This window comes from Strigops habroptila, chromosome 2 (assembly GCF_004027225.2).
Source record: "Strigops habroptila isolate Jane chromosome 2, bStrHab1.2.pri, whole genome shotgun sequence".
Classification (NCBI taxonomy): domain Eukaryota; kingdom Metazoa; phylum Chordata; class Aves; order Psittaciformes; family Psittacidae; genus Strigops; species Strigops habroptila.
The window spans coordinates 10,839,728-10,943,073 of record NC_044278.2 but is presented as its reverse complement, the minus strand read 5'-3'; the positions used below and the strand labels follow the sequence as shown (position 1 = coordinate 10,943,073).

At 44.1% G+C, this 103,346-nt stretch overlaps 1 protein-coding gene across 2 annotated transcripts; it reads right to left on the bottom strand.

Moving 5' to 3' along the window:
- Nucleotides 1-15,857: 15,857 nt before the first annotated feature.
- Nucleotides 15,858-62,104, bottom strand: WARS2 (tryptophanyl tRNA synthetase 2, mitochondrial). 2 transcript variants are annotated; one of them, XM_030471987.1, is made up of 6 exons: nucleotides 61,969-62,104; nucleotides 40,223-40,480; nucleotides 28,602-28,682; nucleotides 27,224-27,309; nucleotides 24,485-24,603; nucleotides 15,858-22,249 (listed from the first exon to the last, which is right to left on the bottom strand). In XM_030471987.1, the coding sequence occupies exons 1-6, from the start codon at nucleotides 62,020-62,022 to the stop codon at nucleotides 21,801-21,803; spliced, it is 1,047 nt and encodes a 348-aa protein (XP_030327847.1). In that variant the 5' UTR covers nucleotides 62,023-62,104; the 3' UTR covers nucleotides 15,858-21,800. The 2 variants fall into 2 exon arrangements, with proteins under 2 accessions (XP_030327847.1, XP_030327848.1); XM_030471988.1 differs by lacking the exon at nucleotides 61,969-62,104 and adding an exon at nucleotides 42,373-42,691.
- Nucleotides 62,105-103,346: the final 41,242 nt, after the last annotated feature.

Below are 103,346 nucleotides of genomic sequence, written 5' to 3'. Positions count from 1 at the left end.
TTCCAGTTGTTGTAGAGGGAGCCTGAAAATATTTGTTTAGATATGGAAATATTTTGGGGAAAAAAAGAGAAATAAGGGGAGCCGGCTGCGGGGCGGGAGTGCTGTCCAGATGTGCTGCTCGCAGGGACTGAGCCCAGCCAGTTCCAAACCCTGCTCCACCGCAAGGAAAACCTTGCCGAGGGTCCTTTAGCCAGACCTAGCCAGGGGATTTACTCTTTTTTTTTTTTTCCCCTTTATTCTGTAAGTTTGTAATTGAAAACAATGTTAAAACTAGTCAGGGGGTGGGGGCTGAAGGCTGCCCGATAACGTGAGCGAGTGATTTACTGGACTTTAATGCAACGTCGATTTGCTTTTAAAATGGACCAGAGGATTTCGAGGCTGGTGAGTTTAATGGGCAAGTTATAAGCGAAGCCCGGTCGCCGCTTGGCAACTCGAGCGAGGTGACGTTCCCGAGCTGCGCGGGGTCAGTTATTGTGATTTCGGGAAAAAAATACGCCTGCAATTTATTTTTACGTTCTGCACAAACGGCATTGTTGCGTATTATTAGCTAATTCATAATTATACCCCTATTATGCCGTCGATCCTTGTGTTCCCTCCCCCCTTCCCCCGGTTTTCTCAGGCTTTGAGAATTGAACCACCGCAAAATATTTACAATCTCAAGTGTTTTTAAATGGGCTTTGTTTGTGTTTTATAGAATAAAAATCTCTATTAGTGTTTAAACAAACACCATGCCAGTCTCTTAAGCCTTCCAGATGTTTGCAATAAAATGTCAGGTTTTGCCTTTGGGACTCGAAATAAAATTTAACTACCTTCACCCTGTAATTATTCTCTTAGCTCTCCCTTCCTAAATTTATCTGCTTTCTATCAGGAGAGGGGGGAAAAAATCCGATTATACACTTGGACTATAAAAAACAGCCACTACTTTCCCTCCATTTTACCAGGACTTCTCTCCCTCTTGTTTTCGCACCGCGGACCAAGGCGCGCACATTATTTCTGTCTTTTCTGTTTTCGGGGTGGCAGAAGGAGACCAAGCAGAGCAGAAACCCATCGGCAGGTTTCCTGGGCTTAAGGCCACAAAATGCCCCGTGTCCCCAGGCGCGTATCCCTCGCCTCAGCCCTATCCCGGCCCCAGTGCTCCCGGGGGGGGAGAAGGGGGAGTCGAATCGGGAACTTAAATTGTCCCTGAACTTCCTCCAGCTCCGGGCGTCGCTTCTTCGCAGGCACTAATCAGACCTGACTGCATTTCGGAACCTCCCCGTGGAGCTGTTTGGAAATAGGCAATTATGATGAATAATTCACGCAAAGCAGGTTCCCCCTACTAACAAAGACCAAAGTCCCAGCTAGGGACCCTTCTGCCTTCCCAGCTACTCACTTGGAACAACACAGGCAGGGTTAAAAGCCATGCATTTTGTATTTACCGCGCCAAACTCCAGAACAACCCGGAACGATAAGCGGGGCTCTAGAAGGTCTCTTTCTTCGTTTGCCGCCTACGAACATACCTCGCCCGGCTGCCATCAGGCTCGCGGAGTTTCTGCAGCTTTCAGCTTTCTCGGGTTGCATAAACCTCACAGATACACACGGGCGCGCTTGCTCTGCTCCCGGGTCCCTGTGCGCTGCAGTCCCCGGGCACAGCCTGGGGGCGCGCCCGCCTGGACACCCCCCTTCATATCCTCGGGCACCTCGGGACACCCCGCTTCGTACTCACGGGTGTCCCGGGACACCCTGCTTCATACCCATGGGCATCCCGGGCCCCACTCCTGGCTGCTCCTGCCGCATTTCTATACTGTATTTATTTTTCCCCTTCCTCCTCCGGGAGAACCCTTCCTCCGCAGATGTTCTCCTCGCCCTGTGCTGAGGTGTCCCCAGGCAGGTGAATCCGCACGCCTGCAGCTCTCGGGTGGCGAGGGCCAGGAGGCCTCTCCGCGGAGGGCAGAGGCTGGCAAGCCACTGGGAGAGCTCAAAAAGGCTGCGCTCCGCTCGGCTCCTCTAGGAGACCTATAGGTGTCTAAATCAGCCATGGCAGTCTGTCCACAGCTTGCCACTGGTCACGTTACCTTCCTGACAGCCATATCTCCCCTCCTGTCCCCCGAGAAGAGGTGGCAAAGCCGGACGAGGTCGCTCACCACACGGGAAGGCTGGTGCCAAAGGGAAGGGGGGCTCCCCAGCGCGCCCCTCTGGCCTCATCTGCAGTGGGTTTCCTCGGGCCCTCCTTCTCCCTGCCCCTGGCCCCGTTTGCAGGTGGACTCGGGGGGTGGTGTCGGCCAGAGAGAAGGGATTGAGAGAGATCTCAAAGCAGTTCTTGCGTCTGGTGTGTTTTGGGGTTGTTTTGATTTAGTTTGGTTTGTTGGGTTTATACGTTTTTTCCCAAGAAATAAACCATCCTTAAGGGATTTCGGAGGACATCCAGAGGGTTAGGGGACCTTGGAAAGAGCGGGGGAAAGCCAGAAGCGGGACTGTATTTAGGCAAGCTCTAGGACAAGAGCTTTAACCAGATTCCCTGTGTCAGAGACAGGGCGCATGGGCCAGTCCCGGAGTGTCGCCCGCCAGGCGACAAGCACCTTCTGGAGGCCGAGGGGCTTAGCCCTGTCGTGCTTCGGCTCAGCACCGCTGTTGCTCTGAGCCCAGGCCGGGCCGCGGCTGCCTCCTCCAGGGCCCCAGGCGCGGCCGGAGGGATGCGAAGAGCACCGGGAAAGCCGGGCCGAGGCCAGGCAGCGAGTGGGGCAGAGAGTCCTGGCGAGGAGATTTTAGTCTGAAAGGTGGCTGTTCTCAGCCGGGCTCTGCTTTTCAGCCAGGAAAGAAAAATTAATCAGCTCCACGCCGATAATGAGTTGCATTTACACGGCGGCGCGTTGAAGAGGCACTTCACGTTGTTGCCGCTGTTATAATTTGAGGTAGATTGAGGATGTTTGCGGTTTTGTAGTTTAGGGGGAGTTTTTGGTTGATCAAAAGCCCCGATGCAACTCTTGACTACCAAACCCGCAGGATTGAGAGTGATGAGCGTGACGAGGGGGGAGATGTGGGGCTTCATCCGCACACGGGGCTCACGGTACGTTGCAGCCGAAGCTGCCGGGCTGGGAGGAGGATCGGGAGCTGTCACCTCCCCCGGCGCAGGCCGGACCCACCTGGCAGCCATGCTCCCCCCTCATTCCCCCTCCTTGTCCCCACACCTCGCACAGGCGAAAAAGCGGCGTCCCCCAGAAAACGCTGCGCGTCTCGCACACAATGGTTCTCGTATGGGGCGCTGTAGGCGGACAACCGGCCCTTTGTTACCGAGACGGGATCCCAAGTCCGCTTTTTCAGGGAAGAAAGCCGAGCTACGCAGAGCATTTCAATGTGTGTTCAGTCAAATAAATAAATATAAGGGGATTTTTTTTTCCCCTCTTCAAGGCACAGCTCTTTGAACCAAGAGAAGTCTGTGCGCTCTCCTACCTCATACATGATGTGTTATATTGTAAACAATCCCGGTTAGGGCCGATCCTAAAACGCAGCAGACTTTAATGGGGCTATTCAAAAGAGCGGTGACTCCGCTATCGCCAACAGGGATTTATCCCTCCAGGCACCACCGCAGAAGCAGGACAGCGATCCCCGGCAATGTACAGCACCGGGAACTTCCAATTCGGCTTATTTCTCCCCAAGTGAAACTCGGCTACCGTGTAAAGCAGGAGTGGCAGGACCCGGCTCTGGTCCCCACAAACCGGCCACGATCCGCAGGGCTCCGGCCCGGGCTCCCTTTCTGCCCTGCAAACCTCACTGGCTCTTGCTCAGCGCCCGGAATTTACCCAGATTTAGTATTAAGCGGGCTTTTATTAGTTTCTAATACTGTTTTTATTAGTTTCTAGTAACCAAAAAGCTGCCGGGGACTGGGCAATCCCATGTCCAAATTCTGGGCTGCCTTGGAGGGATTTGCTCCTGGTTTCTAGTTTGCCGTGCGTCCTGCCCACCTCTCAGGGCTTTTTCACGACTGGAAGATAGAAACCTTGGAAGCGAACGGAGGGCGACGGGCGATGCCGCCGTGTGACACCCCCTGATCCAGCCGAACCTTTATCCCTCCCTCCGCGCAGCCTTTGTCGTCTCCCTACGGCCCATCCCGGCCATTCTCAGTAAAGGCGCGGAAACCTGCAAAGATCCCCCCGCTCCCTCCTCGGTGCTGGCTGGTTTCCTGTCGGGGTCACTTTCTGTCACGATATTGATACTAGGAGTGAATTTATCTCCTCTCTTCATGCCCCGGAGGAGACGTGGGCACGCGATCCCGCGACCTCGCAGCGTGTGCGGTGCTTCTCCCGCCGCAAGGCCTCTCCGTGCCCCCGTGCTCTCCCCCGGCGCGTCCCTGCAGGAGGGGGCACGGAGTCGCCCAGGGTCAAGCGAGCGGCGTGTGGCATTCAGGGAGGAGGAGTCGGAGGGCCGAGCCCACAGCCCACCCCCGGGCAGCAGAGAGCCCATTCCTCAGCCTTTAGGGGCTAGGGCCGTGAGGCCGGGTTCCGGATCGGCAGCCGCAGAGAAGCCAGACAGGGATCGGGGGCCGGCGGGAGACCAGGGCTGCAGGGTCGGCCCCTCCAGAGAGAGCCTCCCCTCTTCGCATCTCCCTCAATGCCGCTGTTCAGGCTCTCCCAGAACAATGTTTTGCGGGCCGTGGTGATGCAGCAGCCAGCTCCTGCCCCCAGGGGTCGAATGGAAGGGACATCCCCGCAGCTGGAGGGAGCGGAGCCCCCCTGCCGGGGTGAGGGCAGGCAGGCCGGCAGCGCTTCCGGGGGATGCCCGGGATGGGAGCAGCAACCGGGAGGTTTCGCGTGAAACCGGCGCAACGGGCTCTAGCTTTGGGAAGAACAGTGGCGGCTTCATCTCCTTGGGGTGCGCAGCCAGCGAGGGAGGAAGGGAAGGAGAGGGAGAGAGGGAGGGAGGGAGACCTGCTGCAGGGCTCGGGCCCGCCGCCCGTGCACGGGGTGTTCAGCCGCCGTCATCCAGCGGTTCCACCGTGCCTGAGGGGCTCAGTAGGTTCTCTTCCTGACCTGGGGTTTCGGTCAGGCAGGACCAGTGTGACGAGAGCGGCCGCAACAGCAACCAGACAGAGCCAGCCTGTGCCACACTGTAGCCGCGCTAGGGGGGAATAGGGGCTCTGCCACTGGAAAACAAAAACACAATGGCAATTAAGCGCTCATCTGAGCGTGACTGCTTATTTGGCAGACGCTGACCGGAACCTGGAGGCTTTCCCCTCGCCAGCAAACACATATTTGCCCCCGTTTTCCTCCTTCCCCGTCGGTGGGGAGACCGGGACGAGCCTCAGGCTGTGGGTGCCCTCAAATCTCACCTCCCCGGTCAGGGGGAGAGGGCAATCCACAAAAGGGACAAGTGTGGTCTCTTTAAAATAGCAAGGCCGAACAATAGCCTGAGTCAAAAATGCCGCCATAGCAATCCCGACTGGAAGTTTTCTTCTTCACAGATATCTCGTTGCAGAGCCGTCCGTTTGTTAAGATCCCACTGCGCCTCGATAATCCTGCCCTGCCGCATTTGCTGGCTCTGCGCTGATGCGGTTTCTCCTCTTGCCCTTCAGGATTATAAAAACCTCTCCCTCTCCCTTCCTCTCTTTTCCCCCTAAAGCCGGGTTTCAGAGGAATGTTGGCTAAACCTCCTCATCTGCTGCTTTCTTTCCCCTGTGATGGCAAATTCGGCATCATTTGTGGACTTGCCCAATGCAAATATTGCGTTAAGAAGTATTTCAAGGCATTTTATTGTTGCTCTGCAGTCCTTTGATGTGGTCTATAGGCACCAATTGTTGATGTCTCCCTACAACTCCTCAGTGTCAGCATCTCATTTTTGTCGCTTCTTCTCAACCCCCCCCCCCCGCCCCCCTCCCACTTCTCCCCTTTTAAAAATACGGGTTTGGAACGGTCGCGGCAGATCCCACCACCTCACCCGCAGGTCACTGCGGCCCCATTTCTCAGGAGAGGGCCGCTTCCAGCGGCACCGGGCTGGCCCCACCCCTGGAGACCACAGATTCCCCCGCCCGCAGCTCTGAGGCTGCGGTGAGAGGCGGCCGTGTGCCAGCCCATGCGGGGATCCAGCCTGCGGGGAGGTGTCTGCCCTGCGCTGCCTGGGCGCTTTCGCCAGTGATAGGAGCCAGGTCTTCGTGGTGCCAATGGCTCGCCTGGGTCCAGGCGGCCCCACACCGAAATCCTGTCAACAGACGGCTGCTGTGAGTCCGTCTCCGCCAGCGCCAAGGCAGAATTGCGCATCCTCCGCATCCAGGCACGGCAGAAGCAGGGCCAGGGCCGAGCATCCCTCCAGATCGGACAGCCGGGGGGGGACAGGCTCTGGAAACATCCCCACGGGGGCACGACGGGCTCCCCTTCACGCTGGGATGTGGGGACAGCGGGCTGACCCGAGGGTTTATCTTGGAGATGGAAGAGCCAGGCAGCCGTAGCGATTGCTTAGCAAGAAAATCACCCGCGTTCAACGCCGGGTTCAACAAAACCCACGCCGGACACACGAAGATGTTTGTTTTTCAGTGGGAGAGTGGTGGGATCCGTGTCTCTCGAATCCGCCCCTCTCTTCCCTTGCTTTTGACTCCGACCTCCGCACGGGAGGATCTCTTCCAGAATCAAGCTCTTGGGCAGGTGGCTGTGCCGCGGTCAAGGAGGGGGCAGCCCGAGGAACCCCCCCCAGGCCTTCCCGGCAGGGGCAGGGCAGCTGGCAGCCTGCTGCTCGCGTCCGCGCACTCTGCGGTCACCGCGGGCCCGACGGCGGCCGTGACCATAAGGACCGGGATGCCACTCCAGGCGCCTCCGGGCAGGAGGGATGAGAGAGGAGAGAGCTTCTCCCACCCCAGCGGCGCAGGCACCTGGACGGGTTGGCTTTGGTAACGCCACCCCACGCATCCCTGAGACGGCAGCGTTGTAAGAGGGGCGAAGCTCGTGGTTTTGTCTGGGGCTCTCATTTTTGGGGAGCGCTCAAAGAGGGTTGATCACACATCAGCGAAAGCAGAGGACTCCCCCACATCTCCCGGCTGCTCTGATGAAGGTCGGGACCCTCTGCCACGTCGGGTCCCGGCCCTCGCTATGTCCCCAGCCGCGCTTTTAACAGCTCCTGGGCCCCTCGCAACCCGACCGTGTGTGCGCGTCTCTTCCTGGCATCGCGCCCCTCCGCCAGGAAAGGAAACGTCCCCGCACGCTGTGCACTGGCAGAGGCTTTTCACTTGCGAAGGAGCAGGGATGTAAAACTAGCCCCACGCAGATGTTCCGGCAAGCCGGCCCGTTTGGCGAGCAAGCCCCGTCCCTCCTCGTAGCCTCATGCCTGCGCTGTCGGCGCTGGCTCCCTGCCCCGGGCTGCCCGGTGACCCCATTCCCGGCGTGTTTGCCATTACGCTCCGAGTTACCCAACCAGTATTTAAAAAAATAAAATAAAAAAATTTAAAAATATAAATTGCTGCTTTGTGAGATCAAAGTAACGATTTCGGGTGCATCTGGAAACTGGAGAAAAAATTGGAGCAGCAACAGTTGCACAACTTCAAAGTGGTTTTTAACAATGATTTTTCTCCTTCCTCTCCTCCCCAATCTTTCAAGCATCAGATAAAGACAATGGGCTCCGTGGCTGTTTTCCAAAGAAATAACCTGCCTAAAGGGCCGCACAAACTCTCGAGTAGACAGGAAACACCTTACACGGCTTTCTTCTTTTGATCAAATAGAAATAATAGGAGACTCATCTTTCTACTAGCCCTAATGCCGTCGCTACTAAAGGGCGTCTGCGGACTGCGTTATAAAGTGTAGGGAAACGAGTTTCAGGCTCGGGCTGCCACTAAGTCTTTATTCTTTTATAGAGGCTTCTAACAACCCAGCACATGCCCTGTATAACACAGCAGCCGAGTGTAACCCAATAACTTGTAGGGATGAAGCGTAGGGCTGCGGCGAGCGAAGATTTCACCAGCAGACGCCTTCGGGCTGATAGGGGATGCAGGGCACAGAGAGGCAGGTCCCAGGAGCGGCATAGAAATGTTTGTTCTGTTTATGAGGAGGGATACGCCTGCCCCGCGACCCTTGGGATCGATTCCAGGAAGGGAGAAGAGAGCGGGTGGGGAAACCGCGCTCTCCTCAAGCCCCATTCCCTGCCGGGGTCACCGCTTCGGGAGCTCGGTGGCCATCAGTGTCACCTCCTCAGAGAAATCCCATGCCATTTCCCTCCCTCCGTGTCCCTTAAGCTACTGCATCATAACGACGGGGCGATGCCCGCAGGGACACGAAGAGGCCGAAAAGGGCGATCCCGCAGAGGCGGCGGCTCTGATGGCTTCGCCCTGTACTCCTGACCCCGTGCCCCCCCGCACTTGTCCCTTTTGCCCCTTTAACGACTTCAGGACCGTGTCTTTGAACTTGGAGCAGAGGAGAGCTGGGCGGTTTCCTGCGGGAGGGAAAAAGCCGATCGCGACTCTTCAGTGTCAGGAGAACAGAAAACTTTCGCGAAGTTTATAAAGTCAATGGTCAAGCGTATAAAAGCAGAAAGGGAGAAGGAATCACCCAGAGAGCAGCGGAGGAGAAATCGCAGCGCTTCGCGAACAAGAGCAGCCCCTAGCCTCCGCTCCAGCACAGAAAAAGGCCGAGCTGGGTCACCAAGAGCGAACAAGCAGTTCACACTCGGGCAAGAGCTTTGGGCCCTTAGCTGCAGGCCTGCCTCCGAGGCCACCCTTCCCCTCCCAACGCTTCTCGCACGGGCGATGGAGCTGCGCGACCCTCAGCCCCGCTTCGTGGCCGTGGCCTCGCCCGTCGCCTCCTCCACCGGCCCGGGGGCCCCGGCGAGGGCCCCACTCCGGGGTCACACCTTTCTCCCTCCGCCCCGACACCGGGGGGACGGGCTGGCCGGCCTGCGCCGTGCGGGTTTGACGTGACCCGCTGCAATTGTAGCCCCATTTTCTCTGCTTTTGGCATTGGGGTTTTCCCCCGTTTTGATTTCTGAACGCACGGCTCGGGCTGTCGCCGTCTAGCCATTGTTATGCGATTAATCCTCTTCGCTGCCTCAATCATTTCCAGGCTCCCCATCCCCTCTTTAGGTTTCACGACCGATCCCCGGAGACTTGGTTTCCAGGTTTGCGCAGCACGCCTCATAAGGGACGTTTCAAAGGCCGCCTTTTCGTTCAAATCTCGGTGTTGGGAACCAACTCAGCTAACACCCACCCCGTCCCTGGGGCCCATCACGGCGCACAAGCCCCGGAACCTGGCTGGGGAGAAGACACCTCAGCGGCACTTCACGAAGCGTGGAGAGCCGGTGTCCCACCGGCTCCCGGGGTTGCTCACGGCTTTACAGCACAGTCCCCCACGGGTCGCGGCCGTAAACACGAGCAAAGCTGCGATAAGAGCTCGTCCCTCACTCGGTACAAATCGCCATCGTAAAGAGCTACAGAGCAAATGTTTCAGGGTCGGGATCTCTGCAGCTGCAGAGCTTCTCTCCTCCGCGGCTTCACGGCTAAACCCCGTTCGGGCTCGTCGTTTCGGAGAGCACCTTTCCATCAGCCTCTTGCCTTTTCCCGAACTCCGTCTGTCTAGAAACAGAGCTGGGGTGGAAGCATTAAGTTCCCGTCCTCTAGCCGTGACCCGAGATCTCGAAATCGTTCATCTCCCTTTTGCTGCATCACAGGAAAGGGGAAATGCCGGGGGAAGGGGGGGGGGGGGGGGCCGGGGGGCGGACACAACACGGACACACGGCTATTTCAGAAATTATCTCATGCTTATTTCTGGAGAAAAAAAAAAAACAAAACAAAAAACAACAACAAAACAACGATAAACCGGCAACCTATTTCAAATGCTCCTGCCAGAAGACGAATGTTATTTCTTTCTCACACAATAGAGGGTTGACACCTCGTTTATACGCTGGCGCGGCTGGGCAGCTTTTTACGGGTCTGTGTTCTTGTGTATAAATATAAATACATTTCTTTCAAAGACGCCTTCTGAATGTTGACTGCTGTGACTGGGTTTTGGGTTGAGGGCTTTAGCTGTTCAGGAAGGAGATGGGTCTTTCTTTGTCTCATTACTCAAATAAGAACGAATTCGGGACGGCTTGGGGGGAAAAACAAACTGGTACAGGACTGGACATATACTTGAGTACTCACTGATTTGACCTAGGTTGCCTTTCCCAGAAAGCCCACCCCAAAGGTAGATAAACAGAGAGATGGACAGACCGGCGGGCAGGACACGGACAGATTTTGCACATTAGAAAAGGAGCTTGAGTTCAGCCTGGAAGGGGGTGGCCGAGTTCAGAGAGTGGAGTTCACTCGGATTTATTGATTTGGATGGAAGCACATACCGCTTTTGCAGGCACGAAGTAAAACTGCACTGACACTTCTGTATCAAACTCAGGGGCAGAAGGAGAATGCAGAGTAAACTCTTCCTTGAGCAGCTGAACACAAAAATCACACTCCAGACAAGATGGCCTGGCAGCTCAGGCACAGCACAAAGAGGGGTCACAACTAGGGGCTACATCACTCATACTCACCCCTCTGCCTTGCCAGCGGGTCGTGTGGAGACCACAGACAACACTTGTAGATGCCTTCAAACAGAAACCAGGCACGGACACAGCAGCATACACGCACACACACAGAGGAAGTTCCTCCACACACATTCACACAGCGACACACGCGGGTGAGAGGCAGGCTAGCCCCTGGGTGCAGGCTCCCAGTTGGGATGAGTTTCAGGAGCCCTCGCAGCCCTCCCTGCTCGGCATGATTTTGTGTCGGTTGCGGGGTTGCCCCGGCGAGAAGCCCCCCGTTCTATCAGGGAAGGCAGCGGGGACCAGACTGACGGCTCCGGGGTGGCCGTACCTGAGCGCGGCCGGGGGCCGGCGGCCCGAAACCTTCCCCCCGCTTGCCCCTGCCTTCACCCCGCCACGTTACCGGCCCTGCCTGCACTCACCGCCCTCAGCGCCCCCGGCTTGGCACAAACCCTCTTCTATACGCGGCTTCACAAGGACCTTCTTTCGGTCTCTCTTACTTTTTTCTCATTCTCGATCTATTTGCCATGGCAATCGACCGCTCTATTGCTCCTCGGCATATTTTCAGCAACAGCAATAACCATTTTCCACAGCATTTTTATCTCTGTTTTAAGGATAGACTCGCTTCCTCCGAATTCGCTTTTAACTGTGTCTGCCCCAGCCTTAGTTTAATCTCTCTACCTAAACCATCCTATACCACTGCAGCGCCTTAGAATGTGGAAGAAGTCAAATATGTATAAATATGCCTTTCCCGGCTCAAAGCTGCCCAGCTCACAAGAATTAGGGGGGAAAAAACCTAAACCATATGTGTACAACGCCACATTCCTTATTGCACTATAAGATAAAGAGCTTTGCAGCATCGATTCAATGGAAGTCATTAAAAACAAAGCCCAGGAAGATTATATCCGTATTTGGGAGTCAAATGCTGTTTAAAACATTTATTTCGGAAACAGCAAGGCTCGGTGAAGGTTTGCGAGGCACAACGGGAATCGCTAGTGTAGGCGCCTCAGCCGCCTGAAATAAAAGAGGCAGGAGAGACACTCGGCGGGGCTGACCCCCTCGATCCCGGGAGAAGCCGGGAGCGGGAACCTCCCATTCGGGGTGAGCACCGGCTTGGGAGGGAGAGAGGGGAGAGAACGGCTGCTCCGAGTTATGTGATGCGCTGCCCGCCCTCGGCGCCGCGGGCTTCAGCACCCGGAGCCTCCGCTGAAAGCACGGGGAGATCGCCGGTACCCGCCTGGCTTTGCCGAGAGAAGAGTAGAAACCAAGGCTGCACCCCGCACGGAACGGTGCCGGCCGCTCGAGACTTAATTTCTCGAAACGGATCAGTTCACTAATTGTTTTCTGTTTTGTTTTTTTTTTTCTCCCCTAAATTGGTTTTCGTCGTAGGGAAGTTGTTGCAATTTTCCCCACTGAGATGCTTGAGAAGAAAGAGCACTGCAGTCCTTTCCTGCCCGCCGCACGGCGTCTCCGGGCTATTTTCACGTGAACCTAGAGTTTAACCTTTCGCTCATCCCAAAGAGCGCAAAACTGCGGGGAATGTGACATGACGGAGTGCTAGACAGCTCCCAGATTTATTCCCTGCATCACCACAACAAGCTCGCTTTGGCCGAAATCGGGCGAGGGCAATCACTGACTTGCTCTAAGCCTCCCCCGAAAACCCCTGGATGGGGACACAGGCGCGCGTAGCTCTGCGCAGTCGAGTGCGGGGCCCAAGGAGGCGGCCGAGGCGAAGGGCCCCGCACCAGCCCCTCTTCCCGGTCGCTTCTGCCGGACTCGGAGATTTGCAACGCTCCGACCCGGTGGAGGCAAGGAGGTAGGTGCAGGGCCGCGCATGGCACTGCACGTCTGAAAGAGGCTCAGGGTTGGGACACACGGCCGGGGTCGGACGTGCCTTTCCAAACCCCGCATCTCTGCTTTTGTTTCGAAGGGATATTTAGCTAAGCCCCAGCTAGAGGCAGGGGGGAAAGAATAAAGCCGAGTGGAGAAAAACAAAAAGGTCGTGTCTCGGAGCTCGTACTGCAACTACAGAAGGCGGGCGTCCTTATCTGCTGATGGATTCATCTTATCCTCGCTGCATTTAGCAGGATCAGGTGTATTTTGTCCTGCCCTGCTTCGAAAACAAAGTGTAGCACACTTCTCCCTCTTTCCCCACGTTACAGAGGTGACGGCTCAGGGCAACCTCTGGCTCGCCCCGTATTTTTCGTGTTTAGGGAAGCGGGGAGGGCTTAGCAAGTAACTCGCGATAAGCAGATCTGGTCGCTGCCCTCCCGTGTGCTTTCAAACCACTGAAATCACCCCCAGACTCGGGCTCACTTTAGGGAAAGAGCTGGTGGATAATCGCTGGCAGAGGGATAGGCCGAGAATCACCCTCGTTTCCCCTGCAGAGCTTCAGTACCCCGAAGGTGGGGCAGGGTCTGCCCCGTTTTCTGCTCTGAAATTTACGTGAGGGTGAGGAAAGAGCCCTTCAGGATGCCGAGCTCCCGGGATGGCTTTGAATGCTGGGGCTCTGCTCCGTGCAGTAATCAAGCATCGCCACAGAGAAAGAAGGGAGGGACGGAGAAGACACTGGGCTCGGAGAGGCGAAGCGTCAAGACGCCTCCTGTTTGTTTTTGGCGTTTGGGAGGGCTCGGTGGGTGCCTGGTGGCCACGGGAACACAGCCCAGCGCAGAGCTGACAGGAGACCTCCTGTACGGACCCCGAAAGCGGGGCCGAGCCGGGCTCCCTACCCGTGGGGGCTCGTTGGGGTTCTCCGTGTGCCCGGGGCGCTCGGAGCCCGCCCGAACAGCGGCACAAACGGAGCCGAGACCCCCGCGGGGCCCGCGGCTGCCCCCTGGCGCCCACCGCCGCTCACTGCGCTCCGCGCCAGCAGAGCGGCGGCTCCCTCCGCGGCGGACAAGCCCATTCCCCCCTGGGGAGCATGAGCCGCGCTCGCCGCCGCTGCTCAGCTCCATTGAGCTCCTCGTCAAACCTATGTGCTCCGCTGGCTGCTGTGTGCGGCGTGGTGAGCGGGGAGAGAGGCATCCCACCCTAGAGACACTCGGCAGCAGAGCGAGGGCCAGAAAAAAAGGGGGACCAGCTCCTTATAAAACCCCACCAAACCAAACCAAACCAAACCAAACCGCTTGCTATCCAGGAAACTGCGTAATTATTTCCCTCCCTCGCTGTAGTGGCATTACCCTTCTTTTGACATTAGACCCTCGCCTTTAAGGTTGCAGGGAGGAGGCAAAGATTCAGAAGCTGCAATACGACCGCAGCAGAAGTTTCTTTTGGGACACTTTCAGGCATTTTTTCTTTTTTTTTTTTTTTCAGCAGAACAAAAAGTAGAGTTATTAAGCAATAGCCTACAGGTTTCTGCGGAGCAGACAGCTTTGATGCTTTCACTGGATCTGTTATTTATTACTCTGGATTGAACCATCTGCCCTCAAGCACATTTCACTCTGTTTGTTTATGCCACAAGCACCACTAATAGAGCATCTCAGGAAGAAATACTGTAACTCAGCACCAAGTGAGGGTATCTTCAACTTGAAGGCTCAAAATGCACAGCAAATATTAGTTTAGCCTCCCACCACCTGTGTAATGTAGTCTCCTATGTCTCGTTTCATAGCAAAGGAAACTGAGGCAAAGCACAGCTCTGCAACTTGCTAAAAGTCATCAAAGAAATAGAAGGTAAAAAATGTTTTTAGATTTCCTTTGATTAACCAATGAGCAAAACTCTTCCTGCAGAAACAATACCAAAGGAACAGACAATAAAGACTCAAACCAGATTAAAAATGGACCAAAGTGGCCTTGCTGATGCATATTTTGTTGTTTTCTATGAAGCTGTAGCAAAACATTCTAGGAAATAGGAAATCCTCTCTATTTATTTTAATTCTCAGGTGCAGATATGTTACCCTTGGTTTAGGTTTTTTTTTTTTAACTAAAGAGAACTAAACCACCTTCCCCCCTCTCTCCAACCTTCCAGCATCCATTAAATCTTCCCAGGCCACCCAGAGATCTCCCTTGACAACCCACTAATCATCTACTGCAACGTCCTCAAAAACCACAAAGATGACATTCACACCTCAGCTAATCCATCTCCCCAAAGGCAAGCAGAGAGTAGAGTGAAGCCCTTTGAGTCAGGACTTTGCTGGTTTAAAGAAGGAAAAAAGCAGAGTTTCTCTTCCTGCCAGCATGTGATGCTGGTAAGGAAAATGGATTAAAGCAGCAGTGATGCTCACCACCTCAATTGTGCTGTTACTCTGTACACACATATTTGAACCCTGAAGTCCAGTTTAACAACCCTGTTTCTCTGTAGGAAGTAAGCCCCATAGAAATAAGCCCCTGCAAAAGCACATATCATCTTTAGTGGAGCCAGAACAACTGGCTCCCATACAGAAGTCAGCAACACACCTGCATCCAAGATCTTCAGAATCCCAGCACATCCCTGAGCCACTTCTGCAACCATTATTAAACACCAAAATGATACTTTCGCAACACCAGTACTATGCAACCTGCAGCCTTCACGCAGCTCATACAGTAAATTCATCCACTTCACAGTTTCCTTCTAGCAGGGTTCATGTTGCTGAACACAAGCCAGGAGTGCCGCAGCTTGGATCAGTTGTCTCAACAGCAGCAGTAATCCTTTCCCAAACGTTTTCCCAAAGCCCTTCTGCCTTGTGTGCCAACATGCAGGAATGCACTAACTCCGAGACAGAAATGGGTTTAGTTGTTCACATCCAGTGCATACATAGACAGTAACTCCAGTGCTTTTTGAGAAGTGTTCTTGGTACGATGGGGAGGAGCTTTTTGTGTATCAAACCTAGAGTTAAACCATGGCCCTTTGAGATGCCTTGTCCACGTGGATTCCACATATGCCCCAGGAATGTATGGACTGGATTCTTTTAAGAGACAAAGCCATTGAAGCTCAGCATTAACTTTTGCTTACCTTCCTTCCTGTTGCAAGAAAAAAGTATAACCTATATTTAAGAGCAAGAATCTCAGGAGTAACTTCCTGATCAGAACAGATGGAAGGCAGGACACACAGCACATGTGGATAACAAGTCTTGAAGAACCACAGCTACTATAAGGTAAATACCCACCTTCCCTTTCCTCCCCCCCCCCCCCCCCCCAAATGTCCACACAACTTCAATTTGGGGGTTTGCAAGCACTTAATAACAGAAAGTTGATGAGGGTTGCCTTAAAAGAATGGATTCCATACTGCCACTCATCATTTACATTTGGCCCACAAGCCTAAGAGAAAATTGCTCCTTCCCCCCCCCCCCCCATTCTTGCTGTAGGCAGGCAATGAAGGAGGAACATCTGCCAGGCAGGCAGTGAAGGAATAAATGTGGGCAGAGCAAGAGCCAACCCACTCAGAAAGATCTTTCTTGGCTTGAGCACTCAAGAGGCACTTAGTGAGATATTTGTTATTCATTCAGCAAACACCATGAAGAGTCTTGAAATACATTTGAACAACTGTTTCCTGTCACAATAAAAAGTCAGTCTCACAGCATTCAACATACAAGATACGGAGTATTGGAGTAGTGTGTCCAGCTCTGGGGCCCCCAACAGAAGAAGGATGTGGACCTGCTGAGCAAGTCCAGAGGAGGCCATGAAGATGCTTCATAGGAGAGGTCTGGAGCAGCTCTGCTCTGGAGACAGGCTGAGAGAGCTGGGCTTCTTCAGCCTGCAGAAGAGAAGGCTCTGGGGAGACCTTATTGAGGCCTTTCAATACCTTAAGGGTGTCTACAAGAGAGCTGCCAAGGGACATTTTACAAGGGCCTGTAGGGATAGGACAAGGGGGAATGGCTCTAACCTGAAAGAAGAGAGATTGAGATTGGATATAAGGAAGAAGTTCTTCCCTTGGAGGGTGGTGAGGCGCTGGCACAAGGTGCCCAGAGAAGCTGTGGCTGCCCCATCCCTGGTAGTGTTCAAGGTCAGGTTGGACAGGGCTTGGAGCAACCTGGTCTAGTGGAAGGTGTCCCTGCTCATGGCAGGGGATTGGAGCTGGATGAGCTTTAAGGTCCCTTCCAACCCAAACCATTCTATGAGTCTAAGATTTTACTTTATTTACTCAGAGAGGGATGTGTTTTAGGGAAGGAAACATGAAGGTGATTGAAGCCAGAAAGCACCTACACCAGAAATGCTGGGTAATGCCACAGAGTAGCCTTGTTTTGATAAGTTTCATCTCCATTAAGCTTAACAATATGTTTCTATAAATCCTGGGGCATCAGGAAAGAAGTTTTCACCAAAGATAGCAGAGAACATACATTCAATGTTTCTAACAGAAGTTTCATTATTTCACATCAATGGATGACAATGAAGTCACACAATAATGAAGACATGCCTCAGAAATCAGACCCATCAGAGAGTCATAGATCCAACAGCACATGGGACAAGTTACACCGTCCATGCAGGATCCTGCCTGTGCTTTGTATGACCTCAAGTCTCCACCTGAACTACAAGCATCTGCCTTCAGAATGGTTTAGGACATCAAGAGAGATCCGGCACCACCTTGCTCTGCCCATAAGGTGTTGCTTTCCACCTGTAAGGGTTGATCCATTAACTCTTCAGATTAGACTCATACTATCTTTCCATTGATTGTATTGAGAAAGCAGATGGCTTACCTCCACCATCACATACATTATTATTGCAGCTATTATTGCCACGTTTATGGAAATTAAACAGTCCAATATAGTTTTCCTGGCAAGAACAGACAACATCTTTCCTGAACAGAAAACCTTTTCAACTAGACTCTCTGTGCTAGCTTGATAGACTGTTTCTCCCTGTGAAGCAATCAATCAGTCATAAGCAAACAGGTAGGCAGCATCTCATTGGAGTGAACTCAAATGCAGAGATATTAGTAAAGGTGAAAGATCCATCTGTTTTTTGAACATAAATCTAACCAAGCTGGACGACTGGAAGAGCATGCTCATTAGATTCAAGACTCAAACCCACTTGGGTCCATATTGTTGCTATTACCAGAACCACACACAGACCCTCTCTGAGCTTTGTCATGATCCTTGGGCCATATGAAGTAGAATGTGCATCAGAGCAGTAACGAAAAATACAAATGAGTCATTCAGAATGGACCTCTGTCTCTTACTAATCCTACAGCAACTACTGAAAGTGGTGGTGTAGCGAATCAAAATAAGATGGTTTGGGAAATGCCCATTTTGGGAAAACACCCAAAGGCTTTGGATCTGAGGATTAGATCTGGCTTTGGCTAATGGTTTACAAACAGATTTCTGCTGACACAAACACCTAGCAAACTGTGGAGACCAGAAAAGTTAGACTCCTATTATAGTACAGTCATAGAATCACAGAACGGTTTGGGTTGGAAAGGACCTTAAGATCATCCAGTTCCAACCCCCTGCCATGGGCAGGGATGCCTCACACTAGACCATGCCACCCAAAGCTCTATCCAGCGTGGTCTTGAACACTGCCAGGGATGGAGCATTTACCACTTCTCTGGGCAACCTGTGCCAGGGACTCACCACCCTCACAGTAAAGAATTTCATCCTTATATCTAACCTGAACTTCCCCTGTTTAAGTTTAAACCCATCACCCCTTATCACTACAGTCCTTGATGAAGAGCCCCCTCCAGCATCCTTGTAGGCCCCTCTCAGATACTGGAAGCTGCTCTGAGGTCTCCACGCGGCTTCTCTTCTCCGGTCTGAACAGCCCCAACTTTCTCAGCCTGCCTCCATACAGGAGGTGCTCCAGCCCCTGATCATCCTTGCAGCCTCCTCTGGACTTGCTCCAACAGCTCCATGTCCTTCTTAGTTGAGGACACCAGAACTGCACACAGTGCTACAAGCGAGGTCTCAGGAGAGCAGAGTAGAGGGGCAGGATCACCTCCTTCCACTTGCTGCTCACGCTACTTTTGATGCAGCCCAAGATACAGTTGTCATCAACAAATCAGATACAGAGTTCCTACAGAAGCTGACATAAAGGCTTTCACCAGCAGTATTTACTGCTGTACTGTTGTCAGGATCATGACGACCCTCACCAAGGATAAGAAAACATTTGCTCTGATAACCTATAGTCCCATTTAGGACAGTCCCCAAGGGTCCCATTTCACTGTCCTTCCTTAAACTTTCAGCTCACTCATATGAACTCCCTAACCTTGAATGGAGGCAACTATAACCCTGCCAAGGAGTTCTGCTTAAATTGTTTGTAGATAAACACACACTGAATGAGAACTATGCACAAGGCCTTCTGGAGACTCTAAGAGGCCAGATCATGGTGTTTGAAAACTAAGGATACTTAAACCACACCTGTAAAAGTTACAAATTCCATTATAATGTACAATATACACTCCAGTTACTTGAGGAAGGAATGTATGCTGGAGCAGTGCCAGAGTTAATTTATGATGCCAATTATCATCTCTGCTGAAGAAAACATTATTCGTGAATCTAAAATTCCCAGTAAATTCTGTGCTCTAAAGTGGGAGCACAGAACTGAGACTATCACCATCTTCTAAGTGATGACTTCCTACAAGCCATTAGCCACTAAGATAAATGTCTCAAGTGTATAAATGTTCTAGTGAGATCTTAGAAAGTTATTCATTGTGGAGTTGATGTTTATCTCTAGAGGTAAGCGAATCTCTTCAGTTACCTGGAGATGCTAGATCTGATACTGCAGATCCCAATGACTACATATGTACTTCAGATGCATGAAACAAACAGGAATAGGAAAAGGAGGAGATTTCAAGACTAAGACACAAATTACTGAACGTATTCAAGGAAAAGTATCACTGAAGAAAAGGAAGCTGAGACAGAGCAACACATCAAGGGGTAAGGATACCTTTCCAGCTTCCAACGCTTCTTTCTTCAACTCAGAAAGATGTGACTGGATCTCTTTCCCACCCAGTCCTTCAAGAACACTTTACAATGACTTCCACAGTGCCACAGGGCATGTCTGCACTAGCACTGCAGCTGGGATCAGGAGTGTGCTTCTGCAGAAATTCCCCACTGTCCCCACTAACTGCATTTCAGCAGGCCCCACACGTTGGCATCATTCAGCAACCCAACATGAACATGCATTTCAGGAGCTGCACTCCAGATGTAAACAAACAGTAAATCACTGGACACTGGACTAGAATCAGCATGAAACAAATCCTTCTGAGATACACAGCATCAAGCCTTCTCAACAACTGTTCTCTAATGATCATGGTTGTTAGCAGAATTGGAGTATTTCACTGGGCAGATGCAGCTTTCATTTTGAGAAATCCTCTGCAAGAGCTACTAAAATAAAAAGCTACGTCAACAGTCAGTAGGTGAACATATTAATTTTACACAAGTTTAACTGTCCTGAGGAAGAAAAACCAGGCATGTTTCCTTACTTGAAGGAAATAGATCAGGCAACTAAGAGTTGTTTGACTGACAGGGGAAAGGGAAACCCTTAATCTATTATTGAATTTAAAAGTGATAAATTAGTAAATTTGACTGAAACACTGCTCAATATGCAATGTATTAAACCCCTACCTTAAAGAAAGGGCTCTTTTGAAGCTTTTCTTCCTGCTTCACCTACATGATTCCCTGGAAAAATCTAAGAGTTTTGGAAAGACTGCTCAGAACAGTTCGGGTAATGAGCCAGAATTGCCTGTTGATGTCATCCTCCCCCCCTCCCCTTTATAAAATAAATATATTGAAGATACACAAATACTCCTATTTCCTTTTACTGCAAAGGAGGTGTTGAACATCAACCCTATGTGTTAGGTGGGAGTATCAGAAGTGTAAAGGCACCTTGAAACTATGATTCTTTTGATTATATGCTCCTATCTTTTTCACCAACAGAGAGGAACAGGTAGAAATTGAGCCCTAACAAATAAATACAGGGTCTCAGTACAGATCTGCAGACGCTCAGTCCACAACTTCTTGTTTCGCAACACGAAGTAATTCTTTCTGAATCACCTCACTATGATAAGTGACTAAATTTTAAAACTACATAGCTTTTTTTTGTGTTTTTTAAACAAATGAACAACTGCATTACACAGACACCTCCTCCCACTCCCAGTTTTACTAACTCAGTCGTATAAGACTGCAATCCTTCATGACAAATGCCATAAGGCATATTATGGTTATGAGCTGCCAGAGTACAGGATTAACCCAATTTACATTACAGCACAGCAATTTCAAACACAGCACCATTAAGCGCAATGATACACTTAAATATGCTGGCACAGGACCAGTAGGACTTTAGTTACCTTTTAACATGTACTACTACCCCCTTTTTGGAAGAGGCTGTCTCCTTTTGACGATTTCCCTTTGCCCCATGTTGCCACACATGGCCAACAAATGCCATGGTCCATGGGTCCTGGTCTGTCCTCTTGTGAGGCTTAAGATCAGTGTAGTCTAACACCATTCTCCCACCGAGTTTTCTTGAGGCTCACTACTGAGAACTCATAAAGACATATTTAGGCCCATTCTAGCTCTGACAGCTCAATTTTCTAAACAAGTAATTTTGTACATTTTACAGAAAGTTCTCTGATTTCTCAACCTAAGATTTCTTTCACACAGAATTACATCCTTTCCCCCTATACCTTTTCTAAAGGATGTTGAACTGCAAATCCTGGAGCTCCCTGCTAAACTGAACACCAGGTGAAATAGGAGCAGCTGAAGCACAAGTCCTTTCTCACTGAAGTACCTTAGACCCGATCAGCAGGACAGCACAGGTGGCAGAAGAGGAATTCAAGCCCACTCTCTGGGTTCTTTGGAGTGACAATCAAAGAGGCCATCTAGCACAGTAGTTACAGTGAGGTTTAGAGTATGAATATCCATATAACACACTTCACACCAACTACATGTAGATATAAAATCACACTCAGTTTGAAGACACGATAGGGAGAAGCAGCAAATTCTCTCTTCATCATCTGAGCTTTTGTTCTGGTTATCAAGAACACATTCAACCACCGTATCGAAGCTGAATAACTACCAATGGGATGAGTTGTGTGTCTCTAATGAGCTCACATGCACAGGTAAGGATGTTTTTCAGAAGATGACAGATCTTTGTGCTACATTCTGATCACCTCACCTATACTTCAGCTTCTTGCAGTGGTCAACGGAAAAACCCAGAACCCTATTTGGGCAACCTTATATTCTGGTTCTGCATGATTTCTCCATGAATTGTGATTCCTTCTGCCCTCCGTCTTGGACTGCCCAGACAAGCTTAATGCTGGTCCCACTGGAAATACGGTTTTGTGCTCATTTTTTAATGCAAACACCTTCAATGTTCTACTTGGATTTTCCAGGGAAAAAAAGCTTTTGATTCAAACCGAAATTATTAAGAAGATACAAATATCAAAATATACGTCCCAGGAAACAAAAGTCCTTGCGATTACTCAGCAGAGTCTACTGAAATCCCACCAGTCTTCTTATTTCTTGATAGATGGGGGCAGCCAGTTCTTTGGCTTTCACTGCTCCATCCTCTAAAACCTTCATCAGATGGGATTTGTCTTCCTGGAGTTTCTTGATTTCATTCCTGATAGGTGCAAATTTTTGAATCACTGACTCCGCTACCACCATTTTGTAGTGAGCAGTGTCCAGACCAACAGATTGGCGCAGTACCTCTTCAATGCTAAGCCCCGTCACTGCAGCATGGATGGACACCAGGTTGGAAACACCAGGGCGACCGGCTGGATCGTAGGTCACCTCCGAGGTGAAGTCAGTCACGGCTTTGCGGAATTTCAGCACTATGTCGTCAGGGCTGTCTGCTATGTTCACAGTGGCCAACTTCTGTGGGTCTGACTTGGACATCTTTACTGCTGGGTCCCTGAGGGATTTTATTTTCTTTGTTGTACCTTAAAAAAATTAAAAAAAAAGAAAAGGGAATAATTATGAACAATTCTGAACACACCGAGACAATGTTTTCCTATGACAATTGTTAGAAGAACACTTTGCAGCAGCATGATCACAGAACCAACTGGGTTTGAAAAGACCTCTAAGATCATCAAGTCCACCCGTTCCCTAGCATTGCCAAGGCCACCACTAACCCACGTCACTGAGGGCCTCATCTACACAGTTTGTGAACACTTCCAGGGATGGTGACTCCACCACTGCCCTGGGCAGCCTGTTCCAATGCCTGACCAGCACCCCATGGGCAAGCCCTCCTTGTTTAAAAATGAGTTTCACATATACTCCTATTTAGTCCATATGCCCTCTCTGTCCTCCTAAGCTCCCCTTCTCCTCCCATAAACTAAATGCAAACCTAAATGCATTTCTCTCCTCCTCGCAAGCAGAAACTTCTGCTGGGACACTTCCTAATATTTTCTGTGGCTACATACTGATTTTCCTCCAAAACTCTCTCCTCCCTTGTATTTCTGGCACTGGGGACAAGCTACCTAGAGGGCATGGACTGCACATTATTGAAAGGTTCTCTAACAGTGGAGAAACAGGTTAAATCCAGTGGTAAAAAAGAATCCCAGAACAGTTAATCTCCTTACTTGAGGAAGCTCTTTCACCCCAAATCTCTTGGTAATTCTCCTAAATATCAAAAAAGACATTTATTAAAAGTTCCCTAACTGAACACTAATCAGCTCTGTTAGAAGGAAAACTCTGTTCAGCTTAGAAAGGTGTGGGTATTGTACAATCTATTGAGATCTATGTGTGTACATGAAATAGCAGTATTAAGGGAATATTACAAAGTACTTTCTTTATGAGCATCAATCCAAACTGTTTCAGTCTTTCACCAAGAAACATCATTCATGGAGTACACAAAGTGTCACTCATCTAGAAAGTACTCTCACCAATTGTTTTTCAGACACCTAATACAGCCAACTAAATTATGCACACACTCCCCATAGACAGCCTATGTACTCAGTGAAAGAGTGAGTGTTCTTCCAGGGTCCAATTCAGACTGCCTTAGGAAGTGCTCTGTTCTGAATCACCTTTTGAAAGAGGCTGTCTCTTTTCTGTAAATTTGAAGGCGTCCATGTAATCTAACTGCCTGCAGGTAGCGAGTCTGAATAGGTCCTTAACTCTTCCACTCATCGAGGAGATTTCATTGCTTTGCATATACTTGTTAACCTATGCAGGTATGCTCTTCACAAGGAAAAAGTTCTTTTTTTTTAATAATGTTTTTTATTTCAAATTGAGCTTTTTATTTCCTGGGAAACAGCCTCACTTGCATCATAAGCTACACTCAGCTCCTCACTACAGTGCTTAGCATTGAATTGCTTATTAGAAACTGCAAAGCTTGCAACACCGAGTATTCTCTGAGCTCCATTCTGAGTCTAACACCATTTTTGTCACTGAGGCTTGAAAAGTGAGAAAGGTTTATGATTGCCTGTCTTTTCTAAGGTGAGAGCTCCTTGCCCTTTTGGGGCGAAGGTCTCTGCTGTGCATTCCTCTACATTACTTACAACAAAGATGCAATGCTTCTTCCTTGCCCAATTCTTCACGTTTCTTAACAAACATGCCATTTGCGCCATCTGACTCCTCCTCACCCCCGGCCTATGACCTTATAGCTCAAAAATGGCTGAGAAGATTTTCCTTGTAAGTCTCCCTGAGTCTAAGATCAAAACTCAAACGTCTAAGCTCTGCAAGAGACCCTTACTGAAACACGCAAGTATATATTAAATACTTCAAAGTTTTTGAGTACCTCCAAGCTGTTTAGCATGCTTAATGTAAACATCTACCACTCAAACCTTGAAGAAATCTGCTTGCTAGAGGTCTCTTCTTGTTGCTTACATGTCTGCTGAACTAGCAACATGGAGCACAGACCCTACTCTTAAAAGGTCCAATACTTGAAGAGCAAGGCTGACAGTCAGCAGCAGAGTGCATCTGGGCCCCTGAACTAGAATACCAGACGTCACATACATTCCTCTACTGGGGATTTGTAAAGCCTTATGTCTATCTTGGGAGTTCAATTTCACAGCCTCTAGTGTCTTCTTGTCAGTTTTTAATTTTCCACTCCCTTAGCATCAGTTTGCTCCCTCTTCTTGGTCCCTGAAACTATTTCTACAATATTTAAGTCCATCTTCAACCCTGAAGTGCAGTTAAGGGGGAAGAAAAAAAAAAAACCAAGACCAGCTCACTTAAAATGGCTTTGGGCACAGGAAAGAATTCTCCATATTTCTTGTTGAAATGTTGTGCTATATCTTGAGCTAGTTCCAGGTGCAGGACTTGATCTTCTCCAACGGGAACATGTGTCGACCTTTTAATAAAAGACAGATACAGGAAACTCAGCAAAGCTTTCTGGTTCTGCTGAAATGTTGCTCAAGACTGTCACAGCTTCTGCCACGACTGAGGGCCAGACTGAGCCACCCAGCGAGCCAGATATAGGTGATGTGGGAACAAGATCCCAAACTGACCGTATCCTAGGATAAGCCTGCTTTTTGTGCTGAACAGAAGCACATCTCCAAGGGCAAAAATAGCCTTTTGTGAAAACATATACCGTACACATAGTAATAAGAGCAAATGATTAAATTCAGCTCAAAGAAAGGTTTTTGTATCATCTCCTGCTGTCTCTTCAGAGATCAAAGAGCATGTGTTACAGTCTGCAAACAAAGTAAGATCTGCAAAGCATAAAGCACAAGCACCTTGCCTTGTTTTCTCAGGTTGAGAAGTTAGTACTGTGGATTTATCAAGGGAAGAAAAGAAGAGAGCAGTTCCTCCTCACGGGTCACCACTATATAAGTATCATGTGGGCCAGTGCCTCTATTGCCACAAGTGTTATCATTCATAGATGAGAACTGTTAGGATCAAAGGATCATTTGATCTTCTGCATTGAACTCAATAGCTTGAATGCAGGTCTGGAGGAAAACACAATCTGCATCAGAGGACATCAGGAGGTGAAGAATCCATTACTTCCCCTGGTGATTCTTTCCCACAGTTAATCATGCTCACCAAAAATGTCTGATTCTTTGAGATGAGGCAGACTTGAAGTCTTGCCAGCTTCTGATTACTCTCCCTTCCCCCAGCTGATTTTTTCCTAAGGCTTGTGGGATATTCAGCTCTGAATCCTGGATCTGTTCCAGTGTAAGAAAGTTCACTATGCATCTTTTAAGTTCCCAGAAAATTTCAGTTCAACACGGTACTCCTTCCTTCCGATCCTGAATTACTGGGCTGACATCCAGGAATCAATTTGTCCGTCCTTATCCCTCACCAAACAGTCAGCAAGGCAACCTAAAAACAGTTACAGTAGCCAATAGGAAATCCCAGTGGCCTACAACTAACAGAAAGAAAATCAGTTACCATTATCAATATGCTTTACGCAGATCAAAAGAAATGTTTCCATATGCCAAAATGGTTCCATATTCACAAAGTTGGCCACTAAACAGAAAACATATTATCTTTATAAATGCTTCTGCATGATTCTTTGCCTTTTTCCTTGCTGGGTTTTTTTTGTTTCTGTTTGGGTTTTGGTTTTTTTTTTTTAATTTTTTTAATATATATTCCTGTCCTAGGGCTCTTTTTATTCCTTTCTGTCATGTATTTACCTTCTGTCCATTTTCCTATCTCTTTGATTCTTGGTTCATCTGAATCAGTACTGTTTTGCCCACCCTCCAGCTCTTAATTCTTCTTCATGTCTGTCATTCTCTTCCTGTGTTTCCATTTCTTCCTGATTCTTGTTCCCTATATTATGTTTTCACATTAAAACATTTCTTATTAAAGATATTATGCAAATTTATTCAAAGAGATATTATTTCTCTTTCACTTCCTTGTTTTGTGCTCTGTCTGGACAGCCTGCTGTTAATGCACATGGTAGCAAACAAATCACAGGCTTCACTAAGGACTCACACAACCTTACTAGAGATAACGTAGGTGGTTGAGCTCAACTGAAACAAGGTGATTTCTGATAAATTTGTCTAAATTTCATCCTTAAATACTGCTTGACAATCAAATGGGATTCACCACTTCAAAGAGAATTTTAATGTTCAAATTCATTCTGACTTTTGTTTGCTTCCTACTAGTTTCAATTAAAAATTAAGTGAATTAGAAATACCATCTACTGGCCTTCTGACATTACTGTTTTCCCCTACTAATGATCACTTCAGATTAAATTTCTCTAGCTACATTTTTCTGGGTTAACAACTGGCTAATCTTGGTTACTCTGTCCTCCTAAAGTCTTTGTAGTTCTGTATGACTTCTCTGTCCCAACAAATATTCACAACTTCAGAACAATTCCACAAAGTACATATGCTTGGAACATAAAAATCATTAATACATAGTGCATTGTCTCTAACAGTTACTTACTCAGGCAGTTTAAAATAATGCACTACAAATTCTATCAGCTAGGCCACAAACTCTGGCATGCTGAGTCACCAGTCCCTAATCAGGGTGTACTTCCACCCACATGGGACACCACAGAGAAAAGTAAACTAGCCCAGGTACCACAAGGTGCAGTAAATTATTCACCTTTTCATCAGTATCAACAGGCCTACACAGAATGCCACACTAGTATGGGTATGCTATATACAGCCAGTTTAAATATCTCTGCAGTATACTGCATAAAGCATAACTACTTAAAAAAAAAAAGTATATGTATGTGTGTGAACATGTAGTATATATAATTAAGCATCAATGGGTTATAATTCCCTAATAATTATTCTGAAGTGACCAGCTTTTTCTCTTTACAGCCCTGTCCTTTGCTTTCAAACCAGGCTAGATTTCAACCACCCACTTGAGAGGTAAAAAGCTGTCATCCATTTCCAATCTTCCGATCTAATCACACCCAGCTCCCCCACTTCAGAAGTTAGCATGTTGACCTGACAGACATTCATTCCAATGCAGCTGAACAGACATTGCCCATGGGCTCACATTCTGCCTCTTACTTGTACAGCAAAATATCTGCTGCTTGAAGCACAGGGTAGGTCAACAACCCAACAGTTCCTTCATTATTCTGGCTGGCACGCTTCATCTGTTTGTAAAAGAAAAAGAGAGCAGAATCATGCTTTTGGCTAATGGTAGCACAGGCTGTGATTTTAATTAATTCATATCCATATCATTTTAGGATACAGACATTAATTCAAATCCACATGGCTTTAGGATATGGATCATTTAATTCAAGGTAGTCAGGCTACAGTTTCTAATTCTGTTCTAGTAATGGCATATCTACTTTTTGCTTTTAACAATAGTTAAATACACTAAACCCCTTTAAATCTTCATTATTTCATCATTACTATTCAAATATCTTTAGGTTTTTCTCACCTTCTGTCTTCTGTCTACATAGCTAAGTGCCTAAGGTTCAGGGGACCTAATTTGCAAAGCCTAGCACCTGTAACACCTATCTATAGGCTTGGAAAGTCAATCCAGTCAAAGTTGGATTTAAAAGCTTAACTTTAGAACCTCAGGTCTGAAAAGGTTGGCTTTAATCTATGCCCTGCATTAACACTGGTTACTGTATTTAAGTTTTACTGTTTTTATTTAATTAAGAAGAAAAACAGTAAGAAAGCAAACATCTGGAGGTATTTAAGACTGCTCTGAACTCTGCAAGCCAAACTGCTCTTAATATAGTTTTTTTTCTTCCTTTTTTGATACTTCTCTCTCCTGCCTTTTGGTTTTTCTACTTACTAAATGCCAAAATAAAATACAAGGAAATTAAATGCAAGAACTCCATTGATGCAGTCCTGCTGATGCTGTCGTAAGATTAAAAAGATGAACATTTGAAACTTGTAAAGGCAAACATTTAAGGTGCACTAACTTTATCACTCAGCACATTTTTAATGTTTATAATTTCTATACTCCTCTTCCAACATATACTTCTTTTGCACCCTCTCCCATAAGAAGTACAGAACCACCACTCTTCATGGTGGGAAAAACTGTTTATGGAACTCCATCAGCAATGCTCAATGTTTCCACTGCAAAATCTTGTTGTTGTTTTGCATTATTAAAAAAGCACTGAAATAACTCCAAGGATCTAGCAAAATCACTTTAACAAGACTGAACAAACCTCCTATTTATCACAGTTTGTGCAAGTCTCTGCCAAAAATACTATGCTGTAGCTTCCAGCAGGAAAACATTTACTGATAGCGACAGACCTGGAAAGACACATTTTCCTCTTTCTGCCACAGGACTTAAACCTAAAGCAAGGGTAACCAGGATACAGTTGGTACTTCACAGATAACAAGTCTTTCAAGGACAGCAGTTGAGTTCCCACTACTACTACTGAATTCCCACATAATTCCTCTGAACTTAGGAAACTGTCCATACCTTCCACTGGGGCAAGCGTAGCAGACGTGGCATGTTAGTTAAGCACCCAAGAATCCAGGCAAGTTCTGCATGCTCAGGAACCTGGAAGTACAAAGTCAGGATCGATTTTAGTCTTCTGCATTTATATGCCTATTTTCTCAAAATCAATAGAGATAAATAGTATCAGAGATCAGAAAACCATTTATTTTTGTCTTATTTTTTCAGTAAGGTCAAGTGACAGGCTAATGGAAAGTTCTGGACACTGCATGGATTGAATTCACTACAGTCAAGCAGCATACAAAGGTTCTTGGTCCTATCCACTCTAAAAAGAAAGAAAATGCTTTGGTAACAACAGAGTTGAACACACATGTAAACTAGCCAACTGCCGGCCACTGTGCCACAGCTTTGAGATATCCCCACACTTTGAGATAATACATTTATAGTTACAAAACCTCTTTGCCTTTCTCATTTCCAGTGCCAGTAACTTACCCAAGCTTCACCTCTTCTGCATCAGAGTCCTGAATGCACTCATTTCCCTTAATTGTCCTTATCAGCCTCACCTGAGCCCTCCACCCATATTCTCTGCCCAAGACCCCAGGAGCCCCACTTAAGCTCAGGCCAGACTGCCCCTAACCCTTGCCCGATCTCCACTGCACCACAACACGTCTGGTGGTATAATAATTGCAGGTCCTTCACAGAAGCCTGAGCTAATGGCCAGGGGACACGAAGAGGTGGGCTGCTCCACAAGGCTGTGGCTGCAGACAGCCCCAAGCCAGGCAAGAACAGTGACCTCCCTGAGCAGGACAATGTCCTGCAGTATTTAATCAGGACAGGGGTGGTGACAGTGAGAGTCTGGTGATCATTAGACATACCAAGGTCAACCCAGGAAGCCCAGTGAGCAAATTGGGGCAGCAGGGACAGGGTGGAGCACAGGCACATGCTGAGGTAGCTCAGCTGAAGGCAGGGGACCTGAGCCTAAGCTTAAGAGGAGCACTGAGGGCACTGGGCAGAAGGTGCCTGGGTGGAGGGTCCAGGTGAGGCATGTCAGGGCTCTGGGTGCATCAACAGGTCTGAATGACCCTGACCTGTCTGCAAAAGAGGAATAGCTGAAGTCAAACAACACTACAGCCTGAACTGGGGCTTAATTTGTCCATTCATCCTTCAGTTCTGCAATCCTATCAAAACTAATACTGATCTGCAGGTGAAAGAGAAGGATCAGGCCTCCACATATCCTTTAGCTTCTTTATATACACTCTTCAGCTTTGGCATTTCAAATACTCATTTTAGGATTAGTAAAACAGGCAAGGATTGCTGATGCATTTGCTGTTCTTTCATTTCCTTCCTGTCATTTTGTCTGTTGTTAGTTAGCTATATATATGATGATCTACGTTCTGCTCTTTTGCTTACATGTTTGATTCACTCTTCTCAGTATTGGCAGGTTTGGGTATTTAAGAGCATCTTAAAAAAACATCTCCAAGGTGTTCAAAACTTCATGCTTGCAACAATATATAGCAACCCAGATGGAAGGCAGTAGGAAGTGTTTATGAACAAGTAAGAATTACTAGCATTGTTAATGGCAATTCCTTTGTTGTCACATTTGAAGTGTAGTAATTTCCTAGCTAACAGTCATCAGACTAGTTCAGTTGTCAATGTTCTATAGGGGTATCTGACCTCAAAGCAACAGCTCAGTGGCTAAAGATAAGAAATATTCCAGGTTGATTCTCTTTCCCTTCTTTCTGCCTTTCCTGCAGTCTTTTTTTTTTTCTTCCTTTTAATTTCCTCATGCTGATTTTCTCTGTCACAAGACGAAGTACAAGAAGATTCTCCAAATGTACCTTCTGCAAGATACAAAGAGTAAACTGAACTTTATAGAAAATACTAAGCTCAAGACCCCTATTTCATTTAGAAGACATCACCATCTGGTTCAAAGTGGTTTCTCATTTCTTTCTTCCAGTCACGGACAGAGAGGAGACGGTGCTCTGTTGCACTTGTGTTGACAAGGACTCCCTTTAAAAGCTATGCACTCACTGATACAGCTACGTCAGATGTTGCTTCCACACCCAAGACTGCATGTGTATTTCATTGCATCAGGGGCTTTGGCATTACATCAGTTACCAAAACACCAAATGATCTGAACAGCATTTGTTGAGTTGAATCTGCAGTTCTGGGTTCTAGCAAGTTATATTCACTTTTAATTCTCAAATACACACAGTCCTTTGCTAGACTGCTGAATATTGTGAATTAAAAAGGGGGAGAAAATACATAGAAGTGCATAGAAGGGTAGATGTTTCAGTTGGGGAAAAAAATCAGTACTGGAGCCTAATGAGTTAACATTCATCACCCAAATTGCAGTAACTGACTGTATGTTGGCCTGTGAATCAGGAGGTACTAGGCTTAAACCACAAATCATTTATCAGACTTAATCATGGTTCAAGCTACTGTGTTTTACTTGGCAAGAGGGGCAGGTAATTGCTGCATTTGGTTGGTCACCATGCATCAGCTCAAATGTGGTTACTCATTAAGCTACAGTACTCCATCACTTTGACTGCATAACTTCAGATACAAAGAAAGTGGAAGAAGTGAAGATGTATACGATACTAGTAAAATAAAGGCCTATTCTACTCTTCCTTTCCGGCATGTATGTGTGCTACATGTTACTACACACTGGTGTAACGAATCAATGTGTTCTGTCCTCAGAGCAGACTTCCAGTATCTGAAGGGGGCCTACAAGGATGCCAGAAAAGGAGTCTTCATCAGGGGCCATAGTGGTAGGACAAGGCATAATGGATTCAAAGTGAAACAGGGGAAGTTCAGGTTGGATATAAGGAAGAAGTTCTTTAATGTGAGGGTGCTGAGGCACTGGCACAGGCTGTCCAGAGAAGTGGTAAATGCTCCATCCCTGGCAGTGTTCAGGGCCATTGAACATTGCCTTGTTAGTGTTGGACAGAGCCTTGGGCAACATGGTCTAGTGTGAGGTGTCCCTGCCCACGGCGGGGGGTTGGAACTAGATGATCTTTAGGTCCTTTCCAACCCTAACTATTCTATGATTCTATGATTTTCCTATTCAAAACCTGATTTTGAAGACTTTCAAAGGAAGACTCCATTCAAGAATCCTAGAGAATTCTTTTAGGACTGAAATTATTTAAAATCAGTGTGACCACTTTTATTTAGATTTTGTTGTGTCGTCCCCCCCCTCAAGAATATCCTCAAAAAGGACACAAACTACTGTGCTTAATTCATCTACATCTTAACCTGCCTTTCCTCATGCATTTTATTGAACTAAATATTTATCTTTGAATCTTTTGGATTCCCATAGCAAATGTATTTAATTGTAAAAAGCCTTCTTCCCAAAAGCTGCCTTTTTTAACCATGAGAATCAAATGCTTAATGTAGTTTTATTCAGCATAAGGCATCATCTCACTTAACAGCTCCTGACCACTATGATCATCTTGATGTGTGGGTCAGTAACAATCCCAGTAACACATTTTTTGTTGGATTCAATCCCACAAGGACTTTTATCTTCCCACAGTACTATGGAGAGAGGCAGTCCCTTGACAAAATGGAAATGAAACAGAGAAAAGACATCTCATTTTTGTATCAATCTGTCCACTGACTTTCAGTTGCTTCCTATTGTGTTAGGTTGCATTTATTGTGCCACCACAAGGAAGACCTTTGCCAAAGCATCATCACTTTTCACACAGTTTTCATTTAAAAAAGGAGTTCTTCTGCCTTTTCATTTTTAAAGGAGTTCACTCAGAATCTAACCACGACTCTAGGAAATAAAAGTATACAGAGTTCCAAACCATTCAGTTTAGTCCGTGTATACTTGAACCAGTAAAGAATTTAGTTTGTATCTGACAAGAGAAGTACCCTCTGGAGCTATGACGTACTTCAGCACCACATTTCCTCCTTAATTTCTATTGCATTAAGCATCCCCCACAACCTGGCTTACTAATCACTAATCAAAGAGTTACTTCCAGAGCAAACTACTTGCATCCATTCCTTGTGGCCCAACAAGTCCAAGTCAGATTCCTTTTGCTTTTAAAGCACACTTATTTAGCAGAGGTGGCCACTTCCAAGTGACAATGAGCAGTTGTCTAGAAGGCACAACCATTTCTGCTTCTTCACCTGGCTGAGTGCCCTGCTCCCTCTTTACAGACAAAGAACTTCTCAGCTCTTCACTCATGCAGCCATTTGATGTTATTAAACTCAGATCACAAGTTACACTTGGATCACCTCTGAGATGTTATATGCTGAAGTACAACCTCAGGGCTTCTCCTTGCAGATTTATTACTTTGTCCTTGATCCTAGCTATTCCCTACCAAGTTATTGCTGCTATTCCCTGGCCACAGCCACAGTTGATGATATACATGGAAAACCAACAGCTACTTTTAGTGCAAGTAATTCTAGCTGACTTTTCATGCTGAGACATACAGCTCAGGAGGACAGCAAGCAATGAGGTTCAAGAACATGGATACTTTGAGCAGGTCTGAAAGCTGGCAAACCAGCAACACTGGAACTCAGCTTTCTGAGGCTTATATACATAGTTGTGTGTCAGCAGCTGAAGTGGCAACCAACCTCCAAGAAGAGATGAAGTGTTCTATTTTCAAGATGGATTTCCTTAAATTGCAACCTACAGCCCTTCTCTGAAGCAATTCCAAATTTGCTGCATATTTGTTATGCGGAGCCAGCTTCGCCTCAGCAGTGTAACCTCATGAAGGGTTACATTTTAAATGGGCAATAAATGTCAAAGACTTGATTTTGACAGTGTAGAGGACAAACAGATCTGGAGAGATAATTCGGATAGTTGTGTACGAAAAGAAATCTGAACAGAGGAGGGATTTTTGTCTCTACCAGAAGTACCAGTTAGTGCTTCCAAAAGGCCTTTTAGAAGAAGGTGTTGCTCACATTTATTTTTCCTGAATAAAAGGTAAGATTTTATTAATGCCTACAGCTGCAAGCAGTATGTTCAGGACACTTAGCAATGCACCTCTCTATTATACAGGTAGAGAGAATAAGAGGGCCATAAACAAAACAAAATAGACTGCTCTTGAATTGAATGCACACAGCAACTGAACAGCCAGTGAGGTACTTTCATGACAGAAAATTTGACGTGGTATCCCAAATTCCTGTTCAAAGAAATAATTCAGGTGTAGGTGGAGTAAATTCACAGTTATAAAGGTAACATCTGATTTACAGAACACACCAAGCAATGTGCTGAATTGGGGGGTGGTTATCTAGCTGTCATTGCTGAATATATCAATATTTACACCTTTCACTGTTACTTTTGAACATGTTCATAACTTCTCTTTATGTATATTTGGTTAACACTTACAGAATAAGACCCTGACTGAGAACACCCCTACCGGAATCAGGTGACTTGGTTATAAACCCAGACAGAGCACAGTATTTTGGCCAAGGAATCCTTTTCCCTCCCTTTATTCATTATGAAATGAACTTAATTTGCAGAATCAAGCTCCTAGTCTAACTTGCAATACTGTTTGAGGAAGTAGTTTGGTGTGGCTAGAAGACTGGTGGGGAGAGGAACACCCAACAGCTACACAATAGTATGAGATAAACCAGGTAAATTATTGAAGAAGGAAGGGAAAAAAAGGAAGAAATCCTGCTGAACCATGACATTTCTTCCCACTGAGCTCCAGTTACGTCTAGCCCAGTCCTATGGGGGAGAAAACAGAGGGATGAGAGAAGCAGAATCATTTTCTAAAGTAAACAGTCACATACGTCCTCTTCTCACAGGAAGTTTTCAATGGACCATGTTAAATTAATGGACTTTAATGAATTTATAAGCTATGATGCAATGGAAGCTTTTCAGCCCCTCTGAAAATTGGACAAGAAGTAGTGTGAATCCATTCCAACTCTGCCCACAAAACAAAGCAGCTGGATATTTCTGGAAAATAATAGCAGGGAAACAGCGTGCACATTGAAATTGTTGTCGTTTGGCTTTTTAAGGCTAAGAAAAATTGGCAAATTCGCACCTCCCAGAGTTACTTCTTCAATTTGCTTGCACACTGCAAGGATACTGCAGCTGATTATACTCGGGAAATAAATCACCCCCTCCAGAAGGCTGAAAACTACAATTTTCCACCCAGAAACGGAATGTTATGTTGTCCAGAAACTCACAGGGCTCCTCAGAGAAGTGGGAGTGCAGCAGAACAAGCACTGCAGCTAAATCAACTCTGAGGAAATCTTAGTTTCTCTTGGGACATTCTGCATGTCTACTACAATAGGTAGGCCCACCTTCCTGTCCACAGGAAAAACAGCCTGAAACCACAGAAAAGCAACTGCAGTTTCTACCGTTGTTTTGACTGTGAAGCAGATCAGATAGGAGATGGTTATGGGTAAGAACTGAAACGTGTATTGTACCCACCAGGAATCAGAGAAAATGGGTTTTACCATACAAGCTTCCCATGTGTGCAGATTGCTTACTGTCTTCCTCATTTCTCCCCTGTAGTCCTTTTTGGTTTTCATAAAACGTTCGAAGTTTCATGAAAGACAACTGGTACAGCTTTTATCAGTTATGGTACAACTTAAAGAATATATTTGCTCTTTCTTCTAGGATTCTCAGGATATATTGGATATGTCATTATTCTGTTGCTTCTCTTTTATGCCTGGTAAGCGAAGGCAGGCAGTTAAAGCATATCTTGACGTTATTTTCTCTAAGAGCAAAGAGGGGTTTGCACATCTCGCAGCTGTGCTCCAAAGGCATCATTTTGAAATCTGCATTTATTTGTATTCTTTCAGAAATTGTCCCTCTTCTACGACTTGTCTCACAAGTTGACTTGTCTTCCTACTTCAGAAAATAGGATTGAACAAGCTGTAACAGAAGAGCTGCTATCACTAGGAGGCCACTCCAGTGTCCAACATGTTCCACAACTGGATTTTCCTAGATACTCTAATGAAATGTGCTTATTTGTAACCCTTTGCAGACAATGCAGTTCCAAACACTCCCCTAAACATTCCACAACATCCTTCTTGCTTCTAAGTATTTTGAAGGTATCATCACTTGTTCTTTGTAGCCACTACTTCCCTAAGCTGGAGTTCAAGTTTGTACATGTTAAGGTAAGCGTGGGAGGCATTTGGTGAACTGCTACGTATGGACACCAAATATACAGCCAGCCATTAACTTCCTGTTTATATATGTTATAAAACCCTGTAGTTTACAAATGGTAGATTCTGAAGCATACAGAACTAATTTCCATCAAACTAGCACTTTATAGGTAATTTAGCTGTATATCTGATACATCAGAAACAGCCTTTCATCTCTTGATTGTATTGGAAAGGATGATAAAATGTGGGAAAACTCTGGAGCTCTGGATTAGAGATTCGATCTGCACAAACCCTGCTGTAAATAACAGCCTACTGGCATTGAAACACCTACCAAATGCACATGCCTTTTGGGAAACAAGATATCAATATTCTTTTTCACATGACAACCATTCCAGAGAAGCAACAGAAAGAAAGTACACAAAGAGTAAGACAAACAAACCAACAAATCCCCCTCTTCAGCAACTGTAGCCCATTCTTGCCCAGGTAAATCCAGAGAAAGTTAAGAGGCCACAGCAGCATTTACAATAATGACTGCCTGAGCAATTCCCTTCATGGGGCTTACCACTACCAGCATCCTTTTGCAGCACATGTATCGAATTCTGCTATTACTGTTCCAGAATCAGGGTGCTACTAGCCATTAGTTGTAGTGTTAATCAGAAGAAACTGCAGTAGCACTTCTGTGAGCTACAGGTTTCCAAATTCTCAGGATAGAACTCAAAATACAGCAATAATTGTACAGTGCATCTACTGAGAAATCTCTCATTTATCAGTTTGATTTGGTATTAAAGAGAGACATTTACTTTGCCCATAAGCAAGTACCTAAAGCAGTCCTCTATTTGCAGCTGGATTTTCACTGCTTTCCTGAGGACCTCTGGAAATACAACCTATTTCAGGATACAGTTGGGTTTGGTCACTTTGCTTTACACCTCAGCCAGATGTTTGTAAACAAAATAATGGGGTTTCAGACCACCCCTGGAGAGTGCTGCAGTGGCTGGAAAGGGGAGGCCAGCTCCTTCTTTGGAAAATGGAGCAGTTACCAAGCCAAAATCAAGCAATAAACTTTCCTGATTAGCAATAGCTGCAATCCATTTCACACCCTTGTTTTTAGGAACAATCATCTCGATATTATGACATTCCATACTATAGTATTTCATTATCATACTAGAACAATAATCACATTAGCAAGGTTCCTGTCTCCTTTCCTCGCATCAAGCGCTACACACAGCTATTCCTTTTAATTGCTTCCAGAGAAACATCTGGTCCTGCGAATGCGGTTGTAACAGACCATAGTGCATCTCTGGGTATACCTGACCACTACATACAGCTTGAATAGACTTGTTCTGGGGGAGGCAAGAAACCACATCAGTCTGAACCACTTCAGGAACAATCTGGATTCACGAACAATTGTAATAGACCACCTTTGTACTAGAAAAAGGACCTTCAGGTCCAGAGAAGGGTAACAAAGCTGGTGAAGTGTCTGGAGCACAAGCCTAATGACGAATGGCTGAGGTACCTGCGAGGGTTTAGTCTGGAGAAGAGAAGGCTCAGGGAGGACCTTGTTGCTCTCTACAACTGCCTGACAGGAGGTTGTAGTGAGGTGGGGTCAGTCTCTTCTCCCAAGTAACAAGCGATAGAACAAGAGGAAACAGCCTCAAGCTGTGCCAGGGGAGGTTTAGGTTGGCTATTAGGAGCAATTTCTTCAGTGGGAGGGTGGTCAGACATTGGAACAGGCTGCCCATGGAATGGTGGAATCACCATCCCTGGAAGTGTTCACACACCGTGTAGATGAGGTTCTTAGTGACATGGGTTAGTGGTGGCCTTGGCAGTGCTGGGGAACAGTTGGACTTGATGAGCTTAAAGGTCTTTTCCAACTGAGTTGATTCTATGATTCTTCTGCCTACAGTGTGACAATGAGCTTTCTAAAATGAGCTAGACTCAGCCACTTCTGAAGTCTGTGATAAGTATTAGTAAGAATATGATTCAAGACATCAGACACTGCTCAGAGAGAGTAAATACTTAATGGTTTAGATTGAACAAGAAGAACAAATGTTAGTTCTGATCAGATAAGGACACCCAGAAAATTTAAGATAGAAGGTAGTTAGTCTCTTTAACAGAGGCCAGCCTAACCACCATAACAGAAATCAGATTCATTTTTGGTGTTGGAAACTCTTGTTTGCTAAAGCTGAACATTTTTCAAGCCTAGCTAGCTAAAGTTTCACTGGCTGTTGACTGAATTGGTTCTGTAGAAGCACCAGTTACAGTCCTGTTCTCCCATCATTTCCGAGTCTGATACTTTCTCTTTAAGGACTCAAAGACTCAACCTCTGCACTATTACATTCTGAAAGATACATCATGCTTTCTGTGGTTGCTCAGCCTGCAGAAGAGAAGGCTCTGGGGAGATCTTAGTGAGGCCTTTTGATACCTTAAGGGTGTCTACAAGAGAGCTGCTGAGGGATGTTCTACAAGGGCCTGTAGGGACAGGACAAGGGGGAATGGCTTTAACCTGAAAGAAGAGAGATTGAGATTGGATATAAGGAAGAAGTTCTTCCCTGTGCGGGAGGTGAGGTGCTGGCACAGAGTGCCCAGAGAAGCTGTGGCTGCCCCATCCCTGGGGGTGTTCAAGGCCAGGTTGGACAGGGCTTAGAGCAACCTGGTCTAGCAGAAGGTGACACTGCCCGTGGCAGGGGTTGGAGCTGGGTGAGCTTTAAGGTCCCTTCAAACCCAAACCAGTCTGGGATTCTATGCCTGTAATGTAAGAGCCTCACTGATAATCTGCTGGCTTCAAGGGAAGTCTGTGTGCTAGCTTTAGCAAGACCTGGAACAGCAGTAGTTTAGCTTTTGGACATGTAAGAATGTAAGAAAAGCAACACTGGAACAGATCAAATATACATCTCCAAGAGCAACCATCAGAAAAGAGCATAACTACAAAACAGCATCCCAACCGTGGTTGCAGCACTACCTGCAGAAGTGGCACCTCAGGTATAGAACAGGCCCCAGCAGATTTTTCAGATGAATTCAATGAGTCCTTTCCTGAATTCATAAACATTTCAGCATGCACCGTATCTTGTGCCAAGGAGTTTTGTAGCCTAACTGTGGATTTAATGAAATGCACTACTGTTTTGCTTGTGCTGAATCTACCAGGTGCTAACTTATTTTGATACATGATTTTGATTCATGTTCTTCAATGGATAAACCAGTTGTTCGCTATTTTCTCCATTTCACTTGCAGTTTTATAAACCTTTATTTTTCCCTAACCACGACCTTCTTCAGCTCTTAGGCTGAAGAGTCCTGTCTGTGTATCTAGTCTGTGTTGTAGCTAGCTGAATCATTCAGTTGCTTGAAAGGAATTAAAAACAAAACTCCAGGTTGTTTTTTACTGCATCCTTGGCTTTCCACTTTATGTCAGCCTCAATATGAATGAATTTAAGTCAGAGTAGAGCCAAAATAAAACCCAAGCTGGTAACTTTTTAATAAGGATAAACAGATTTGAACAAAGGATAAATGAATTTAAACATTTCTCCACTAGAATTCTGAGCTAATCTATTTAGATTGGGTTTTTTAATAGAGGAAAAATGAAGCAGGAAGTGTATCTGTCTTCCTCATTTCAATATCCACCAGGGATATGGAGCTATGATTGTCATTTGCGGTTTGACAACCACAGGAAACTCTGCCTGTAGAGAACCATGTTCAAAGGGGGAATTTAATATTATGATTTCATCTTGCACTGATAAAATTCAGGCTTTGTGCATATCAACTTTGTAGTTGTTGCAAGTCAGACATCCGTTAAAGATGTCTTCACAAGAGCAAAAGCTATGACATATCTGCCTTTGTCAGAAATCATACAAATTTGCCAGTTTAGAGTCAGTAACAGAAAGTTAATGAGGCAAGAAACTAAGTTGTGTTCCAGGAAAATGCAGCATGTGATAGACTAGGCTGACATACGCCAAGTAGGAAGGTAAGCCCAGTACCCCTTGGGGTGGTCAAAAGTAGAAGCGAATCTCTCACATATGAATTATTAGACCAGGTGGAAAAAGGTACACATGTAAAGCAGGTTATAGTGAAGGAAAAAAAAAAAAAAAATCCTAGAGAAGACATTAACTCCCTGGTGATGGAACCTACACAAAACTTAACATGCCAACTACCCGTTGGAGATATTGTGCAGCTGGCAGACTAAGTGCTAAGTGCTGATATGAAACCACAGAAATGTGTTTTACTTGCCTTTACTTGCTTTATGGTTGCACAGACTATGTTTATGAATTTATAATTTAACCTTTTGTGACTAAAGTGAGACTTCCAGAGCTAAATTAATGGTCTAACAGGCTTTTTCAGTGTTTTACTCATAACCTGCACAAACTCCTAGCTCTGCTTGTGAAATTTCAAATGTACTTATCCCTAAATGGGTTTCTCAATCATGGTTTCAGCCACTTCGAAACAGCAGCAAGGCGTAAGTTTGCAATGCAACATTGCTAACATCTTCTATGCTGACACAAAGCTGATCAATGCTACACTCAGTCATTAACATGTGTGGAAAGCCACTTAATGAGAAACAAACCTAATGTAACAGAAGCACTAACCAGTGACTGTCGGAACAGGAAACACTTCTTTGGGTCAATACCACAGGCAAGGATGGCAGCAGTGGTGTCCAGTATGTTCTGGCGCAGGACAGCTGGCTCCTTGGGCATGGTGAGAGAGTGCATGTCCATAATGCTGTACAGCACTGAGCTGCACTCTTCCTGCAGATTCACCCAGTTCTGAATGGCTCCAAGGTAGTTACCCAGATGAGGCGTCCCAGTTGGCTGGATACCAGAGAAAATCCGATCCATGACCACATTCTGTTAATAAATGATTGGTAAAATTAACACGTGCATTTTTGGGACAGATTCTTCTACATTTGATAGACATTAATAAAGCCTCACTTACACCTGTCTCTACTGTCAGTGTATTCATGTATAAATTACCTCAGGATTGAATAAAAGCAATTGCAGTAAGTCAGTCCTAATACTCCATCTTACTGCAGAGAGACTGACAACCAGCGTTGATTTTAAGCCGTCAGACTGCATATATATATATACAAACTGACATAGCTGTAAATAAGGTCAGTGAAAACTAGATCTCAGAAACCAAGTGATAGATTCTTTCATCCTTTTTTGATCCTTTTGATCCTCATCTTTCATCCTCCTATGATTCTATGATTTGGAACCGAAGCTGTATGTTTCTCTTTAGTGCATTATCCATTCTGACACAGAAACTCAGGATCACAGCCTAGAGAAACGGAAAAGTTTTTGTGGTAAACATATGCAATATCCCAGCAGATTGCCAGCTTAACTCCCATCAACACTCAAGTCTTATTTTTCTAGCTGCAAAGACCATTTTGAGCAGTTCCTGAAAGAAACCGAGTTCTTGCCCCAAAGGTCAAAGAATAATGAAGAGATTATCAAAGTTCTGAAACTACCCATCTTGGCAGCAGTAGAGTTTCTGAAAGGGCTCTACAAAGAAATACTGCTATAGCTCTAGGTCACGCCTGGTATACTGTGGATGCGTTAGTACTAGTAAAATGTCAACATCTGACGACAGTTCACAGAGAAGCAGCAAAAAAGTCATGAAGAAGCTAAGGTTGGGAACAAAAATTTAAAAGCTTGAAAAATGTATAGCTTGGCTAAGTGACAGTTACCATCTTGGAAAGTTTGTTTTCCTGCATCCCAGCCCTCCATGTGGCTATTTTCTCAGAGCCCCAAGCTGTCAGCATATGATCAATTACCTCCTCAACCTTCCCAAAGAATTCTACTATATTCAGAAGTAACTCAGCAATGTTCCATGTGAAAATGCTCACTACATGCCAAGCTGTAAGTGCACACAAGACTTAGAAATGAGGGTCCCACCAACCTCAGCACGGAGCCCTAGTCACAAAGCTGCTCAATACAAACCCTGAGTCTCTTGTGCAGCAGGAACATCAACTTCATGATGCCTCTGGCTACATGATCATTTTCCTGCTACATTTTATAAGCCACATGGATACCAAAGTAAAGCGACTGATGTAGTCTGTTTTCATTGCTGTGAATCTCTCACATACAACTACAAAACCACACAAAATGGCAGCAAAGGTCAAGGCCAAGTACCATTACCTTTAACTAAAAAAAGACTTCAAACTGATTTAATTTTGACTCAGACTCCAGAAAAATGAATGAGAATTTTCAAGTGGAATAGGACTTTTTGTGTTTTTAAACATGATCTACAGTTCAGCCCTTTCCTTCAAAATGTGCTGGAAAATTCTCATTGCTTTCAAAGTAAGCCTGGTTTTCAGCTAAGCCAATTTTCTTATGCAATGTTGATGTGTTTGTGCTGACAGATAAGAGCAGGTGATGCTGGCTTTTCCTGCTCACATAAATACCTACACGTTTCAGTGCAGGTGGTGACCCCCGCACCCCATCCTAAATATCTTCTTGACTTCTACTGTATTCCTGAGTCATTTTCTAAGAGCTCTTAGAGAACCTCCAGCACAGGAGCTGCAAACCAGTCACTGCAATGACAAGCACACGATTTCCTCCAACAGTCCTTGCTGTGCTCCAGTCCTTGACCACCTGTGCCTTTTTTCTGCATTACACAAACATGGAATTATGCTATTCCATTTCTTTTTTTGCCATTTGATCTCCTGTTTTCCTAGGAACCTACAGCAGAGCATTTGTAACCACTCGCAGAACCCACTCACCTCCCACTAGGCTACTACCTGGTCCAAGGGCTGCAACCAGCTTCTTGTTGGCACTGAGAAGGATTTCAACATCCATAAATCAAATGAAGTTTTGTAGAAACTCGAGGAACTTTGGATTCACTGGGCTTCAGAGCTGTACTTCTGTTACTAAGGGCGTAGATCACTTGCTAGGCAATACAACAGGTACTTTACAAGCATAACATTTGTCTTTTGCTTCTCATGTTCCTGCTCTTCACCAAGAGAAGAAGAACTCAAGAAGAAACCAAGGCTATAAACAGATGATGACTACGATGGTGTTCTGCCCCTACAGGGATCCCAGAACAGCTGGGATCAGCTCAGATCAGCTCATGTGCCAATAACTTGACCCAAAAAGAGCTGGCACCCTGAGCCTGTGGAGTCCACAAACCTTGCCAGTCCCTAAGTCACATAGACTCCATTCCCTCGCAGCCACAGTCCCTGCTTCATATGCTTCCTATGCCATGTTCCTTCTCTGCCTTTTCCCCTGCCCGGATCACTGCCCAGTTTGGAGACTGTATCACTATGAACATACTGGATGTACCAGCAAAATTATGTTCCCTAATTTGAGTATAATGTACTCAAATATATGGTACAGATACAAGTGACATTTAAATAGGCAGTTTGAGAATGTTTTTCACCAAGAAAATACAAGACATCTCAACATAAACTGTACATTCAAATTCTGTACTAACTCCAAAGATTTGAAGGGTAACAATGAGTAGATTAAACAGATTAAAGAAAGGTTTACTCTAATACTACATAAGTTAGCATCTGGTGCCACACTACATGTTGGAAAGAAAACACCCAAGTACAATGTAAAATGGACAATTTCATATAAAGAGAGAACAAAGTTCCCTGTCTATCCAGTAAAGAGAATACCTGTGAAAGCAAGTATGGCATTTTTAATGTGCTTGTATGTTCAACTGGTGAACAACTACTTAGAAAAAGTTTGTTCAGTATATGGGCAATAAATAACAAGTTAAACATGAGCAACAAACAGTAGCAGTATTATACTGAGTCTAAACTCAGCAATTATTTAACCTGAAGTCTGGAATTTGCAGAAAAAAGTAAATCCAATAATGAAAACTGAGCTAGGCTGGACATGGATAAAGCATAGCAAATACGTTACAAAGAACGAACCCTCACTGGCCCCCAGCTGAGGGACCAGTTGACTACAAGTCTTTCATCTTCAACTCCTTTGATTCCATTTAACAACATAAAGCACGAGATGTGACAGCAATTGGGCTAGTATGAAATATTCCATTGTGTTAGCAGAAGTCTATATTAAAAAAAGCCCCGACAAAAACACCCTTAAATGAATCTTGGACTTCTAGCACTAAAAATATACAGAGAACATTGCTCCTTTGGAGAGAGTTTATGTTCCCTGTTTGTTCACTCTGTGAGAAGCAGCGGGTGGCACAGCAGCGTGGCAGGGGAGTTGTGCTGGTACCATGAAATCATGGGGCTGGAATGCACTTCAATGGAGCTCTTAGGTCAGGGGATGGGAGCTGTGTGCTCTCAAGTACTGGAGTTGGAAAAGGATAAAAACAAAAGGAGTGAAGGCTTCCCAGTGGAGCAGAGTGAAAGCCACAAGACATGCAGCTCCAGCCCACAGGCACTCACTCATTCAGACATCTGTAGTAAGCACAGTGTGAGCCTGCTGTTCGTGTGTTTAACTCTGTGTGGTGTGTGCACCTACATCAGTAGTGCTGCATGTTAATCTTCACTCCTGGTAAGAGCATAGTATCTGACAGAGGTTTTGACATCTATTATTTTCCTCTTAATGAGACTTCTGCATGGCAATTCCAGACACCACAGTGCATTTCTCATCAGCATTTTTAAATGAAGTTTGGCCCAAACCCCATTAAGATTTAGGTGTTCTGTTCCCTAAACTCCTTTTTCATGATGAGATAAAATACTGCTCCTTATAATGAAAAACTGTCAATACCCAAATGCTCTCAAATGATGAGGAATAAGCATTATATTCTTGTCCCAGAGTAGGATGGCTAAAGATACCCTGAAGTATGGGCACATCCATTTTCAATGCAAAAGAGTATACTAGAAAAAACCAAAGCTTCCAAAATCCAGTGCTGTTCTCTTGGACCAAAGCAGAACTCTTCTCAGTATGTCATGCTTGTAGTAAGGAGAGCTGCAACTGTTAAGGCCTCAATTCAGCAGTCAGTCACACTCATTCCCTACTCATGAGACAAATGTGTCAGAACTGGAGAACACACCAAAGTTGTTAGAGTTAAGGAAAAGATCCATGCAGATGCATGTCACTTGCCAATTCTTAGTATCCTGACTATACCTTTCATGTTTAGCTTTATGAGTTCTGTGAGGATTGAATACAAGTATTTACCTGTTGAATACATGTATTTGCCTTGCTGTATTTCAACAGAAAACTGCTTCTCAAATCTGTCGTAAGATCAGTCATAATACAGTTCTTCCACTTCACAAAGGAGTTACACAAAATCAAGCGAAAGCATTCACAGGACCTATTTTCAGAGCCTTCCTTCTTTATAACTCTGCAGAAATATTGCCATCCTACACTTACTGATAGCAGGCAAGCCACAACTATAAAGAAACCACCTGCCTACACTTTTATCACTTTGTGTGTTTAAATCCAGAAAAAGCTAGCACCCATTCAAGGAGGTAGGAGAAAGCTGCTAAGTGACAATTCTCAGGATTGCTTTCTCCTTTTAGTTTGGTATTGGAAAACATTTATACAATTACATAAAAGCATACATCAAAATTTGGCTGGTCAGAGCCCAGTTTAGATCTATTATTTAACACAACAGATTGTAAGCTGATGACATTAATCCTGCCCTAGAAGTACAGAGGCACTACATCTCAGCTTCCCAATCTATTCAAGTGATGGAGGAGATGGAATCTTCTGTTTTCAAGAACTAGCTAGATATAAAGATAGAAAAATCAAATCCCAAAGAGTCTTTTGCTAATTGTATTTTGTGAGTAACTGAAGGGAAGGACAGAACTTCAGACTAATCCATTTCTTTGGACTTTGTTCACAAATCTACCCCAGCAAGCAAACTGTTGGGAGACAGGGTTATGCCTCTAGCTATAATGTATCTAATAAACATTTTCATCTTTGCATTAAAACAAAGAGACTTGCTCAGAAGCTCACCTTTGGACTGAAATACAAGCAGGAGATTTCAAACTGCACACTGTTAGAGAACATTATGACAGCGTTACAAGAGCAGCTGCACCAGGACACCCCTCCCCAACACACAGTGGTGGTTACTCTTCACATGCTATAGCATTTAGCCACTCTGCTTTACGTTAACAGCTATTTAGTTGGGGCAGAACAGGTGAAAAGCCAAGTGAGATCCAGCAGCTTCAGAGCTAATTCTAAACACAGGTGGTAGGCACGATGGAGAGAGCAGGAAGTCGATGGGAGAATCACTGCTGACATCCAGGACAAGGAAGATTGATGGCTTCCCTCTCTAGTTTTCCCCACTGTGTAGGCACGCAGGGGGTGGGGGAAAGGGACGGAGAAGCTGCTGTGCTGGCGACATACCACACCACCCAGCCTCCACAGCACCAGCACTGATTAATGACACTGGAACAACTCAGGAAACAGCAAAGGATCATTCACAGACTTTGCTGCTCTCGTCAGACTTTTATCCGTGGCGGTTCATTTCGCCCCAGTTGTTCCAAACTGAAGCGAGTTCAGATTTGCCAGAGGAAAAGCGAATGGCAAAGTGAAAGGGAAGAAAGAGCAGCACTAAGCAAACACAGGGATGAGTAAAGCACACAAATGGGAAAAGTTGACATTTTAAACGTGAAGATCCTCTCAACAGGGATCAAAAAGGGAAGAGAAAACCCAACCAAACCCCAAACCTGCGCCGCAACCTCAGAGACAAAAGAATGTCTTTAGCTGACAAAAGTCCCCGACTACTGCATCTTTGGCATCTGTCTACGAGGCTTTTTATTTCCCTCATTAATACTTTGCAACTTCGAAGCTCTTGTTGCTAAAATGATATGCTCGTCTGTTAACAGTGGCTTAGCAAAACCTGTCTTAAGACAGCTATTAAACAGCAAAGTGAAGGGAAGCCAGAGGAGTCAGATTTTTACTAACTAAAGCATAAATTTTAAAGCCTAATTTGGACAATTTAAGTGTTAATGTTATTAGAGATAGGGGAAAAAAAAAAAAAAGGGAAAAGGGTAACTTAGAAGCAGTCTACATACCACAGACTTTGCTTCAGTTACTGCTTTTTAAGCAATTTCTTGTCCACAAATTTGCTGTAGAAACCTTTAAAACATGTTTACCTTCATCTGGTAATTCAATACATCAAATTCAGATGGTGCAAGTGCTATTTCATCAGGCTTAATTCTTAAAATTAGGGATTAAAGATTTTAAATTAAATTAGAAAGAAACATATTTAGACCAGAGCAAGTTTTCAGATAAATAACTTCTGAGAAAGGATTAACTTGTTGCCCAGAAACTGAGCTAAATTAAGATTTAAACAGCACTGCCTGGTGCCCCTTTCTTGAATGTCAAATGCATTTATATTTAAACCAGTGTAAGATTTTAATATTTATATTTAAAATGAGAAACACATTTAAGGGAGGAACATTTACAGTGCATACTAACCCCACCTTATAAATTTAACTCTGCCCTCTAGGGCTAGCAAAAGAACACTGTATAACTGTATTTGGGTTAGGCTGCCCTCTCATGCTGCCTTGTTAAAGATGACTAAGCAAATGGATCCTTTAATGTGGCATGCTGTGTCCCACAAATGGATTCTCTCATTTGCCTTTATGAGCTCCATGTGCCACTCAGTGTGGCAGTGACAGCTGTACTGACAGACACAAGGATCATCCACAGCAGTTCACACCGCCATGCAAGAGAAGGTACCTCTGGACCTGAGGCAACTGCAGACCCTTCCCTCTCCGCCATGTGAAATGGGTTATACAAACTCTGGCTAAGGGACTCTGAAGCAGCCAGTAGTCTACAGAACATAAGAGCTGGCTCAATTACTCTGCAGAGGTCCCAGGACAAGAAGTGATGATAACATTTGACAGAGCGGGCCAGGTTTGTACAGGGGCAGTGAAGGATTCAAGCACTGGGTCTGTGTGTAGCCCAGCAGCTGTCGCCAGTCTTATTCTACACCACCATGTCTTCCTTAGCAAGCACACGGCCTGAGAGTCTCACTCTTTTTGTGCTGGGCTCCCTACACTTCTCCATATCAACTGAAAGGACAGCATGTGATGGCTCTTGTTCAGAGCTCAGTCATTCCGCAAAGAGGCTCAGTTACAGAGCAGGCCCAATGCACGCTGACACATGCATTACTTCTGCGCATCCTGGGTTTCAAAAACATACATAGAGCTGCAATTAATGGTCTCAGATGGTCCAAGACCAGCAGCAGCCTATCAGCCTTAACCTTGCATTAACTATTCTCAAACCATTTACTGGCATTTCTTAAGCTAAGGCAATAAAGCTGCTCCAATCAAACTACCTAAGCACAGCCACTGAGTGCAGGCCTTAGCAGCCCATTTCACCTAGACTCAGTGAAAGGGCAAAGGATTTAATAACGCAATGTTCTTGCAGCTACCACACATGTAAGGTGTGAAGACAAACTAAATCAGTGCCCCACTGACAGAAGGTTGCAGCAGGAGCTAAGTGTCCTGAACTATTAGCAGGTACACCCTGCCCACCCAGGCAACGTATGAAGGTCACACCAGTTCAGTACGTGCTGCCTCCAAGTCTGTTAGATGATGCATACAATGCTTGAAACTGAGTATTTGATAGTTACAGTACTGTAGGCATTGGAGAAGGTGGCACAAGGGAAAAGGAGAGGGAGCAGCAAGCAAACACTTCAAATCTGAGGGCAAAAATGCCTTCTGGAAACAGTTCTCCCCAGGTCTGACTACCACTGATCCAGCCGCAGTCCCGGCACGGCAGCAGCAGGGCTGGGGAGGGAGCAGAGAGTCTCCTGAGGGATCTCACCTAAGTGGAGTTACTCTGTATCAGTTAGCTCAACTCCAACTCCTGGTTAAAAATAGCGAGCTTTGAAGGAACTAGAGCTCTTAACAGCAAGCAGCTGTATTTCTCAAGAACTAGTGATAACCAGATCACTGTGATGCCCTTGTATAGCACAAGAGATGCTAGAATGGAGAAGCAGTACTAAAGGTTCTATCCTGATTTTCATTAAGTTCCAATATTATCTGTTTCCACAAACATAGAGAAATAGCACCTAGAACATGGTATTATATACTGGAGGTGGAACTGGACAAAAAAAAACAAAAACCAAAAACCCAAACCAAACCAGAACTTATTGATGGTTACAGTGATTGTGGCAAGATATACAAATACAGCTTTGCAGGGTTCTGTACTGGGTCCAGTACCATGTGATATTTTAATATCTTCATTAGTAAACTGGATAATGAAATCAAGAACATTCGTTAAATCTGCAGATAATTCCACAAAGGTGGAAGTATGATAAGGCCTCAAAATGATCTTGACAAAGCAAAGAAATGGTCTGAGAAAACAGGATGCTATTTGCCAGGCAAAAATTACATGGATCTATACAGAAAGGATGACTCAAGCGCACAAACACAGGAAGAAATAGAGCTGTCCAGACAACAACTGCACAACAGGATCTGGGGTTTGTAACATTTTAGAAGGTTGGCATGAATCAAGATGATGTTGCTGCAAACCAACCACACTTACAAACTACACCAAAAATTGCACAGGAATATATGAATAGCATTAAAATCCAGAAGACACAAAACACTTTGCTCGTCTTATTCAGGATGAGGATGGCCTCAAGCTGGAGCACTAGGACAGGTTTTAGGTGCTTCATTTCAAAACAGTGCTAGAAAGAGGCCATAGAAGCACAGCCAAGTCCAGTGAGAGGCCTGAGAGATACAACGCCAGGGGAAAGCCTGAAAGAACTGAGGTTTAGTCCAGCGGACAGCACACTGGGGAAAGACAAGGTTTTAAACATGCCTTAAATATGTAGTCTTCCACATAGGACTTTGGGGACCATGACTAACAGGATAAGAAACAATGAGTTTAAGCTGCAGTAAGAAAGATTCAGATCAGAGGTAAAGAAAAGTTTCCAACAGTAAGAAAAACATTTCAGAAGAGTGCTTAGAGAGGTTCTTTGTTAAATATATATATGTATATATATACACACACACGAGATGTGTTGATAAAGATGTAGAGGCATTTCATTTTTATTTGGGGCCAGGGGAAGCACCAGATCACCTCCACCTGGGTCTCTTCTAGTCCCCGAGCCTATGATCATAGGCTCAAAGGGACATGACCAAAGAGGATGGAAAAGAAGTCAGAATTCTATTTAGATAGGCTACATCGAATGACATGTCAAGATTCAAGCTTTTCTACCTGCATTTAACAGAATTTCATAGTTGAAGCCTTTTCACAGCTGACCACTGACATTCCATGTTGTTGAGAGATGTAAAATACAGGTGAACATTTAATACTGGTAAACTCTACACACCCCACATTTAGAAATGTACACTGCTTCAGCGGGATAAAAACACATGAGGAATTAGCACTCATTTTGCCACAAGACACAGGTGTCACTGTCAAAATGTAAAGAAAAGGATTTTGTGTTTCTAAATGATAAGTAATTCCAGATATGAAATGTTGATGTGATTTTACATTAATAGAAGACACCATTTTAAGTAGCAAAACCATCAGAGTCCTAAAGCAAAACAAAAGCTAAAGAATGCCGCTGTAACTAAACACTTCCCTCCCAGAGAAATCAGAGAAGTTTTATGGTTTTGATCCCAGTAGTATCCAGATCTCTTAAGAACATCTCCTTGCTCTTGCTCTTTCTCTGACCTCTAGCTGAAAGGGAGTTTATTGTATTTTTTCACGGCTTTGTTCAAGTGAGGAGTCTGCCTGCTACCAGGATTGCCTTATGGGATACAAAGAAAGACTATCAACTTACAGCGAGAGGGATGTGTTTTAAAACATTGGGTTTTTTTTTTTTTTTTGGAATTACTACATTTCTTCAGAATATTGTCCTAGAAACTCAAAGCATAGTTGATTTCCTCTCCATTATTTTATTTGGCGATTTCCTGTAGCAAGGAAAAAGTTGGCTTCATTTCACATGCGGCCAAAATGAACATTGCTGTTCAAAAACCTTCACCCTGTGGTCACTGCCTGGAATTCATCTCAGAAGAAAAGGCAAGTTTTAAACCACCTGATGGCTGTTGAGAGGCCTGAAGATGTGGCAAGAAGTTCCCTACTGGCGCACACATGCACAAAGACAATGCTACAGCTGCTCCTCCTTACCTATGCTGAAGAGAACTCTATCATAGACTCATACAATAGTTTGGGATAGAAGGGACCTTCAAAGGTCATCTAGTCCAACCCCCCTGCAATAAGCAGGGACATCCTCAACCAGATCAGGTTGCCCAGAACCACATCCAGCCTGACCCTGAATATCTCCAGGGATGGGGCATCCACCACCTCTCTGGGCAACCTGTGCCAGTGTTTTACCACCATCATTGTAAAGAATTTTATCCTCACATCCAGCCTGAATCTCCCTCTTTTAGTTTAAAACCATCACACCTCACCCTGTCACAACAGGCCCTACCAAAAAGTCTCTCTCCATCTTTCTTATTTCTTACCCTTTTAAGAACTGAAAGGCTGCAGTAAGATCTCCCCGGAGTCTCCTCTTCTCCAGGCTGAACAAGCCCAACTCTCTCAGCCTTTCCTCACAGAAGAGGTGCTCCAGCCCTCTGGCCATTTTTGTGGCCTCCTCTGGACCCTCCCCAACAGGTCCATGTCTTTCCTGTACTGAGGATCCCCAAGCTGGACACAGTGCTCCCACTGGGTTGTCACCAGAGTAGAGGGGCAGGATCACCTCTCTCAACCTGCTGGACATGCTCCTCTAGATGCAGCCCAGGATATACTGGGCTGTAAGTACACACTGCAAGCTCATGTCCAGCTCTTCATCCACCAGTACCCCCAAGCTCTTCTCCTCAGGGCTGCTCTCAATCCCTTCATCCCCCAGCATGTACTGATACTGGGGGTTGCCCCAAGCCAAGTGCAGGACCCTGCACTTGGCCCAGTTGAACCTCATAAGGTTCACATGGGCCCCCTCTCGAGCATGTCCAAGTCCCTCTGGATGGCATCCTGTCCCTTGGTGGTGCCAACTGCACCACTCAGCTTGGTGTCATCTGCAAACCTGCTGACAGCACACTCAATCAATTTAAATATTTTAGACATAAGAATCACACTTGTATCAGGGACTTCGAGAATTTTACAAACGTTTTCTCAAGGCAGACAGTACTCTCAGACTACATTTAAACTGGTTTTATCAGTGTAGGTTGGTTCTGAAATCACCAGATTGTGCTATTTTCACACAAAAGACAAACAACAGCTGAAGAATGGATGAAGGGGACAGAGGTTGTGCTCAGGTCCTGCCCTCAGAGAATGTAGCTAAGGCATGTTCCTGTGTCCAGGCGCACAGAAGCTCATCCGGATGCCCTAGTTTAGATAAAAGCACTGACCTCCCCAAAGTCAATACAAGCTATATTCTCTCCCTAAGGAATCTAATCTGAGGTTGAGTTAAAAACAGGATCAGTATAGTGTCTGTATTGCCATTAAGCAAGCAGACTGAATTCAGAACTGATGAAGTTTTCCGTATACAGAGCAGATTCTTTGCTTATATGAGAGGAAGTTCTTCTAGGACTGGTACCTAATGTGCACGAGCATCTTCAGGCACTAGTATAATAAGCCCCTGCTTGAACAAATCTGCCTCTCGGTCACTAATGTCTAAGGAATGTAAACCAAAAAGCAATACAGGGGAGGATTTATAGCAGTACGGTTAATGCTTATCATGTTTGAGACCTAAACCACGCAAAAGTTTATAGCATATTACCTGTGATACTAGAATGGGCACAGCACATGCCAGCCAAGTCACAGCAACTGCTTCTTACACACCTTGAGCCCACAAATGGCAAATGAAACCTCCCTCGTTGGTGTGTGAGGCTCACTGCTCTCTTATAAAAAAAATGAGATCTTTCTTGCTAATTTACCTGTATTACTCAGACTGGCCCACCGCAAAACAGGCCAGATTTTGGATGCACCCTTTGGAGTATGTCAGTGTAAAAGCAGCTGTTTGTACTGCAGGTATCCCAGAGATGTGTAATACTCTGAGTACTGGTGAGTATTCTACTTGAGACTTACAGTCAATGTTGCACGGCCAACTGTAACAACGTCCCTCTGAAGGGAGTGACTGCACCTTTGGCTGTTCTGGCCTGGCTTAATGCTTGATGAACATGCAAAGTGCTAACATTTCTTTCATTCTGCAAAGATCTTAAATGTGGATATCTTCCAGAAAAAAAAACAAACCCCAACAAACCAGAACAAAATGAAACAAAAACCCCCCAAAACACAACTCCAAAAACCTCAGTGGAAGCGTATGAAGAGCAGAACATGCACTCATTCCTGGTGACAGCAACTGCACGGGCTAATTTGTTGCCAGCAGAGACGCAAAATGAGATTCAATCAGGAATTCAGGGGGCTGGACCTTTTCTTCCCCTTACATAAGCAACAAAAAGGCTTTGAAATGTTTGTAATGGTTTTGTTCTTCCATGCAAACGGAAAGCACCCTATGGATTCCTATTAGGTAAAGTCTTCCCACATCTTGGCAAGTATGCGATTTCAAGAAAAATATTTGCAAATGGATAACTCAATTCAAGCAGAAGTCAAAGACCACCTTTGAAAGAAACTTTGATGTGGCTATAAGAAGATTCTCTTTAGGACGGATAGCAGAAAGTGGTTCTGTCATCAAAAGTTTGTACCTCCTCATATTTCTTTGCTGCTGTTAATGTAAAAAAGCAATGCTGGTGAGCAGAGAAGTGAATGCCCATGAGACCTAGGATTAAGGCAGAATTCCTGCAAAGACCTCTTCTTGCTGTTGGATAAGCTCAAAACAGGCCATTTAGCAATCTCACTGCTAAAGGACAGGGTTATTAGAGCATCTCTAAGTGTGAAAGCAAGTGACAGAAGTAGTTGCCATGTGAATCTTTGGCATCAGGAAGCCTGGAGGCTTTTGCTGACATGGAAATGTTGCTCTGTCTTTTCCAAGACACAGCTAATGTGGTAGATTCCATGAGACAGAACTATGTACCTGGCAAAGGAAAGAAGATGATGGTGAGCCTAAGGAGCTGTGAAGAAGTTGGCAACTCAATGCTTTTGAATGCTGGCCAATGACCTTCCAACTGAGATTAATAGTTCAGCATCCAGATTGTGATGAGGACATTATGAAGACCAAGGTACAGTATTTGATTGTCACTGAGTGTATGTGACCAGAAATGACAGTAGTGGGATTCAAAACAGCATATACCCTACCTATCAGAGTGGGAGTATGTATAGAATTCCCTATCACTTCAGCTTCTGAATACTTCTGGGAATTAGAAGAGTTAAACAGGAACTCTGAGCCTCAAAAATGGAGGCTCAGCACTACCCAACCCTGAGATCTTTCTGCACAGGAACATAAATAGTGACACTCATCTAAGTAGGTGAACTAGGCAGGCTTACTCCACTTTGAAATATCAACAAGCAGCACTTAATACGTGTTCTAATGTGCAAGTTAAGGCTGCAAACCTCTTATTTATAAAAAAGGTAATTTAAACAAAAAAAAAGTTCCTAGTCTGTACAGTTCTGAAAGTGCCATCTAAATACAAATGAAGCATAGCAGGGGGCTATCTGGCTGTTTATGAAGATAACATCAGCATCCTGCTAGTAGTTCATAACACAGAACCACAGAATGGTTTGGGCTGGAAAGGACCTTAAGATCATCCCGTTCCAACCCCCTGCCATGGGCAGGGACACCTCACACCAGACCATGTCACCCAAGGCTCTGTCCGACCTGGCCTTAAACACGGCCAGGGATGGAGCATTTACCACTTCTTTGGGCAACCTGTGCCAGGGACTCACCACACTCACAGTAAAGAATTTCTTCCTTATATCTAACCTGAACTTTCCCTGTTTAAGGTTAAACCCACCACCCCTTGTCCTATCACTACAGTCCCTGATGAAGAGTCCCTCTCCAGCATCCTTGTAGGCCCCCTTCAGACACTGGAAGCTGCTCTGAGGTCTCCACGCAGCTTCTCTTCTCCAGGCTGAACAGCCCCAACTTTCTCAGCCTGTCTTCATACAGGAGGTGCTCCAGCCCCTGATCATCCTCGTGGCCTCCCCTCTGGACTTGCTCCAACAGCTCCATGTTCTAATGTTGAGGACACCAGAACTGTACACAGTGCTCCAACATAACCTATGTGCAATACCATGAAAACTAAGAAAACCCTTAGTGGTGCTTCCTCCACACAACACTCCTTCTTCAGTCAGATATCACGCAGATATTACCAAAGCAATGGGGTAAACTTCACCTTTCCATGACTTCCGCCAGCTCCAAGAAGCGTAATTCAAAGAACTCCAAGTTAAAAGTAAAAGCAGACATTTCGTTTCTGGTAGCAATCATCACATTTCAGCAGAAGAATGAAGGAAATGAAAAGTATATATACTTCATTGTACATTTGTGTGTCTACATATGTACAAATATGTATCTATTTCCTTTCCCTGGCAGTGAGCACTTCAGCCTGCTTTCAAGGTGGCTATCTCTGGGAGCAAAAATGTGTTTAATCTGCCCAGTGGATACACAGATTTGCCTGATACAACATAAAGTATCAAATACACTCTGTGAGTTGTCTGAGCTGGGGACTCCAAGAATGCTATTGTTACAGTCACAGCTCAAATAACCAAAAGAAAAACAATTTCAATTCACTACTTACAAACTCAGCAGAGCTCAAAAAAAAAAATCTAAGTTCTAAGGTGACTTAACTGACTTCATGGTTAGGGGCTTTCTTCACTTCAACTTCTGATCCTCCTGTAATTTGAGTCAACTCTATAAAAATGTTTGTTCATCTAACCTAGAGTCCCAGCAAACCCACAACTTGTGTCATGGAAAAAGGAATTGTTGAATGTCTAGAATAGCACTTGCTGTATTGGTAAATGGAAATTCTAGCTGCCAATGAAACAGTGTTAAGACCAGACCCCCAGTCTGTGGTCTAGAGACAGAGGTGATCCACTACTGTGACATTCACAGTATGTTTGCCCAACATATGCACTGGAGGGATTTACACAGACCTTCAACATCCAGAACTGCCAGAGTAGCATCTTTCACTAAGCTCACTGTACAAAAGCAAGTTAATAAAAACAGAAGTCTCTCAAGAGAAAAAACAGGCTCAGCCAAGAGACTGAGAGTAAGGGCCAGAGGGGGAAAGAATGGTGGGACTCTACCCAAGCCCTGCCAAGATGCCAGAAGAAAGGGCTGTTTCCTGCTAAAACAATCTACGTTTGGCAGACTTTATTATTAGAAGTCCATTAAGGAAATGAATAGGACCCGTTCATGCCTCAAAGATCCTTCATTTCTGTCTACAATGGGTACTCTCTCCTGTGCAGCTGAACAGCAGTGTCCAGAATCCACTAGAGACAAGGCATTAAGCAAGGCAGATGAGGAGGTTCTCTACCACTTGAAGGTCTAATGAATCGTATGGAAATCTGAGTTCTCTCAAACCCAGTGAAGACCCAAGAAACATGTATTTTATGTGCATACTAACTTCCTTTTAGCTCTGAAAATGATACACAACTAACGGGTTCATTCTGGCCTAGAGAACTTTTGAATGCTTTATTGAAAGATCAGATCTAGTTTCCCTAGAGGATTAAACATAAAATATTTAGTGATTAAAATAATAACAAATGACTGATTAGGAAAGAATCAGAGAATCATAGACTTGCATTTCAACCTGGATAGGAGACACGAGAGCTTTAATCCAAAGGGTGGAACATGTTTCTAACTCCAGCTGGTTTTGAGAGAAGTTGAATAACTAAACTTTTAGCATTTGTGCCCAACAACAATAGTAGCAAAAAAAGTTCAAATTCAGGAAAACAGAAAATAAAAATTTAAAAAAGGTACCAATATCTACATGTGAAGCCACAACAGAGGCCACCTGTATTTGGAAAGCACTTCTCAAGCCACTTAGATCTTTCCTAAAGGTCCTATAGTTTACAACACTGTGAACCACCCCATACCGTGTGCCAGGAAACAGCCATCTAACAGGTATTTGCATTTCCAGCTTTTTTTCCTCAGTCAAAAGCACTTTGCTACTTTCAAACTTTATGCTGCCTAGAAAGACAAAAAAAGAGATGCTACAATGGGGACAGTCACAAACCCAAATCCAAGGCAGGCACTGCAAAACCTGTCTGCTCATCCATTAATCTCAGTACACAACTGCCTGGACCTGCTGCAGTAATCTGTGTGCGTGTGCAGCTTGCTACAGGCATCTGGAGCCTCATTTCATTACTGGGTAACAAAGTGACCCCTATGTGACACCAACAAATACAAGATGGGAACAGAAATGCTTTTAAATTGTTTGCATTTCATTCATAACACATCTGAATGATGCTAAAAACTGAGCTCTCTTTCCCACTGGTTTTACCTACAATCTTTGAAATTGTAAGTAAGGATTAGGACCTGGTAATTTCAGTTTCTTCCTTTCTCCAGAACTCACGTGGTAACTATAGCTCAAAATTTTCCAGATTAAATTTGCATTCTGGGAAAAACACTTTAATGGTCTCCTCCAAAACAACCCTTCTATCTTTGTCACAGTCATCTTCATTAAAACATATGAAACACGTCCAGCCACTAACATGAGTGGCACAGTAACAATGGGAGTGACCAGGTACTTGAATACAGAAAGAACAAGACCTCCTCAAAAAATGAATCAAATTTCATGTGAAGATGAAATACTTCTTAAAGTACTGACAATACTGACCAGGATCAGGGAGGTTCACAGAGGCGTAGCGAAGGATCGGAAGACCAAAAAAGGACAACTGTCATTCCTGCCTCCAAAAACACAGGAAAAGAGAAGCAGAAGGGTGGTAGTCTGCTTAGCATTAATTCTCAGTGAACAAAAACCATCTTCTGAAATTCCCTAGAAGATAACTAGCGAAAAACAACAGCAAACATGGAGCTGTTAAGAGCGAAACATGCCAGATTAGTCTAACTTTGGCCTTGAGATCCATTAGGCTGTCACAGGAGAGGAAGATGCAGTAAACGCATCTTGATGTTAGCACTACCTTTGGTCACAAACCATAAAGCAAGCTAGAGAAACTACATACAAGGGTCTGTTCTGTGGCAGTTTTCCAGATATCAACTCAGGTAAAGAAACAGGAACATTCCTAAACAAGCTGATAAGATTACCAACATGCTGGCTAAGATTCCTTGGATTTGAAAGTCTTGTGCTCACAGTGGTCCTGACTAAACATTCACCAGAGCTGTTTTCTGTGCCATACTGACCAACAGGTAGAAGCAGTATCCTTGGGACCGTGGGACTCAAACCAATCTTCTCTTTGTATGACCTGAATGGTGCCTTCTAGAGTTACTGTCTTGAGTTTCATTACACCAAATCCAACTTTGAGTGCCAGAAAAAACCCAACAAACTCTAGCACCAACGAGGAAAGAATTTTGTGTTTAAAAAATGCCAAGTCTCATGGCTGGAAGATGCAGTTCTGTACCACATGAAGCTGCAAGAGATGCACTTCCAGATTCATCACTCCTGTGAAAGTTGCTAAAAGATGAAGTTTGTAGGGCAGCAAAGCATACAGGTTAGCAACAATAATAGAGCCATGTGTAAAGGCCAAGGGAAGGTTTACCTATGAAAGAGCAGAGACCAGGGTAGGAGAAAAGGCAGCAAAATGGTTTTGTTTTAAAACACGTTTGCAAGAAGAAATGCAATATAGATATTACAGTATTCTTACAATAACTGTAATAGTGATAACTATTTTGCTACTAGGAAAGAAAAATGGTGCCAAAGACTCCTGACTTTTCCTTGAAGGAAACCTGGAAAGCCATCTAGTGATGCATGAGACTCTGTAATCAAAAGCAAGACTTCATCATTCTTCTACTTCACAGGGGTAACAGTGAAGACAGTAAACTACCTTCTGTTATGTCTCAAACACGCTGTGTAGCAGGAGCTACACAGATCAGAGTCTGAAGGGGTATGTGCAATGATGACTAGGCTTCTCTCAGGACAAATCAGAAGTCCATTATGGGGTATAAGGAGAAAAAGGGATACCCTGTCCAACAGCTTGAGTTCACAACAGTACAGAAATGCTCCACAGTTTAGTCACTGGCACTGGTAGTATGGCTGATAGGTAAGATTTTCTTCCCTAACCACCTAAGCACAAACAGTCCCCATCTTTACTTAACTCACTTAGGATTTTGCTGTTAACATCAGCAGATGTGATGGTTAGGAACTGAAGTCTGAACTGGAGAAAAGAAAGTCTACACAGGCTAGGAGTTGACCACTGGCCACTTCTGATCTTAAATGATTTGGCTTTGCAACAGTGAGACTCCAGAGAGACTATCAGTTGAAGATACTGATGTAGTTCATTGGTTGACACAATGAGAAGCCTGATTTAGTAAGATTTAACTGAGCAGCAAATTCTAGAGCTTTGTTGACAGGACTAAACCTAATTCCTATTTTATCAAGTCACACACCAACAGCTGACTGACTCACCTCGGCGTAAATTTTCCTACTGACAGGTAATGCCATAGTTGGATTTCTCAGCATGTTATCGGTAATTCCCTGGAGTACCTGTTAGTTGCCATTTTTAAGAGTGTCTTATCAAAGAAACAGACTTTGACAAAATTACTTCATATAACCCTGGTTTAGAGACTACTGAAGAAGAGTAAATCAAGGAGTTTGAAAATAAACTCTTAAAAGTCAAGATACCCATTATATAATTAATCTCTCCAACAGAATGTTACTTTCTTCTTAACCACATTATGGCTACATATTCTAGTTGTGTACTAGAAATACATGGAACAAAAAGTATTGAGGAACTTTTCCACAGTGTGATAAAGCCAGCACAAGGACGAACTGTGCACTACAATGAAACAAAGCTGAAACCACAGAAATTACATCTTAAAATAGCTATGTCTGCATTAGCAAAAGCTTAAACATGAAAACTTATAAGGGTGCCAGTAGCTGTATACTGCTGAAGCTTGAAGACGAACATATTTCCAGTTTGAAATCTGAATATTCCTCATTAGCAGACAGCAAATACATGATCTGTTCCAAGCTGTCTGCCATAATAGTTAAAATGCTCTGAAGTCCAGTCTGGCAACAGAAACAGAATAAATTAGAAAGTCAATTTTTTTTTCCCTTCAATTCTTTTGAAGAAGCACTGAAGTATCACTTTAATTCCAGTGCAATTCTTTCCAGACATAAGAGGGCACTTAAAGTGAGAGCAAAAAGCGACAAAAGCCCACAGCATATTAGACTTGCAAATTTACAAACGCAGAACAACTCAGATCATTGCTGTTATTTGGGGGCAGGCAGTATGAAGTCACATCACCAACACTAACTTTGGGCTTCATAAATTAGAACATTTAAAGACTAGCAGGAAGGAAGTCCATTCTCAGACCTATCACACATGAATGACATCAGGTAACGGTAACCAGGTGACAAAGCACCTGTTAAATAACCCTGATCTGACAGGCGACTCAGCATTGACAAAGAAGTTCATGTCAGAGCAAACATTAAGTTGTAACAGAGTCAAGTTCACTCAGAGCAGATTTTTCTATTATGTAAGATAAACTGGAACCCTTTGCTAAAGGAATGAAGGCAGGGGAGGCCACCTGCTAGCATACTGAATGGATCCCAAAGAGCCACCATGAGTAGCTAGAAAGATAAGCATACACAAGCCCTTTCAGTATCTTTCAAGGCATTTTGCAGTTCTTGCCTCAAGGTTTGAGGCATCTTTACAAGAGCTGCATGTTGTTTGAGTTGGCAAACGAAATATAGGGACAGTGTAACTGTTCAGATGTTAAATGTTAAAAACCTATGAAGATTTAGGTGAAACGAAATCAAAGCACCTAAAGGAATGAGTGCCGATTCCTTTAGGATTGAGTTTGCCATGGCAAGACTCTTTAGGCCTTCTATATAGTTAAAATTCCAAGTGGTCTTACACACAACTGAATTCTGAAGCAAAAATGTAAGTGGAAACCTTACCTCTGCCTCATAGTAACATCTAGTAGGAAGCATACAATTACTAAGTAATATACCGGTTAGGAAAGTTTCATATGGGATAGCAGGTTCTTCTTCTTTCCCTCTTACTCCACCTCCTCAATAGAAAGAGCAGAATCAAGTTCATTTGGATGCTATTAGCTGTCTTGAGAAGTAACCAAAATATGTGTTAATTTCTTAAGTTTAACCTTATAAATCCTAGTTCTGAAATAACTCAGGCATTTCTGGAACTTGAGGTTTACTCAACACTATACACACCAAGTTTTTGTGTATGAGTGTTTGCTTCAGCTTGAAATTCTCACGCTAACAGCCCCTTGGTTAACAGATAGAATTCAGCTGCTGCAAGGTTACACTTAGCACAGATTACAGCAAGAAACCAAAAGCCATCTTTGACCTCCTTATTCTGTTTCTCCTCACAAGCAACATTAGACACATTTACTCTGATCCCCATTCTGGATAGTGTTCCATTATAGAAACATGGTATACCATTCAGGATCTGGATGATACATGAATGTAAGCACAATGTTAACGACAACAAATTGTCCAGCTAAGAGAAACAAACATTCAGAAAAATGACTCAACATGTAGTATTATTGTCATCAGCTTAATAAATAATTCTTTAACTCATTTTAAAAGCAAGACTACAAGCTACATAAAAATTTGGATTAGTAAGGCAAATCATTCATAGATAGAAGAGTTTCTATGAAGAAGGTTGCCTATAAACACACTCTCACTGAATATATTCCTACCCAAACCGGCTGACTGCTTAGGGTATCTCCCCATACAAAAATATCATCCCAAATATGATCAACGCAATGAATTGCTCCTCTATTTCAAATTTGTCATGGAATGGGGGAAGAGGGGCAAGTTCCTCCTCCTTACAATGAAAATCCCATGTGCATTAAGCAAATTTAACTACTACTACACCCCACCAAAGCTGTGCAAGTGGCAAGGTGGAGGGCTGACATACATGAACTAATGTTCGGACACCCATGCTGATGGAGAAGACGGGGGGTTGTGACCTGTAAGTACATTTAAAGCCGCAAAATGATGTTCTAGGGAAAAAGCACAGACTAACGCTGAAATCTCGAATAACGCCCCGTGGTACCGCAGCACATGAACGACCCCGAGAACTCGGACCAAGCGAGCCCCCACACCTCACTCGCTGGCTCGGGCCTCCCTCCCTCCCGTGCCCCAAACCCCCTGTGCCCCGCAGAGTAGCAGCCGGTACGGCTGAGAGGCGCCAGAGACAACGGGCTGGAAATCGGGAAGGACGGAGCCGAGGGAAGGCCGGCGAGAGACGCAGTCCACCCTCTCCCTTGCCCAGCCCCGCTCCGCCACCGCCCCGGCCCCCTCTCCGCGCATGCGCGGAGCCGGCGCGCTGCACAGGGGGCGGGTTGACGGCGGGGCTGGCCGCGACTGGAGCGCGGGGCTCAGCCCAAGGCGGAGAGCCCGGGAAGGGACCCCGCAGGACGTGCCCGGTTCGCCCAAGCCGGTTACCTGGCCGAGGGTCCCGCGGTGCACGGCCCGGATGAGGCCATTCGGTGTCGCCATGGCAAAGGCGGGAAGGGCTAGGGGGGTGTGTGTGGGGGGCAGAAATAGGCAGGAGCCCGGAAGGCTCCGCGCATGCGCTACAGAGCGGGCGAGCCGAGGGGTGGAATGCGAGTGCGCATGCGCAGTGCCGGCAGAGGGAGCCGGGCGCCGCCGAAGGCGGTTGGCGCGGGCGGGGCTGTTGCAGGCGCAGCTGAGGCGCGTTAGGCTGTGGGTCGCCCGTGGGGCGTCTCGCATCTATTTTGGCTAGTCCTGCCTCACCTGCGATTGCCCTTGAAAGTGTCCTTCTCAGCAGTTTGTTCCCTTCAACCCTGTATAACCTCCGACTGCTCTCCTCAGGCTGCCAGAATGTGCCCTCGGTAGCGTGTTCACCAAGAGATATGCAGCCTGGTCCGTTTATGGAGGTGCCTACCTCTGTCTGCCTCACTCGTCTTTAATCGTCAAACTAGCTACAGTCAATACCCACGGAAAGCCCTGAAATCTCCCTGCTCGGAATCTGCCCGGCTTTGCCCCAAACACCAAGGCTGGAGCAGCTCTCTCCATCTTTCACCCTTGGCATGGCATGTCCCCCAAATGCAGTCTTTGTGCTCACGTTGCTTTCAGTGCATCATAGAATCATAGGATGGTTTGGGTTGGAAAGGACCTTAAGATCATCTAGTTCCAACCCCCTAACATGGGCAGGAATGCCTCGCACTAGACCATGTCGCCGAATGCTGTGTCTAGCCTGGCCTTGAACACTGCGAAAGATAGAGCATTTACCACTTTTTTGGGCAACCTGTGCCAGGGACTCACCATCCTCACAGTAAAGAACTTCCTTATATCTAACCCGAACTTTCCCTGTTTAAGCTTGAACCCATCACCCCTTGTCCTGTCGCTCCAGTCCCTGATGAAGAGTCCCTCTCCAGCATCCTTGTAGGCCCCCTTCAGACACTGGAAGCTGCTCTGAGGTCTCCACGCAGCTTCTCTTCTCCAGGCTGAACAGCCCCAACTTTCTCAGCCTGTCTTCCTACAGGAGGTGCTTCAGCCCCTGCTCATCCTCGTGGCCTCCTCTGGACTTGCTCCAACAGCTCCATGTTCTAATGTTGGGGACACAGATAACAGAACCAAAACAAATGAGTAACACTGAAGCTATAAATGAGGTGTAACATGCTCCTGAAGGCTGTTGCGCATCAACTCTTGGTGGTGGCTCTTTTGGGAAGGGTGCCAGATTTCTTCCTGGTTAATTTCTACCCAGTTCAATTCCCACACAAAATGCTCGTTACCCATGTTCAGGTGATGGGGAAACAAACCATTAATTGGGAAAGAAGGTGCACTTGTAGGTCTGTTATCAGTGGCACTACACATCATATGGGTGATTATTTCCAGTAGCCAACTTGGTACTGAGCAAGATTAGTCCAAACCCTGCTACTGAGGATATTACCACAGAATGTTCCTAACTGTAAATTCCTGAAGTAATTTTAATAGCTAAAAGTGCTGTAAGTTTACATAACTATTTATTTTCACTCTGATGCATTAGTTAATAACATTTTTAAAATGTTAAAAGCGTGTCCGTACAGTGCTTAGTACACTGGAGCCTAATCTTCATTTAGTGCCCCAGACACTACTATAATACAAAGTGTAAAAAATCTACTTTGCGCAGTCAATAATAACTTTAATTTGAAGTCAGAAATTGTATATGTAATTTTTTCATAATTTGCATCATCACTATAGATATTGTTTATAATTCGAGCTGAAAACTTCTGTGTGGAGTGTTCATCTTTGCCTGATGTTTTTATTCAGTGTTACATTTCAGCAAAAATGTCAGCCAATTTTGAGAGCATAACTAGGCAAAAATCATGTGGAGCTGGTGGAATTGAAGGAAACATCGGGGAAGAAGCTGAAAAATGGAAAAATCCAGGTGATATTTTTTGTTATTTTCTGTTCCTAAGGCCAAAAGATATTAGACAAGAGCCCGTGGCTGCTCCACTGCAGACATGCTTTGAGTGGTCTATCAGACAACAACCCTGATGGTGGGAGGGATGTACAGAAGCTTAACCTCTGCCTCACAACTAGAACTGTTCTCTGCTGGAAGCTAATTGGAGCAGGTAGAGCTGTCTTTAATACAGTGAAGAGGACGATGCTGGAGAGGCAAATGGAATATAAACTTAGCTTCCAAAAGTTGTAAAGAAAATTGAGATAATGTGATGAGGAAATGTTAAGACAATATTTCAGTTGTAAAGAATTTAAAACCAAACTCTTTTCTAGTATGTAAGTACCAAGGAGAAAGCTTTTGGCATCTACTGAATACAAATATAATGTTATAAATCGGTAAGTAAGTCAGACACTGGTTTGAGACGAAAATGATGAAGAAAAAAAAGCTATATGGGATTCAGTGGTAAAAGACTAAAGAATGAAGGTTTAATTAATATTAGTTTAAAAGTATTAGTGTTAATTTTCAAGGTTATTAGAATTCAAGTTAATAAATGCAACAGTAAAAGATGATACTTCTTAGACTTTTGTAATACTTTTGATTTAGTACCACAGAGCATTCTGATTAACCACACCAGAGAAGCACACATTAAGTGACGAAGGGCTGATTAGCTGACGGCTCTCCAAAAGCACTAGCTAAATTTGAATGAGGAGACATTTAGTAGAGTTCTACAGTGACCTGAGCTTTGCCCTACTCAGTATTCTTACCAGTAATATGGAAATAGATCCTGAATAATTTATGTTGAAATACGCCCTTGACACAAATATTGTCAGACTTGTAAATAACACTAAACACATGGTGATCACTCAGACCATTGTGGTAATAGGAGTGTATTAAAACAGAGCATGTTTTAAAATCAAGTTGAAACCAAAATAAAAACTTTGATTCAAGTTGGTTTGTTGGGGGTTTTTTTTAAACCAGAACTGAGCCTGAGTTATTACTTTGAAGTCTTTGTTGAACTCAAACTCAAGCTGAACAACAACAACAAAAAGAATTCAATACAATATTCGCAATAGCTCTTTAACACAAGAGGAGCCTACTACTATGACAGAAATCTAGCAGGGGCAGAAGAATAAGCACAGGATATTCTTGTTGCAGGCAGAGAGAGACAGTAATGTCAATGTGCAAGGTGGGTGAAAAGAGGAAGAGGTTGGCTTAAAAATCCCAGAGAAGACAAGACTGCTTATATCCTGAGAGATGGCTTAGCGAGGGGAGGAGGAAGATTCACTGCTCATATTTATTGTCCTCTGAAATCTCCTGCTGCTGCCGAAACTTTTCTGACCTTTTTCATGTAGGATTCCTAAACACTTCCCCTACCCATATTACCCCAATGCACATTGTGAATCTGTGAAAGACTGTTTAGATGTGCAGGATCTCTACTGAGCTCTCAAATTAGGAAAATACCAGTAAAAGATGAGCATGAATTAGAACTCAGTCAAAATATCACTAGTGCAATTCTTGTTTTTTAATACAGCCAAACTGACTGTTGATTTAGAGGCAAGAGTTCTAGACCATATCTTTTGGGTGACTGTGTCCCCCCTGGAACACAGTGGTTCTGCAAAAGATTTGAAAATTTGTGTTGGGCAAGCAACTCTATTTGCTAGTGCAGTCCTGTAGCTGAAATGGTCATTTAAGTGATTTTTAGTACTGGGCTACCAGTAAGTAAATATGAAGCCCACTTTGGGTTTCCATGCTTCAAATATATAAAAGATTTATTGAAAAATCAAGGAAAAAAATACTGAAAGGAAAAAACACTGAAAAATCAAGGAAAAAATTACAGACAATAGCTGTAAATGTATTGAAGAGAAAACTTAGGCATCTGCTCAAATAAGTGATTAGTGAAAAGAAGCAGAACAGAAAGACTGTGATACTGTTCTTTTTTTTTTTCCTAGGTAGAAAAACCTCTGTAGCTGGGCTACAGCCCCCAGAACTTTTTGAAGCTTTGAAGAAACAGTGCTTTACACAAGACCCAGCCTTGGTTGGTCTACAATGTGAATGGGGTCCTGGGAATTAGTTAGGGATGAGTACAGAGTTTTTATGCACAATGTCCTTGTCTTATTTAATGTAGAAATTAGAAGTCATTTGGTTGTTGGCAGCAGATTGTAAAAAGGAAGAATGGTTAAAGAAGCTGACTAGATTTTGCAAACCTGGCTTTATCCTTTGCCACTGTCAAAAATCATGTGCACTGAACCAGTTTTTGTTCCTCACCTGAAAAATGAGCAGAAAGTCTGTGCGCTCCTAGATAAAAACTAATCTTTTGCTATTGTACTTCTAACATGCCACATGCTAAAAACATGAAACAGCCTAAAATATTAGAACCTCTGTTAATTTAACATGTAATTTTTATGTTTTATGCTTCATATATTTGTGCTTTGGCTCCCATCTTCAAAACAGAGTAACAGCTATTCAAGTCAGCATTGTCAAAATGATTTCACTAATACTCTTGAATCATTCACATTCCCTAATGAAAGTAACAAAGAATAATGTAGAAGAAATTAGTACATTTCTACTTACTGGAAGGATTGTGACAGAAAATCTTATGATATGAAAGTTCTAGGACACCATTTTCAAGAAAAAATATTTAAAAACCTGAACAATAATCAATGAAACAAGAGACTTGCAGAAAAAAAAAGTGTGCTCTTATAGCTAGAGGCAGAATCCTAATACATATAGAGAAGAAGAGCAGGAAATGAATTAAAATCACATCACAGAGTTGCTGCTGCCATTTCTCAATTCCTGAATGTTTGATCATGTTTTTTAATGTAGCTCGGGGGAGAGGTAATTATAATTTTTTTATTGTTTGCTACAGTATTGCTCAGGTACTGTTTAAAATAGGATCCCTTTGTGCTACGCGTTGCTCAAGCATGCACTGGGTGACATTCCCGGCTCCAAAGAGCTCGTAGTCTGAATGGGCAAAATGGGCACAGATCAGTGTGTGACACACAGTGTGATAAATGAATTTACCATGAAAATATTGTAACTCCTGTTGTTTTTTAAATGAAGGGTGTCATTAGCAAGGTACTACCTGAATGAAAGAGCAAGGAACTCATTTGGTAGAGAAGGGAGACTAGGCAGGGTGGGGGCTAAAGAAGAGAGTAGGAGAAGTTGGAGCAGGCAACCAAAAGCACAGGGAAGAGTCCAGTCAAGCCCTTCACGTTGTCATACATAAAAAAACCCTCACTTGGGACATGTAGGCTGGCATAGTTTAAAAGCATAGCTTTGAAATTCTCAAGAGCCTGGAGGTTAGTAGCAAGACTGTCTGAAGAGGGTGAATCAGTTCATCTTATCTGTTTCATTTTACATTTTACACATGCTGTGGAAGAATCTGTGACCAATTTTATACATCTGTCTGTTCAATGAAGCTTTGGTGGTGTAGTATTGAAATCACTGAAGATCTGGCAGAAAGCATGAAGAAGTGTTGTGTTATCTTTTGTATGCTGAAACTGTTGATAGTATCATAGCATTGTAGAGAGCTAGATCCTGTGAAGTTCATGGAAAAACATTGTATTGGTAGCCACTGAGAAATAAAACCACATAGAATCGTCTGAAATCTGTAAACCTTTTCTCCCTGTAATATATTGTGGAAAAAATAAGTCTTTCCTAGATGTTCTTTTATATTATCATCAGTTATGGTGACTGTGTTCTTTACATTCATTTTGAATCTGTGTTTCCTGTCATGAGCAGATTAAAAACAGAAGAGAGCGGAGTGAAAGTTTTCTATTGCAAACATCTGTGTCTGAAAAAGGATTGTATTTCCATGTCCTGGAACATCAAGGGGAAAAGCTTGCCCTCCCCAGACACACACCTTTGGTTTGCAGCAATAAGGAGTTTATAGACAAGGTTGCTTTACTACAGTAAATAGAAAACCCAATTCTGCTATTATTGTCGGTGCTTAATCCAGCCTGGGTGTCTGAGGAGACCTTCGATCATTGTTCCCAGCAGAAAGCTATCTTATTCTAGATCTCGAAAATGCTTCACATATTTTTGGGTGTAACCTAAGCAGTGCTTTTAATGACTCCTGTCTTTTGTAACTGAAGCTCAGTTTTGTATGAAAATACTGCTGTCCAGATAAATGTTCTTAAAGACTGTCAGTAGAAATGGAGAATGGACATACTTACCCTCTGTGAGTTAAATGAAATCCACAGGCAGAAAAAATGGCTATGTCAGTGGACTTCACAAAGGAAAAAAGTAGTGCTGGCCTGTCATCCATATCTGTCTGCTTTTAAAGAACACAGGGCTGAAAAAGGAGGGAAAAGACGGTATAAGAAGCACTGGGGGCCAGATATACAGTACTTTCTCATACTTTCTGGTATTCTTACAGGAATTTAGCCCTGGAAGGAAGGAAATTTATTGGTTTAGGTGCTGCCCTGAGACCTTCCTATCTGCTACATAAATGCCTTCCTTTTTTAAAACTTCAACATACTAATATGCATTGATACCAATACCACCCAAAATACAAAATACATTTAACTAGATTCATGTAGTTTCTCACCCTGTTGTACCCAAAGATCTGTGAAGTTGTATGCAAAACTAGGAACAAATCTGGGAAATTGTTTATAAAATCATCATCTGGACTGGTTCTTGAGCATGAAGGAGACTTTTGCTGGTATGCAATAAGGGTTCTTCCTTTCTGAAGTGGAAGCACATCTTCAAGTAATAGTCCCTGGATTAGAGTTTTACTTCGGGAAGCTTTGTTAGTGAGGATGGTCTTCTCTCTCCTAGTCATTTCCCCCATGTGCCAAACCTCCTTCACGTATAGCCAGCCAATGGTGACATCTCAATACCTGTGAATAGGAATTCACACAGTCTGAACCTCTGTTTTGTAACTCTGGTGGTTCAGTTTAGTAAGGGAACCTCACGGCTGACTTTTTACAATGACATCTCTCTGCTTCTCTAGAGGATATATTCCAGTGTGAACACTTGCCTGTGACTTACATATCTGCCCAAGGTGCTCAGAGAATTCCTTTCTCTGCAAGGAATAATGAAGTGTATCCCTCAACCTGTGTATTGGAATAAGGATCTTAAAGATGTGAGAGTAAGAAACAGAGATATCTGCTCTCCTATTTCACATTTAGATCAATGGTTATTATGCTGCAGACACCTTTGAAAAGTCATTTATGTAAAAACTATAATGTTGCTGCGTTGCTTCAGCCAAGACTTGCAGAACTAAGCCAACCCCTGGCTTAGGGCTAGAAGATCACAGACACCAATATGGAGGATGACCAAATAGCGTTTTATTAAACAACAGCAGGCATTTTATACCTTTCGGCCACACGGAAGTACCTGTGCTGACCCAATCAGAGGGCAGGTTAACAATTTTTACCTTTTATGGTATTGTCCAGCCTTGCCCCACAATTCCCCTCTCCATGCTATGGGGCTTGTGAGAGTATCTAGGGAGGGGCTCTCTCTTTCCGTACATCGCGGTATCTTCCGGCCGCCATACCTTAACTACCTACACTATAATTTATTTGTATATATTGTTCCAGTTCCTAAAAAATATGCGCTATTTCCAATCTAAATTAAGTCTTACTTCACTTTCCAACTTTACATTGTATAACCTTATTGCCTTTTAAGCTAAACAACTTTTTGCTTCTGCCCTTGTTATCAAAGAATGGGTTGTGTTTTGTCGTAGCGTTGGGTTTTTTCATTCTCTTCAAGAAATGGCAGGGACTGATACTTTTCAAAACTGTCATGAAATAAGCTTTACACGTTTGAAATTGCAGTTGTGGCTCTTTTATCTTTTCAGTTTTTCAAGCTCTTCTGGGAAGGGTAAGCACCAAAATGTGCCACATACTATTGCCATTCTCGATGCAATTTGTCCGCTTCTACTCAACAAAAGAAGTGTTGCTAAGGAAGTTTGCAGGTGATGCACAGATGATAGAACAGTAAATAACCTCTATATAGCTGAGAAGTGTGAGCTGCAGCACTGCACTGAGAGTTCATGTTCCTTCTATCTGATCTCTCTCTACCAATTTCCAACTGTTGGTTTCCACAGTTCCCCAGCTTGTAAGAGTGACACAGGGTTTTTATTTCCAGGTGTGTGACCTTCCCTAGTTATGTGTATTCAGACAGATTGCTTGAATGAGTTCCCCTTCCTACCAGACAATGCCGCTGTGTAGAACTGGCTCTTTCTTAATCCTGTTTATCATACCACCAAGCTGCCCATCATCTGCAGAGTTTACTGGCAGTACTTTCATGTTTTCTTCAATTTCTCTTTTAAATACTAATCCCTAAAATGAGATCAGGGGCTTAACACCTCTTGATTCAATATCCATTGAATGTACAGTTCAATAAACACTTCACTGATTATTTCACTGTTCATTCAAAAAAATAAGACTGGCATGAAGTACAAAAATCAGCACTTTACAGAAATGCAGATCTGGCACAGCTGAGCGTGTTTCTAGATACCAGGGAAATTGAAGTACATAAAATGCAGAGCTGCACTTTGGAGATAATTATGTCTAAAAAAGTAATTTCCATGTGTTAATGTAATATCATATGACACTCCCAGATAAAGAGTTTCAATATTTTTTTCTTTTACCATTTATACGCATGTTCATGGCATGAATATGCTCTGAATATTGTGTTCCCATCTGGGGAACACAGAACACCTCTGGTTTATGGGATACTTTAACTAGGTTTGCAGCTGCTTTGTTTCACCAGAGCAATGAAAAGCTGCTCAAACAAACTCTAGCACCCTTTGCTTTCTGTACCCTTTGCCTTCTGCACTCCAAATGCCTGCTGATTTGTCACCTCCTACCACTAATTATTCTTTATATGCAACCTCCTTGTTTGCATTCCCTTAGCCTGGCTTCATTACCTGAATGTATGAAATCCCCCAGGCTCACAGGATCCTGCTCCCCTTGTATGCCAAACTGGCACTTAGTTCAGGCAGCATGCTGAGAGCATCAGGTTGGTTGGGGGTGACAGCTCTGCCACCCACTTTTCTTATGCCACCATCTCAGAGAGACAGTCTGACTGAGGGATTGCATGGCCATGAGCTCTTGCTGGGCTCATGAAGCAGCATCTCTCCATGTACCCAGCTCTTATGGCCTCTTGATGATGGTGGCAGCAATTGATCAGCTCTTCACAGCTTTCCCCTGAGCCCTCTGCCTCAGCTCCTCGCCTTTCTCCGTCTCATGGCAGACGTGACTCTGTCCGTTGTCCTTTGAGCAGCAAAATATAATTTTGCCCGCATTGCTTACAAGCCTGGCACCAACCATCTACACATGTCCACTTCCCTCTCCATCACTCCTCCAGGGAGGGTGCTCCTGACTTCCCCTTCAGTGCAAAAAATGAGCACGCTGCCTTCCACCTCCCTCTCAGGTTGTCTGTGAAGAGGATCTGGCACAATAGGTGCTTTCCTCCCAGATGCTTCCTATGAATGGCCACACTTGCTGGGGTTTTTTTTTGTAACTAAAAGTTGTTTTGTTGTTGTTGTTTTTCCCCCATGCAGAATTGTTCCCTTTTGGACTGGCCACCATCATCCATTGTTCTCCATGAAACAGAAACTGCCGTTGCCCTCGGGGGAGATGGTGGCTGCCTGTACTGTAAGGCATCATAAAACACAGACCCTGTTGGGAACAATGGGGAAAAGCCTTCTCAACGTGGCCACCAGCTGAGGCCTGCCACCACTCTCGGCCCATCCAGAGCACAGCCACGTTGAGGGGAGGTGGTGGTCTACTGAGCAGCCCCTGGGCCCTGCCTGAAGGGAAAACATAATGCCATGCAATAGGAAAAATATCCAGACAAAACCAGCTTAATTACAAGAAACAAGTGAAATAAAGTCTTCGTGCAAGGTTACAATGAGTTCCAGTTATGTGGGAGTTAGCAGAGGTCTTAGCCATGTTTGTAGGCGAGACTGAAGTCCTTTTTTGCTGCTCTCTCCCACTGATGCCTTGACCCCCCCTTAAGTACTAAGAGAACAAAAATCTTATTTGACAGTTTTAATAGGAAGTGATTTTTGTCACAGAATAATAAGCATTTCGTCTATGAAGATGTGATATTTTTCCACCCTTCCTTTTCACTGGGCAGCCTCTTGCCTCATATACTCTTGGGTCACCGGAGACTGTATTTTTTTTACCAAGACAGGAGACAGGTCTAATAATGGGTGGTCTATATTTTAAAAGGCCTGATTTTTAATCTCTGAGCAAATTAATATATTCAAATACATCTTTGAAACTACCAGAAAATTTGTCTTGTAATGAAATCGTACTTATTGTATTTTTAAGGAGGGTACACTGTAAAGAGAGTAAAGAATAATCAATGCAGCATGCCTGAGTTTGAAAATTTTGACTTTGGAATCTTCAGTTGCCTCTAAAACATGCATTCAGTGATAGAAAATATTTCAAAGATAATGAAATTTGAGGGCATATATCATACAGAGTGATGAAGCTGCATTCTCAACTGTGACACTGAATTACTGGCATTACACTCCTAATAATGTCCGTTTGGGAGCTGAGAGGCAGCTTTTTGCATTTCTAATAATCCATAAATCCCACTCGGGGTGCTAGGTGTGCTCGCTGCCTTCCACACTGCCAAAAGAAGGAACACTCCGTGTTTAGTAATGACAGAAACAATGGAGGCTACTGCCCAAACTAAATACTGGATGCAGGGTTAGAGGATCAATTAGAGTGAATGAAACAGTGGAAAGCGGGATGAAATAGGCAGGGACCAAACCCCAGAATCATGGTGCAAGAAATGAAGTGAATACACAATGGCCTTGAAAGCAAGCCAAGGGAATGAGCTTTTTGAGCAGAGCCTTGACTGCAACCAGAACTGGGATCCTGAGCAAAGCAACGGGTTCTTGTTCAATCTTACTGTATTTCACGAAGCGGGACTTTGTTTGTAGTAAACCAGGATTACTTCAAAGAAATACCTGGCTCTTGTAATCAATTTCTCATTCTAATGGAAACAGCCTGTGATGTTGTGCATATGGGCTGACTGCTCAGGCCACAATGGAGTTAGACGATGCAACCAGAGAGAGCAAACAATGAGGAAAAACAATGAGGGAGGAGGACAGAGGGAGGTTTTGGAAAAAGTCATGTTAAAATGAAAGAAAAATTTCAACTTACGGGAGTTAATCTAAGGCACAGAGAGTTAAAAGAATGTAGTCAGGATGTGTTCTTCTGCATAATAGTCAGTCAGCTGGGAGATGCTGGTGGCTCTGGCAAAGAGCAATTGCTAACGTGTACCCATGTTTGAATTGCTGATAAAGAAGAAGACCCTGTCCCTCCTGCCCCATTGCTGTTTCAGAAAAGCAGCCCTCTCTGACAGGCAAGCAGGCACCACGATGGAGGGTTAAAACACATGAAGCTGCTGCCCATTTGGAACACACTCTGTCTCCTTTCACATCTGCAGAGCATTTAGCTGCTTGCATCTGGTTGTGTTTGCGCAAATATAATTCCATATTCACTAATAATTCCCGAGGCTAAAGGCCCCTCTCCTGTAACCTTGTTAATATTCTCACAAGGCCTGGTGTGAACGCCTCACAGCACTTGGATTAGAATTCAGTCTGGTGGGTTTTTCTCCCCCACCCCGTCTCTTACTCTTTCTCTCTCTCGTACTTTTCTGGCCTCCAGTTTCCTGGCCACCCACATGACGAGACACTCTCCCTCCCGCTCTCTCCCCATTCTCAGTTTCAAGGAATTTCCTTTTGTCAAAGGCAAAGTGTGATTGACATATTTTCCCCCTCTTAAGTGCAGTCTTCTTAATACTTGATTTAACTATGTCCTTATGGGGCTCGTATAATCATTACCTAGGTGAGAAAGAGACCCCCTGCTCTCTCTATACCATCCGATCTTGGGCTTCAAGTACCAGACTGCTGACTACTTAGTGATTTTACATGGTTTTATTCCCTTTTTAAAGACGTTTTTATTAATTTGGTGGTGATGAGGGCTTCCAGATTGACAGCACTGGAAACTGAAGTCATTTGTTTGTCCACAAAACAGGTACCACTGAAGCAGCAGAACTGCTGGCTCCCCTATCAATGTGCCTTGAGATCCCCTTTCGAAGCACCTCAACCCAGCCAGAAAGTCACCTTGTCCTCTGGCCTTTCTGGGGAGAAGGCAATTCAATTTTGCTAAGTGCTAAGACCAATAAAAAACCAAAGCAAAGCTCACCCTGACCATCGTGTCACAGGAGTTGGGGATGTAAGAATTTTGCTCATTCACTTCTGCTCACTCCTTTCTTTGGCAGAAGGAATGGTGTTTTTCTGTTGTTCTGCAGCCTATTTTCCATGTGACCTGCATAGTGTGGGCCCTGGCCAGCTGCCCATCCCAGGTAGAGACCAAGGTGTGCGTGGTGGTGGGAGCAAGAGGCTGAAGGAGAGTGGCTGTGGGGATTGGGAAGGTGGATGGGCTGCTGGGAGGAGAAGGAGAGGAAAGCAAGTCCCCAGGCTGATAGCCTGGAGTCTTTAATGACCCCCTGGTTAATTTGTATTGGGCATCCTTCTGTACTGCTCTCGTTTTATCCACATCATGTATATTGGGCCAGGAAGGTAAAACTCTACATTATGATGGCTGTGGGTTGGCTGTAGGAATTCAGCTGAAGAAGTTGCTTAGGCTGAGCCAAACATTTTCAACACAAGTGTAGGAAGGATTATGAACAAGCTTTTGACTAAATATTTGGAACACCTAAGCACACCTTTTAATCAGTATGAGAGTAAAACAGAGTTTTGTTTTCCGTTTAACAAAAAGTCCTGGAAACATTGTTATAGCGAACATCTAAGGAAATGTTTGGGATTAAGTACATTCAAAATTTAGGCCACGTTATTATAATGCCTTGTTTTCAGTTGTGTATGAACTTTGCTGCATTTGAAATAGCTAGGGTGAAATTTGCCATGTCGGGGATTAATCTCTCTACCTTGCATCCTTCTTTTCCCCTTTCTTTGAACAAGGGAGTTAAAAATAATTGAGTTTTCAGAAAAAGAAAGTTGGGAAGACTTTATTCTCATGTATATGCTAAAAACCCCTGAAAGGGATACCAGTAAGAATTAATATTCCCTACCTAATTTGGATGAAAGACTTGTCTTTAGATCAGCAGTTGGGGTGGAGGATCGCTCTGATGTCAGGAATGTATAAGTTGCCTATTTCCGTGCAAATTTTCCCACATTTACTCAAGTTCTGAGCCTCAGAAAGTCCCACTTTGCACCAAGACATTAGAAATGCATGTTCTCTGAAGGATTTCTGCCTGTTCACAAACCCAGTAGTGGATGGCAACCTTCTCTCCCACTGCAGCAGTGGGGTGCGTGGTGTGGCTGCGTTGCCTCAGGGCATGGGAGGTGAACAGTGATGCTGCCTCCGCTGTGATTTCAGTGTTTGTCTGACAGAGCATGGGAGAGAAGAAGGAACCTTGCTGACAAGACAAGACCGCAGAAGGTAGGGAGCTGGGACCACAGTACTGGGAACAAAGACATTGGGACAAAGAGCTGCTGGGCTCAATATCCTGATGTTCTGGGTAAGGGTGGGGGGCTTAGAGGTGAGACTGGAAACATGATGGGGGAGAGGCATGGACCTCAGGTGCTTGTCTCAGGAAACTGAACAGGAATTTCCACCCATTTGAACTACAAAAATGAAATATAACAGAAACACCTTCCCCCTGGAAAATTAATGATTCGGGCTTTAGGGCAGAGTTTGAATGATGTGCAGTAAATACAACATGAGCCACTTATTGAACAGTGAGTATAAAAGAAGACCTCAAATATACAGGACCTTCAGCAGAGATTCAGTGGGAAACTGTTATGTGGTTATGTAATTAAAGACAGTGAGGTGGCTCATAGGTAGAGCTGAAACAAGATCAGGCTTATTGCTGAGGATCCTTAACATCCAAATGTTTGACTTTGCAACATTAATGGTTTCTTAACATAGTATTATTTATACAGTAACACCTGGTATAGCATATAGGCCAGGACCCACACTGCTGTAAAGTGAGTTAGATTCTGTATCTCATCAATGCCTCAAATATAATTAACACTCTTTACCTTAGCTCTGGCTCCAAGGCACAAGGATTCAAAAGAAGGCACCCTTTGCAAAGCCAGCTCCTGTGTGTTGTGGAATGAGGTGGGAGCAAACAGTAATGATATAAAAGACATCCTTTCATTTTTGTCTTCCTTTCTTCACACAAACGTGCAGCTGTGCCCCATATCTGCTGAAAATAGTCATCGACACAATATGGCAATGAATATTTTCAGCCATTCTTTTAAGAAAGCTTTTATCTTTTTTTGGCCTCACAATGTCTCCAGGCAGTCTATCTGCATTGTCAGGGTCTTTCTTAATGAAGTATTGTTTCAAGAAGCACAGTCCAGAACAATTTTTCTGGTATGTGCCTGCGAAGGAGTTAACTTGTAGATGGCTTCAGCAGCTTATCAGATCCCAGTCCTCAGCCTTGCTGCTGCCATGTGCCAGGACTGCCTCCCTTGCCACAAAAAGCCTAGTCCCTGGCCTCTTGTGCTTTTGGTTTGCAGGCTGGACAGAAACTGATGTCGAGTACTTGACTACAGATATTGTAGTCAAGTAATATAAATTACATGTATAATTAAGTACATTACTTGTACTACTTGTACAAGTGTTACTTGTATAGTAAGTACTGGTAAAATACCGTATTTACATGTTATGGGAAAGTGCTAAATTCCATTGCTGCAGAATAAATGAATTAATGAGGTTGCGACGGAAATGCTTTAAGGAGGTGATGGAGGAACTGTTGTTTCCAGCTCTGAGGCAGCTCTACATGGCTGAAGTGGTTTACCCCTGGTTCAGGTTCTCACAGCTACTCCATAAGTGCAATTGTCTGAAGCTTTTTAAAATACAAGCTATGATTTCTGAAGTGTGATTTATAGTGAGTTCTTCATGGGCTGCAGAGCTGTGGGAAGCCTGTGTCCCCAGATCAGCTCAAGCTGCTCATGATAGCTGTTCTGCCCCTTCCCCTGAGAGGTTTCTGCTGAACACTTATGCCACACACTCTTGTGCATGCCACCTGTGAGATCAGTTCTCCACCCTTGTGTCCTGTTGGGCCACTCTTCTGTGTGATGTTTGGTGGACCTTCATACTAGCTCAGCCTCAGGACTGTGATTTGATGTTCAGATGGTTTCTCAGGCTCATAGGACTGCCTTGTAAACAACAGTGATCTAGGTGAGAACACAGAAAGCAACTTCTGCAAACTGTGAAGGAGCCTTGTCTTTTAGAATGACCCCAGACAGCTCAGGAGACAAGGACCTGAGACCTGCTGGAGTATTTGTATGTTCTGTTTTTCTGAAGAAAATCCCCTCTGTTCTGTGTTGTCAAAAACTAGCAGTAATAGTGTGCTTGTAGTCTCAAAGAACAGGGTACAGAATATCTGGAGCTGGAAATAGGGAATGGGATGAAGCTTGTAGCAAACAGTGTCATGGTCCTGGAGAAAAGGGCTGGAGGGATCTGTCACCGCCAGGCTCTGATTTGGAGAATGTGGAACACAATCCAGAAAGCATTTGAATCATTCCATTGACATCAAGTACCTGTGAAGCCCATGGTAAAGAATGCCTTGCCTTCTTGACTGGCCAGACCAAATATGAAATGGCAGTCTGCTAGCAAATTGAGAAACAAACATTTTTGTCCCTTCATCCCCCCAAGCAAATAGCAAGCATGAGGGGTGCTGGGCCTTTTGTTATTAAATCAGTAGTTGAACAGCTACACTGTGAACATTGACTGATAGCAAGGACAAAAGGCTCTATTAAGATGTGGAATAAAGTAGTAAAAGAAGCCCAAACCAAAACACTTTCCTCTAGGAACAGGGGAAAACTGGGATATGGCAACTGGTGTTTCTGTTCGGACACAAGTGATTCTTTACTATGAGGGTGCTGAGGCGCTGGCACAGGGTGCCCAGAGAAGCTGTGGCTGCCCCATCCCTGGCAGTGTTCAAGGCCAGATTGGACACAGGGACTTGGAGCAACCTGGTCTAGTGGAAGGTGCCCCTGCCCGTGACAGGAGTTTGGAACTGCATGAGCTTTAAGGTCCCTTCCAACTAAACCATTTTGTGATTCTATGAGGACTTCCCTTCTGCATCCGGTTTTGAGCTGCCTGCAGACATGTAAGGTGCTGCTGCAGGCTGAGATGCCAGACCAAGAGCCTCCTTTAGGCTTTCCAGAGGCAGCTTCTGTTCCCGTGGATGCTTTGGACAGAGAATAGCATTGTTCTGGGGGCTGCAGTTGCACTGAGAGAATTTATACACAATGACAAATCCCTTCTGTCCTGACCCTTCCTGACTCCTGGACATCTGTAAGGGAACACCCCTGAGAGGGTATCTGTAAAGAACCATTTATTCTGCAGTGAAGGGGTAGTCTCATAATAACCAGGGAGTTCCTCCAAGTTCCTGGGAGTACCGGGTGAATGTTGCCCAGTGTTGCTGGCTGAAACGCTGCAAACACAAATACAATGGAGGCTCTGAAGAAGACAGAGCAGCTCAGCACCCACAGCCCATGTTTATTTTCTCCAGAGATGAAGGGGGGACTGCAGGTCGGCAGGAATTGTGCATTCTGACTGGTATTTATTGACTCAGAAGTCCTTGCTGACAGACAGACAGACAGCCAGACAGGCAGGGAAGGGTTCCATTACAGTGACGTCGTTTCTTTCCCTCTTCACCCCTGAGGCTTTTGCTGCTGACACTCTTTACACATTGCTGTGGCTTCTCCAGCTGGTGCTGGGGCAAATGGCAGCTGCCTTTCACCTTGCTGAGGCTGGAAGCCTGGGAGTCCCTAGGGAACACGACTGTCAGGCTTTCAGCGACATGCTGCAGCACATCTATCAGAGATGTAGCAACAACAGAGAGCTTCATGTTAAGCCGTCCCTCTGAGACCTGGGTTAAGACTGGAGGTCTGGGTCAGATGCTGAAAGTGAACTCTGGGTGGCTACTGGGGGTCAGTGTACAGGGTCTGTGTGAAAGAGAAATGTATCCCTGCACTGTGCTCAGCCCCGTTTCTACTTTCTATTCCCTGATGCAGTCACTGCTAATTAGTCTTTGATTTCCCTACTCAAATATTGTGCATTAGGAGAGATTCGAGTCCTTTCTGTGAGGGATGCTATGACACTCTGAACAGCCTCTGTTCGAGTCAGGGGTCATGACTTCAATACGTTTGATTCCTAGTATGGTTCCCTTTGGATTTAGAATCACAGAATCATAGAATGATTAGGGTTGGAAGAGACCTTAAAGCTCACCCAGTTCCAACCCCCTGCCATGCGTAGGGACACCTTCCACTAGACCAGGTTGCTCAAGACCATGCTGGAGACTTAGATCTGTTGCAGGCTGTATAGTCACCTATGCTTTTAGCCACACAGGGTAGCCTTTTTTAATGAGCCCTCACTGGCAATGCAAGATATTGGATCCTCTATCTTTTGTCAGAACAAAGAAGCAAAATGTCCATATTTAAATAGCATTAATTCTTTCTTTTGTCCCCACACCTCTCCACTGTTTTTTTAAGATGAATTGTCTCACTTTGAGTCCAGTAAATGAAAGGTGGCAGTTTCTAAGGGATGCAGCAGTCTGGGGTACAGGATATTTGGAATGTTTGCAGCAAAACAGTGTCAGATGGATCAGATCATAGGTTCTTTATCACTTTGAAAACACTATGCTTGCAGCATGGATAAGTGAATCACTTGCTTAGTGAAAGTTACAGTAGGGATGCTAAGAAGTATAATATGAGGGTGACCTTTTGGATTCAGTCTTTATGAATATGCCATCTCTGCAAATACAAATGTATATGAATGAGAACCCAAGTATCAGATAATTCAGTGCACTTCTTGATTGCCAGTGCAAGATTCTGTGCAGCAGTACATGTTTTATTTTTATAGTCTTAAATGATGAGGTATCTCCCACATTTGGATTCAGGTTGTTTTTCTAGTAATGTGATTCATGCAGTGAGGCGTGGCTGCAACACTTTCTGTTCTGTGACAGAATGCTTCTTACATCACCTATCATATATGGAATTCTTTTCAGGCTCTCCCTCATTAAAACTGGATGCTTAGATCTCCTGCCTCTCTAATGTACAGGGGCAGATCTAGGCATATTTTCAGTTTGAAAAGATTTCCTCTCCTTTTCATTAATGACAGCTGTACAGCTGCCTAAGGACTGGGGAGATTTCCCTCTGCACTGCTGGGTGTTTACTGTCTTGGTCATCTCTTTGTGGAGAGCCACAATCTTTTTGTTCCCCCAGTAAAGGTCCTTTAAGCATAACCTATTTTCCCTGATGTGGCCTTCCCAGTAAATAGGAGTAAAGAGGGTGAGGGATTCAATATGTGTACAGTGGATGCCAGTGATGGGATGGTACTACAAGGGAGGGAGTAACGGGACTGTTGAGTCTTACCTGATGTCTGACTTATACAAATGGGATGCCCCAAGCTAATTCCTGTTACAATAAAAGCACATGCATAGAAACAAAGCAAACCTTGATTTAAAAGCAAACTTGATGTTTACCAGTCTGTTACATGACTGGCCCACTTTACCTTTCTTTTCTCAGTCTTTAATCCACTACTTTTCTCATCTTTTCCCATGAGGTCCATTGTCCTTATGTCAGTGGATGCACAGTACAAGGTGTGTTCTCATTAGACTGGAATAGGTTCCATGCTACTGAAATATACTGTGCATGGGCCAGATTCCTGTGTGAGGACATGACATCCATGCGCAGGGAAGATGCTGACATCAGAGAGTGAAGGTTACCTCTTTAACAGGAGCAGGCACGGATGCAAACATATCCTGGATTTTGAGGTGAAAACCTTTTGATCCTGTGCAAATGTCTGTAAATCAGTTATGTTTGATCTCTAACTCAGATCCTATTTAATCCCTTTGAAGGACACTCCATTGTGTTTTCTTTCTTCTATCTTGTCTCTTGGTCAAAGTGCTACCATAGCTCATTCAGCCACCATGTCAACCTTTGATCCTAATTTTGCTCAGCACCTCTAAGACCTTCTTCTTCAGAGCCTGTGATCGTGTCTGTTTGTGCTAGCTGTATTCTGGAAACATCTTCTTTTGCTGTTTATGCATCCTTACCTGTAACTAAATCTTAATTTCTCCTTTAAAACCTTGGTAAACTCCACTCAGCTTAGCTATCTATCTCCATTGCTGCAGGAGAAACAGACTTTGTTGTTTTGCCTTCTGCCAGTGAATCCTCACCAATGAAGGATGCTGACCACACAGACCTACCCATATGATTTTCTGCAGTCAATATGAGACAATAATATGAGGTATTATGGTATGTATACAATGTGATGCACCTGATTCTCCGCATATATGCTCACAATTTTGTAGCTTTAGAAGTTTAGATACCTTAGCTGATGCTGGATATCCATGGATACTGGATGCTATGTATGTACAGAATGAAACTAAGATTTAGTTATAACTGGAAACTAAATAAATTTTCCCCGATGGGATCAAGTTTGTCTTTCAATGATGCCAGAGCACCCTAGTGTATGTTAACACATATTAGCTAAGCGTATTAGCTATATTTCAACAAATTGAAATGGAACCAGAGAACAGCTGGTTTCTTTCGGGCTTGCACATACATGGTATGTATTTAGGCCTTAACTCTGGACAAACAGGGCTCAGTGCAGTAACATGTTTCTTTTTGCTAGGTTTGTACTTCACGTGATGGATTCTGGAGGACCATGAGCTTCCTCTCTTTAAGGCGTTTCAAGAATGGCCAAGCTGTGGCTTGCAAAATAAATATTTCCTGACACATGGTTAGTCCAGCCCTTTTCTTGCCATACTCTTCTGAAGGTCCTCAAGGTATGTATGTGGAGGTTATAGGTTTTGTGGGTTGTTCTCCTGGACAGTGCCACCAAGTAATCTATGTAGACCTCATTACTAAAGAGACATTTAAGTGACATGATGGCACGTGACAGGACACATCAGGACACGATGCAAATCTGGGAACTTAACAAAAAGATTCAAACCGAAGAGAACAACCCAAAAATGTCCCCATAGGAGGCTCTAGGGCCCACCTCAGCAGAAAGGGGGTGAGTCAGTGCTTTCCCAGGGCATGATGCACTCCAGTCATACCTTGTGCCTCCTCCAGCACATTGCCCATGCCCTTGTGCCAGATTCTTCAAGCAAGCAGGATGTCCCAGGTATGCAGTGCCATGGAAACTCTTCTGAGTCCTAGGGATTTCTGGATCATTAGTTCTGCCACTCTTCCAGCCCTGGTACAGAGGCCACAGTGCAACACAGCCTTTGTTTTTGTACATGGATCCCCCCACTTTAAGCTATGCTGGTTCAGCACAATCAGAAAGAAAAAATGAGTAGGAGTTAAAAGATAATTTTCTGAGTAAAGGAAAAAAAATATCAATCCTTAAGAGATGAATCTGGGTTGAAGATTGAAATACAAATATGAAGAATGAAGACGTAATGTTGAAGCCTGGTCATTTTGTTGAATATTAGTGCATTTTGACGTACGTGAGGATAGGGGAAAAAATAGTTAATTAAATCTTGTTGTCTAAAATAAGCAAGGTTGCACTCACCTAATACTGGGCAGAAATGTAGCTTTTGTCACAGGCTCTTGAGCATACATATTTAAATTGGAAAAACCAAAGCTTTTGGGCTCAGGTTTTGCAACATAGTTCAGTTGCATTATGAATTGGGGATGATGAAATCTGAAGTGGCAAATGATTGTTATTGATGCTTTTCTTTAAAGGCTTGACTGTGTCCCCTTTGTTCTAGCTTTCCTTTCGTGTGTATCCTGTGTGTCCCTACTTTATTTCCATGCGTGTCACCTGCACCTAACATGCCTGCTATTAACAAGTAGTGTTAATACTGCAGACTCAATTTTCAGCGGGGTAGCACAAAACTGAAAGCAGATGCCTTTGGCTTCCACTGGAATTCAGCACCTCTGAAAATCAGGCACTCATGTTTTCCAGTTGGAGGAGCAGATCCCCTTCTGGAAAATAACGCTTTGCATTTACAATTGAAAGAACTTCCAATCTTGGTAGGTTTTCAAGCACTGTGTGCGCTGCGCAGTGTTTGCACAGCAATCTGGCAGCCATTGCGAGGGAGCATTAAGCAACAAGATCTTGTAGTGAACAGTGGAATGATTTTTTATTTAGAGATTACATAACTCTGACAAAATGGAAACCAGCCCCTGCGCTTCACTGCAGCCCAGAACTTTCTCTTCCCAGATGGAGGATGACCTTTAATTGTGTCAGTTCCACCCCACATCCTCAGAAAACAAGGGCAGCTGCTTCACACATGAAGGGAAGCAGAGACTGAAGCAGCTATGTTGATCAAGGATAGATCATGACTGAGGTAACTTTACAATAGCTGCACGAATGAGACCCCATCTGTCAGTCACCTCTGTGAGAGTCTCCAGGCAAAAATGATTGATCTTAAATGTCACAAATGGAATCAGCTCCCGCCTACCTCTGTACCTTTAGCGGCCACTGTGGTAGCAATAGTGACGCATCCAGAAAAGCTGCCTTGGGTCACGGTTAACACATGGGGGATCATGCAGGGTGTGATGCTGGCAGTGTGAAGAGGGACACTGCACTGGAGATGCTCACTCAGAAGCAGTGGTATGGCAGGATTGGTGGGGAGCTGATGGTGCCCGTGGGCTCGATCTGCTGAAGGAGGAATTGCCTTGTGGACTTCATGCAACTGGGACTCCTGGCAAAGACAACAAGAATAGAAACCCACTGATACTTCTGCCACGAGTTAATCAGTACTCCCGTACATGCTTTATCAATAATTGTCCTAAAAACTCCAACACCACTTATGCTCCCCTATCTTTCACTTGTTTTGTTCCAGCCACTCTCCTAAATCTGCAGGTTTTTGATTCTCTTTCCCTGTTCCTTTAATGTCTTCATGGTGCTGAGGGGGTGGGTAGGCAGGAGGTGCTGGGACCCCTTCTGTGGAGCAGCTGTGATTGCTTCCTGAGGATGTGTCAGAGTTGGGAGAGATTGCAAGGCATGACTTTTTGCTGTATGGTGAAAGGCTTTCTCCATCAACCTGAAGAAGGACCTGAGAAGTGGTGAAAAGGTATAGAGTTGTCATCCCCAAAACAAAAGCATTTGCACAGTTGGGAAATAAATGGGCAGTGTCTGGGTCCTCTGATGAACTGAGACAATTCCATTACCCACAACTTGCCGTAAATCAGCAAGTCCTCTGCTCTGAAATAGGCATTCAGTGTTTGCTCTGCGATTCCTTAAAGTTCAGGGCTCTCAATCAGAGAAATGACTTCAGTGGTTGCAGTGGTTGTTATATAGTCACAGCAGTAAAGACTTTATCAATTCTCTTGACAAAGTTGTCACTGAACGCAGTCACATGACAAAATACAATTTGAAAATAGGAATTCAGTTTGACTATGTTTATGTTAACTTTCTGTGAACAGTCAAGTGGTTTACTTTTATTGACAAGAAAATCTGTAAAAAGTCAATGTCAGAGGTACATATGTGTGCATTTAAGTAAACTAGTTTTAAGTTCTCATGCATAGGCATTCAGTTTTGAAGTGCTTACACATTCCCCCAGCCAAAGGAATGGAAACAATACAATGTGATTTATCTGACCAATCAAACCTAACTCAGACAGCTGCAGCACAGGCTCTCCTGCTGGCTGCTGTTTCCATGCAGCAGCAGAAGAGAGCAGACGCCTCAGATGACTGTAGATCTGTTGTGAGCTGGTTGCTTGGCTCTTCTTGCTGATGACTCAGAAGCAAGAAAAAGCACAACCTGCCTCGGAAGGTCCAATGTGGAAAGCACAGGAGGCCACTAAACCTGGTGATCACCGAGCAGTTGCCTGTTGATGGTATTCACTAAATGGGCCTTTCATTTCTGTGTTTGAATATGTTGATGGGGAGCAACATGCATGCTGTGCTGAATATGAAATACCGCCCCCCCCAATTGGCTCAAAATCATTAAAAGAACTGTTGACAAGCTCCAGGCAACAAGTAGCATATTAGGACAAAATGGTGAAAACTCTGCTGACACTTGGTGTCACAGTGTTGTTCTTGTGTAACATGGGGACACATGACGTCCTCAGTGAAATAACAGCTTCAAGCTATACCTGGGTAATGCTTCTGTGTGAATATCCCTGTGAAAATTCAGAAATTAAATACAAAGGCCTCATTAAAAAGACAAAAACCACCACCAAGAGCCAACATCTAGATCACACAAAATGTGATCTAGATGCCAAAATGGCAGCAAAGCTGCTGCCAAGCCTGAAAATGTCTAAATTCCTCACAGGGATATACCCTTGCCAGCAAAGCTCCTTGTGATCTTGACACTCCTTGTGTCTGCTGCTGAGTGCTTAAATCTTGACCGTATTAGGTAGCACAGCACGTAACCTGAAAAACCTCAAGAAGAAAACCAGCGTGTTGTGAGTGGGAATTTTCCCGTGCACCCCTTAGGTTTCTGTGATACAAGAGAAATCCATGCCTGGGATTCAGGTGGCTTGTCCTTTCACCTCCTCTGCTGGTGATCCCACCTGGCAGCACGGGTTAGTTAGTAGCTCCCTTGCCATCTCTTATTTGTCTTTAATAGAATCACAGCCTGGTTTGGGTTGGAAGGGACAGGACCTTAAAACTCATGCAGTTCCAACCTCCTGCCACGGACAGGGACACCTTCCACTAGAGCAGGTTGCTCCAAGCCCGTGTCCAACATGGCCTTGAACACTGCCAGGGATGGGGCAGCCACAGCTTCTCTGGGCAACCTGTGCCAGCGCCTCAGCACCCTCACAGGGAAGAACTTCTGCCTAAGAGCTCATCTCAATCTCCCTTCTGTCAGGTTAAAGCCATTCCCCCTTGTCCTGTCACTACATGACCTTGTAAAAAGTCCCTCTCCAGATTTCTTGTAAGCCATGGATATTTCCTCCATCTTCATGTATTGCAGGGAGTCTCTGCAGAGAACTCAGAAGAAAAGGTAACCTAAGGATAGATTTTTCGTATTTTCAAGGGGTACATTTTGACCCAGGTGTGATTTGGAACAATATCGGTCCTCATGTCATATACTTAATCAGCTCTGGTAGCGTGACCTGCTTGCTGTCCAAAGTGTCTTTCCAAACAAAAATCTACCTTTAAAAACAAACAAACAATTTTGAAAATGATAAAAAGTATGTTTTTCCCTTTTTAAACCAGAAATCAGCCCCAGATGGATTTATGAATTTGTGAATACGGTGATTTTCGGTCTGTCACTCCTCCTCCCCCTGGTTTCAGGCGAAACCTGAGTGCAGCCCGACGTGCCCGTTGCTGGGAAGAGACCATTCACCGGGGCAGGTGTGTGTGTGTGTGTAAGCTCCCGCAGCGGTGCGGGTCCCGTTTGCCCCCGACTGCCACCTGGTGGCGCGGTGAGGCCCGGCCCTGTCGCGGCGGTGATTGCGGGCGTGGGGCTGTGTCCTCATGGGGAGCTCCTGGTGGCAGCGGCGGACATGTGCTGCGCACGTTTGGTCTATATCTTGTTCGGGCACGGCCGTGTGGGCGGCACGGTGAATCCCACACGTTTTCTCAATCTGGACCCCAAGCAGGTAGGATTGACAGCTGGAGAAAACCATCTATTCCAAGCGCTAAATAGGTTATCCGCCATCCGTAAGAAAGAAAAGCAGTGAGCTTTACAACCGTGCCTCCCAGCCGTGCCCTTGGTTTTGACTTTGCCACTGGCAAGGCTGAGTGCCTGACCCCTGCTAACATGCGGTGCCTTTAATAAGGAGAGGGAGGGAAGTAATTTTATACTCAGCGTGTGAGTGATTCATGTTCTCAGAGGGGATAAAAATGTTATTAGAAAATTCTCCTGCCAAATGTGTGGCAAACGAAACCAATTTATTAATGCTGTGGAGGCAATGTGTGAAATTGGGATAAGAGGTGAGGTGCGGTCTCACCCCTGTGCTTACCATGGCAGAATGTGCTGCGAGACAAAGGGCTCCTGTCCTCAGGGGATGCTGCTGTTGTGACCACAAGAACTAGCAGCACGCGAAGCGTTTCAGCTCAGATGCACTTCAAAGTGTTGTTGGGGTGAGAGATCTAGAGTCTGAAAGAGCAGACCTTGATCATGAGCCATCGAACTGCTGCTTGAAACCTGTAAAACATTGTCAGGACACCTTTGAAAATGCTTTTATAGTTCAAGGCTTACCATAGTTCTTTCCATAGTTCAAGGCTTCCTCTTCATTTAGGGTTATTATTTACTTTATTATGTGTTAAGCAGTCTCAGCGTGCTCTGTGTTGAACAAGACACAAAACAAAACCAGTCCCAGATCCCAGAATACTCCCAATTTGAAACAAAGTCCATGCAAGTAAAGCATGGTTTTGGAGCCAAGCAAGAGGCCCAGACATGGCCCATGCTTTTATACTAATGTATTTTACATGGGATAATGCGAAGGTGACCATATGTTCATGAAGTACCTACAAAGCAGGTGCTGTACTGTTGACAAAAGCAAGGTGAATTTTATATTGAAGTGACTCCTGAAAGGTCAAGAGTCCTTTGCCTGGTGCCCTTAAACTGAAGAAGTCTGTGACCCTTCCTCCATCCCCCTAATTTTTGCTTTCCTGCCAATGCCATATTTGTTGCAACTGAGTAAGACTCAGTTGGAGCATGAAACAGCATGTATGGAGCAATAAGCCGGTTGAGCAAGTCTCAGCTCTGTATCTTTTAACCTCATATGCAAATAGCATCATCTGCCTGTTTTCAGCACCTGGAAGACATCAGCATCCAGACAAAGAGCAGTCAGGCAGAGCATGTCAGGATAGAGGAAATCTGCAGGGGAATTTCTGCCTTGAAAAACTCATCCTCTCAGAACAGGATGTGCTCTTCGTTTAGTGGTATCTGACTTCAAATTATCATGTAAGTAGACATGCTCAGTTCTTCTAGATTCCTTTCTCTTCCTGAACAGCTTCCAAAACATAGATACTAATAACTCCATTTCTTAGTTGCAGGTATCTAGAAATATGGGCCTTGTTCAATTAGACTTTGATTTCACTGAGGTAGTCATCATCTCCAAGGTGTTTTGTTGCATTATTCTACACTCAGAAACAAGGCTGAGGATTGTACTGATAAATTTCTGGAGAGCTGTAACCCTGCCATTAGCTCATTTGGCCCATCCAAGTCCAATCTTTCCACTCACCTTTCAGTGAAGAAAGCACTTACAGTATTATCCCCAGACTCTGGCAGTAGGGCAGAAGAGGTGATGTGAAGTCAACCTTTGAACAAAGAAGTGAAATATATTCACAATGTTCCCAAACAAGAAGTGTGAAAACTGTCTATTGTTCTTTCATGAGGAATCATAGAATCATGGAATAGTTTGGCTTGGAAAGGGTTAGGGATCATCTTAAGATCATCCAGTTCCAACTCCCCTGCCATGGGCAGGGACGCCTCACACTAGACCTTGTTGCCCAAGGCTCTGTCCAATCGGGCCTTGAACACTGCCAGGGATGGAGCATTCACCACTTTCTTGGGCAACTTGTGCCAGTGTTGTTCCTGAGAATTCATGGAATGTGCAGGAATTTGATGAAAGACTATAGGGAATAAAATTTAGCTGCTATAGTCAAGCACACACACAGTATGAATGAATGCATATCTTTTTCATTTACTTCATGGACTTGACCTCTAAATAAAATTATGCAGATTTATCTAGTCTCAAAACTATGTTTGGTTTTTTTTTTTTTCTTGTAATTGTTGGTTTTTTTTGTATTTTTGGTGGGGTTTTTTTTTTGTTTTTTTCTTTTCAGTCTGGTTTCTATTAATGAACCTTGTACTGGTAATTTTATTCAGATACAGGATTTCTTCAAGCTTTCCTCAGCTGCCATTGTACCACTTTCCTCCTGCCATTGAACCAGCAAACTAATTCCACAAGATCTTAACATTATTTGTATTTTGTCTACAGCAGGGATAAATGAATTAGTTTCTAACATAATATTATCATATTATTAGAGTAAGTCACAGAGCTCAGCCAGAGCTGAGTGATCCAGAAGCTGAATTAATTGTTGGGGTTAGTAGAAAATGCCCACAGTCATCTGTCAGGCAGGTTTCTCCACCTAGCTCTGTTTATGTCTGGAATCAAAAGGTGAAGTTTGCAGAATCAGTAGCCCAGTCTCTGTACTCCAAATTGTCAGATTACAGCATTCACCTTTCTTGCCATTACACACAAGTCCTTTGAAGAGTGAGGTAACTGTAGCTGATTGTCATGATGTAGTATTCTTAAGTAGTGTCCAAGGTCTCTAACACATAAAAATACATAAATAAATAAAGGCTACCAGTGATTAACAGAAAAAACTATTCAAACTCCATATATATGTCAGAGTTCCCAGCTTCATGAGAGAGTCCTGTGTCGTACTCCTAACCCAAGCCCCACAGTGTTTTTACCTTCACAGGGTGATCATTGTTGTTGCAAGTTCCTGGTTCCCATGTCTCTGAACTTTGTGGATGAGCTTCTACATGCTTTACATTTTAAGAACAGTTTTGAGAGTCAAAGCTTAATTCCAGCATTTGTCCACCTTCTTTATGGTAGTGACCTCAGAAATACCTGGCTGTGGGCTCACTCAGTTGTTACAGCCAAGGAAAAGTCTTAGGCATTTATTACACTTTGAAATATATCCAATATATGCTTGCCTGGGCTATGGATGTACTTAGTATTTTCTGACTGATCAGCCATTTCTATATTTTCTTTGGGCCCTTCAACAGCATAAAGAACCCAGTACGTGCAATCCATGAACTTTCTAGAAGGGTCTTCAGAGCAGGTAGAATCTGTAGACAACCTAGGCAAAGGATACTGGCTCCTAGATTAAGGCAAGTTGGACACATGGAACTGCATCTCAGAAGATGAAATCTGAGATGAATAAGCTGTTCAAACCATTCTCCAACAATCTGTTAGCCATATTCCCACCATATTTTTTCTGCTCTCTCACTAACATGAAACTGTCTATACAATCCATTCAGCCATCAAGAAAGCCAGGAAATTTTCCCTGTTGGTAAAGGAAGGGAAGTCTTCTCCATGGCATCCCTGGAAAGCACTGTGTTACATCTCATGAGATCTAAGAATTTACAGTCTATTTCTAATTCTGGAAATGCATTCCCTCAATAGAATCACAGAATTAGAATGGTTTGAGTTGGAAAGGACCTTAAGATCATCCAGTTCCAACCCCCTGCCACAGGCAGGGACGCCTCACACTAGACCATGTCACCCAAGGCTCTGTCCAGCCTGGCCTTGAGCACTGCCAGGGATGGGGCATTTACCACTTCTCTGGGCAACCTGTTCCAGTGCCTCACCACCCTCACAATAAAGAACTTCTTGTTATCTCCAACCTGAACTTCCCCTGTTTCAGTTTTCAAGGGTTTCATTACCCCTTGTCCTATGGCTACAGTCCCTGATGAAGAGTCCCTCTCCAGCATCCTTGTAGGCCTCCCTCAGATACTGGAAGAATAAAAACTGTTATTTTCTCAGTTCCAGTTTGCAGACCTATTATATGAATTGGCTAACCCACTGCTAAAGTCTATCATGAGAGAATGATTACAGAAGGCTATAATCTGAATAGGAGTAAAGACAATAGAAGACAAATAATTTAATGAATTCTGCAATTAAGGGAACATAGTTGGTATCTTGTGGTAGTTAAACTTTGGTGTCTAATAATGACACCAAAGAACCAAGGCTCTTCTACTAATAGGCTTCAAGAGTGGCTTCCTGAATGGATTCTCTGGGGTTAGTGAAGAGCTAAGCTTACCTTGCCATCTCCCCATCACCAAGGAAGCACTGGTAAGGGGTCTTCTCAAGAGTTAGTGATTGTCATGAGTATCTGGAGTTAATATCTCTGAAATATTATCACTTGTGTCAGATCTAGGTGAAACTGGCTAACCTGTTCAAGCAATATTGTGAGAAGGAAGAGAATAGTAAGGAAATTATAAGCAAGCTAACATCACAATCTTCCATCTTCCTCTTCAACAGCCCACTTGTCCTTATAAGCTTTGCTTCCTCAGGTAGCGTTTTAGTTTACCCTCTGAGCAGCAAAACCACCTCAACAGTCTTTTCTGTCACAGTTTGATAATTTACTGGTGGAAAGGACAAATAACCAGTTTCTAATGTCACCTGTGCTGGTGTGGCAATCCTCTAGAGCTCTGCTGAAGTCACTGGAGTTACTCTGCATTTGCACTGATATGAGCAGATCAAAACATAGCCTCATTTGTAACTTCCTTTTTTAGGGAAGCAGAAGAATTTCTGATCTGTATTACAATACTGAATTGGGAGTTGTTTATTATTATATTGTTATTATCCTATGGCCTAAGTGTTAGTGGGAAGAGTCATCTCTCAATGTAATTTTGTATTTCCTGGATCCTTGGATGTCTCAGCCACAGTGCTTTAGCCAGTAGCAATGCAGATATGACTGAGCTGTAACAACCTTTTGGTATTGCTTTACCATATAAACTGTGATTTATAGTTGTGTAGCATATCATTTGCATTTGTTGTTGTTTGTAGCTGTATGACAGCAGAGCTCTTCACAGTGTGCCAGAACTGTATTTGTTCTTGGATGTTAACATTTTCACAACAGGACTGGGTGATTTTGGCTGGGGCTAGTTTGCTTTCGTATGTATATACATTCATATACATACCCTATTGTGCCTGCTCCACTGTTCTGAAGTCCATTTAATGCTGATCTTTGAATCACAGAATAGTTTGGGTTGGAAGGGACGTCCAAAGATCATCCAATCCAATCTCCCTGCAATGAACAGGGACATTTTCAACTAGATCAGGTTGCTCAGAACCCTGTCCAACCTGACCTTGAATGTTTCCAGGGATGGGGCATCCACCACCTCTCTGGTGCCAATGCCTCAACACCCTCATCATAAAAAATGTCTACCTTGTACCTAGTCTAAATCTACCATCATCTAGTTTAAAACCTTGTCCTATCACAGCAGGCCCTGGTAAGAAGTTTGTTCCCTTCTTTATTGTAAGCTCCCTGTAAATATTGAATGGCCGCAATAATGTCTCCCGAGAGCCTTCTCTTCTCCAGGCTGAACAACCCAGCTCTCTCAGCCTTTCTCCATTGGAGAGGTGCTCCAGCCCCTCATCATCATTGTGACCCACCTCTGGACTCGTTCCAACAGGTCCATGTCTTTCCTATCTATCTGAGTAACCCACAGCTGGATGCAGTACTCCAGGTAGGGACTCATGAGAGCAGAGGAGCAGGATCACCTCTCTCAACTTCCTGGCCATGCTCCCTTTGGATGCAGCCCAGGATACGATTTGCATTCTGGACTGCGAGCGCACACTGCTGGCTCATGTCCAGCTCTTCATCCCTCAGTCTCCCCAAGCCCTTCTCCTCAGGGATGCTCTCAATCCCTTCGTCCCCCAGCCTGTATTGATACCAGGGACTGCCCTGGCGCACGTGCAGGACCCTGTACTTGACCTTGTTGAACCTCATGAGGTTCACACGCGCCCGCTTCTCAAGCTTGTAAAGAAAAGCAGAGCCTGTGCACCGTGGCAATATCAGGGTGATGCCACGGCTCAGATCATGTGCAAGTAGCACAATTGCTCTGCTTAGGGAATTCCTCAGAAGGAAGTTGTGGGCCATAGGCTGGCACTTTCTGTTAAAGTAATCGTTTGATGTTTGGTGCTTTAGCCCGCAGGAGTGTTCATTACACAGGCTGCTTGCTGCATGGAGCAGTAACTACACTCCTTTGTACATACTTTTCTGTAAACTCAAACACAGACGTTTTCTTCCATCACAGTTTACTCTGATCATAATGCTTATCTGTAGGAAACAGTATTCGCATTTAACCAACTAGATATTTTAAAGTATTGAGAATTTTTTGTTGTATAGAATCTCAGCAAGAGTGGCTTGCCCTGCAGAAACAGATGAGGTGGGAGCTGAGGGCGGCAGCAAGGCAGACAGTGGCTAGGACTTCAATGGCAAAGCAGCACAGTTCCCCAGCACCCAAATAGGGTGAGCAGGGCAGGTCCAGTGAAGGTAACAGGGCTCAGCCAAGAATTCAGTGATTGCTACACAGGTCCATAGTAACAGGGCTGGGGCAAGGTCAAGCCAGGAGGTCAAGTCAGTGAGTCAGGCTCAGGACTAATGTCAAGGCCAGGCACAGGCAGGGACCAAAGGTGAAGCCCTAAGCATCAATGAAGTTTCTGAACAAAGCTGAGAGGCTTCTTACAAGGCATCTTACAGCTCTTTCCATGGGATCTGATCCAACTTACACATCTGTGCCATTCCAGAGCTGGTCTTGATCCAGGGGGCCAAGCCCCTTGGAAGGGGAGGGAAGTGGTTGCAGAGCATGTTGATGCACTCAGGGCAGGCTCTGGTACGTATTGAGACACTTTAATTCATGCATTTATTCAGCAATCATGAATACCTCCTGAATTCCTGTTTTTATCTAGTCTCCCTGTATAGAGAGGGCAATAGACAAAGTTCCCTGCTCCTTCTCTTTCATTTACTTCAGAAGAGCTTTTCTTCATTATTGTATTTCAGAAAGCTTGAAAATAACCAGTGGCCTTTTGTTGTCTCATGGTGTCCTTGTGCACCTGTACCTGTTTGGTACCCCCACTACAGGAGGAAGATTTATCTTTATCATAGTCACCATTCTAAGAAATAATAAAATTCAGAAGCTACTGTCATGAAGTACTATCTGACATAGTTTCTCTGTATCAATTAGCTGTTCAGATTGTTCATATTCACATAATTCAGCTTTTTAGTACATTCTTCTGTGCAGTCAGGGGCTTGCAGGGGCTGTCACAGTTCTGGTGCTCTTAGGATTTGAAGATGTACTGCTTTGCTCAGCATAACAGCTACGCACAATAAAGATGCAGATTTTTATGTGTGACCGGTATCACATGGGGCATGGTGAGTTTTACCACATGTAGTCCTTGTAGACCAGACTCTTCTACCTTTGAAAGACTTCCCAGAATTACAGAATATTTTTCTGTATGAACTCAAAATGTTACAGCTTTGTTTGGAGTCTATTCTGGGCTGCTCATGTATATGGAAAACATTCACCAGACTTTCTGGTAGTTCTAGGCTGATGGTTCCCAAAAGGCCCTTCCCTTCCCTTCCCTTCCCTTCCCTTCCCTTCCCTTCCCTTCCCTTCCCTTCCCTTCCCTTCCCTTCCCTTCCCTTCCCTTCCCTTCCCTTCCCTTCCCTTCCCTTCCCTTCCCTTCCCTTCCCTTCCCTTCCCTTCCCTTCCCTTCCCTTCCCTTCCCTTCCCTCTCTCCTTCCCATAGAATACAAATGCTATGCTTTCAGTTTGGCGCAGTGTTGGATTAGGTTAAAAGAAACACTCAGCTGAGAACAGGTCTCCAAAAGAGACTTGTTCTGCAAACAAGAAAGATACATCTTCACCTTCTCCAGAAGACCTGTAGGCTGTGATTCAATGACATTGTGGGAAACTCTGCTCAAAGTCCCATGCTGCCTGATCTACACCTGCAGTCTTTCTGGATTCCCAGTGAGAACTCAGGCTGGAAAGTTGGGTCCTCTCTGGAAATCCAGTATGTGACAAATGCCACTTTCTATGATTAATACTAATCGGAGCAGGGACCTGAACCTTGGTTTCACCTACACTGGACAAGTGCCATATCTGCTAATCTGCAGAACCAGTCACCTGGAGTTGGTGGGAGTTACTTGGACTCCCATTCTGGCCCACCGGATGTCTGATTGTTTATTTGAAGTGGAATTCCCTCAACGGGAGAAATCGAAAGGGAGAAAACTTGTCTCTCCATTTTCTTCTTTCAAAGCCAGAACAAAATCTCCTAACTTATTTTTAGAACAACAGTAGTGAACACACTGCAATTCTCTTGTCTCATAGCTAAAATGGCTTCAATGATTGCTCAGAAGTGGTGTTTTCTCATCAAAAAGGCTCTAAGTATACGCAGCATAGTTTTCACGCCCCCAGCAGCATGGTGTTTTGAGAGAAGCTGAAGTAATTAGGCTTTACATGGGTAAAACTCAAACGCACAGTTCTGATCAGGAAAATGTGTCTGCAACAAGGAGTCCTTTGCACTGTTAGGTTAATATAAATACAACTCTTGGTGACTGCCATCTCTACTAGCACTGGACTGGATGATGCTGGAGTTGATACACCACAACTGAGTGGAAGGAAAGAATGCAAGATAATAGGAATAACATGTTGCTGTCTTGATAGGATGCTGAGCATTGTAAATCAGTGTGGACTTCAGCCAGAATCAGTCTTCAGCCCCTGCTGAGAGTGTCAGCAGCACAGAGTTCCCCAAGTTTATGTCTCTTTGCACAAAAGTTGTGCAAATTTGAGCCCCTCCTCTCTGGTTCAATAAATTCTGAAATAGAGAGATCTTGATTCTCCATTTCTGGAACTGCTGATTTCAATCTCTAGGGATTTGGTTGGGTTTGGTTTTTTTTTTTTCCCCCCTGTGTATTTTTCCCCTTAAAATGTCTTCAGTTGAATGAAATAAAATTGTTTTTCTACAGTGTATTGGCAGATGTAATAGAACATCAGTCATAGAATCCCAATATATTTTCAGCCAGTGCTAAAAGCGTGTTCAGATATGCTGAGAATGGACAGTCAATGCCAATGCTGGCCTTAACATCAGCTAGTAACACACTGTCTTCAGATGAAATGCATCACCTTACACTAAGGTTAAATAGGGTATTTGGAAGGCAGTTTCTTTATGCTTTTGTTGCTGTTTTGAAAGAGCATGCCCTTTGAGGTGAGCTCTTTGCGAGAAATTCCACAGTCCCCAGCTGAAGTGGAAATCCTTAGATGGTGAAAAGTGTTGTATCTGTAGTTGGCCAAAAGTCAGGTGAATAAACATCGTTTCCACAACAAACACAACCCATAGTCAATGAATATCATGACTGAGCAGAATGTGGTCAATGTATGTGATCCCATACTGAGATCTCTCCTAGACTCCTCCTTACCTGTTAGGTTTCTTCCTTTTAAGTTCATGTCCAGTTTCCCTCTCTTTCAGGATGTAAATGTTGCAACCTACAGAATTCTTGTTGCGCTGTCACACAAAGGATGTTACTTAGAGATCAGGAGATACAACTTAAATATATGGTCTGAAAAGGAACTGGCATGATCTGTTAAATCCCCCAGTTAGTGAGTTGTCAAAGTTCTCTTACTGTGCAGTTCTGCATGAGGCTGACACAGCGTACCGCTACCCTGCTGGAATAAAGCAGGTTTTTTGCCCTGTTTGGAGTTAATGGAATCCTATACACTAGCAGGACAAAGAAAGAGGGTAGCCTTGGTGTGGTGAAGTCTCTCAGTTGGGAAGCAGTAACTCAGAAAGGAAAGTCCAGCTTGTGGTGAATGACTGAGTATGACCTTTTGGTGCGGTGCTATGGCTGAGTGACCTCAGTGAGTGATGGCTGGGTAGTCACCAAGTGTATAAACAGACAACACTGAATAAAGAGATCAGATTTCCTCTGCAAACAGCACTGGTGATATGTATCTGGCACTAGATGTGTGCCCAGTTCTGCTGTCTACACTTCAAAAAGGTGATGAAAAAATGACGAGGGTTTAGAAACAATTACAAATATGACTGCAAATGGAGTCTTCGTAATGAGAGAGCAGCTCAAGTGGAAGTTAGATGAAAGCTCAGTGGTGGTCGTAGGTAACTGTATGGACAGAAGATTTTGATCAAACAGCTTGGACAAAGGCAGAAATGACCAAGAGACTGCAAGTTTACATATTGTGAGACAGACAAATCTACACTAAAAATCAAGTTCAGGCTGTTATCACGAGGCCAAAGAGTTGCCTGAAAAAACTCATCAGCAAATGCGGTGTATTCCTTTTTACTAGAAGTGACTGGGTAAATCTACATTATGGCTGTCTGTGTGCCCATGAGATGTCCTCCAGCTTAGCAAGAAGTTTTCAGGTTTTAGATAAGATATCCATGCCTCTTATTGCACTGAAAGTCAAAATAACCTCTCAGTTTTCTCCTGTAGCCATAAAATCTATGTGCCTACCTGCTCATCTGCTTGTTTGGCATGTGAGATTGCTTATTCTCCTTTGTGGGGGGGTTTAAGCACAATCTTGAAAGCTGAGATATTTTTCTACTAAGAATCTACAGGAAGAGTGAATTAAAGTCACTGAGCTCACTTTTCAGATTGTCACTATAAACAAAGAAGCTTGCCTATGCTTATTTCAGTTTTGTTCTTGCCTGAAAATGGCATGTTTGGCAAATAACTGGGATCTTGCTGCTGCTGCTTGTGTCTTCACCTCACTCCTCAGTTTCTTCAGGCCAACTGCAGCTGTTCTGATGGTGCTGGGCGGCTCGGAAAATAATGATCTGGAACTCAACAGTGTATTGTGTGTGAGCAATGAATTTATTGCCAAGAGTATGTATAAAATAAATTACTGCCATGAGCTGTTTAGAAATCCTCACTCTTTTTTTAGCTATGGCATCTCCTTATGCAACTTGGCCATTGCTGGCAGGCTGGAGCTCTGGCAGAGACTGGGTGTACCTGAGCAGGAGACTGTGACTTGGAATGTGACAGCAAGAGACTGAAAGAGGGAATCAAAGGGGCTGGCTGAAAGGCTGAGGCTAGATTTTGCTCTGGCGCGGTGTGGGGTCAAGGTAATCTGTGTGAGACAAGCGGCTGTGAACAGCTGGATGAGGAGAGCAGGACCAAGGTGAGAAAGAAGCAGGACAGAGACACGTAGTAGGATGGGTTAAAAGGGCCAAATTGGAAGGAAGAGTCTTCATTCTTTTACAGGCTGTGGGTTGAAAACTGAGAATCCTGAATTCCTTCTTTAATCACTTACCTGTGAATAATACTGTGAGAGGGCTTAATCTTTATATGTAGGATTAAAGAAGTTGACAACCTAATATTGCTGTCAGGTATTTGACAACACATCTTAGAGCATGTTGGTTGAATCTCTTGCTCCTGTTGGTGAAACGTACATGTGCCACTAGTGTGCCATGTTTTTGTGGTTCTAGTTTTTCAGTGTGAAGGTGAAACTTTGAAAGAAAAGATGCCATATGTAGATAAAGGTGGAACCATAGTGTGCATCCGCACTATGTAGGCAACATAAAAGCAGGCACACTTTTTCTGTCTTCACATTATCTGTCATTGCAATGGCTACTTGTTTTTCAGTAGTGTTTTTATAACATCTTTCTGTTTGTTGACTAGTATGGTTCAGTCTGGCAGGTAACCTGAGTCTCTAATCTAGTAGATGGTGACTGCTTTCTTCAAGACTTCTGCCTGAGCATACTCCTGTTGCAACTCAGCCTCTGCTGAAATCCTTAGTCTGCCTTCATTTTCTCATACTCTTATCATTCCCTTTCTATGGCTTCCCTGAATCCCAGCTGTCCAAACCAGCGCATGCTGAATTCTGCTGCCCATCTGTTCGCCTACACAGAGAAGCGTGACCACATCCCCACAGCCTCAACCAATTTCATTCACTTCCTGCTGTCTTTGGATTCCAGATAAAGCTTTTTTTTAAGAAACCTTCCCCTAATCTGTCCACTTACTGATGTTTATGCGTGTGCTTTTATTTAGAAGGAGGCTTTATCATAATTGGCTGTATTGCCCTCCTAAAAATGACTGTGTAAGTAAGTTTGTGAGTTGAGACCATGGGAAGGGCATGCATTTCTTTGCGTCTGTTCGCATTATGTGTTCAGTCCTGGTGTCTCCACATTTCAGCTGTCACCTGGTTTCATCAGGAAGTTCTTGTATCAAGAATTTGCATTTATCCGTTGCTATATTAGCAGTAGCATCAAATGCCCCACTCATCAATATGGCCCTGTTATGCTTGATGTTATATGAACACATGAAAATACAGCCTCTTCCCCAGATTGCTTACAATGTGCTAGCACCACGTAACTCATATCTCAGCAGCAAGCAGTTCTTGTTTTATTCCCTGGTATGGATGCCTGCAAAATCAACATAATCTGGAGGTAATGCATCATTTTACCTAGGCCACCAAACGTGTTTGTTGCTGGTAACTCTGCTTCACTATTCAAGCATAGCCAGGGAAAATGAATGGTCTGGATTCAGAAGCCTTTGTATCCCAGCTCTTACTTCTCCCTACATGTTATTGTATAACGTAAGTCCCTGATCTATGGACATTTGTTTTATAACACTATGTAAAGTACCATGTGTTTTACAGAACAGAACAATAGTGACAGCCACATATTCAGTCAATGTGGTTTGGGATTTGGATATCTTTCCTCTCTCTCTTTCCTTTAGGTCACTGTATTGTTTTCAGAACTGGCATATCTCAGCAAGTTACGTATGATTGGTCTCTGATTTACCTGGGAGCTCCTGGAGTCCTGTGCCAAGAGTTTGTCACAAATTTAAGACATGCAGTTTATAGAAAAGATAATCCCAGCAAAGTGGTAAAATTTAGCTTCTTTTTTGCAGTCATGACATCCAAGCAGTGAGTAAGCCCACCAGAATACCTGTCTGGCAGCGTACACCACTGTTGTGCTGATCTGTAAGCCAAAGCACTTCAAGTGATGACCAGTGAAAGCAGGACACCATTGCCTGGGAAACCAAATAAATAGAAGCACACAGCCATCCATCACTGCCATCTGGAAAAGATTGGGCTGAACGTCTTCCTGTCAGGATCTGCTACAGTATTTATTTGTATAGCTGAGCTTTGACTTTGGGGATTTCAGCAAAATATTCCTGTCAGCGATGATCCGAAGGGAAGATTTGGGCCTGACTGTCAGGCTGGTGTTAATTCCTCTGGTCAATTTTGCAAAATTATAATTGTAACTAATAGTTGCATTTCTCTTTTTCGCATGTAGGGACTTCACATGTGTGGAAACAACATGTAAGAGATGATCTCATTTTGGCATTATGTGCACGTGTTACCAAAGCACCGTGAATGATCATAAGTTGGTGACATGTACAGGTGTAAATGATTCATGATGGATGAGTTTGCTCCTCCAGTGTATGTCTAAACCTGATAAGAAGCACAAGTTTTTGCTTAACACAAATAGTCTGCTGCTGGGTTCTCCTAACACCAGCAGATAAACAAAAACTGAAAGATGGAGTTATTTTAAACATTAAAAATAGGAACATCTGAATGTACTAATGTGCAAGGAGCTTGTGAATCAGATAAGTAGTTCTGAGGTTAAGGCTGAGCTCATGGATGTATATTGCAATGGAGCAAACAAACCTTGAAATTTAATAAAGCGATACTTGAAACTGAAGGACAGCGTGAGGTGTACAAGCTACACAGAACAGAAGAGGTAAAGAGGCAATTTTTGGTTACAACACTGCAATGAAAAGTGCATTTGTGTATTTAAGTGGGGACACAAGAAAAGGGAACAATATAAATGTGCATTTTCTGCTGACCACCAAGACAGAAGAGAGGAAGAATAAAATGTTCTCAAACCAGCAAATGCCACAAAATGCCAAGCATAAGCTTTATGTATGCTGATAACTGTCAGAAATTCCCTTTAGTCAAAGAAAGACAAAACAGTTTTCTAAACTGAATGAGAAAAATAACTTTATTGTTTAGAAGGGAAGGAGTCTAGTCAGTGAAGACACTGTCTGGTATCTGTTTTGACATCTGAGAGAGCTGGAGAGGATGGGAGAGGCAGAGAGTAGTTTGGCACCAGGATCCAGAAGGTTCTGCTGAGAGAGGACATGGTGCAAATTACTGAATTCGCTAATGGAGTGAAGAAGTAAAAGAAAGTAAAAAAAAAAAAAAAAGTTAAGAAAAAAATAGAGGGGATAAAAGAAGATTAGGAAATGTAGGACCAAACCCTCAATCCAATGTTCATCGGATTTAATTTACTTAAGTTAGCTCCATTTGACTTCCGTAGGAATTTATAGGAATAAAACCACAGTAAAGTAGAATTGGGGCATTGCAATTTTGATCCTAACAGATGAAAGAACAAGCACTAAAAAAACCTGAGATCCTCAGTGGAAGAGTAATGGCAGCCGTGTGCATTCATATTGTCCTTTTCTGAATGGATGTAGTGAGCCTGACAAAAAAATAGTTCTTCCCATCAGTGTCTTCAATTTTACACCCTTGTGCTAGTGTTAAATGTGTGGGAGCAGGGAAATCTAGAGCTTTTCCACAGGTGACCTTGCCTTCAATATATCCCTGAGGATTCTTGTGCTCTGGGAGAGGAACCGCTTTCCTTCCTGGGAGAGCTGTGTGCTTCTCATAGGCCTCCTAAGAAGAACCATGAAGACATCCTCTCAGAGTTTGCCTTTCCCCAGAACCTTCTCTTGCAGACCTCTTGTAATTCCATCACAAAGACCTAGCATTCCTTTATGAAAAACATTTCCAGAGAACAAAAATCAGGCAGTATATGTAATGAGGGGCTGTTCTGAGACAGGAGCTTTGAAACACAACTGATCTGTAAATGAAAATATTGGGATAGAGAGCGTCAAAGCAAGACCTGAGACTCAAAGGGAGAGGAGAAGATCGGCAAAGGAAGAAGAATGGGTTAATGCCTAACCTAGATTCTTTAATTTTTCAAAGGGAAAGGAAGGAAGAAGGGCAAACTGCTCAGGGAACAGGAGTTGTTGAACTAGGTCTCTCAAAGTCTAGCCCTTAGAAGGGTGGCTGCCCAGCAATATAGATGATTTCAAACAATGGGTAACTTTTTATGTAATTTTTTATTTCTTGCATTATTGATGGCATTTTCTAGACAGGAAATGGAAACACATTGTGCTTACTCTGTGGGAAGAAAGGCAGAGATTTAGTTAACACATTCAGAGAAAGAACCAGTAGTAGTCAAGAACAGAATTCAGGAGTCAAACACTCTTTAATCTGCAAAGCTGAAGTGAACGTATCTGAGAGTAAGAGCCACTATTAGGGTAAAAAAACTCATGCTGCAGAAGACCTTGGTCTGGCCAAAACAAAGTGCTGATGGTTTACAGGAAACTGATTTATAATAGATTTGGTCCAGAGTACATGCAGACAAGGATTTTCCTTACCTTTCAGCTCTGTGCTAAAACTGTCATTCTTTCCAGTGGAGTGATAGTATGTGCTGCCACATAGTTTGCAAGAGCAATAATACATAGATGAAGAAATGAATTAAGTAATAAACAAAGGTGGAATTATGTGCTTTCAGGGGTGAAAGGCATGTAAGTTCTATATTACTTTACAGGAATTGTTATGAAACTGTCAAACTTGAAAGCAATGGCATGAGAGCAGTAGATGAAATTTCCCCAGTGACTGGCTTGCTTTCCAGTGGAGATGGGACCTTGGCATTCTATGAATAAAATGTAGAAACTCTTGTCTTTACTGAAGCTTAACAGAACAACAACAGCAAATGAAAGAAAAGAGGAGAATGGAAAATGAGAAGAAATAACATTAAAAATTCCCACAGCTGCTGGACTGTGGCTTTATGTTGTTGGGATAATAATTCTGGGACTTTTATATATCGTGGTGATACACGTACTACCAATGCTTAGATATTTAGATGGACAGATGTTACAGAGATGCTAAAAACATCACACCTGCTTTCTATATACAGTGTCTTTCTTACTAGGAGGACTCACTCTAGAGATGTCAGACAGCATTGCTTCTGCATTCCTTGGATATACTCCATTGGAGGAGGCAGCAGGTTTATTTCTGCTTCGCTCTCTGGAGATATCATGATGCACAGTTATAACTTTGTGGTTGTATTTTTAGCATATCCCTCTCGGCTTCAGCTCGCATCTCTCCCTGGGCAATGATGCCTTCTTTGGCTGTGTTACTGGCATGTAGTAGCTAGCTTACAGTGTCCTGCAACACAGAATGCATCTTCAGGCCTTCTGAGTGCAGATGTCTCTTTATTTTTGTTACCTCATATTCTGTCTCAGATTTGGAAAAGGGGAGCATTGGTGTTGTTCTAAAATCAGACTGAACTTCTACTGAGGTGCCTTTTCACCTCACTTCATGCTGCTAATTCATACTATTTACCTGCGTGTCTTGTGATAGATAGTATCTTGGTTTATTTGCTTTGCAGAAGGGATTGTGTATCTTATCCTCTGTCCATAAAAGTAGAGTATTTTCATCTTTACAGGTCTATAGAAAGACAATAAGAATATTAAAATCTTTTATTTTTAGGTATATTTCATGACTTTTAAGTGAGTCATGTAATTTTCTTGCATTTGAGTTTCTGAACTCTATGATTGGCAATGCTTTAGTTTGAAGCTAAAGGGGAAATTTTGCTGTTGGCTTCCATAGGTGCAAAGATACACCACTATGTAGGGCTCAGATCAGTTGACCTAATCTCTGCTAACAAACATAATTTCATTTTATTTCTATAAGCTGCCTCCAAATATGCTGTACGCATTGGTTCAACGAGGGAGGGATTTCTGTTGTTTTAGAAGAAAGATACACAGGAAGTCTCTGGTGGAAAGAAAGGAAAGAAAAAAGAAAGTTGCCTGCTTGAACACAGGCTAGATTTTGCTTTGATGAAGCCGCAAAGAATTTGAGACATATGAAGAATGTCTTATGAAAGTTTTTAGAACCCAAGTAAGATGTACTTCACCCCTTCA

Bases quoted from the DNA above. Each gene is read 5' to 3' on its own strand.
- WARS2 (XM_030471987.1), bottom strand. From the start codon at position 62,022: ATGGCGACACCGAATGGCCTCATCCGGGCCGTGCACCGCGGGACCCTC. The intron at 28,683-40,222 runs GTTAGTGCTTCT...TTGTACTTCCAG, and splicing joins TCCTGTTCCGACAGTCACTG to GTTCCTGAGCATGCAGAACT. The intron at 24,604-27,223 runs GTAAGAGGCAGA...TTTTATTAAAAG, and splicing joins GCAGATATTTTGCTGTACAA to GTCGACACATGTTCCCGTTG.